General features: G+C 40.2%; 1 protein-coding gene across 4 annotated transcripts; it reads right to left on the reverse strand.

Annotated features, from left to right (window-relative positions):
- Positions 1–34,368: 34,368 nt before the first annotated feature.
- Positions 34,369–121,590, reverse strand: LOC127638435 (chemokine-like protein TAFA-5). 4 transcript variants are annotated; one of them, XR_007969866.1, is made up of 5 exons: positions 121,081–121,590; positions 82,122–82,271; positions 36,232–36,359; positions 34,726–35,163; positions 34,369–34,628 (listed from the first exon to the last, which is right to left on the reverse strand). XR_007969866.1 is itself a non-coding variant. In XM_052119960.1 (4 exons), exons 1-4 carry the CDS (start codon positions 121,187–121,189, stop codon positions 35,155–35,157), a joined length of 396 nt encoding a protein of 131 aa, XP_051975920.1. In that variant the 5' UTR covers positions 121,190–121,590; the 3' UTR covers positions 34,369–35,154. The 4 variants fall into 4 exon arrangements, 3 of the variants coding, with proteins under 3 accessions (XP_051975920.1, XP_051975921.1, XP_051975922.1); XM_052119960.1 differs by having other exon boundaries at positions 34,369–35,163; XM_052119961.1 differs by lacking the exon at positions 121,081–121,590 and adding an exon at positions 103,920–104,731 and having other exon boundaries at positions 34,369–35,163.
- Positions 121,591–129,585: the final 7,995 nt, after the last annotated feature.

Here is a 129,585-nt window from a genome sequence, read left to right on the forward strand (position 1 = left end):
CGAACAAAACTATGACGTCGGGAATAGAGAGTTGCTAGCCATTAAACTAGCCTTAGAGGAATGGCGTCATTGGTTGGAGGGTTCTAAGTTCCCTTTCGTTGTCTTCACCGACCACAAGAACCTGGAGTACATTCGTTCAGCCAAGAGGTTGAACCCCAGACAAGCCAGATGGGCCATGTTCTTCACTCGTTTTAACTTTTCGGTAACCTTTCGCCCAGGCTCCAAAAACACCAAGGCTGACGCTCTCTCTAGACTCTTCAGCCACGGCTCTAAACCTCCGGAGCCAGAGACTATTCTCCCTACATTGTGCATCGTAGCTCCCGTTAGGTGGGAATTGACGGAGGCCATCCTTCGGGCTCAAGGTAACGAGCCCGCGCCTCCTCAACCCCCCCCAACAAGATGTATGTACCTACCGTTATTCACCCTCAGCTTATGCAGTGGGTCCATACTTCCCTTTGTTCCGGCCATCCGGGTATCACCCGTTCCACTGAGCTGCTCACTAAGAAATTTTGGTGGCCCTCACTCAAGGACGACGTCCACGACTATGTCCTTTCCTGTCCAGTCTGTGCCCAGTCCAAAACTCCTCGTCACCTTCCCGCTGGACTCTTCCAACCATTGCCCATACCCGATCGGCCGTGGTCCCACATCGCCATGGACTTCATCACCAACTTATCTCCTTCCGACGGTCGGACGGAGATCCTAGTGGTGATCGACAGGTTTTCAAAAATGTGCCGCTTGATTTCCCTACCTGGACTACCCAATGCAACCCAACTGGCCGACCTCATAATCAACCACGTCTTCAGTAACTTTGGCATCCCCGAGGAGATTACATCTGATAGAGGTACCCAATTCACGTCTCGATTCTGGCGAGCCTTCAGTGACAGACTAAGCATCCAGCTAAACTTCTCCTCGGGATACCACCCCCAAACCAATGGTCAGACTGAGCACCTCAACCAAAAGATAGGTAAATACCTGAGAGCCTACTGTGCCCAGAACCAGGGTAACTGGCACACCTACCTTCCTTGGGCCGAATACGCCCAAAATAGCCTGGTCAGCTCTTCGACCCGCCTCACCCCATTCCAATGCGTCCTGGGCTATCAGTCTCCCCTTTTCCCCTGGGAGGAAAATCCCAGTGATGTTCCTGCGGTAGATACCTGGGCCCGGAAGTGCACCCGAGTCTGGAGAGCCACCCATGACCGTCTACAACACTCTAGCCAAACCCAGAAATCCAAGGCAGACCGCCGACGCCGACCCACGCCTCTATTCCATCCAGGCCAGCGAGTGTGGTTATCGACCCGAGACATCCGTCTTCGTCTCCCATCTAAAAAGCTGAGCCCCAAGTACGTCGGTCCTTTTAAGATTGTAAAGAGAATTAACCCTGTCACTTATAAATTACTTTTGCCACCCCGCTACAAAATCTGTCCTGTGTTTCATGTCTCCCTACTTAAGCCAGTGTTTTACAGCCCCATGTTCCCACCCACTGCATCCCAGACACCCCCTCCACCACTTGATGTTGGAGGTCAGCCCGCATATGCGGTCCGGGCCTTGTTGGACTCCAGACGTCGTGGTGGTCAGTTGCAGTACCTGGTAGACTGGAAGGGCTACGGACCTGAGGAACAGTCGTGGGTACTGTCGAGGGATGTCTTGGACCAAGCTCTCAAGCTTGATTACCATCGCCAGCATCCCGATCGTCCCGCACCATTTCCCAGAGGTCGCGCTCCTCGCAACTGAGCGCTGCCGTCCGGAGCCGTCCGCAGCAGAGGGGGAAGTACTGTAACGAACTCTAATCCCCAAGTTCACACCGCCCCCTCTAGCTCTCACACTCGCTCCCAATCACCGGAATATTAGTTTCACCTGCACAGTTCATTTCCTCTATTTATACCCTACCCTTTCTCCCCACAGTTGTTGGTTATTGTTTAGTTTACCTCTTCGCTTTGTCAACTCTAGTGTTTCGCTAGCTTTCCCCAGTTTACCTACTCTCGTGTTTGTCTTTGTTATTCTGATCTCCCGGCTTCGACTTTACGCTTCCCTCTAACTACGCTTGTCTGGATTTGCCCCTTTGTACTTTTGCCTGTCTGCGAATAAAGCAGTTTTATCCAGCATTGTGACTATCTCTTCTTGTGTGCGTCACAGTGGTAGAATAACCCTTTATAAAATTGATTGAGGATTGAACACTCTTCTTAAAGCAAAGACTTAATGATTTGACAAAGAGTTTTCATATATGGACTGAAATGATGACAAGAGACATTGTTTTATTTCTTTTTATTCATTGAAAATGTAATAAACGTATTTTCAAACCAGTGGTATCCATGATTTCTGACACACAACTCAAACCTAGTCGCACGGGCCTATTGACATTGCAAAATCATTAAAATATAAAGTAACTCGCTATACAGTACTTGATACAATAGTTACATGTTATTAACATAAATATTATTTGTTTAACGCTTTTCACAATACACAACATTTCAAACCAGCTTTCCATAATGTCTGAAAGACATTCGTTTCTTAAAGTCTTCATTAGCAGTTTCATTGAAAACGTAATTGAAATTCATGCTTTATTTTTTATAAAATTTTGTATACAGGCCCCGCAAGTGTTGCAAGGAACAAAAAACTCCATAAGATGTTAGCTAATGGAGAAAAAAAATCCTTTGGGAGAAACTACGCTCAGCTGGGGGAACCAATTCCCCTCTGGCTATACAGAGTTATCATAATTCTAATATTAGTAAGCTACAGTATGTGTAATTGTCACGATCCCTTGTTGTCTGTCCCGTGTTTTCTGTTTCACTCAGCACTTCACACTCCATGTCACGTTCCTTGTGGTCCGGCCCGTGTTTTCACCAGTCCTTGTCTAAGAAAACTACACTTCCCATCTTTCCTTTTCTCCTCCTCCTCCTCCGGGCGGACGAGGCTGGCAACGCTGGATCGCTGACCGTGGCTGGCGTGAGCTCAGGCTCAATGACCGTGGCTGGCGTGGGCTCTGGCTCGTTGACCGTGGCAGGCGTGGGCTCTGGCTTGCTGACCGTGGCAGGTGTGGGCTCTGGCTCGCTGACCGTTGCTGATGTGGGCTCTGGCTCGCAAGCCGGAATCAAGAGGGGTGGTTCCTTGGCAGCGAGTTTCTCTACCACGAGACTCACATACTTCCTCCACGTGTGCTCTCCGGGTTCCGGCGCTTCTCTCCGCCGGCATGATGGTAACCCAATCCAGTAGATGGATTTCAGGGAAGCGTCGTCGAACCCAGTGTAGATGGCGACAGTGGAGAAGAGATGTGAGTACTCGCGAATGGTCAACTCTGCCTGGGCCAGTTCGATCCATTTTTGGTCGGTCTTTCTGTTATGCTTGTAGATGAACAAGAAAGAAGACGAGGGGCGAGGATCTAAATGCAGCGGGACTTTATTGAAAATAAAAGGGCAATACGGAAACACACGAACAAATGAAACATTCACAATGGGAAAAAGTAAAACAAAAACACGAAAGGCACACAAGGAGTTAACAAGCGGGGGAAACAACGATAGGAAACACGGGAACCAGGCATCTACATACATCAAAGACCGACAGGGGAAAGGAGAAACAAACAGGGTTTAAATACACGAGGTGATGGAACTAAACGATAAGCAGGTGAAAACAATGAGTGAGTGCTGGTAGGTGGTGAGGGCAAGGAAAGATCGGAAGTGTAGTTTTCTTAGACAAGGACTGGTGAAAACACGGGCCGGACCGCAAGGAACGTGACATGGAGTGTGAAGTGCTGAGTGAAACAGAAAACACGAGACAGACAACAAGGGATCGTGACAGTAATACTTGTGTATCGATTGCATAACAATAGAAATGAGACCCATAATGTAGCATTTTTTGTCCAAGGTAAAGCATGCAAAATAAAACGTGTAGAGGCCCGAGGACAGATCCATGGGGGACACTCTGCGTTTCAGGAGCGGTGGTGGATTTGTGTTTCTGAAAATGAACAAAATGCTGCCAGTTATTGAGATAAGAACCAGATGAAATCTATGCAAGAGATACCAATGGCTAAATATACATTGCTTTAGTTTGAAAAAAAAAAAGATTTAACCCAAAAACGACAATTCTTTGAATTACTCGCCCTCAGATTGTTCCAAACCTGTATGACTGATGACTGTCTAAATACAAATTATCACGCTTATTACATGGCTACTTAACAATTAAATAAATAGACTGAAATTTGTATTATTTTATTGTGTGAGAAGAAGGATTCTGTGTGATATGAGAGACATACATTGGCACAGTGCCGGAAAGTGGTAGCTAGGGACAATGGTCATTTTATAAAATTATTTAATAGCAGAATGCCGTGATTGACAAATCAGAATCAAGTATTTTAGAGAGCTGTGTAATAATATGTACTGAATATGTGATCAAAAATAGTGTCCACAAATTTCATGTGTTTCAATAACAGTAAAGAATGATGTCTTTGCCCTTGAAATGACTAATAAAAAAGGATGTGACAGAATCAGAATGCATCTCATGGTTTTATGATAGTTTTGTTCAACATATTAAAGTGTGCCATCTCTCATTTCTTTTTTTATTAAAGCTAGTTTATTTGTGTTTATGGTAAAGCATAAAATAGTGTCACACCAAGTCCCCAGAGAGTGTGAGACAGGCCCGCTGTTGCTTGACAGGGCGCATATCTGTAACCTTGATGTCAAATGCTCATTAGCACTTGCTTCTACTGTTGCCCTTCTCAAAGCAACTGCCAGCACTGAGAGTATCAAATAAGTGCACCCTCAATGTACTCTGACAGCTCTCAGTGCTCGCTTAACTGTAGTGTTTGATTATGTGCTTATAATATACCAGTAAACAGTTTGGTGGAACGATGAGGCTTAGAATGCTGAAATGATTTGACAGACTCTAGAAGACAAGCTGTGTTTCCATATACACAGTGCTCTCAGCACACTGTGTAGGGAATATTTGTAGAAGTACACTTTACTTGGCAATTAAGTGTATAAAGCTATATTCACATAGGACATTTTAAAACAGTGTCAACAAATGCTTACCTACAGAAGATACATACTATTACACATATATACTATTAGATTATATCTAATTACATACTATTAGATACATATTATTGTGATAAAAGCTGAAAATCAGCATGCATGGCTGTGATTTCCAAAGCACAAGCTATTTCACAGACACAATTCTTAAAAGTTATGTTGATACTTAATGCCTCAAACAAAACTCTAAATATCTTTCAAAAGTTTGATGTCACTAACCTGGACAACTTTGCCAAATTAAGTGATTATATATGTTTTATATATCTTTATTGTAACAAACTGGTACCTTAAAAAATTACTTTCTTTCCAGTCAGACTGATAAAAGAAAAAGAAATGGTGCTTCGACGCTGTGCGTTGTATAAACGTAGGCTTTGTTCGTCTAGGCCGGGTGCTTTAGTTCATTCAGGAGAAAAAAATTTGGCTTCTTCCTTATTGTAAATTAGGCTTTACTACCAGAAGTTGTGTGAAGTCAGCCAATCAGATGAGAGTTTTCCATAGCAAGTCCCAAAACACACACACACACAAAACGGACACACAGAGAGGAAGGAAATAGACAATGCGAGAAAAAAGTGAGAAAACAATTATTTACGCTCAAAATGGCAATGGATCTCACCTGAAACTCACTACATGTGGTCTACCATAAGTGGATGTAATTGTACTGTAATCTTGTAGCGCTGGAAGGATATTTTAACTCTCTTTGTTTCTGTTGTCTTTGTAACTTCTCTATTCTTAAGTCCTAGATCTTAGATGCCCATTTTTGTTCACACCCTCGTTTCCCTGTCCCAGGATGATTTGTGGGGCTCACTGAAGGGCGAAGTGAGGATTCCAGCAGGTTAAAACAACGAGATCTGAGCTGGAAAGTGATGGATGAACCAACTCCGACCACATTTGTCTTCGGTTTAACATTTTCTTGTATCAGTTGTATGGGAAAGCTTGCTTAATATGCATTTCTGAGAGCTGAAGGAAAGAATGAATCAATAGAGCTCTGAAACAAAAGAAGAATAGCAAGACGATTTGGGACTTCAAGACTCTAAATAAGAGCAAGGTACATCATTCTGCCTGTTGTAATGAGCGCTCTATGACAAATGTCAGCACCATGGATACGATAAAATGGGGATTCCCAAGTGAGGGATTCCAAAAACCGTAGGGATTTGTGATGGAACTGCAGGGGGGTTTGTGAAATTGTTACAGAAATGCCAAGTTATACTTTTAAAACACAAGTTTAAACTATTAGATTAAATTACTATAATAAATTAGAAAAAAAATCATTTAAAATTAAAATAAATGTTAACTATATCAAAATAGAACACCTGCATGATCTTATCAACATTTTCTCAATAGTTTAGTGTCACTTTAAATCTCAAGGGGTGTTTAAGTAGATAATTGAGATCATAGGGTTTGGCTGACAAAAAATTACAATACTGTATCAGATTGTAAAAAAAATCTCTCAGGTCCTTATAGTGAACTAAATAGCAAACTATATTGTCCACTTCTACAACCCCTTGAAATATCAGATGGCATGTTTGAGTTTGTAAAATTGTATTAATTGTCTGTTTTTAAAGCCAATAGTAAACCTCCTCCTTATGCAATATCATGAATTAACCCAATGGCTGGGAAAAAAACAAGCAGCATTGGGAAAATATGGAAGCGCACTAATGTGTAGCCATGTGCAAAATTGATATTTCTGATTTATCGCTGCGTTCATTCTGTTTAGTGTCATTGTCACTTTATATTAGTTAGAGTATAGTCTTAGGCAGTTAGATGATCATATTTGTAAGGACCAGTGGGGATTTCTTTAAGACTGCAAGGGAAGCTCAGCTTCCCCTATAATGTCAAAAAAATAATGGTCAAATATGTACTATTGTGTAAACAATTTATTGACTAAAAATGCGTTAGAACACGTTCATCTCGAAGACGAGGTCGTTCAGAATCAGCTACATTACATATAGCAGGTTGGCTGACTCGATTTACTTCTCATACATTCCCGTAGCGTCAGTGCATTTCCCTGTTGAAGCCGAGCGTCCATTGACTTCAACGGGGCTGCTCTGAACAGTTTTTTCAGTGCTCCGAAAATAGACGGTCATTGGATAAATGCTGCGATTATGTCCCGCCCACGGACGCTCAGCGTCTCTGGGAGTGAATGAGGAGTGGGCTGGCCCGGACTCCGGGCTTCCGCGTGATGATTGGAGGATCTGTCGAAAGATCCTTTTGATTGACAGCGAATCTGTACTATAAGAAGTCACTGAAGCTATTTCGCGCTCAGTCCCATCGCGGATTTCTCAAGTGTAGTCGAAAGATAAACTGCTGCAACCTATTTCTTTATATTTGTTTGGCGAAATTGCTAGTCAATTTGCATAATACATTTCACACAATTATACACCACATTCCTTGTTTCAGTTTTACCAAGTTTAATATATTTTGTTTTAGAGCGTTCGTTCGTTCGTTCGTTCATTCATTCATTCATACAGTAGGCTAGGCTAGCGTCGTACGGTTGAAACTGTGCACGATGGCAGACGGTGCTAATATTGTCGACCTGATTTTGGCGAAGCCATTTGAAAGTCTTCCTTACGAGGAAAAAATTAGAATTAAACAGCAGGGCAGATCAACACCTAAGATTGATTTAGTGCAAAAAATAGGGTAAATAAGTTTATAATGTAGGCCGAAAATGAGCTTCCCCTCTTTGAAAGACCAGCAGCCGCCACTGGTAAGGACATAGGTCAAAGAAAACTTTAAAATGGAACAATGGCCAGCTGGGATGAGTCAGGATTGACACTGAAATGGATAATCTAATCCATATATTGACAAGCAGTTGATAAATTACATAAAAGGCAGGCGTTCACTTATAATGATCCATCGAAGCTACCAGCTAATTAATCTCCAACTTTGATTCCAGAGCTCGGCATACTTTGATACATCCTTTGGGAAAAGACAGCATGGATAAATGGAAGCACGTCTCCCATTGGCTCTACTTCTGAGCTAAAGATGAATTCATGCACTAAACATTCCTTGATATTTCTGATGGTAGCTATAATAAATCTTTGTGTGATGTTATATGCTTTCAATTATGGCTGTCAGTTTTTCAAGTCATTTTATTACAATTAATTATTTAAAATTTCTAATATGCTAAATCTTAGGAATTCAGGCATGATGTGGCACCTAAATGCAAAGTATGCCTGCCCAGTCCTTGCTGCTATACTATAGGACACAGGACACATTCTTGTGTTCAAAAACAGCTGGACTGAGCCCAACAGAAAGGGACAGAATGTGTTTTTGAAAGTGGAATTAACTTTAAATTTTGGGACTTTTTTCATACTCAAATTAAAGATTTTGGGCTGCCGCACGCTATTTTTTACACTCAAATTTTAAACATATTGTGGACTAATTGCCAAATTTTCTTTTTGCCATATCAAGTCCCAAAACACACACACACAAAACAGACTCACAGAGAGGATGGAAATATCCCAGTGGGCGGTCCGGCTGCTGCCGCTGCTATCGGGAGAAGCGCAACTGGCAACCCAACAACTCCCAGTCGCCAACATTCTGGGGTATTTGAACTTGCAATGGGTCCCCCCTTGCAACTCCCCCATCCTGTTCCTATTCCCTGGGTAAATTATGACCCCAAAGCCGGTTTCCCCTATCTTTCTCCGCTCTCCCCCACAGGCTGGTAAATCCGCTGCCACAGGCATAAAGTCTGGGCCAGTCTGCTGGAGCTGCGGATAACCTGGACACTTCCAGGTAGCACGGATGGTACATGGGCATCGCTTTTTGGTTCTGGTGAACTAAACAACATGATATCCGTAAGCAGTGCCTGTGCGCAACATCTCAGCACGAATTGTTATTCTTCAGAGTTATCTCCTGAATGGGGATTCTGAAAGAAATCCTCAATGATCAGGGCACTACGTTTATATCACACACCCTATACGAACTGTCTGAATTATTGGGGATTAAATCGATTCGTACAAGCATCTACCACCCCATACAGACAGCTTGGTCGAACAATTTAATTAAACTCTATAGAACATGATTTGTAAATTCGTACACGATTCGTACACGTACATGGAAGTGGTGGTGGCGTAGTGGTCTAATGCACACAACTGTTAATTAGAAGGTCGTTGGTTCGATCCCCACAGCCACCACTATTGTGTCCTTGAGCAAGGCACTTAACTCCAGGTTGATCTGGGGGGATTGTCCCTGTAATAAGTGCACTGTATGTTGCTTTGGATAAAAGCGTCTGCCAAATGCATAAATGTAAATGATGGTCGGAATTGGGACAAGTGGCTCGAGCCCCTATTATTTGCTGTTTGAGAGGGCCCACTAGCCTCCACAGGGTTTTCCTTATTCGAATTACTGGGCGTCGGTCGTGCTGCGTGCTCAACATCTTACAGGAAAATTGTGAGGAGAGACCTTCAAATAGTAAAAATGAAATTCAATACATTCTTGACCAACTTACACAGGAGAATTTGCTCCAGGCTCAAGAACGTCAATCCCAGCTGTATAATAAGGGCACTCGACTTTGGAAATAACACCGGGAGATAAAATCCTTGTAATACTCCCTACATTGAGCTCTAAATTACTCGCCAAGTGGCAAGGGCCCTTTGAGGTCACATCGCGAGTTGGGGAAATCGATTATGAGGTGAAACAAATGGATGGGGCAGAGCATGTCAGATTTACCACCTCAACCTCCAAAAACCATGGAGAGAGGTGTTCCTGTGACTTTGCTGATGGTGGTACCGGAGAGGGAGGAGCTCAGGCCAGAGGTGAACTTTAAAGACACCGATCGAAACCTGTGGAGACCACCCCAAGTCACAGAGGTTTTCAGGTTGCAAAGAGAGTTCTTCGACGTGTTCTTGCCTCTCCCAGGTCGCACAAATCTCATAGAGCAACATATCGAAAGGACTCCAGGGGAAGTGTTTACCGATTACCTAAACACAAAAAAGAAGTGGTATGGGAAGAATTGAAGGCCATGCTAGATATGGGGTAATACAAGAATCCCACAGTGACTGGGCCAGATTGATGGCTCTGTCCGGTTCTGTGTGGATTATAGAAAAGTCAATGTGGTGTCTAAATTTGATTCGTAACCGATGCCTCGGATTGATGAACTGCTTGATCGGTTAGGCATGGCTCGCTTTTGTTTGACACTGGATTTGATGAAGGGAACTTGGCAGATCCACTTAACTCCCATGTCCCGTGAAAAAAACAGTGTTTTCCACACCGTTCGGATTACACCAAATTGTGACCTTTCCATTCTGTTTGTTCGGGGCCCTGGCTACGTGTCAGCAGCTCATGGACAGAATCCTCAGACCGCATGCTTCTTACGCTGCTGGGTGACATCATTATTTACAGTATTGACTGGCAGTGGCACCTGCGGCATCTGAGGGCTGTCCTGAAGTCGTTGAGATGAGCGGAACTCACAGTAAACCCAAAGAAGTGCATAATTGGGTGCGTGGAAGCACTATATCTGGGCTTCCACTTGGGTAATGTGCAGGTGCAGCCCCAAATTAATTAGACTGCAGCGATTGCAGCCTGCCCGAGACCTAAGACCAAAATTGGGGTTGAAAAATGTCCTGGGGTTGGCTGCTATTATCGCAGGTTTGTGCCTAATTATTCGACCGTCACCAGCCCGCTAACTGATTTTACTAAAAAGGGGGCACCAGATCCGGTTCAGTGGACTGAGCCCTGCCAGAAAAAGTTCACAGGGGTGACAGCTGCACATGGCTGAGCTGAAGCAGTTCTGTAAGGAAGAATGAGCCAAAATTCCTTCTGAACATTGTGCCTAATTAATTTGTGTATAATCTGAAGCTACCAGAAACACTTGATTGAGGTTATTGCTGCCAAAGGTTGATCGATCAGTTATTAATTCTAATGGTTCACTTACATTTTTCACAGCACTTTGAATGTTTAATGGGATGTTTTCAATAAAGATATTAAATATTATAATTGTTTGTGTGTTGTTAGCTTAAGCACATTGTGTTTTGTCTATACTTGTGACTTTGATAAGATGAGATCACATTTTATGACCAATTAATGCAGAAAAACAGCTAATTCTAAAGGGTTCACATACTTTTTCTTTCCACTCTATGTATTCAGAGATGTGATAATTTTAAGCGAAAATTTAAAAAGAACCTTGTCTGCAAATTTGTTTTTATCATTTAGATCAAGTAGAAATAAGTAATTTAGATAACAATTACAGGTGACCACTTTCTCACAAAATGTTAAACCAAAATAATGTGCTTCATGTAGCAACATCTAAATTAATAATTATTTCTAAACATCTGAAATAACAAAGTTTTTTATTTTATTATATTATAAGTAATTCAATTACATTTCCTAATCAATCAACAGCCCCACTTTCAATGTAAATGTTATTATTTAGCAAACCCAGTTATTCGCACTATAAGCTTTTATGGAGGAGAGCTGATGCAAATTCTTTGCTGCAATAGCAGTAAAATGCACTGCTGGGAACCAAGACTTGTAAAAACACTCCCAAGGACTAATGTTGTTCACTAAGGTGCCTGTGGTGTGGCGCTTATGGAATTGCATGACGAATAAGATGAATGATGAATGGACTGTCTCCAGTGCTAATCTGTCTTCTGAGCGGTTAAACAGCATTCAGTCTAACTGTTTTACCTTCCGAAGTGCTTTGTTGTGTTAGCTATGGGACATGCCATACTTAGATGTTCACAAAGCATATTTAGCTTTCCTTTCTGATATCAGGGCATGCCAGACATGACTATTCAAAAGCTAAAATCTATTATGGTGCCAAAGAGCAAGGTGGTGATATCTTTTCTGTTTTCTAAAGATATCTTCAATCAGTGCCATTCCTTCAGTACTTTCGCTGCTTTACCTCGCAGTGCATTTGTACTTTGCATTTTTAAAATGAAAACACAGAGACATGTTACAGGTTTAAAAGCATTCTTGGTGTATGAACATTGAAAATTGTGCAATCTCCTGCCTGTTGCTATCAATGAATGGAAATTTATTCTTCTCTGCCTTACATCTGAAATCATAGAAATAAAAAGTAACATAATGCTTACGCTTTACATTTCCCATAGCCAGAGCAATATAATAAATGACCCTTTCCATAAACATCTGGCCAAGCCATTATAAATCTAGTCATTATACATAAATGAGGCAATTAAAAGAAGTTTACTAATTATTTGCCTAGGGGTTGATTTGCACTCTGTGTATATCATGAGAGGTGAAAGGTCCCAATAAAATATAAATATAAACCACTCAAGTGAAGCGTTTTTAATTAGAACACAGCTGCTACAAGGCCAAAGTCCACCACCAGCAGAAATTGACCAGTGGTGGGTTTTGTCACTTCATCATTCTTAATAATATTGATATAATGTAATAAAATAATGAATAGACAGTAATGATTACACTACAGCAGAGGGAGGGTGATTAATAAAACCTTAGAAAACCTGCAAAGGTTTCTGGTATGGCAGCTGGCTGAGACACACGTGGTGAACAGTTCTCGGAACATAATATATATATTTTTTAACATTCTAAAACGAAGATATATTAGATAACCTTGAGAACCATAGCCAACGCAACAGTCTGTGGGTTGTGGGGCCCAGAGGCGGCGGCTGCCGATTTTGCCGGGGCTTCAGCCCCGGATGTTTTGAGTGTAGCCCCGAATGTATTTTGAAAAGTTGACTGACAAATATGAAACCGGACAATAGCCTATGTAAACCCCCGAAATCATAAGTTGCCTTATTTCATTGTGTTTTGGCTTTGCACATACTGCATACAGCCTATACAAATAGACATAGGCATAATCTAGCCTATAAAATAAGTTCCTTTGCTGTCGGTAGCCTATGGGCAACTCCGTTTCTTCCTCTCTGTTGAATATGCAGCAGGTAGGGGAGGAGCTTGCACAGTCATTGACATCAACTAACGTTACTTAGTGGCGAGTTAACTGCAGTTAGCAGGAAAGAAAGCAAAAATGAATTGGATTTTTCCAAAAGAAGTCAGTGGGTAAGATTTCACATTTGTTTTTGTCCTTAAAGTCTGAAGATCATCATCTGGCCCACAGTAGGCTAAACCTCAGTGGTTGCTAGTGTGAAAATAAAATTGTCTGGGCTAAGCCCCGGATGTCCTTCAATGCTGGAAACGCCTCTGTGTGGGCCTACCTGAAGGAGTCAATAGTCATTACCCCAGAGGATTTGTGTCGAAGTTGCTCATGGAAATACTTGTTGATGTTTCCTTCACCACTCCACCTGAGCTTGACAGGGTTCATCGCATTCTGAGGGATAAGCCAGTTGACAGTGAGAGACCTTATCCAATTCTGATATGCTTTCTCCGCTACCAGGACAAAGAGCGAGAACTACAGCTGGCTAGGAAAAGGGGTCGTATTCTCTATCAGGGCAAGTAGATTAAAATATTTCCTGACATGAGTTCCCAGCTGGCTAAACAGTGCACCAGTTTCAAATCAGTTAAATCCAAAGCATATGTGGGTAAGGTGTGGGTTTGTGTATTGTGATAATACAGGGGTCACCTTTTCTGTGTTTTTTACATTTTGTGCCATTTTACTGTTTTTGTATTATACATTCCATTCTCCACCATTGGAGGTGAGCTTCCCTCCCTCCAGGACATACATACCAGGCGGTGTGTGAAAAAAGCTCAGAGGATCACCAGAGACTCCAGCCACCCGAGTCATCAGGCAGGCGGCATTGCATCGTCAGGACCCGCACCAGCCGACTTCATGACAGCTTCTTCCCCCAAGCAATCAGACTTTTGAACTCTTGATCTCTCACGATCAATATACATCAGCACTGCACTTTTATTAATCTTACACTGGACTGTCATAAATTATATTCTCTCTTAACAACACACTGGCAACTGACTATCGAGCCTGAATGTCAATACTGCACATACAACCTGCTGGATATATTAATTAAATCTTTTGTAGTTTAACAACAACATGACAAAAATGCTGGGGTTAATGCAGTTAAATTTATTTCTTGGAATGTTGGAGGTCCACATGAGCTAGTGAAGCATTCAAGTGTTTTTTTGTATTTTTTTGTATTTTTTTTATTTTGAAGGGCATAAAGGCAGTATTGTGTTTTTCAGTAGGCTCACTTGCATACGACTGATAAAAAAAGATTAGAAATCCTTCATTCAAATTGTTATGTTAGGGCTAGAGGTGCAGCTATACTGATAAACAGTCAAATCCATTTTATAGTAAAAGACTCTATTTATGACCATAATGGTTGGTACGTGATAGTGACAGGTTTTCTTTATCAAAAATTCCAGTCAGCATAGTCAGCGTTTACGCACCAAATTGGGATGATGTCGGCGTTATGAAGAATCTGTTGTCCTCCCTTCCAAATCTAAGCACCCATTTATTGATATTTGGGAGAGATATAAATTGTGTGATTGATACCAGGCTGGATAGGTCTAGATTTAGAACTACCGCTCCTTTAAAAATGTTCCTTTATGGAGTGTGGCTGTGTTGACCCTTGGTGTTTCATGAATCCCTCAGACATGAAATTTTCTTTCTTTTCGCATGTGCATCGCACATATTCCAGTATTGATTATTTCTTTATAGCTAAAGTGTAACTTTCTTCTTTAGAGTATGAATACTCTGCAATCACCATATCTGACTATGCACCAGTAATTCTTAATCTCTCCTTTAAGATGAAATCCAATGAAAATAATTTCTGGAGGTTGGACCCAACATTATTATCAGACAAATATTTCTGTATCAATATTTCGACAGCTATTGATCAGTTCTTAGACACAAATAGATCACCTCTATTAGTGTCTAAGAACTGATCAACTGATCAGTAGCTCCCTCAATTCTATAGGAAGCCCTCAAAGTATATACACTCACCTAAAGGATTATTAGGAACACCTGTTCAATTTCTCATTAATGCAATTATCTAATCAACCAATCACATGGCAGTTGCTTCAATGCATTTAGGGGTGTGGTCCTGGTCAAGACAATCTCCTGAACTCCAAACTGAATGTCAGAATGGGAAAGAATGGTGATTTAAGCAATTTTGAGCGTGGCATGGTTGTTGGTGCCAGACGGGCCGGTCTGAGTATTTCACAATCTGCTCAGTTACTGGGATTTTCACACGCAACCATTTCTAGGGTTTACAAAGAATGGTGTGAAAAGGGAAAAACATCCAGTATGTGGCAGTCCTGTGGGCGAAAATGCCTTGTTGATGCTAGAGGTCAGAGGAGAATGGGCTGACTGATTCAAGCTGATAGAAGAGCAACTTTGCCTGAAATAAGCACTCGTTACAACCGAGGTATGCAGCAAAGCATTTGTGAAGCCACAACACGCACAACCTTGAGGCGGATGGGCTACAACAGCAGAAGACCCCACCGGGTACCACTCATCTCCACTCCAAATAGGAAAAAGAGGCTACAATTTGCAAGAGCTCACCAAAATTGGACAGTTGAAGACTGGTCTGATGAGTCTCGATTTCTGTTGAGACATTCAGATGGTAGAGTCAGAATTTGGCGTAAACAGAATGAGAACATGGATCCATCATGCCTTGTTACCACTGTGCAGGCTGGTGGTGGTGGTGTAATGGTGTGAGGGATGTTTTCTTGGCACACTTTAGGCCCCTTAGTGCCAATTGGGCATCGTTTAAATCCACGGCCTACCTGAGCATTGTTTCTGACCATGTCCATCCCTTTATGGCCACCATGTACCCATCCTATGATGGCTACTTCCAGCAGGATAATGCACCATGTCACAAAGCTTGAATCATTTCAAATTGGTTTCTTGAACATGTCAATGAGTTCACTGTACTAAAATGGCCCCCACAGTCACCAGATCTCAACCCAATAGAGCATCTTTGGGATGTGGTGGAAAGGGAGCTTCGTGCCCTGGATGTGCATCCCACAAATCTCCATCAACTGCAAGATGCTATCCTATCAATATGGGCCAACATTTCTAAAGAATGCTTTCAGCACCTTGTTGAATCAATGCCACGTAGAATTAAGGCAGTTCTGAAGGCGAAAGGGGGTCAAACACAGTATTAGTATGGTGTTCCTAATAATCCTTTAGGTGAGTGTATAAGCAGTTGTAATTTCATATACTGCCCATTCAAATAATTTGCGTAAACAATGGGAACAAAAATTTAAATAAAATTGCAGACCTGAATAGTTGTCTCGTTAAGACTTCATTGCCAGAACTCTATAAAGAAAGACTCGGAATACAGGTAGAACTCAATCTGTTAATCACCACTGAAGCGGAACGTAATGTTCTAATTTTGGCTATAAATTAAAAATATAGAAAAGTTAATGCTTTCCCCTCAACTTATTAGCTCAGACCAGTTCACAGTCTTTTATTCCTTGCAAGTTCATGAAAAATGAGTTTCGATATCTTGGAATTAATATTACAAAATTCTTTTGAAAAACAACTTCTCTGCATTAACTGTGAGCGTTAAGTCTGATTTACAGAAATGGCAGACTGTGGTAATGAGGGTGTGGTCGTGTGTATGTCTGCGGGAGAGGGAGAGTGGTAAGGTTCGTCACCTGGGTTGTCATTATCTCTAACAACTGTTTCTTGTTGTAGTGATGGCAGAGGGAGACATAAAAAGGTGCAAGAGGTGTCAGAGTAACAGAGAGAGACCAGAGAAAGAGACTGTCCCTGTGTGTGCTCGACCAAAACTATTTACTCATTTTTGTGTGTGACTACTTGGCCACTGAATGCCTTTTGTTTATGTTTTATGAACGATGCTGAAGAGTAATAAAAATACTCACACTGACAGTTTGCTGCCTCCTGACTCCTTCATTGCCCAAACAATGCACCTTCTACAGTGGTGCAGAAACCCGGGAATTCTTAGAGGACATGGAGTCTTCACCACTAGGCAATGTCATCAAGTCCCTCGCCAGCATCCAGCAAACACAACATCAGGCCCTCATGGAGTTACGTCTGGAGCAGGAGCAGCGTTTACAACTCTTGCTCCAAGTCAAGTGGTTTTATTGATTTTTATCCAGGCTCAAGTGGAGGACCAAGAGGGGGCTGCAGCTGTGACCCAGGAGCCCACATTACGGGTGACCCTCATCAAAATGGAGACAGGCGATGATCCTGAGGTGTACCTCGACCTCTTTGAAAAGACCTCTGAAGTGTGGGAGTGGCCTCCCGACCAGTGGGTGGCCCACCTGTTACCGCTACTCTCCGAGGAAGCAAAACTAGCGGCCCAGAAACTTCCTGCTGCCAGTCTCCTTGAGTATAAAGACCTGAAGAGGGCCATCGTGCAACAGGTTGACCGTACTCACAAACAGAGCCGACAGCATTTCAGGCCCCCTGAGGTTCGGGAAAAACAGCCGCCCATTTGCTTTTGCACAACAGCTCCGGGATGCCTGCCAGAAATGGTTGCTGGCTGAGGGATCCTGCGGTGTTGTGGAGATCGTTGATCTGGTGACACTGGAGCAGTTTATCTCCCAGCTTCCTCGAGGGATGGCAAAGTGGGTTCTTCTCACCCCTCCCCTTTCCGTCCTGTTCCGACTCCCTGAAGGTGGGGATGAGCCCCACCAAAACCCATTCCCCAATCTAGGGGGTCCTTCCCCGTGTCTGTGTCCCCCACTTCTCAAGTCTCTCTCTGCTCTCCTCCCCAGGTTGACAGGACTGCCCCCACGAGTGAGGTAGGCAAGCCTGGGCCAGTCTGTTGGGGCTGCGGGGAAGCCGGGCACTTCCAGGATCAGTGCACGGTGATGGAGGTGGTGACACTGGTCAGGATCCCTGATGCTCAGTGGGCCACCCCGTTTGGGCAGGGATGCATCATATACTGGTGAGTTCAAAAGGGGATACATACCAAGCGTTGGTGGATTCAGGCTGTTCTTAAACCTCTATTCACCAACGATTGTTGCAAGGCAATATTCACATGTATCCGGTGGTTACCATTGAGATACTATACAGGGGAAAAAGCATAGAGTAGAGGCCGCAGTTAATTCCTGCCTCACCCATTCACTGATTTTAGGAAAAAAATGGCCTGATTTTGAAAATGTATTAAGGGAAATATGTGTGGATGGTTTCTGTAAAATGTTATCTCGGTGTGTGACGTGCGATGCTATGGCTGGAGAGGCGGTGCCATGGACATCTATGTCTGCTCTGCGTCGAGATGATGCAAGAGAGGGAATTCCCATTCTCACAGGATTCCCTGGGGGGGAATTCCCTCTGGAGCCGTCATGTGACGAGTCCCTCAAAAACACTTTGACCATGTGAGAGTCATCGATGGTCAATGGCTCCAGCCTGGTGTCGCACTCACGTAACCATTTTTTTGATTATTAAAGATTGGTTGTATTGAGTGACTCTCAAACAAAAGAAAATATAACCCATTTATTAGTACCAAAGAGCCATTGGGAAACCCTCCTCCAGGCGACTGAGAAAATGTTGGACGCAATAATGGCGTTTTTTTGTCTGGGCAATCATGAGTATGTATGCAAGTGGTGTGCATCATGTAAGTTGGTGAATCCACCAGCCACCCAAAAACGCCATTGCGCCCTCTGCCGCTTATCAAGGTCTCCTTTGCGAGTATTGGTATGGACCTCGTTGAGCCATTAGGTTAACAAAACAGCAGTGATCATGGCCTGTCTGAGCCTGTGCCTAGTTACTCTGACGTCACCAGCCCGCTGACTGATCTTATTAGAAAGGAGGCCCGCGATCTGGTCCAGTGGATGGAGTTGTGCCAACAGACTTTCCTAAAAAAAAATCTGTGATTTGTGGGGGGTGCTTTTACATGGTCCTAATTTCTCTCCCCCCTTTATTTTGCAGATGGATGCATCTGACAGAGGGCTGGGGTCAGTGCTCTCACTGGAGGTGGAGGGGAGGAGCGACCAGTGTTGTACATTAGTCGTAAGCTCTTGCAGAGGGAGACTAAGTACAGTATCGTGAAGAAGGAGTGTCTGGTGATTAAGTGGGCCATCCTCACTCTCCGCTACTACCTGCTGGGGTGGGCCTTAACCCTCTTTGACCCATCACGTCCCACTCCAGTGTCTCCACTGCATGAAGGATACCAATGCAGACCAGGAGCGCAGATGGCTGTGGCTGACTTTATCCAAAAATGGGGTGGGAGTTAGCAGGTTGGATGTTGCCCTGGCCTGAGTCGGGCAGTCGAGATATGTGGTGATGGGGGCGTGGTCGTGTGTCTGTCTGTGGGAGAGAGAGAGAGCGGTAAGGCTCGTCTCCTGGGTTGTCATAATCGCTAACACCTGTTTCTTGTTCCAGTGATGGCAGAGGGAGAAAAAAAAGGTACATGAGGCATCAGAGTGACAGAGAGAGACCAGAGAGAGAGACTGTACCTTTGTGTGCTCGACAGAAGCCTTTACTCATTTTTGTTTGTGACAACTTGGCCACTGAGAGCCTTTTTGTTTATATTTTATGAACGACACCGAAGAGTAATACAAATGCTCATGTTGACAGTTCGTTGCCTCCTGATTCCACCATTGCCCAGACAGTGAACCTTCTACACAGACCTTTCCCCTTTATCTTGAATGTTTTACCTAGATATCTATACCTATTTCAATTCTTACCATTGTTCTTAACTAAATCTGAATTAAAACCATGATTTCATCTTTTATTTAGTGAAGCAGAACTCCTAGAATCTGCAAACTAATACTACAGAAACATAGTCTGGAGGGAGGACTGTCGCTACAGAATTTCATGCACAATTATTGGGCCGCAAACTCTCATAAGATTCTGCTCTGGATGCATGAGCCTAAGAGCAATTGGTGCAAACTGTAAGCTAGCTCTTGTTACTCCTCATCTTTAAAAGCCCTGGTGTGTAGTAGCTTGCCCTTTTCCCCCTCCCAACACTGTTCAAATCCAGTTGTTGTTTCAATTTTGAAAATCTGTCTGCAAAGTAGGAAATATTATAGATGGAGTTTGCTCCCATTGGTAACACCAATCTGTCATAATTATCTATTTCCCCTTGCATTGCTGGACTCTGTATTTGTAACCTGGAGTAGAGAGGGGCTGTCTACCTTAAACAATTTTTTCATTGAAGGTAGTTTTGCTAGTTTCTCTGATTTATGCATTTTATGCATTTATGCAAGTTGCAGCAATCAGTATTTTTTATCTAGAAGTTTGCAGTATTATTAAAACCTAATCTCCTTCATTCCCTCAGATCTCACCTGCTTCAGACATCTACAACCTTCTGAATGTAGGTGTCATGCTAAAAGGCCATATATCTTTTAGAGCCTGAACATATTCCAGCTTTGCATAAAATCAAAGCAGGTTGGGAGATAGTGTTAGAGTTCTATATATCATATCAGGTTTGGGAGAGAGCTTTGAAGGAATTAAACTCCTCCTCTTCTTGTGCAAAATGTAACCTAATTCAGTTTAAGGTCATCCATAGGATGCATCTCTCCAGGGCCAGACTAGCCAAGATCTGTTCTGACACTGATGATTCCTGTAATAGGTGCTCTAAGTCACCCGGCCACTTAACTCACATGTTTTGGACATGTCCGAAGCTAGAAAACTTTTGAAAGTACTTCTTTAAAGTGATGAGTGAGGTGAATGGGGTCACTATCCCCCCATCGCCTCAGATAGCCATCTTTGGAATCCCAGAGGAAAACTAGTCCCTTACCGCAAAACAGTTTAGAGTTATTTATTTTTCTTCCCTTTTTGCCTGTCGAAGAATACTGCTGTTGTGGAAGGCCCAACCCCCACCTTCTCCTGCATCTCAGCCAAGGGATCTGATGACATTTCTTAATTTAGAAAAAATGTATTTGCCATAAGAAGATCTGCAGATAGATTTGAGACATATTGGCAACCTATGATCACATATTTTAATATGATCACTTCCCTCCCATCCAGTTGATCTGCATTTAATTGTCCTGCTTTATGTGCTATATTTGCATGGTGATTTCAGAGGCGTGAATGTTACAAAATTTAGTTTACCCCATTGGGGGCAATTGTAATCTTACAATATTACCTACATGTCTTTATGTATGTATGTATATTGTATGCATATGTACATTGTGTATATGTTTTTCTTCTGAAAAGGCACTCCAAGTTTGGGTGGAATGGGCAGGGCTGAGGGGTGGTTAAATGTTGAGAACTGGACAATTTCATAGGGGGGGTGGGGGGGGGGGGGTAACATGGGAAAATATCCATGTAAATGTGTGTAAAGATAGATTGATGTGCTCTCTTTAATAATGATAATAATATTAATAATAAAAGTAAACCTTATAAATCAGATGCCCTCTTTTTTAAAGGAATAGTTCACCCAAAAATGTAAATTCTCTCATCAATTACTCACCCTCATGCCATGCCAGATGTGTATGATTTCTTGCTTCTGCAAAATACAAATTAAGATTTTTAGAAGAATATTTCAGCTCTGTAGGTCCATACAATGCAATCGAATGGTGGCCAGAACTTTGAAGCTCTAAAAATAAAAAAAAAGGCAGCATAAAAGTAATCCATAAGACTCCAGTGATTAAATCCATGTCTTCTAAAGCGATATGATAGGTGTGGGTGAGAAACAAATCAATATTTAAGTATGCTAAAAATCTCCACTTTTTTTTATTCCTTTAAGGTTGTGCCCGGTTGTTGTTTTTTTGGAAATATCAATAAAGAGCAGCGTTATTATGAACCAAGATGTTCTCTCAGGCTCATTTTCACAGACAAAGTTATTTGTTTTCACTGTATCCTTCTGACCCTGGACTGCAGGATTCTTTTATGTTGATTTCCCCTCTACAGTCAATTTTCCACAATCCCATGTGGTTGAGGGGTAAAGAAAGGCAAGCTTTTAATTGATTGGCAGTGGTTTGCATACAGTACCGGAAAAATGTCACGTCAAGCTGTTTGTGTGACCTAACTGGCTCTCGGTTAGAGTGACTGAAGAGGGTAATTTATCATTTGACAGTCTTTAGAACGGGCTGTCCATGCTGTCTTGCTATTGTTAGCATCAGCGGTCAGCTGTCACGCATGTTGGATTAGCAAGCATAGATGAGCAACTCAGCAGGATGGACACAAGCAAGGCCACACCAGGAAATGTCACAGGCAGACAAGCGCTGCATGAAGATCAGGAGCAATGATTAATAATCTCTGTGCCGAGAATATCTGAGAGGGGGCTAAAACAGTTATAGGTTGATAGATGATGTAGATCAAGTCAAAACTCTATGTGCATTTCCTGAAGAAAATACCAGTACTACAAAAGAAAGTTTTAGATAAGTTTAGGTTTTAAGCTTTAGTTCTGTGTAAATAAAGTGTGGGGTCAATGAGAGATTTTGAAACTTTAATCTGAAATTTTTTTTTTTATAATAAATAGAAGCACACCTAAGGCTGGAATTATGCTTTACTGGTTACTGATTTACTGGAGTCTAAACAACCCTGTCTCATTACGAGTCATAATAATAGTACGAGATTGCAAAACTGTAAGAAACTGTATAAGTTTGCTTGTATAATTACGTATAACGTTTAGTCCCATAGAAAAAAAAAGAAACAAACTAACTAAAAATGTTAGTAAAGTTTTTCCTTAATTTCTCCCCTAACCCAAACCTAAACCTAACCACAAAGTGTAACCCCCTAACCCGAAAGAAAATCCCTGTTGTGCATGGAAGAAAGAGAAACATAAGTGTTTTAAATGAGCGTCCTTACTGTTTTTCATAAAGCTGCACTACATATCATTTTCTAATTAAGCATAGTTCATTATTGAGTCCGTACATTTAAAAAAAAAAAAACATGTTCAAAATGTTCTGTCCTTGTCTTACCCCAATTCAATAGCCTGCAATAAATGATTATTATTTAGAGCATTAATTTGGCGCGAAATTGCAGGTTTATGTCATTCGACCTTGCGTGTTTACATCATGTCCGTAAGCTCAGAAAAGAAGGTCCGTCTGTGACGCATGTGTGTGCCGGCTGGGGAAGCTATGGCTGTTCAGTCAGTCCCAGTTCAGGACATCAGCGGCATGACATCTTTCTCCGTATGGATGTTTAACTGTTTGGCGAAGTTGTTTATTTGCTATAATGCTTGGATATGTTTTCTGTTAGAGTTGTTGAAGCTTATATTGGTTGTCATGCTTTAATGAATCGAACATTACTCGGGGGATGTTGTGTTTACAGATTGCGATGTGTGTAGAAGTAGGCTACATATTCTGTAAGTTACTGTAAAATGTTAACTCATTTTCATGACTGCTGAGTGTTTTATAACATGGCTGCAGTTTTGTGATTCCATAAGTGTGTGTCGGTGCCGCTGTTTTCTTATTTCTTTTAACCCAGTTGCTCTAATTCCAGGTTGTTGTCAATTTCCATTGCCTTTTTAGCAGAAAGTGTGTTTAACAGAGTGGACCTTTTTAAATTGTTTCTGAAAGCCACTATGTTTATATTACATTGCATTGCCAACTTAGGCTGTAGATTAGTACAATACAAACATGAGTGGTGGTGGCGTAGTGGCTAAAGCACAGGGCTGTTAATCAGAAGGTCGTTGGTTCGACCCCCACAGCCACCACCATTGTGTCCTTGAGCAAGGCACTTAACTCCAGGTTGTTCCAGGGGGATTGTCCCTGTAATAAGTGCACTGTAAGTCGCTTTGGATAAAAGCGTCTGCCAAATGCATAAATGTAAATGTAAACATTAATGTGTAGTGGATAAAACACTTGAATAATCAAATTGAAATATGTAAATAAGTGTTTACCTTTCTCAAAGCAAGTCATATTTTGGTTATAAACGAATAACATCAACATGAAAATAGCCCGTTATGACTCTGCAGGTGAAAAACGGTTTGAGGTTTGAGTCAAAACATGAGATTCATCCACGCAGTGAGCAGTGCCAAAACACAACTAACATAAAATGTTCCTTCACAAGTTGCTTGCATTAAGTAGTGCAGCTTTAAGTTTAACCTCAAACCCTTTCTTAAATAAAGTGATGGATAGGAGGTCAGCTAAACTTTGATGCCTGTATTGTTTCAATAAAAATTATGTATGTGGATTGGTAGGTAGAGAATAAAATTCATTCCGTTTCATACGAGTTAAGTCACACAATATCTTACAATTTCACTATCTTGTGTAAATTATCATAAGTTGTCATGAGACTATGTTGAGTCTGTATGTGACACATTTTTTACTTTGTATCATTTTGTAATTGCTAAGGCTAAATTACATATCATATATCATAACTTCCCATAGGGCCACTAAAATGACATAGCTTCTGGTTTTTAGTAAATCTCCTCATGTGGAAAGCTGACCAAGGTTATGAATGGAGTATGATACAGAACGAAATTATGACAGTGACATCTGGTTCTTATCAGATGTTTCCACCTAATAGTTGGAGACTCTCTAGAAATGAAAACTTAGAGACATCCGTAACACAATGAATGTTACCCTATCTCCCCGTTTTCAGCTGTGGCATTCTGTGCACTTCTGCCCCCCAGACTTGTCTTCCGCCCTGCGTTCCTGCATTAAGTTTATATCTCCCCAAGCCACAAGCATCCCTTTCCCTCTCACCTCTGCTCTCGCTTTCAATCACTCTGTGCAGTGAATGGCACCGATGTGGAAAGGTGACATTCAGGTGTCTGGTGAATCATAGACGCGAATCAATCAGTTTTGGTAGATTCAGCTCAGAATGACTCGCGGTCAGAGGAGCGCTGCCTCGCCAGTGTGCATCTTTATAATCCTATTTTGTAGATGCCCCTTGCAGTTCAATGTTCTGCCATTGCAAAGATGATGCTGTTTTGGAGCATTACGTTTTGATAATACCACTGCTGAGAGGGTTAACCTCTGACATAAATACCTCAATGAAAAGGTTTTGGACAATTCAGTTCTGTACAAGTCCAAAGGTCTCCATTGTTTTCAAGCATACAAAGTTTTGGGGGTAGTCCATCAAATTCAGGGCTAAAGTAACATACATTTTCATCCCAAAGATTAGTATTTTTCTAAATGCAATGTCTCAAAAACCTGTTTCAGAAATAAACCATGGCTGGAAGCAAAATTTACACCAACAGTGACAAAAATGCCCAAAATATGTAAATTGTTTAATATTTAATTAAGCTATTATTCTACAAACGTGGATAAAAGTATTTTCAGAATACCTAAACCAAGAACAAAATTTCCAATTGTAACTCCTCCTAAAGCTTTAAAGATACATTCACCAAACTTCAGTCTGCTCTGGTTTCTATGACTTTGCAAACTGATCGGATTTTCCAGTAACGAATGATCAAAAATCCCCAATATCCTATAGACTTACATTGATGGAATACTCAAACGGGCCACGGAATGTTTGTGATTTCAAACTCAAATGTGAAAGTGAATAGAACGAAACAGTCTGGTTCTGGAAGTAAAAATCCCATTCATTCACCCCATAGACGAATAGATTTTCAACAATAACTTATAAACCTTTAAAGACAGACCTACCATGAGCTATGAGGTTGTTCATCCATGGTGTATGCTTCCGTTGAAACCATCCGTTTGCATTATTTCAACTTTATTGTTTAAAAATCATGTTTGATAGCGGAATTAATGGTAAACAACTATGGTGCAGCAGAGAAGATCCACCAATCAGAGAACTGCGACCAACGAAACCCATGAAACATGCCTCGGAGAGACCACCAACTCCCGTGACACACTGTGAATGATGTAATCGAGTCAGTCTCCCTTCATCAATATTTTGTAATAAACGTAAAATACATTGTTTCTGTACCTATAATCAACAACCTAAAATTAATAGTTTTATAGAGTCCCATAATTTTTTATTCAATGACATCATTCGCAATGATTCATGGGATTGTAGTCTATGCACTCATGAAAGACAGTAAGTACACAGTCTTGTATCTTTGTTTTTATGTCCAATTTTCAAATACTTTTTTGCCTCAAAACGAAGTTCTTGATGTTATGTTTCACCTCGGTGCTGGTTGGTTTGGTTTTTAGAGGCTTACTTCTCTTTTATGAAGGATTTTATGAAAAGTCTATGGAAGAAATTAATGGAGAAAATACTTCCGGAACCCGGATGACTGAAAAAGTGGGCGGGCACTGTTGCGCTCTATTACATGTATGATTTCCATGGGCTGAATATATGGTCCATAAAATGTTGACTAATTTGGACATTGTGTTCCTTAGTTCAGTATGGCTTATACATCATGCTTACGAGAGGGAAGGAGATCACATTAGACCTGATTTGTTATTGGAGGATACTCCAGGGTTCTATTTCAGAGACTTTCCCCTTAAGAGGTCACACTGTTTTATGCTGCATCCTCTTTTAGTGGCCATGCTTCATCGGTCCTGCTTGTGCTGACTGTGTATTCAATGAACAATTCAATTAATTCTTGCAAAACATAATTTCATCCTGCATGACCCTCAAAGTACTTGCTCAAATCAAAAAATTTCAAGTGTTAAACCTGAATGTGACAGGTCCCATTGGATGCTAAAGCAGCTCCCTCGACTCAAAGTCAATGTTTTTGCCTCATCTTTGTAGTCCCGAGTAATGGGCCCCAGAGGGACTGAAGGTGGACAGGTAGGGTGACAACCAGGTCTCAGTTTGGTTTGGGATCACATTCCAGACCTCTTTCAAGAATGGGGACACCGAGCATAGATGATTAATGGCAGTCGTAGATGACTGCTTGAAGGGCAGACCATAATTCACCAAATGGGCCTGGAGGAACTCTGTTGAGCTGAAATGCTTGCAACATTCGCTTAGCCTGTGGGTAAACCACATCCCCCTTCTTGTGATCATCTCAGGTGCAATGTTATAAATTTTTATGTGTGCAGCGGTTTTATAATGCTAATACATAATTGCACAATTATCAACAATTTTGGGACTATTCCATCAGTTTTCCTTTAAATCAGAAATTTGCACTATAAAAAGGGTCCTGAGTTTAGATTTCCCAAAATTAGACATTCAGGTATTTTCATCTCTTTTTAATCTCCTCAAAATCTGAAACGCGGAGTTTGTTCATAAACACAGCTGAGACGCAATGATTTGCTTTGACATTTTGCTAAACAAATTGAAGCAATGCTATTGTTACGTTTGAGCAGCGAGGCAGACGAGGAGATGCGGATCCAAATGCAGTTTAGACTTTTATTAAATGAACAAACGAATAAACAAAGGAAAAACCCACAAGGGGGAAATAAACTTAAACGGAGAACCAGGGCAAACATAAACAGAGAACTAGGGCAGCAAACATTTATGCACATACATCAAACAAAGACCGACAATGACTAAACAAAGAACCAGGGTTTAAATACACAAAGGAACAAACGAGGGAATGAGGGACACCTGGGGCAACAATCAGGGGAAAACCAATCATAAAAAGAAACTACAAAGGACTACAAAAACCAAAACAGGAACTAAACTAAACTTCAAAATAACAGTACAAAAAACAAAAGACAACAGGGAACATAACATAACCCCCCCTCAAAAGGACCGGATTCCAGACGGTCCTAAAGAAAACGACAAGAACAACAAACACAAATAAATGTCCAAGGGGTGAGGGACTGGAACAGGGGGAAAACAAACAGACCAAAGGGGGCACAAGGGGTGCAGGGACAGTCCAAGGAGGCACAAGGGGCAATTAGGCAGTCCACGGGGGCACGAGGGGCAATTAGGCAGTCCAGGGAGGCCAAGAGGGCAGACAGGCAGTCCACGAAGGCGCAAGGGGCTGACAGGTAGACCAGGGAGGCCGAGAGGGCAGGCAGGCAGTCTATGGGGTTGTGAGACGGGGCCAGGGTCAGGTGGCCTGGGGAGCCTCCACCGGGTAGGAACAGGTTTAGGAGGCCAGGGAGGTGGCCACAAGACAAGGACCGGTTCAGGAGGTCTGGGAGGTGGCCACAGGACAGGGACAGGTTTAGGTGGCCTAGGAGGTGGCCGTAGGGCAAGGGCTGGTTCAGGGGGCCTGGGAGGAAGATTGGACACTAGGGGAGCTGGCGGAGCCAAGGAGGACTTCTGAGGCGGAGCAGTTGAAGACTTGGGTGGCGGCGCCGAAGGAGGCGTAGGCAAGGCCACAGGAGACCCTGGGGGCGGAGCAGAGGCAGGCAGAGCCGTGGGAGACACTGTGGGCGGAGTAGAGGCAGGTTGAGCCGTGGGAGACTCAGGTGGTGAGGCCTTGGGTGGACCAGGAGGCGGAACCGTGGTGGGCGGGGCCAAGAAGGATTTTGGAGGCGGAGCCGTAGAAGACTCAGGAGGCGGAGCTGTGGGAGGCAGAACCATGGAAAGCTCTGGAAGCTCAGGGGGCAGAGCTGAGGGAGGCTCAGGAGGCAGAGCAGAGGGAGGCGGAGCCAAGGAAGGCAGGGCCGAGGAAGGCTCGGGAGGCTCAGGAGGTGGAGCCGAGGGAGGCAGAACCATGGAAAGCTCTGGAGGCTCAAGGGGCGGAGCCGTGGGAGGCTCAGGAGGCAAAGCCGAGGAAGGCTCAGGAGGCGGAGCCGAGGAAGGCTTTAGGGGCGGAGACCTGGAAGGCTCTGGAGGCGGAGCCGAGGGAGGGTGCGCCGTAGGATGCTCTAGAGGCGGAGCCCTAGAAGGTTCTGGAGTCTCTGGGAGAAGAGCCGTAGGAGGCTCGGGAGGCGGAGCCCAGGAAGGCTCGAGAGACTTGAGGGGCGGAGCCCTGGGAGGCTCGAGAGGTGGAGCCCTGGGAGGCTCGGGAGGCGGAGCCCTGGGAGGCTCGGGAGGCGGAGCCCTGGGAGGCTCGGAAGACTTGGGAGGTGGAGCCCTGGGAGGCTCGAGAGACTTGGGAGGCAGAGCCCTGGGAAGCTCGGAAGGCGGAGCTCTGGAATGCTCGGAAGGCGGAGATCTGGAAAGCTCGGAAGGCGGAGCTCTGGAAAGCTCGGGAGGCTCGGAAGGCGGAGCTCTAAGAAGCTCGGGAGGCGGAGCTCTGGAAAGCTCGGAAGGCGGAGCTCTGGAAAGCTCGGAAGGCTCGGGAGGCGGAGCTCTAGGAAGCTCGGGAGGCGGAGCTCTGGAAAGCTCGGAAGGCGGAGCTCTGGAAAGCTCGGGAGGCGGAGCTCTGGAAAGCTCGGGAGGCGGAGCTCTAGGAAGCTCGGGAGGCGGAGCTCTAGGAAGCTCGGGAGGCGGAGCTCTGGAAAGCTCAGAAGGCGGAGCTCTGGAAAGCTCGGGAGGCTCGGACTCTTGGACGGGCGTGACCACTGGCGCTGGCCTTTGGACGGTCGAGGCTACAGGCGCTGGCTCAGGGACGGTTGAGGCTACAGGCGCTGGCTCACTGACTTCTGGGGCTAAGGGCTCTGGCTGGTTGACCGTGGCTGAAGAGGGCTCAGGCTCGTTGACCGTGGCTGAAGAGGGCTCAGGCTCGTTGACCGTGGCTGAAGAGGGCTCTGGCTCGTTGACCGGGGCAGGCGTGGGCTCTGGCTCGCAGACCGGGGCAGGCGTGGGCTCTGGCTCGCAGACCGTGGCTGACGAGGGCTCTGGCTCGCTGACCGGGGCAGGCGTGGGCCGGGAGGCGGACGCCTGTCTTCTCCTCCTCCTCCGGGCGGACGAAGTTGGCCGTGCGGGTTCAAGGGAAGCCATAGGCGTGGGGGGTTGTTCGCTGACAGGATGGGCTGGTGTGTCAGGGAGCGGTGAGCTGCACACTAGTAGGGTCGTTCCCAGGTAGTCGCGGAAAGTGCAGCCGGGCGCTGCCTGTGGCACCTGCTCCCTCAGCGAGGGGTTCAAGCTGTTCCTGAAAAAGATCATCAGTGCAGAGTCCGGGAAGTCAGTAGCGTTCGCCAGGAGGAGGAAGTAGCGAGCATGGTCTACAAGTGGGTAGTGTTCTTGCTGCAGATTGAGCAGCCGACATTTGGCCCGAATAGCTGCTGGATCCATGTGTGGTCGGTCTTTCTGTTACGTTTGAGCAGCGAGGCAGACGAGGAGATGCGGATCCAAATGCAGTTTAGACTTTTATTAAATGAACAAACGAATAAACAAAGGAAAAACCCACAAGGGGGAAATAATCTTAAACGGAGAACCAGGGCAAACATAAACGGAGAACCAGGGCAAACATAAACGGAGAACCAGGGCAAACATAAACGGAGAACTAGGGAGCAAACATTCATGCACATACATCAAACAAAGACCGACAATGACTAAACAAAGAACCAGGGTTTAAATACACAAAGGAACAAACGAGGGAATGAGGGACACCTGGGGCAACAATCAGGGGAAAACCAATCATAAAAAGAAACTACAAAGGACTACAAAAACCAAAACAGGAACTAAACTAAACTTCAAAATAACAGTACAAAAAACAAAAGACAACAGGGAACATAACAGCTATCAATGTTGTGCCTCTCTATGTGTAGTAATTAAAATCAATTGAATTGCAGATGACTCATCTTTGCCTAAAGAGTTCAGTAAACAGAGGCTTCATTTTGATAGGATGCCTATTTTTAATTGAAATAAGATCGCCACCTGCTTTTAGCCATAACAAACATAATGATGTGTGACCATTGAGAGTATTGTTGATCAAATAATCTGGATTATTTAAAAAAATCTATTATAATCTGTGTCATTTTAAATTATTTGAAAAAACACGCCGAGGCACAGAGCTGCACTATCCAGAACATCAGGCTGCCTGCCTGGTTTTCCTTTCAAAAGTATTTCTGCTTATGCAAAAACTGTGGCTACAGCTCAACATTTAGTACCTCTAATCTATGGCTGATACTGTTACTGGTGCTTGTAATTAGTACATGATATTGTTAAAGCTGGTTATCTGTCAGGGCTTGTGGGGAGGGAAGCCCAAATTGAGGAGAAATCAACTGGTGCCTTGGTAAGCAGGGTTGGAATTACCATGATGGTCTGGTCCTGGATTTCTCTCCCATGCATATTTTTGCCCATTGTCATGATTTTCATCCTTAATAGGATCTGACAGTATGTAAATGGGATTTTAAGGGAACTGGCAAAGTCTGTAATTTTTCTCATTTAGTCCATGGATGAGTGAGCCAAGCCAGTAAGATTTGTATGGAATTTAAGATGGTTCAGTGCGACATGTCAATGCTTGATTATGAACTCAAGAGAGCCTCTTTAACTCATCTTTGCTCCTCACTGCCGCATTCATTGTTTGCAATGACATTTCAACAGATAAAAATGTCTAAACATCTTTAAAACAAGATACACCGCAAAATATCTGGTCAGATAACCTAAAAATGTGCTTCACCTGGTAATATCTAAATTGACTGGTTTCGCATAACTCAAAAATCTTAAATCAACCTAGTTATTAATTAGGTTACATTAACAAATGTTATACGGATTGTATAATGTAACCTTTTGATCACAACTGCAGGTTTTTAAAGTCACAAGCAAATTAGTGGAAGATAATATGAATAAGACACATGGCAAAATTAAAGAAACATTCCGGGTTCAAAAGTTAAGCTCAGTCCAAAACATTTGCTGCAAAATGCTGATTACCACAAAAAGTATTTTCAGCTTGACCCTTGTTCACTTAAAAAACAAAAAAAAGCTAAATTCAGTGCAGTGAGGCACTTACAATGGAAGTGAATGGGGCCAATCCGTAAACGTTAAAATACTCACTGTTTAAAAAGTATAGCCACCAGATATAAACAGTATACTGTACGTTTTAACATGATTTTAATGTGATACTATTTCTTATTAACTAATCAGTGTAAAATTATATCCAATACAACAACATCGTTGCCATGACATGTGTATATATACGTGTATCGTGTGTGTTGAGTTTAATTATTATACTATATTTAAAACATTATTTAAACAGTTCTGAAAATAATAGGCAAATATATATAATACGTCACGTCTGCTTTATTGGCGGGCTTAACAATATAAGTCGACGTGACGTAATAGACTTTTTGGTTTTCTGAGACCACCAAATTGGAATCCTTCAGTTTCATGGGTTGAAAACGACAATAAGATGAGCAGTATTTAAGTTTAGGATTTAAATATATGGACAGGATCATGTGCATGATGCACCACGACCTTTATGTGTCGTTTGCCAGGAGATTTTAGCTAATAACAGCATGCGTCCTGCTAAACTCGACAGACGCCTTGACACCAAGCATGCTGAGAAGCGGGAAAATCTCCTGAGTTCTTTCAAAGCAAACTTCAATCCTTTCAAGGTCAGAAAAAAGTTGTCGGAGAATTTGTCGAATTAAATGTAAAGGTCCCTAAAGCTTCATATCACGTTGCGCTGCGTATTACCAAGGCAGGCAAAGCACATAACATCGGAGAGACATTGATTCTGCCGGCAGCCAAAGATATGTGTTCCTTGATGGTAGTAGAGGCAGCGGCTTATAAGCTTGATTCTATTCCACTCTCTGACAACACAGTGGGTCAGTGCATCTCTGACATGGCACAGGATGTGAAGGAGCAAGTGTTAGACAGCGTCAGGCACAGCCCATTGTTTACACTCCAGATCGACGAATCCACTGATGTGACCAGCAGTGAGGTACGTGAAACACATGAACATTCAAGAAAAGTTGCTATTCAGTAGTCCTTTGAGCGCGCGCACGCATACGCACGTTGGTTTTCCATGTTTTATGGGGACTTTCCATAGGCATAATGGTTTTTATCCTGCACAATCTTTATATTCTATCCCCTAAACCTAACCATCACAGAAAACTTTCTGCATTTTTAAAACATTATTTAGTATGATTTATAAGCTGTTTTCCTCATGAGGACTGACAAAATGTCCCCACAACATCTTTCCATAGACATAATGATTTTAATACTGTACAAAATATAGATTCTATCCCCTAAACCTAACACAACCCCTAAACCTAACCCTCACAAAAAACGTTCTGCATTTTTACATTTTCAATAAAACATAGTTTAATATGTTTTTTAAGCTATTTAAATTATGGGGACACTAGAAATGTCCTCATAAACCACATTTATAGCATAATACCCTTGTAATTACCAGTTTGTAACCTACAATTCTTTCTTTGTAAACCACACACACACACACACACACACACACACACACACACACACACACACACACACACACACACACACACACACACCTCTGTTACAGATCTTCTGACTGGTTGGAATTTCAAGTTATGTTTTTTTGTTTTGTTTTTGTTAGGAACTAGCATTGTTTTTGTTCCATTTTTTCTCCACCAGTGAAAAAAAAATATAATCTTAGATCATTTTAGATACATTTTATATAAAAAGTTGTACTTAATGTCACAATTCAGTTAATAACTTCTTGTTAAACGATAAATTATTAAAAAATGATGAAATAATGTCAAACAATTGCCTGAAAATCTGTTCAGATGTGTTTGTGTGGGTGTTTGGGGGTGTTGTGTCACAAGGGAGGCCCACTATCTTTGACTTTGAAAACCAATGCTATAAGCGATTTTATGAAAGTAAAATCATGTTAACATGCATATTGTTTACATCTTGTAGCTATTATTATTTTATTTTTTAAGTGAGTATATACATTTTTTTGACTGGCCCCATTGACTTTTTTAATAAACAAGGGATTTTGTGGTAATCAACATTATGCCACAAATGCTGTCGATTGAGATGAACTTGTTTTAAACCCAAAATATTCCTTACATAAAATGTGTAATTTTGGCCAATTGAAATGCAAAACTAATGATTGTTTTTTAATTGATGTCCAGAACACTCCTCCTTGTCTTTCATTTGTCCACAAACAAATAGTCCCACCTCAAAATCACATTGATGGTGACAATGTTGCCTTAACAAACAGAGACAAGTTTTAAAAGCACCACAGAGCCACAGTGTCACACTTTTCAGGAAAATAAAATGGTTGAACCTTTGTATTGAATAAGGAATATTCCTTTAAGATACGTTGGTAAGATCTTAAGAGAGCAACAGTAAAACCAACAAATCAAGAAAACACCATTCTCCTTCAAATCCTCATATACAGTACACTCAGGGTACATTTGGGGCTGGGGGGTGGGGGGAGGGTGTTATTGGGGGGCACTGCGGCTGTAGCTGAGAGACGCTGTGTGTAATGCAGGCTGTTAGTGATGTTAAATGAAGCTTGAAGCCTGGCTGACAGCAGCATTCCTCCAAAGACCCGGTGCTGAGAGAGGAGGAGGAGACGGGCCAACAAGGGCAGAGTAATGGTCTAAGAGAAACCATGCAGGACACGGGGCTTTCTACAGCAGACGGTCCATTATCTCATAAGGGCCATTATCTTAATGGGGTGACCATCTCGATATGACAGATATCACAGAAGGACTGACACATAAACAGTTTTTATAAGATGAATTTGCCAGTGTACAATGACTGCGGTAAAACACATTTGACCCATAGCCGTATACTGATGTATATAACCTTGTCAAGGTGGTTTACAGTTACTTTTTATGTGTGTACTATATTATAATAGTCTTACAAAACAAAAGTTTACTCACAAATACACTTATATTTGTATACTTCCTTTTGTCATTAACTATTATCATTTGCGAAGAAAGCAACGTGTAAATAACTTTCCAGGACATGACGTTTTTCAAGCCACCCTTTATGAATAGGATCACATTGTCAGTGTTAAATAATGTTCACTACAAAGATACATCATATAAAACTGTTAAATATATATAACTTTATGACTCTGAAAATACATAGGACGGTCTCTTCCAAAGCAGAAGTGTATTCCAGTCTCTGCTATAGTCTCTTCGGGTCAGGTCTATAATGTTCTGTTTGTTAGATCACCTGCCATGCTAAACCACGTTTCCAAATCCTAGCTGATTTCAGTTCCTTTCACAACAATGGCAGCAGATCTACAAATGAAGAAAAGTCAACAGACTTTAGTTGTTCATTTAAGTATGCTCAACTGCAAAAAGTCCTTACAAAGCTCAGGTATGTGTGCATTTTTACTTGATTTTTTCAAAGCAGAAGTAGATGATTTGTACTGAAATCCTTCCACAGAAATAGTTTTTCCATATTTCTTTGGTCTGTAAAATTTTGATAGATCCCCACACATTGATTTAGGCCAAAGCAGGTTCGATTCACAAACTATTTTGTGTCTGTCAGTGTCCATCATCTTACTGATCATTTTCCAGTTTTGGCATTGGCAAACAAAATATCAGCCATGTTTGATCCATTCCTCATGGCCAATGTATAAGCTCCATAGCGAGAGGTCCTCACCCCTTTACATATGAGACTGACGGACTAATGGAGAGACTGACAGATGGGCTAACACAACTATGATGTATGCTCCACTCCCCTGCCCAGCTGTTGCTTTGAAGAATGAAGAGGTGCTCCCAAATGTTGCACCTCTCTTGGGAAAATTGCCTCCCACTGGCGTCAGGATACCTAGGATTTAACAACACAAGAGGGAAACAAGGGTAATGACATGATCAGTTATTAATTCAGAAAATTCCGAGTGTTTGGCCAAATCCTACCCTGTTGGACCCTAAAGTATACAAGTATCTGGATGATGTACTTCTTTAACAGTGGACACATCATGCACAACTTTTCCTACGTAGTAGGCCTGACAAAACAATCCTAATAAATGGTGAATTTGGCAACTAGTGAAACATTTTTATGGACAATGCCATGCAAATGTGAGTTCAATGCTGTACCATAACCCTACACTGGGAGTTGTACATAAACGTATGTATGCTATTTGAGATACAAGTGTTGAAATGAGGTTGGCTAATGCTAGCGGCAACACACAATGTGCTTTTGAAATGTCACTTCCGTTAGCTGAAAAACAGCGAATGCTTCCGTGTAGTAAATTACCATTTGCGTTTCATTTAGGACGATACTAAACTTTGAAAATTCATGCACTTGATTCCCAAGTGCATAGTGTAAATGTACAATGCAACGCACGACATTAGCTATATTTCCATCCAAGTTACAGATTAAATTAATGCGAATAATCAATCGCTAAAACAATTTGCAAATAAAGGAGCGTTTCTGTCCCATGTGTTTTCAAGAGAACAAAATTTTCACTTTCAGGGAAATTGGCACAAATTATAAATGGAAATGGAAGTTGAAGCCACTGGGAAAGTCACTGTGGCTCTTTTGTTCAATGTAATAAATTTGTTGCAATTAAGAGCACGCAAACTATAACTAGCAAAGTAAATAGTAAACTGTGCAAAAGTGAGTTCTATAAATTTAGTATTATTAATTTAGAGATCGCAACAGAAAGATATTTTGTACTGTTAATGTAATATCCAAACAAACTCTATTAAAAATTCTATATTATTGATATTGCAGTACCTTTTAGGCTTTTTGATCAGGAGCTACAAACAGCAACATATATGGGTCCAGTGGGGTTGGAATTTGGCAGGACACGTTCATTTTTGACATGCAACTCTATTAAATGAGTTGGCATTATGTTTTTTTGTTTTTCAGTGAAAGATTTACATCACTTACTGTGGTGGTTTTTACTCGGCCTCCCGGCTGTGCACATGTCCAGCCTGTTCTGTTTATCAGCAGGCCACAGCCTTCATCATCCAAACATGGCATCATCTCACACCACTGTCTGTTCCTCACAATATGCACTGATAAAAGTAGAGAAGGAAAGATCAAGAAAAGAAAAAAAAAAAAAACGTAGCAGAAAGAATAAGAATAAGACCAGTAATTTGTATAATGAAAGTTAATTCAATTATGATTTTATTTTGATTTTAAAGTCCATTGGTGCACCAGGCCAGGGCTGCAGGTAAGAATTGGTGAGGAAAGATATAACATCAACTTGCGCTACCCGGACAGATTTTGTGGTTGCACAATACATCCAAGTTTAAATCCTGTCTCCTGCTGAACATGTTTAGACGTGCTGAACAATCCCCCCCACTCCGGGCCCCCCTCAAGCCTGGGCCTGGGAAAAAAGTCCAGTTATACCCCCTTATCGAACATGCCCTGCACAAGGAATGCAAAATAATTGCAATAAAAACATCATAATAGAGCAGATTTAGTCTTAATAAAACAATTTTAGATTCTGATTACATGAATGTCATGATGATTAAGTCTATTTAACTAATATGTAGATATAAAATGATGGTATTGCATAGACGTGCATAGAATTCACACTGCATTACACTTAGAGGTCAAGACTGATTACAGTAAGGACATTTCATTCAACAAGGGGAAATAACAACGAAAGAAAAGAATTCCAGCCCTTGTCCTAATATCCTAAACCTTTCTCTTTGAAACAGATCGCTAAGGTGAGATTTTTTTTCCTGAGGTAAGATTGTTTTTGCACTTAATCAAACATAAATGTCTATTTATAATAACTAGGGCACCCTAACATGTTCATTTGCATACCATGATGCCCCAATTGGCCCTTAGAGAGAGAAAAAGAGAGGGAGAACAGGAGACTGATGAAAGAGGGAGAGAAAAGAAGAGCATTCATGAGGTAGGGAAATGATCATCAGAGTGAAATATAACCCAGGGAAGCAAAAGTACATAAATATCAGGTTGGCAGCATTGTAAGTTTTGAGGAAGGCTAACAAAGTGTGCAGCAACAAGTAGGTACAAATGTTGAAACACAAGGCGAAATGTCATTCTCGGCACGCAAATAGGCACATCCTTGAAGGTAAAAAATAGTTTTGGAGATGGCTTAAAAACTCAGTGTAGTTTGTTATATAGTGAATGTTTCCCTTACAGCATCTACTCTAGGGACTAGCTTCCACTACTAATCTCTAGCATTAGTATTCACAGTTATGCCCTGGGCAATAACGACAAATAAAAGAGTCTTTCATGCAAATTTAGTACGTCTTATGATTCACAAAATGTTAGGTTGCAGCCAGTGTGGTGCTCTTGTATATGCTTTGAAATTAGCAAGCTTTTAGACATGACATCAATCTTATCTGTAGTTTTTTTTTTTTTTTAAGCTTCCTTTTGTCAGATTTTTACATTCATCAATCAGAATTGGGTGTAAGAATTGGTTGGTTGGTGCAGTTTTCTTTCTTTGTTGAATCTCTCTGGAGGAACAAACAGTTTAGGTTAAAATCAGAAATGTTCAATGTAACAAAATTAGGGCTGTCAATCTATAAAAAACAATTAATCAAATTTATCACGTGGTATGCAGATTAATAAATTAAATTAATCACAATTAATCGCATACATAACATATTAATTTTTTTAGTAGTTATGGATTTTCTCCCCTTTTCTCCCAAGTTTGGCATGCTCAATTCCCAATGCGCTCTAAGTCCTCGTGGTGGCGTAGTGACTCAATCCAGCTGACGGATGACGAATCTCAGTTGCTTCTGCGTCTGAGACAGTCAATCCACGCTTCTTATAATGTGGCTCATTGAACATGTTACCACGGAGACTTAGCGCATGAAGGATCACGCTATTCTCTACAGCATCCATGCACAAATCACCACGCAGCCCACCGAGAGTGAGAACCACATTATAGTGACCACAAGGAGGTTAACCCAACGTGATTCTACCCACCCAGCAACCGGGCCAATTGGTTGCTTATGAAGCCTGACTGGAGTCACTCAGCATGCCCTGAATTCGAACTTGCGACTCCAGGTGTGGTAGTCAACACTTGCTGAGCAACCCCGGCCTCCTCATACATAAATATTTGTTGAGAAAGCCCCTCAAATAACAATAATTCAATATATTATGATTAGGGATGCTCCAATCAGAATTTTTACAGCTGATGCGATCACCTATCTTCCTGTAACCTGATCAGCCGATACCGATCCCAATCATTTCACCTTTTATCAGGATCTCTTGTCATAACTGGCTATATGTAAGCTTTCTGCACACTGTTACTATTAATTGAAATTTCCTCATCCCAGTGATATAATTTTGCCTAGTTTTTGCTGATAAAAAAAGCTTTTTTTAATAAGACTTTTAAAAAAGTACAGGCTAACAAAAATTCTCTATTTTAAGATACATGAAAGCTAATAGTCAAACTGATAACCCATATTTACAATTAAGTTTAATTTGACATTTTTGGTTATGAATGTTACATTTATATATCACTTTTCTGACCTCAGTTTAACATCACATCCAAAGGACAAGGCATTTTTACAGTATAGTTTCCCATCACTATACTGGGGCATTAGGATCCACACAGACCACAAAGTCAGCATCCTCTACTGGCCTACCTAATACCTCTTCCAGCAGCAACCTTAGATTTCCACAGGACATCCAGATTCTGGCCAGGCTCAACCCTGCTTAGCTTCAGAGGGCAACTAGTCTTGAGCTACAGGGTGATATACTGTATCTACATGTTGCCGGACTCCACCGGTGCAACTACTGTTAATGACATTTAATCTGGAGATAATTAATAAAGATATTTGAATTAAACCACATCTTGTAACTCACAATATTTCATGTGAAATGCCACATTAACAGTACAGTACACAAACTTTTCTATTTGCCATACCTCTCCCACTGCATCGTTCTTAACTGCTGAATCAAGACTTAAAGTGTCTTACAACACTTTACCAGTATTCCCCACACTCTGTCGATTCAGATCGGTGGCCGGTTGATTGGAGCATCCATAATAATGATTAAATAATTATAAATAGTTACATTTAAATAATTTTAGGTTATATATATATATATATATATATATATATATATATATATATATATATATATATATATATATATATATATATATATATATATAAAAATAATAATACAGATAATTAAAATGCATTACATTATTATGGCACACAAGCATTAAAAGACACCTACACAAAAAGTGGATTTAGAATGCAATATATTGTTTATTTCCATATTAATGAGCATAAGCCAAGCATTGGCCTACCGTTCACAGCAATCCATTTTGCAACTGAATTTGTCAATCAGTCTGAGGTTTATTAAAAGGGCTTGTCAAAGGACATGCCAAAGTAAACCTGTGTCAGATGGATGCTTTTGGAGCATCTTGGTTGTGTCACGTCATAAACATAGGCATAAACCAGGGGTGCCCACACTTTTTTGTGTGATGATCTACTTTTAAATGACCAACTCAATAAGACACAGTTTCATTTAAAATAAGAAAATACTTGTTGGAACTACTGCATGTATCCCTACATGGAATTCATCTTAATTAATAAAAAAATATATAACAATGTTCAATGTTGATATCATTCAGTTTTAACTCTAAACCCAAAACACCTACAGCACAATAGATTACAGCCAGGGCATTTACCTCAATCTGATGACGAGTAAATATTGACCAGGCGAGGTTTCGTTTATTCAGTTGTCATGACAACTAGGTTTGCGTATACGCGCCTTCCAAGGACTTCTGAAACAGAGCGCGAAATTGCGATGCTACTGCCCGGATTAGGCAAAACTGTCTGTTTTCAGAAGTCCTTGGAAGACGCGTATGCGCAAACCTAGTTGTCATGGCAACTGAATAAACAAAACCTCACCTGGTCAATATTTACTCGTCAAGTGCAAGTCAAACAGAAACTAAAAGAAGGAAAGACATTATATTTATTTTTATTAAAATTTTACGAAAGTACATTTAAATTTTTTGCGATCTACCAGCATTGCCTTTGTGATCGACTAGTAGATCACGATCGACGTATTGTGCACCCCTGGCATAAACCATTTTTAGGTTGCAGTTTCAAGTTAAATGATGTTTGAAACTTGATTTTGGATTTGTGCTCCATCAAGCTGTGTTTGAGTGCAAGAACGTGTTCTCATCTAGTGTTGTCTGCTCTCAGTAAGTGTGGTTTGTTCTTTGTTCAAGTGCGCATTACCTATACAGTTTCGCTTACTGCCCTCTGGAGAAAACAGGTGGTACTTCAAGCTTGAATTGCTCTGATTGAAGTAACATTCCTTATTACTGTCCGGAGACATGATTTATTGCATTAATTTGTTTAACACTTTATTTTTTATATAATTAATCCCACTGAATTAACACAAATTAAATCAACAGCCCTAAACAAAATATTTTCAAAATTCTTTGAACTCAAGACTTTATGTTGTACAGTTGTCCCAACTGACCCCAACATGGTGCAAAAGTAATATTTTAAGAATCAGAAATTGAAAAACCGTTTGGTGTGCATGCATTTAGAGGTACATTTTCAGATCTGTCCTGAATGATTCTGCATAGTATCATGACAAGTAAGGCTGGGTACTGATGAAAATGTCCCTATTCGATTCCGGTTTACAAGCTCTCGATTCAGTACCGATTAGATTCGGAATTGATTTGATTCTATTCCAAAACTACTCATATGGGTACATTTCAGTAATAATGTCCTTTTTGTTTACATATGAAAGAAAGTCTCTCCCACTATTTTGTACTACAACTGCACGTGCAAACATGGAAGACTAGAAGAAAGACTCTAAATCTCTTTAAGAAAACCAGCATTTCTGTAAAAAGCATTTGTAAATGAGGGCATTTAACGAGAGAGACTCGAATGGCTTTGTCTCATCTGTGCTATGGGTGATTAGAATGAAATGTTTCTTTTTTGTTGTTTTGATAAAAAACTGACTGTAAAGAATATAAATGGTAATAAAAGAGACAGGATATCACTGCTGAATACTCCACCTCTACACTATACAAATCACCGTGAAATCGGAATATTTACGAGCCAATTGCCAAATAAATTTTTTTAGTTGCATAGCACGAAATTTGGTTGCAAATTCAAGTGATTTCCTCTCCTTGTAGAGGGATGTGCATAGACTAAAAGATTGATCTTGGAATTTAAGAATCAATATCAAGATTGTTCAAATGAAGATACATCTGAAAATCTATATTTTAACCCAACCATAATGACGTAATAATCATGATTCATAATAATTTGAACAAGATGGTAATACCTAAGATATAATATGACTTGGTATGAAAAGATATGACGTTTGTAGAGACCAACCAAATTACAAATAGAATTTCTAATCAATACAATAAAGGCATCAAATTTATGCTAATGTATCCTCCTGTCCAACACTTTTTTTTTTTTTTAAAGAAAAGTGAACATCTGTGAACAAATTTGGTTACTAATTCCATATTTTATGCAATACAAATCACTGATGTATCTCAATAACCTGTAATACACTTACCTTTGTCTTCATTTTATTATCCTGTTAAAATAATGTTTAGGTTTAGGTAAGGGGTTAAACTTTGGAAATATTGTGATAACATTGTTTGTTGGTTTGTTCATTTTTCTTTATGAGAGTAAAAGTTATATATTTTTGTACAATCCAACTGTTCCTTTTTTTTATGGTGAAGTAACCTTATCTTATTGCCATCATACTATTATTATGTCGTCATGAGACTGGGTTGGTATGATTCATTATTGGTGGTCCAAGGCGCCACTATTATAACTCTTTTTTTAAGTGCCTAATCATATTCTTCTTCTTTCATACAAAATTTCATCATGTAACACCATTTGTGCTATGGACATGAATAATACCTAAAACCACGCGGCCTATTGAAGAGAGGTGTGTTATGATTTTTCGAAGCTTTCAGACTTACGCCGTTTGCCTGGTGGGTGAAGAAATTTGCAAAAAAATCCTTTAACACTGAAAAAGGATGAGAGGGTTCATATCTCTGGATCAGAATGTCATTGACTGGGGAGTGGGCTCTTTTTAGTTGGGCTAACAATCACTCATTCATTTCTGACCAAGCAACTTCCTAGACCAATATGACCAAATGTTCCAGTAACCTGATATCAACCCCATTCTGCTGAGTTACTGGCAAGCGCCATCTTTGTATCAATTCAAATATGTTTACCTTTTCCTGTGGCACTACTAATAGCACATTGTTGCCTCAGAGACTTGGGTTCTCGTACCACTGCTAAACCAAGAAGTAAATGCGTTTGTATAATTAATGAACCACGATTCTAAGGTTCAATTTTCAGTCTAAGATTAAACATGTTACTCCGCTGATGGTTAGGTTTAGGGTTGAGTTTATGTTAGGGCGTATAATTAATAAAAGAAGCATTCCTCTTCACTGTATTAAGTTACTTAATACATGACTAAAACAATTACATTATTTACAACTTACTTTTGCCACCCCTCTGTGGACATTTCACCTGGAAGCTTAAGACATGCCCATTTATTCAAAAACACTTCCAGCTTCAGGCACTGGGAACAGTGGTTTGAATTTCAGTAAGCACAGACCTTGACCTACTGTTGCCAAATTCACTGTTGAGATCAGTCTACCTAGACATGCCCTTGCAACCAGCCAGAACACACTAGCAACCATATAACAACATATACCATGAAGGGTAAAAAAAATTGTTTTATATATAAAATTGAAAGATTGTCCTCACCTTGATAGGATTTAATACATAGTTCATCCATGAAACGCGTCAATGCAGCTGATTGGTTCCCTTTTAGCTAGTTGGAGTTGCCAGTCAAACTCCACGTCCTATCTTCTCAATCCCATATATATGCCCAGCTCAACCTGGCTAGCTTCAGAGCCACTTTAAACTTGTCATATAATCATAATTGAGTCCATATTTTAAAGCATAATGCCATCTCAGTTGTTGGAACATAATTGATGTATACATGCAATTTTAATTAAATATAATGTATAAATGAAAATGTACCTGAAAGTATTTTGATCAGTGATTCTGCACCCTTTGACTTCAAGGCCCCCCATTGTCAGAGAAATATTCGAAGGCCTTCCATGTAGGGTAATTTTCATTATTATAGATATCCCTCTATTTCTACTTAAAAAAAAAATACTATCGACAATAGATTAAAACAATTAATCATTATAATTTTTACTCCAGTATGTCTAGAACTGTATGTTCTTCATTAAAAGCAAAAGGGAGTACTAATTTTAGCATTTTCAGTAAGTATAATCTAATAAATATTTAAATCCTTATCTGAATAATTTTAAGATCTTGAGGCCCCCTGGAGTGTGCGAGGCCCCCAAGTGGGTCCCCACCCAGGGTTGAGAACCACTGTTTTAGATGCAGCTTCTATTCCACCTTTTCAGATTCAGTCTAGAGTCTTCCTTGCAGAAACCCTTGCTGCTAGGCATCTTTAAAAGACATAATGTTTGGACCTCTCACAGTAATATCAGACCAACTATTATGAAAGCATCTTTCCACAAATGTTTCAGTCTATCATAAGAAGGAAATCAGCAGGCATGCAGGAATTGGACGTAAGGTTGTATTGTGCATGCCTTGGCATTTTTAACAAACAGTTATGCCATAAGATCCTGTGGATATGATAACCCTATTTGCACGGTCAGCATACTCCTGTCTGTCATTTTAGTAGGAGTACATTCAATTTGCATAAATCAGTCTATAAATCTATAAATCTAGGGTCACTCACGCATGACAAGCATTATAAGCTTTGAAAGATATACTGCTCGCGTAATGCAGTAACAAATTCATACCAGTATACCAATAAGGTCTGAGGCGTATCACTTGATCACACCTATTCTTTAAGTACAAAATATTAAACAGTAGAATATTCCCTCTGTGGCTTACGCATCTTAATTCATAATCAGTGGTGTCCAATCATAATCCATTATGCTGTCATCTACTCGACCTGCTGAGCACGTGCTGTTCAGGTGACGCAACTGCAGAGCCCTAGGCTGAGCAACTAAACCTCTCACGACACTGCAAAGCAGCGCAAATGTGCTGTCAAAAATAAATAAAAAATGTACCTCTCCAGTACTTTAATAACATGTCTCTGGACCTGAGACCCAGAGCTCTGCCTTCTACTATGACTGTCTCTTCCTAACAGTCGACGGATAACCTATGACGAGGCATGGTTCGTCTGCAGTGAAGCATATATGTATAATCAAGGGACTCTGTATCCAGAAGGGATTCTGTATGCAGAAGGGACTCTGAACAAGATCACTCAGCACCTAGATTTACCTTCAGCTATCTAAAAGAATGGAATGTTGGTTTTCAGCAGTATGTATCTAGACCAGTTAAATTTATTTGAAAACTCAAATGACGTATTCTGGATTCAGTTGATCTACAATTGCTCAGGTGGATGCTGGGGTATGCTGTCAGCTGTGCCATGTTAGTCTTTGCCTAAACTGGCTAGGGTGTGCTGTCAGCTTGCGCCATGCTAGTCATTGTCTAACTGGCTCAGCCAAGAGAGAGAAAAAAACTCTATTAAGTTATCAGATCATTAGCTTAAATTCCACACACATAGTCTTTTATTCCAGTATTTTAAGCCATTCGGCAAAGATTGCCCAAGTAAACATCTAGTTCAGTAGTGGTAAGCCATTAGGCAAAGCAGGCCCAGGCACACATATCTAGTTCTGTAGCATTAAGCCATTCTGCAAAGCAGGCTCAGGCACACAGCTAGTTCAGTAGTGTAAAGTCATTCGGCAAAGCAGGCCCAGGCACACATAGCTAGTATACACTCTGATATCATGGCTCCCCGGACCAGCAGCAGTACACAAGTCTTGGCAGCTAGACCTGCTTCAATTGGAGGGTCCATATGGGCTGATATTCAGCCTGCATGCATTGTTGGGGGGTTTTTCCTCTTACCTCGCAGCAGCAGTATGCATCCTAACTAGTAATTCTTAGCACTTCAGCTGAGCAAGTCTCACACATGCTCAGCAGCAGCAACAGTAGCTGCAGAAGCAACAGCGTAGCAGATCTATTGTGCCAAGACCAAACCTACCTACATTCCATTCCCATTAATAAAATGCTGTTTATACCTATTTAGAGAGTTGTCATGACTGAAATAATAGAATGTCTTGATAGAAAAAATGATTGTGTCTCAAGAGGGCCAAAAAAATCTGATAAGCATCCAATTTTGAAACGTACAAAGTGTTTGTTTCTGGATTGGAAAAGAGCATGATTAAAAACCGTCCATAATTTGGTTAAAGTAATATGAAAACAGAGTATCTCATAGAGCTAATAACTTGTTATAAACAATAATTATAAAAAACATTCAAAGCAAAATACTCAACTACTCCAAATACTTAGCTGTTCAGGAACAAACAACACCCCCAGTTCCCCACATCCCAATTCATTCCTCTCTAGTAGGATGTCGAAACACTTCAGCCTTCAATGATGCATAACGCATGACAGATCATCAACATTTTAACACTTTAAAGAAGTCAACAAATCAACACAAAACAGGCAAAGAGTGTTCTGGCAATGCACAACACAGTAAGCTCTCAGACTCCTTCTCTAATGAGCTGTCCTCGCATGTCTCCTGGTCGAGAGTACCGATTGTCTCTTCACTGATGGCAAACAGACTATGACAGGGTGCACAAAGTGCCTTTCTGAATCAATACATCAAAGAACTGTTTTCTGAACTTGAGGTTTTTGGACAAAAGGTCCCAAAAGTCATATTGAAGCTAAACTGAGTAGCACAATGTGACAGTTCCAATTAATAAGTGCTATTTCAGACTCATTTTATTCATGTATCTGATTCTGAATGAAAACATCTTGTTAAACCTCTTTTTGTTAGAGATGTGGAAATTGAATCTCTTGAATTTTAAACTGTATATACACTGACTTCTTATTGATTTTGACATTAGAATAGGCAGAAATACAACAAACAAAATAATCCCTGCAATGAATTCCTAAACATTTTTTTTCTGATATTTGTGAATTTCTTTTGAAAAGTACAGACAGCATCTTTATTTAAAACACCACAGAAAAAGAGCAGTTCATTTTACACTCACTGAGCACTTTATTAGAAACACCTGTACATCTATGTATTAATGCAATTATCTAATCAGCCAGTCGTGTTATTAATTACATCAGTGCAATTAATAAAATCATGCAGATACAGGTCAGGAGCTTCAGATAATGTTCACATCAACCATCAAAATAGGGAAAAAAATGTGATCTCAGTGTGTCACGATCCCCTGTTGTCTGCCCGTGTTTCGTGTCACCGTCACAAACTACACTTCCCATGATTCCCGGCCCTCATCACTGCCAGCACTTTGTTATTGTCCTCACCTGTTTGTCGTTTAGTTATCATCATGTCTGTGTATTTAAACCCCATTGTTCCTCCATTCCCTTGTCGATCGTTACTTGTTTGTAGATACCTGGATGCCTTTGTTTTGCCCTGCTCACTCATTACGTGTACCCTTGTAGGTTTTCATGTTTTGGTTTCATTTTCCCATTGTGGACATTTCCTTTGTTCCTGTCTTGTTTGTTTTCACTGTTGTTTAATAAATCCCGCGTTTAGATCCTCACTCCTCGTCTGCCTCCTCCTACTTACGTTACACAGTGATTTATTCCGTGGCATGATTGTTGGTGCCAGATGGGCTAGTTTGAGTATTTCTTTAACTGCTGATCTCCTGGGATTTCCTCGCACAACAGTCTCTAGAGTTTCCTCAGAATGGTGCCAAAAACATCCAGTGAGGGGAAGTTCTGGGGAAGGAAATGCCTTGTAGATGAGAGAGGTCAGAAGTGAATAGATCTCAGATCACCACTCTGTACAATTGTAGTGAGCAGAATAGCATCTCAGAATGAGATGCTTCAAACCATGAGGCGGATGGGCTACAACAGCAGAAGACCACGTAGGGCACTTAATTAGGACCATACTGTTCCTAATAAAGTGCTCAGTGAGTGTAAATATGTCGATGGGAAGGCAGAGGAAAGCCATATCTGGCATATTAGTGGATACATCCACTACGTCACCCAACATTTCTCTAATTTATGGCATTTAACATTTATTCTTTAACATTTACTAATCTGTATTTTTATGTTAATAGTGAAGTTGAATATGTTTTTTTTTTTACTAGTACTTAATAGATAGTGGTAGTAGACACTAGTATTTATTCAATTGTAACTAGTCCTTATTCATTAGATACTAGTACTTATTCCTGTCACTATTTCAGTAATGTAATTATGTCATTGTTACAGATATCAAATTTGTCATTTAACTTTTGGCATGGGAATCTGTGATTCTATTCAAATCCAGTAGTGACTTAGAGTTAGGGTAAGACACCAAGGGTATCATTTTTAAAGTTGTTAGCTACTATTTATTAAATGCTTGTACTTATTCCAGTGGTTACTAGTACCTATTCCAGTTTTACTAGTATTTATCTATTAGATACTAGTATTTATTCCAATTGTTACTAGTAACATTTGTAATTTTACTAGTAAGATTATTAATTGAACTATAGCAGCCATTCTGACATTTGACAACAAAAATGAGTAACTAATTAGATACATTATTACTAGTAAAAATGTAAATAGACACTAATGTCTTATAGATAAGTACTAGTATTTAATAAATAAGCACTAGTAAACTGAAATAGACACTAGTACTAGAATCACATGAATAATTAACAAATTAGTTTGTGTGGGTATAAGAACGATTAAAAAATTATTTGCAAATCTTTTATTGTTATTATGGATGTTGTGTTAATGACCTCACATTAATTGACTTCAGTACATTAAATGTTTTTACCCAAAACACTTTTGTCACACCAAAAGACCATTTAAAATGAACAAGTGAAGACAAAAAGCTGATAAAAAAATTTGGTAAACTGAAAAGAATATGTAATAGTGACCAATTAGTGTACAAGATATACACTTATCTATGCCATTTACATATACATTTATATACTGTACATTTTAACCTAAAAGTCCATGGACATGCTATGTGTCAACTAACCATGCTGTCCTACAAAGGCAAACTGCTAACACAAACTTCAACTTGGGCTGCACAATAAATCATATTTTAGCCATGATCCTGGTTTCTGCCTCTCAGTTAGTTGAGCATAATCATCTACAGTATTAGTGAGCTAACAAGTAGAAATTACAGCCAGGTAAAGTTGCAAATTGTTGTTCATTTTCATTACAGGCTGTGTCTAAGGATGATAGAACAAATTACAAGCTCTTTCGAAGTATATTTTTACTTCAACTGACCTATCACGCTCTCTTCAGAAGTTCGCCACAATCACGTTTCACTTTCGAGCGTTCTCTGAAATACGGAGCTGCAGTTTTTTTTGTTTCGTGCTTATCCGTAGTATATGATACAGTGTTTCAGGGGTCACAAACAGTTCTGCGCTCTGATTATGTGTATTAAATACAGAAAAGACATACTCTGAGTTCGGTTCATTTTGAGCACATTGTGTTCTATGGCGTTATAATTAAAGCCCTCCGGATTTAATTCAGTTGAACATTTGCATAATTCCAAATATATTTTGTCATTACAAGTTTTTAAACAAATCTGAAGTAACTCAGCATATAAGTAAACCATAACACTGTAGTGGTTTAATCCATGTCTTCTAAAGAGATCCAATTGGTTTTAGGTGAAAACAGACCAAAATGTAACTCTTTTTTTTTAACTATAAATCTTGACATCACCAGCTTGATTACACTTCCTAGTGCTATCTAGTGCTCTGCTCATGTGTCAAGCACTAGGAAGTGTAATCCAGCTTGAAATCATGATCATGCCTAAAGACTTCAATGGGATGATGTACAGTTAAAAAGGAGTTCCCCTTCTGTCGCTCTCTCCACGTTGTGTCAGAGAAGCGACACTAGGGGTCTCTCTTGAGTGCCGATATTCACCTCTGAACTATGAAAAAAGGCCAATGAGAGTTGGCAACCAGTATTTGCATGTTCCGCCCCCGGACATACGGGTATTTAAGCGGCGCAAATACGGGAGTTCATTCCGAAAATTTCTTCGGAGCCGATGGTCGTGTTTGCAGACTGCTGCGTTTTACACACCGAGTTCCTGCTATCCTCTGCTGCATGCTGTTGGATTCTACGGCGCACAACAGCGGCTTTCTCCTGTTTGCACGGCTGTGCACTTCCTGCCCCTGAGCGCATCGACAGTTGCAGATAAGAAAGATCTCTCACAAGTTCTTTCATTCATAAAAGAGTGATTTTATTTAAAAGAGTAATTTCCTCTAAAAGAGCAAAAACACAGCGGCGTTGAACGTCCTTTTAAGGACGCGTCTTTATAAAGATGACTTTCTGCCCCTGTGTTGTTCCTGGATGAGGTAGAGTACTCTCCGCTTCCGACGGCCACAGGCGTTGTCTCGTGTGTCTGGGCAGCGATCACACTGAGGCTGCATTTGTGGATGGTTCATGTTCTCATTGCGAGAACATGACCATGACAACGTTGCGGTCGCGGCTTGCTTACAACCGTAAGCAGGCCACTCCAGCCGCCCCCCGCGTCGCTCCTTCTTCCCACGGGATTGAGGACGATGCGGCTGGCAATGGAGGCGATTCGTGGATGGCAGCGGGTGCAGCTCCGCCGGGTACGCCCCCTCGGACCACCCGTGCCCCGGCACGCTCGTTGACTCCCGTCCCCACTCGAGGTGGCGGCGACTCGCCTCACAGCCAGTCTGCCTACCCTCTTGCGATGGAAGCAGATGAGTTCGCCGCGACATCGGAGGGCGTGGGCTCTGATGCTGAGGGCTCCTCTGGGCTGCCGCTTTCGGGCTTGCACGCCCAGGAGGAGGCTGACGCACAGATGTCCGATATGCTTTCCCGGGCAGCCAACAGCGTGGGTCTGGATTGGAACCCTCCATCCTCCCCACAGCCATCACGGCTGGACGATTGGTTCTGGGCGTTGAGCGCGCCACAGCCTCGCCCCCGGTTCCTTTCTTCCCAGAGGTGCATGATGAGCTGACGCCTTCATGGAGAGCACCCCTCTCCACTCGCCGCACCGCCACCTGCTCATCCGCCTCGCCACCCTCGACGGCGGAGCCGCCACGGGTACACGGAGATCCCCCAGGTGGATAGAGCTGTTGCGCTCCACTTATGTCCCGGAAGCACTACCACCTGGCGGGCCGCCCTGTACTCCCTTCCCGGTCCTGTAGAGCAACATCCTTGCTCACCGCGAAGGCCTACAGCGCTACCGGACGCGCCGCTTCCGCCCTGCATGCCATGGCTCTCCTGCAGGTCCACCAAGCCAAGGCACTTCGCAACATGCACGGGGGTGGCCCTGATTCCGACACGCTGCAGGAACTGCGCTCAGCGACCGACCTCGCCCTGAGAGCGACGAAGGTCACAGCGCAGGCACTCGGGCAGGCGATGGCCACTCTGGTGGTCCAGGAACATCAGCAATGGCTGGACTTGGTTGAGATGCGTGAAGCTGACAAGACTCGCATCCTCAACGCCCCTGTCTCCCAGTTCGGCCTCTTCGGCGACACCGTTGAGGACTTTGCCCAGCAGTTCTCCCTGGTGAAGAAGCAGACAGAGGCCATTTCGCACATCATGCGAGCTTGCCGCCACGGCCCAGGCCCCACCTGCTCGCCGAGGGCGTCCTCCCGCGGCCAGAAGACCTTCTGCTCCGCCCCAACCTGGGCCCAGCTCTCAGCCCCGGCGTCGAGCAAACCGCAGGAAGCGTACGCCCCCTGCCTCACGGACCCCTTCGAGGACCCGGAAGGCTCCCAAGTGTCCCTGAGACAGCGGACCCAGAGGACAAGAGGTTAGCTCCGGAGGTGGTAAGACCACTCCGTCCCCCGGTGGAGGGCCGGGAGGACAATATTTTGTTTTTTCATTTGCCGCACCCCCTGACGGGGGCTGCGGTACCCAAATTCTCAATAAAAGAGCTATTTTCTTTACCTCTGGGTCACATGGCCCGCAAATGCCGTTCTCACGGCACTGTGCTTTCAGGCCTCAACAGTCCCGGCACCCTGGATGCGGTGCTCCCACCCTCAGCCCCACGACTGTTCCTCGGCCGGCCGGTTCAGACGAGTCCAGAGGACGCCAGCATCAGACCTCCTCCTCAGTCACAAACCCGCCCCCTGCCAGGTGCGCAGAACAAGGTAAGTGCTTTGAGTTTATTCTCAGCACCAGAGCCTAGGGACACCATAGTGCCTCCCGACGCCGCGTTACCTGTTCCGCACCGTTGCGAAGCCCCACCGGGTACGTCCAAAATACTCGTCCCCTTGGTGCCCCTAGCACGGAGCTTAGAGGCATGGCTTTCACTGCCCAGCTCATCACGGTGGCTGCACCGGACCATCCGACTCGGTTACGCAATTCAGTTTGCCAGGTCTCCGCCCCCCTTCGTGGGCGTTCGTTCCTCCGCAGTACACGGCGAACATGCCCACTCCCTGTGCAAGGAAATCGCCTCCCTTCTAATCAATGACGCGATAGAGCCTGTCCCTCCGACCGAAACGAAGAAGGGTTTCTACAGCCCTTACTTCATTGTACCCAAGAAAGGCGGTGGCATACGACCGATCTTGGACCTGCGAGTTTTCAATCGGACCTTGTCCAAACTCCCATTCAAAATGCTTACCCAGAAACGAATTTTATCTGGCGTCCGGCATCTAGATTGGTTCACAGCGGTAGACCTGAAGGACGTGTACTTCCACGTCTCAATTCGCCCTCGACATCGACCCTTTCTACGGTTCGCATTCGACGGCCAGGCGTATCAGTACAAGGTCCTCCCCTTCGGCCTGTCTCTGTCCCCTCGCGTCTTCACGAAGGTCGCAGAGGCGGCTCTTGCCCCGCTACGAGGAGCGGGCATACACATACTCAATTACCTCCACGATTGGCTCATTTTGGCCTCCTCGCAGGAATTTACCCCTGCCTGCCGCCAAACCTTCAAACCCTGGACAGACCTCTGCTTTCTACGGGCAGGAGTACCCTTGCAGCAGGTGTCCCGTCGCGTTCTGGTTACAACCGACGCCTCCAAATTGGGTTGGGGCGCCGTGTGCAACGGGCGCGCAGCCGCAGGCAGGTGGAACCGAGGCCGGCTGCGCTGGCACATCAACTGCCTAGAGCTGCTGGCCGTTTTTCTTGCCCTGAAGAAATTTCTTCCGTTGATTCGTGGCAAGCACGTCCTAGTCAGGACAGACAGCACCACGGTGGTGGCCTACATAAACCGCCAAGGTGGAGTACGCTCGCTCCACGTGTCACAGCTCGCCTGTCGTCTCCTCCTTTGGAGTCAGCAGCGACTTGAGTCACTGCGCGCCACTCACATCCCCGGCAACCTCAATGTGATAGCGGATGCGCTGTCAAGACAAAACTTGCCCGGCGGAGAGTGGAGGCTCCACCCCCAATCGGTCCAGCTGATTTGGGACAGGTTCGGCAAGGCCCAGGTAGACCTGTTTGCCTCCCAGGAAACCTCCCACTGTCCGCTCTGGTATGCCCTCACAGAGGCTCCCCTTGGGACAGACGCTCTGGCGCACAGCTGGCCCGCGGGGCTGCGCAAGTACGCTTTTCCCCCAGTGAGCCTTCTTGCACAGGTGCTATGCAAGGTCAGGGAGGACAAGGAGCAAGTCACTCTGGTGGCCCCCTACTGGCCCAACCGGACGTGGTTTTCGGATCTCACGCTCCTCATGACAGCCCCTCCCTGGCGAATGCCCCTGAGGAAGGACCTTCTTTCTCAGGGATGGGGCACGCTCTGGCATCCGCATCCAGACCTCTGGAATCTCCACGTCTGGTCCCTGGACGGGACGCGGAGGATCTAGCCGGCCTACCTTCGGCCGTCATAGACACTATTAACCAAGCCAGAGCCCCTTCGACCAGGCATCTTTACACCCTGAAGTGGCGTCTGTTCGCGGACTGGTGTTCTTCCCGAGCCGAAGACCCACAGAAGTGCGCAGTTAGGTCAGTGCTCATGTTTCTTCAGGAGAGGCTGGAGAGGAGGCTGTCCCCCTCCACCCTCAAGGTGTATGTTGCCGCTATCGCACGACATGGTAGACGGCAAGTCTCTTGGTAAGCATGACTTAATCGTCAGGTTCCTAAAAGGTGCCCGGAGGATGACTCCCTCCCGGCCTAACCTGTTTCCCCCTGGGATCTCTCGGTCGTCCTTTGGGACTCCGGAGACCCCCCTTTGAGCCGCTTGACTCAGTTGGACTCAGGGCCCTCTCTCTCAAGACCGCCCTGCTGATCGCGCTCGCTTCCATCAAGAGGGTCGGGGACCTGCATGCGTTCTCTGTTAGCGACGCTTGCCTGGAGTTCGGTCCGGCGGACACTTTCGTGATCCTAAGACCGCGACCGGGCTACGTGCCCAAGGTTCCTACCACACCCTTCAGGGATCAGGTGGTGAACCTGCAAGCGCTGCCCCGGGAGGAGGCAGACCCAGCCCTTTCACTGCTGTGTCCAGTACGTGCCTTACGTATTTACCTGGACCGCACACAGAGCACCAGATGCTCTGAGCAGCTCTTCGTCTGCTTTGGGGGACAGCAGAAAGGGAATGCTGTCTCCAAGCAGAGACTCGCCCACTGGGTTGTCGACGCCATTTCCCTGGCTTATCACACCCAGGCCGTGCCCCCCCCTTTGCTGGTCCGAGGCCACTCCACCAGGAGTGTTGCGTCCTCGTGGGCACTGGCTAGGGGCACTGCCCTAGCAGACATTTGTAGAGCAGCGGGCTGGGCAACACCAAACACTTTTGCGAGATTCTACAATCTCCGAGTTGAGTCAGTATCGTCCCGTGTTCTCTCAGGTACCGAGCCCGTAGAACTCGGTGGCACGTCCACGATCTGACCGGGTGAATCGCTTGCACCCAGCCCTTCCCCTAACCAGGGGAAACAGTGCGCCTTCATTCCCAGGAGATCCCAGGTTTGGGACACTGGTTGACTCCTCCCTAGCCCTCGTGGGTCGCAGTTCTGCGGAGGAACTCGCCGACCCAAACCACTGCGGGTACCGCAAGCTACCCTGTACTGGTATAGGTGCCCCACAGGTAAGGCCTCCTGTTCGGACTCCCCCTGTGTGTAAAACCACGGTTCTGTCCCCTCACGAGTTGACTCCGTGTTTCCCTTAGGCAGTTACAGCTGCCTCGGTTGCCGTGCTGTATGCTTCCCCCCTCTGCGAGGCTGGATCTACCACCGCACTACTTTTCCACATAAGACCTAAGTATAGGCCAAAAAATTTGCCTCCCCTCCCGGGTAGGTGTGGCCTCCGCAGGGTCTTCTCCGCCCTAATAAGGGCTAAGACCCCCTTCCCTCAATGCGTGTAAGGGCCCCGGCCGTATTTGCTCTATGCGAGAAACATAGAGAGAAAAGAGGCCCAGCCAGGCTGGCCCGTTCCCATGTTGGCGGCCATCACCTTGTTCCCCCCTCCAGGGTAATGATAAGGAATCATGATGGCTTAAATGGGGCATTGGGGAAGGGTACGTGCAGCCTGATACAGTTGGTCGTTCTGCATGTAGGAATACCTGCTCGCTCCTGTATCAGCAGATCACGTACACGGCTCAGCGCATGGCTCTTTTTAAGTGGACCCCTAGTGTCGCTTCTCTGACACAACGTGGAGCGAGCGACAGAAGGGGAACGTCTGGGTTACGGATGTAACCTCCGTTTCCCGATGGAGGGAACGAGACGTTGTGTCTCCCCTGCCACGTCGCTGAGCCGAGCCCCTGTTGTGGCCGGACCATTTCCGGCTCCTCAGAAAAATCCTGAATGAACTCCCGTATTTGCGCCGCTTAAATACCCGTATGTCCGGGGGCGGGACATGCAAATACTGGTTGCCAACTCTCATTGGCCTTTTTTCATAGTTCAGAGGTGAATATCGGCGCTCAAGAGAGACCCCTAGTGTCGCTTCTCTGACACACGTCTCGTTCCCTCCATCGGGGAACGGAGGTTACATACGTAACCCAGACGTTATATTTAGGTCTGTTCTCACCCAAAACCAATTGGATCACTTCAGAAGACATTGATTTAATCCCTGGAGTCTGATTGATTACTGTTATGTTGCCTTTATGTGCTTTTTGGAGCTTCAAATTTTTTGTCACTATTCACTTGTATTGTAAGGGCCTACATACCTACACAATCTTCATTTGTGTTCTGCAGAAGAAACAAAGTCATACACATTTGGGATAGCATGAAATTGAGTAAATTATGAGAGAATTTTCATTTTTGGGTGGACAATACCTTCAACATGAGAGCTGCTGTTTAATCTAAAACATAATATACAATTTAGATTTTATATCTATGCAGTGGTAACAGTGATTTTTATTATACATTTTTTGTCTAAATTGTGCATCCCTGTAATATAAAATCTTACAGAAACATTGCTATTAATAATCATCATGATTACAATTTTGAGCAAAATAATCATGATTATCATTTTAACCATTATCGTGCAGGCCTAATTTCGCCAACACTGAAACTGAGAAAAATGGTTTGAAATTGACTTGGTTTTATTGTGAATGTTATAGTTACTACAGATTTCTCAAACTGTTTTCTCTGAAACTGAGTATAACTGAGACAAACTCATCCGATCATAGTCTTAGAGACCTGCTATTGGTCATGTCAATTTCAACTAAATGTATAGTTACTGTGTTTTGCCTTTGCACTACGATATGTATGTAAAATATCTTGCTGTGCACCTGACAATTCTGCAATTTACTCCCAAAGATGATTTAAGGGCACTAATCAAAATAATTCAATAAAATAAAATACATTTTCAAATTCTGGGCACTTTTTAAACATAATTTGACTTGTATAATGGGTTCTTGATAATGTTGTGAGAAACGGTAGTTCCAGTTCTCAAGGCCCTGTCAGTCCTGCCCCAGTTAAGACTTTAGCAGTGACTGATGACCAATGCAGAGGCTGGACTCAAGATTTATCGTGACAATAAATGAGATAGGCTGCTCATTGCAGTGGGCTGAAATTACTCATACGTCTGGCAAAGAGGAGAACATCAAGCATCTGTCCATACATTTTTACAGCAAATACAGGTTGAGCATCTATATGCTTATCATTCAAGTATGGCACACACACTAGTATTCCGATCAGCTTTGCTTACACAGGAAAGTCCATAATTTACAAGTAACACAAGTTCGTCAACATAATTAATTCATGAGCTAACATTTCAAACTGTTTCTAAGGCAAGACCATTCTGTCCTCAAAGTTAAAGGAATAGTTCACCCAAAAATGTTAATTCTCTCATAATTTTCTCACCCTTATGCTATCTCAAACTCGTATGACTTTCTTTCTTCCGCAGACCACAAACTAAGATATTTGAATGGATATGTGCTGTATATAATCCCTAAATTGGGCGAGCATTTGATTGTGCAATATCCTTGAAATGGACAAACAAAACTTATGAAACATGAAGAAAAGGGGGCATTGGTTTCAAGGGGGCACCCTTGAAAAGAGTAATCAATGCTTGCAATGCTTTGAGCCCCGATTGGGTGAGCATTTGGTCATGCAATATCCTTGAAAAGAATAACCAAAGCTTGAAACTTACAGGTGAAACTCGAAAAATTAGAATATTGTGCAAAAGTTCATTAATTTCAGTAATTCAACTTAAAAGGTGAAACTAATATATTATATAGACTCATTACAAGCAAAGTAAGATATTTCAAGCCTTTATTTGATATAATTTTGATGATTATGGCTTACAGCTTATGAAAACCCCAAATTCAGAATCTCAGAAAATTAGAATATTGTGAAAAGGTTCAGTATTGTAGGCTCAAAGTGTCACACTCTAATCAGCTAAACACCTGCAAAGGGTTCCTGAGCCTTTAAATGGTCTCTCAGTCTGGTTCAGTTGAATTCACAATCATGGGGAAGACTGCTGACCTGACAGTTGTGCAGAAAACCATCATTGACACCCTCCACAAGGAGGAAAAGCCTCAAAAGGTAATTGCAAAAGAAGTTGGATGTTCTCAAAGTGCTGTATCAAAGCACATTAATAGAAAGTTAAGTGGAAGGGAAAAGTGTGGAAGAAAAAGGTGCACAAGCAGCAGGGATGACCGTAGCCTGGAGAGGATTGTCAGGAAAAGGCCATTCAAATGTGTGGGGAGCTTCACAAGGAGTGGACTGAGGCTGGAGTTACTGCATCAAGAGCCACCACACACAGACGGGTCCTGGACATGGGCTTCAAATGTCAAACGTCTTACCTGGGCTAAAGAAAAAAAGAACTGGTCTGTTGCTCAGTGGTCCAAAGTCCTCTTTTCTGATGAGAGCAAATTTTGCATCTCATTTGGAAACCAAGGTCCCAGAGTCTGGAGAAAGAGAGGAGAGGCACACAATCCAAGATGCTTGAAGTCCAGTGTGAAGTTTCCACAGTCTGTGTTGGTTTGGGGAGCCATGTCATCGGCTGGTGTTGGTCCACTGTGCTTTATTAAGTCCAGAGTCAACGCAGCTGTCTACCGGGACATTTTAGAGCACTTCATGCTTCCTTCAGCAGACAAGCATTATGGAGATGCTGACTTCATTTTCCAGCAGGACTTGGCACCTGCTCACACTGCCAAAAGTACCAAAACCTGGTTCAATGACCATGGTATTACTGTGCTTGATTGGCCAGCAAACTCGCCTGACCTGAACCCCATAGAGAATGGGGCATTGCCAAGAGAAAGATGAGAGACATGAGACCAAACAATGCAGAAGAGCTGAAGGCCGCTATTGAAGCATCTTGGTCTTCCATAACACCTCAGCAGTGCCACAGGCTGATAGCATCCATGCCACACCGCATTGAGGCAGTAATTAATGCAAAAGGGGCCCAAACCAAGTACTGAGTACATATGCATGATTATACTTTTCAGAGGGCCGACATTTCTGTATTTAAAATCTTTTTTTTTATTGATTTCATGTAATGTTCTAATTTTCTGAGATTCTGAATTTGGGGTTTTCATAAGCTTTAAGCCATAATCATCAAAATTATATCAAATAAAGGCTTGAAATATCTTACTTTGCTTGTAATGAGTCTATATAATATATTAGTTTCACCTTTTAAGTTGAATTACTGAAATTAATGAACTTTTGCACGATATTCTAATTTTTCGAGTTTCACCTGTATGTCTTATATGATGAAGAAGACCATCAACCCACCATCTTGATAGAAGACTTAGGAAGTCCTCGTGAAGCAGCTGCTGTAGCAGCTCCTATCCTGAAGGAATAACCGTAATACGGTCGAGGGAAGAGACCACAGCATATTAGTTTGTCGGAAAGATGAGATGTGAACCAGTGGTGAGTCATCCGGTCCCGCGAAGAATTAATAAATAAGGGGGAGGCAGCTGAAGTTTAAGGCTGTGACTAAGATCATTTATCATCAAGTCGTATGGGCAAAAGGAATTATCTGAAATTTTAGATATTGAAATGGTGCGACCATTATCTAAACTATCTGTTTTGAATGTTTGAGAAATAAAAAAATATCAGAAAAGGTTAAATGTCGAGAAGGTAGGAGGTCACGTGATGCCATGCGAGGAGCAGACATGTGAGCGACGAGCTCTGCGCACTTTGTTCGTTTTTTTATTATTTTCATGTTATAATCCGGTGAGATTCGCTACACCCAGTTACATAATTGTTCTTTGAGGTAAAAATTCTGGCAAAATTTCTGAGATCATCCGATAAAGATCTTGTGTTGCATGAGGCGAGGAGCAAAGGAAAGCTTTCTTGGAAGAATCACAATATTTTCTTGTTCCCAAGTTAGCCGTCTCAATAGAGACATACTGCAAGAGGATCGACCTTTGTTGATTATTGCAACAATGGCTGACACTAGCTACCACAATGGGGTAAATTGTTCCTTGTAGATCTGCTAAGGGAGACAGGCCCCAATCAATTCTGGCAACATTTCTGAGATCATCCAATAAAGATCTTGTGTTGCACGAGGCGAGGAGCAAAGGAAAGCTTTCTTGGAAGAATCACAATATTTTCTTGTTCCCGGAATTTGCGAATTCGACAAGAGAGAAACGCAATCGATTCAAGGAGATTACTTTTGCACTGATGGTTCCGGCCAAACTGAGAATAGAAATGAAGGATGGCCACAAAGAATTTAAATGTCCCAAACAAGCACTGTCCTTCATAAATACATTGGAGTAAGCCATTTGGTGTTTCTTATGTGAGTGGATTTATTCGCTGAACATACACTCGACTGTCTAAAGAAGCTGGGGGCCATTTTTGTTTCTGTTTGTGTTGGTTCCACCTAGAGGCTTGAGTTTGTTTTGTGGAATAATACTTCTCCTTCAAGAAAAGTTTGCATTGACAGAGGATCGCTTTTGCACTGGGGTTCCCAGCCTGATGTGTGTAATTATTTTTTTATGTATGTATGTATGTTTTATATATATATATATATATATATATTTACTTATGTGTGACAACAGGGTTGTTTTTTGGAGGGGCAGGGTTAGGGAGGGGGGTTTAAATGTTGATTGTATATACAGTATATACACTACATATATATATATATATATATGTTTTACTTATCTTTGTTATTGTAAGATTTAATAAAACATTTTAATTACAAAAATGTTGAGAAGGTAGAAAAACTAGAGAATATGACGTGAATTCCCAACACCACAAAAAGCTGTAAAATGCCATGAGAAAAACTGCTTCTAAAAGAATGTCATAGAATTTATAAAATCAACCTGCTCTTACAGTGGAAATAAGGATGTGTAGAATATCTAAAGTGATAGGAAGCTGTTTTTCAGAAATGGTAGGGGAAATGTTTCTGATACCTCTTAGAAATAGCCGGATGGAAGGAAAGAAGAAAAGACTGGGGTATTTGGGTGAATGACATCTAGCATGAAATTGAATGCCCACCACCATTTTATTAATGGATGAATGTTTCAATAATCTAATGTTAAAACACAAAGAAAGCACAGACAGTTGATACTAACACTGGGAATAACGAGGTCTTGTGAAAGTTGCAGAATGAAGAATATTGAGACCAAGCTGAATTGTAAGCTTTGAGCTTAGAGGGGGAAATACCATGCCTTATCAAATCTTTAGCGGAATCTAGCAGGGGCAAAAGGGGTGGGCTTTGTCGAGCAGAAGGTCTGCTAATGAAGGACATGGCACTTGGAGATTGCTGGCTGATGGGCAGAGGTGAAAATGAAAGTGAGACAAGGAGTCTGCAATGGAATTGTGAAAACCAGGAATATGTTGTGCTGTGAGTATAAAATTGCAATTAATGCTCTGCCAAGTAAGCCGCCTCAATAGAGATATTGTCATACTGCAAGAAGATCGACCATTGTTGATTATTGCAACAACGGCTGAGTTGTCACAATAAACTACAACGTGTTTGTGTGACCAATGGGAGCGTGACCAAATTTACCACAATGGGGTAAATTTCAAAGAGAGCAGATGTAAACAAAATGCTAACTAGCACATTAAATTCTGTTGGACAGGTCGAAGGATTCGGGAATGTCATTATAGAAAAAAGAAATGCCATTCTATTGTTTGAGAAACATGGACCAAAATTTAAGGTCGGATTGACAGCCTTTGTTAAGGGTAACCTTGTGTGACAAGTTGTCCACAGAATGGGCAAAAGTGAGAAGGAGGGAAATTAATGAACTGCCTTGGGGAATAATGCGCATTGCAAATTTGAGATGCCCTAAAAGAGACAGAAGGTCTCATTTAGAGATGTCAAAGGAGTGAATATTGAAATCACAAAAAGTTCTGATTCGGTCCAATTTATCTGGGGTTAAGGAAGCCTGCATTACCGTACCGAGTATGATCCCTAAAATTTGCAGGGAAGTAGAAGGACCCATAGTTTTCTCGAGGGAGAGGGGAAAACCCAGCTCCTAAAAAAAGGATTTCAAAATGTCAAATATGGGGCTGTGGTTAGAGGGGAAATCGATCAGCAGAAAGTCATCCAATAAATGTAAAATGAACAGGAGCTTGTGAACGTTCCATAAGATCCAACACAAAGCTTCCGACAACTAATTGAAAATGTGTGGACTGCTACGCAGCTGAATGTGAGTCTGACTGCAAATAGAACTTGGATTACCATTTGATGCCAAAAAGGGGCCAATCTGAAGGGTGAATGGGCAATATTTTGAAGGCATCTTTAATATCTGCCTTGGCCAAAAGAGCTCCGTAGCCTGCAACTTTGATCAATTTAATAACATGATCAATGGTGGCATACTGAATGGAGAACTGCTCGAGGGGAATTGGAGAGATAACGCTGGGAAATTGCCCGGACCTGGGTGCTGACATATCAAAGATTAATCAGTTCTTACCTGAGTACTTATAAGTGGTTAAACCAATGAGGTATATTCTGAAGCAAGAAAAAGCGGGAGCACTGAAGCGTCCAATACGTTATCGTTTACGCAATTCAGAGACTACAGAAAGTTAATTAACAGCTGACTGCACATTTTTTGAGAATAAAGATTTTGTCAATGGAGAAAGAACTCGAAATACTTGTGATAAACTGGTTAGAAGACAATCTATAAATGTGGTGTCCAGGTGGGAAGATAAAAATTGACAGCAAGCAAGGATATTAATTGGAGTGGAGGGGATGAGATATTTTTTCTGAGGGGAAATTCCCAGTCTTCCCCGTGTTGGTCTGAACCTGTGAGGGCACACAGACTTCAGATGGGGGTCTTTGCAGACATTACATATATGTGGGAAAAAAACAATTAGGAAAAGTGCAAACAGCCTCATTGAAATTATTGCAAATAGGAGCAGTATTAAAATATTCGATAGAGTGTCCTCTCTTGTCCATATGCCTTACTGTATAGTCTCTAGGAGAAGTGGAGGGTACAGTGGCGCCGCACACAGTCTTAGGGTACAGTTAGCAGAGTGGCTGTGAGAACTGCAAATAGAGCAAGTCAGCGTGTAGTGTCCGCCAAAATACCTTATAAGGAGTTCCGTGTCAGTTACAGACCAGTCCAATCTTGCATTGAATTGGTGATGAACATAGATGATTTTGCGGAAAAGGATTTGTGGTACTTGTAAAATGAAGTCCCTCCATACCTCTGATCGAATTCCGCTATCATAGCTAAATAACAATGGTTCTAGAAAAGCGCTGCAGATAACGTCTCTGTGAATGCCAAAAGCAACTATGAACTCGCTAAACTAGAGGTTGCTGAGTAATCTAAGATCCGATGACTTAAGACTACGTCTCCACAATCCACCCCCCGGTTGATCACATTCCGGATTCCACCCAACAGCGATCACATTCAGGAGATGGGTGTAAGAAAGAGGGTCTTTACCTTGGATGATCTGTGATCTCAGGGAGGCTGATACGTTGGCAGCAGCTGGATAAATTAAACTCCTACCTGACGGAGGAGTGGGTATAGAACTTGCAAGGGAGAAATGCAAAACAGTATTAGATGGCAGAGCTGCTGGCAGAAAAGGCACGGAATATGGGGCTCAATTTGGCGTTTTCGGATGAATGGAAGCTAAAGATAGAGGAGCACATCGAGAAGTTTCCAGGAAATGCAATATGGAGTTGAGATTTTTGACGGTGTTGGCTAGAGAACGCATGGCTTCCAGGATATAGGGTATCACTTTATTTTGATGGTCCTAAGTAGATATTTAATTGACTATAAGTGACTTATCAACTGGCGTGCTATAGCTAGTAAACAGTGCTTCAACAAACATTCAGCAGACTATCAAAAGTCTGTATAACAGCAGCAAAATAACAGCTTATCGACTGACATGCTATAGCTAGTAAACAGTCTTTCAACAAACATTCAGTAGACATTTAGTAGCCTGTATATAGATATCTATTAATGACCTACTTGACCTTTTAATGACCTTTTAATGAACTGAGAAAATCAGTTAATTAAAAGGTCATTAATAAAGATCTAGCGCTATCTAGCTCTCTGCGCATGCGTCACACACTAGGAAGTGTAATCAAGCTGAAAATCATGATCTTGCCCAGAGATTTCAATAGCAAGATGTACAGTGAAAAAGGAGTTATATTTTGGTCTGTTCTAAAATAGATTAGATTGCTTCAGAAGACATAGACTAAACCACTGGAATCTTATGGATTACCTTTATGTTGCCTTTATTGTATGTCCTTTTTGGAGCTTGAAAATTTGGTCACCATTCACTTTATGGACAAACAGACATATCACCAAGAAATATTTTTATTGGGGGCCTGTGTAGCTCAGTGGTAAAGACGCTGGCTACCACCCCTGGAGTTCGCTAGTTTGAATCCCAGGGTGTGCTGAATGACTCCAGCCAGGTCTCCTAAGCAACCAAAGTGATCCGGTTGCTAGGGAGGGTAGAGTCACATGGGGTAACCTCCTCGTGATCACTATAATGTGGTTCGTTCTCAAGGTGTGTACACACTGCCAGTGACATCGCGCGTGACTGCGACTCCATCCCATTAATTGAGCTGTCGCGACCGTTGGCGACTAGATGTGGGCGTGTCCAGCGACGCGACAAAGTTGAGACAAGTTCAATTTTATTCAAATGAAGAGCGACCAACGGAAGCGACAGCCAATAGGAGAGAAGACGGGAGAGCTCACGTGATCCTTCTCTCTCTCTCTCTCAGCTCCTGCAGTAACGGAAAAATGGATGAAAGGCTAATTCTTGCTGTTAGCAATTTTCCAGTGCTCTATGATATGTCTCTTTCCACGTACAAGGACATTTTTAAGAAAAATACTGCGTGGAAAGGTGTATCTGAGATCGCTGGGATTTTGTGGACCCAGACAGACCGGCGTTTGCGTTTTTGCCGCAGATAAACAGACACTATGGCAAAGAGCACGCCTTGTTTCTCATTCATCTTTGATATAAAGCATTTTATGTACTGATTCCATTTATATTTAGTCTTTTCCCTCCAAAATATTTGTTTTTAGCGGCAAGAAAAGCGATTTGCTGTCAACAGCAATGGAATGTCATTTATAAATGTTACTAGGCAACCAGTAGTGGGAACGCCCACTAGCGACTTCACCGCCAGCCACTGGCGACCTGCAACGACAAAGTTGCTGGCAGTGTGTACGCAGCTTCAGTGGTGCGCGTGGTGAGTTGAGCATGGATACCGTGGTGGGTGGCGTGAAGCATGTCTCTGTGGCGACGTCCTCAACAAGCCACATGATAAGATGCATGGGTTGATGTTCTCAGACACGGAGGCAGCTGTGATTCGTCCTCCACCACCTGGATTGAGGCGAGTCACTACGCGACCACAAGGACTTAAAAAGCACATTGGGAATTGGGCATTACAAATATACATTACAAATTATACTCATGGCTAAAAGGGTTGCAGGCTATTCACTGTGCATGATGCCTAACTGTTACCTTTAGCTGTGACTATATTCACAATATAGCACCGTTTCTCCAACCCTATTGCTTAAATGTATGCACACTTCTGGGCTTGTACAGTTTAATTGATTCTAGAAAACAAACGTATGGTATTGAGGATGTTTGTGTGGCTAATATATGAGCAGTCACTAGGGAAAGTCTGTGTAATCAATGTTTTCATGGGCACAAAGCACATATTCACACCTGTAGACACTTCATCACAGTGCATGCTAATTTTTAGTTTTTGGGGAAACATAGAGGATGCATTATATAATTAGTTTCTAGTGGGACCACTTATTTCAAGTCTCTGTATTTATTCAGAGGGTGTGCGTTGTGCATGTTGTTCCATTCAAAAATAAATTCTCTCAAATGTTTACTTGCAAACAATTCTGAAGATTGCAATGTATTTTGTGCCGATGTTGTGTGATTTTCAGAAGGAAATACTAATGCTCGCAAGGCAGCAAAAGAGTATTGGTAAAGGTAAGTTTAGGTTTTAGGCTTTGGTTCTGGTTTTGTAAGTGAAATGCTACAAAAAAAAGAAAATGGATTTTCAATCTTAAATTTCTTTATTTTTAACCATTTTAATATTTATAATACATTTTATATATTTTTTTATAACTTAATAACTAATTTTAATTTAACATTTTTTTGTTATTTCATTTGTTATTATTTTGTTATTATAATTTTTTTCTAAATGTTAACATCTGTATGTTAAGCAGTTTGGGCTGAATTTATTCCAGAATCTTTAGGTTAGGGCTTTAGAAACAATACATTGCTCTCTTGCAAACACTTTAATTACACTTGTGTCATAGCAACAACTATAGCCTGCATTAAAATGTAAAGAATGTGAACACTGCAATTATGTCTATTGGATTCTCTAATGCGATAATCCCCAGATAATCTCAAGTGAGTTCTATCTTGATTTTGGGATCTTGATTGATGGCACAGAACTTTTCTCCCAAATGATTTTGGGTGCCGGCATAACATTTGTAATGCTGCCACATAGCACAGAAGACACCCACGATATCAGGCAGATGCTTCTGAATTCGCTGCCTGGGGTCAGCCCTGACCTATCACATCCATCTAGGCTGTGTGACTCAGGAAGCATACCTAATCTTTGGACTGAAATTCTGAATTCAATTCCAGAGCCACGATATCAAATTAAAAGAACAGTGCACTCAAAAATGGCTTCTTGGAGCATTCATGAGAGAAGAAGCGATGTCTAATTTGTAAAAAAAATATATTTTAATGAATCGGTTAATACATTTCACAAAACCCGTCTGGTGTGTGTTTCCCAAAAGCATTGTTAGCCAGCTACGGTCGCAAGTTCTATCGTTACCAACATAGTTCAATGATAAGCTATTATAATTGAATATTTGCGGAAGTTATTACTGCATCCCCTGAGTAACATCATTAATGAGAACTCTATATTGTTGAACCAAATTTGTTTGAATGATGGATGTGTGACATAGTTACAAGATTTCAGGAAACAGCTACTTAATTTATCCAACGATGCATCGTAGTATGGTAGTTAAGCACTGAGTTACATAGTTGTTCAGGAAATGCCCCCCTGAATGATTTATTTTCAGATCATACTGATCTGGTTCAACTCAGCGACTTATGGATCCAGTCGCAGCGGTTCTCAAGTTAACAGCATAGAATATTGACTTACATTTCTGTCTGTTTCTCACCTAAAGCTATCATATTAAAAAAGAAAATGGTAATATATGGACCACATTTATGATACTTCTATGATGAATTTGCATCCTTTCTAAAGCATGAAATCTGCAGCCCCCATTAATTGTATCTGCATAGAAAAGGTTGGCCAGTACATTCTTGAAAAAAATCTCCTTTTGTCTTCCACAGAAGAAAGTCAAACACATTCAAAATGTCATAAGTAAATAATGACAAAATAATTAATTAATATAATTAAATAATAAGATTAATACATTCTGTAAACGTATTGTTCATTGTTAGTTCATGTAAACAAATATTTTTAACTATGTTAACAAATGGAACCTTACGGTAACGTGTAAACAATTAACCATGGTTTTACTATTGTAACTTTAGATGAAATATGATATTTGTAGTAACACAACAGTAATCACAAAATTGACCATAGTTTTACTACAGTAACTAGTTAAACAATGGTTTTGTAGTAAAACCATTACCAGAACTTTTACCAAGGTTTTACAACAGTAACCATATTTTAACTGTGATATTCAATGTACGTAAAACAATAGTTAAAATAAAAGGGAATGCAAAACTATGCAAGCCTCAACACTCACTTTAATTGTATGGAAATAAGACCCAATAAACATGAAAGGTGACTGTGGCTAGCATTTTTTTCCCATTAATTTTTGGCTAAACCATCCCTTTTATTCAGGTGTTTTATAAGAGAAACTTGATTATCCCGACACCTTTCTGACAATCACCTTGTCTAATTGTTAAAATGCTCTCCATCCCTTGACTTTCTGCATTGACTTCAGGACATACTTCAGCTGTCGGCTCTTACCTCACTGCTACCACAAGCCAAGGGAATTTGGTTCTGTTGCTGTCACTTTATGGCTGCTTCCAGGCAGAGTGTGCAGTCCCTCTGTGTCCCAACATGCTGTAGCCATCTCGCATTTGTTTTTTTTTGTTTTTTGTGAATTGGGGGGGCATTGTATGTTATTGATGCTAATTTCATGCAAAAAATATATATTTCCAGGCCACTTTGATTCTTTTCTACATGAAAACAATGATAATGAGACTGCTCTGCTGCTTTAATGCTGAATTTATTCTGTTGTTTTCATTACCGGAGAAAGCCAACAGACTCCACAAAGCAAATACGTTTTCAGCTCAGCTATGTTTTTGTGTGCAGTCGATTTGCAGTTATCGTTGACTTGTCACTGCACTTGTACAAGTAAACATTTTATTATGATATAAACACAAATTGTCCATAATTTCAGTCTGCTTTTTGTCCAAAGAATGTTGTTTCTCACAGGTTTAGTATGTATACAAGCATTTTATTGTATGTGAAACACAACAAAAAACTGATTGCAATACTACAATGCCTCCAGGTGTGAAATCATGTATGTATATGTATATGTATATGTATATATATATGTATGTATGTATGTATGTATGTATGTATGTATGTATGTATATATATATATATATATATATATATATATATATATATATATATATATATATATATATATATTAGTTCTGTCGAATTTAATGTGTTAATAACACGTTAACGCAAAATTCGTTTAACGGCACAAATTGTTTTATCACCGTTAAAACGGAATATGACCCTTTGAATAAACAGTAGTTCATGAGAAGGGAGTCAATTTGCGCAAACGCCGCTAATGTCACATGCATTGACCATCAGGAAAACAGATGATTCCTGTGCCAAGCATTTGCTCAATGTAGCACAGCGGTAGAACATGCCTGCAAAGCACAGATAGAGCTCGGAACTTTGTAACATGATTGCAGTGGCAAGACAGCTGCCATTTGAACACCTGCCTTGCACTGTGAGGCACTGTATGAAAATTGCGAGGTGCGGTGCAAGTGCAAAATGAAAGTGTGAGGTTATTGTTATTGTTGGTAGTAGTGCAGTGGTGGCTCAGTGGTGCAGTGGTGGCTCAGTGGTTGAGGCTCAGGGTTACTGACCAGAAGGTCGGGGGTTCAAGCCCCAGCACCACCAAGATGCCACTGTTGGGCCCTTGAGCAAGGCACTTAACTCCAGGTTGCTCCAGGGGGATTGTCCCTGTAATAAGTGCACTGTAAGTCGCTTTGGATAAAAGCGTCAGCCAAATGCATAAATGTAAATGTGGTGGTGGTATTGATATTTATATTATTACAGAAAAATGTCCTCCTTTCCTCTCTGTTCCCTTATAAAATCTAATTCCAAAAACATTAGAAATAAACTCTTATAATTTATATACTTTATTAACTGTCTGGGTCTGGCGGCTGTTCTAGTGCAGTCGGTGAGTTTGATTGGCACTTCTTGTTGGAATGGGCATCACCGGTTTTTGGTTTGCCTGGCCCCTCCCTTTACCACGTCTGCCAGCAGCCCCTTCTCTCATTTAACGGGAATGTGTCGGAGTGCTATCTAGGTTGGATGTGGTGTCTCTGGCTGGGGAGCTAACTGGTGCACACCACAGTTGCAGCCACAGATTACGGTCCAAAAAAGGGCAACCAAACAATGATCCGTCAGGTCACAACCAGACCAGGTGAGCTAGGTTTGGATGTACCTGTCGTGGTGCCCCAGCATCCTCTGTACATGAAGACACAGCGGAGCACAGAGGCTTAACCGCTGGTAGGGGGGTTGGGTTTTGTCGGCGGCGGGGAGGGAGTGCCGGGTGGATTGGTGGTGGGATTGTTGTCTGTGTCAGGGGGGTTTGTTGGTTGTACTCCCTGGCCATAGTGGAACGGCTCCCAGACCTAGAGAATTGTGTATATCGGTAAACACTTTATTGACTGGTCTAAAATGTCATAAAGCTGAGATTATATTATTATTATTATTATTATTATTATTATTAATACTATTGTTATTACTACTACTGCTACTACTTCTATCGTTATTATTATTATTATTATTGTTACTATTATTAGTAACTACAACTACAACTACTATTATTATTACTATGATTGTTTAAAAAAAAAATTGTTTCTCTCTAATTATAATGATTGCTTTTATACCACACTAAATGTACCTGCTTAAACATATTACTGTACCTGTATACACTATTATATCTATACATCTATATATTTTGTTGTTCCTTTTTTTTATATGTATATATATATATATATATATATATATATATATATATATATATATATATATATAAATATATTATTTTCATTTATATATATATATACACTCACCTAAAGGATTATTAGGAACACCATACTAATACTGTGTTTGACCCCCTTTCGCCTTCAGAACTGCCTTAATTCTACGTGGCATTGATTCAACAAGGTGCTGAAAGCATTCTTTAGAAATGTTGGCCCATATTGATAGGATAGCATCTTGCAGTTGATGGAGATTTGTGGGATGCACATCCAGGGCATGAAGCTCCCGTTCCACCACATCTCAAAGATGCTCTATTGGGTTGAGATCTGGTGACTGTGGGGGCCATTTTAGTACAGTGAACTCATTGTCATGTTCAAGAAACCAATTTGAAATGATTCGAGCTTTGTGACATGGTGCATTATCCTGCTGGAAGTAGCCATCATAGGATGGTACATGGTGGCCATAAAGGGATGGACATGGTCAGAAACAATGCTCAGGTAGGCCATGGCATTTAAACGATGCCCAATTGGCACTAAGGGGCCTAAAGTGTGCCAAGAAAACATCCCCCACACCATTACACCACCACCACCAGCCTGCACAGTGGTAACAAGGCATGATGGATCCATGTTCTCATTCTGTTTATGCCAAATTCTGACTCTACCATCTGAATGTCTCAACAGAAATCGAGACTCATCAGACCAGGCAACATTTTTCCAGTCTTCAACTATCCAATTTTGGTGAGCTCTTGCAAATTGTAGCCTCTTTTTCCTAGTTGTAGTGGAGATGAGTGGTACCCGGTGGGGTCTTCTGCTGTTGTAGCCCATCCACCTCAAGGTTGTGCGTGTTGTGGCTTCACAAATGCTTTGCTGCATACCTCGGTTGTAACGAGTGGTTATTTCAGGGAAAGTTGCTCTTCTATCAGCTTGAATCAGTCGGCCCATTCTCCTCTGACCTCTAGCATCAACAAGGCATTTTCAGCCCACAGGACTGCCGCATACTGGATGTTTTTCCTTTTCACACCATTCTTTGTAAACCCTAGAAATGGTTGTGCGTGAAAATCCCAGTAACTGAGCAGATTGTGAAATACTCAGACCGGCCCGTCTGGCACCAACAACCATGCCACGCTCAAAATTGCTTAAATCACCTTTCTTTCCCATTCTGACATTCAGTTTGGAGTTCAGGAGATTGTCTTGACCAGGACCACACCCCTAAATGCATTGAAGCAACTGCCATGTGATTGGCTGATTAGATAATTGCATTAATGAGAAATTGAACAGGTGTTCCTAATAATCCTTTAGGTGAGTGTATATATATATATGTGTGTGTGTGTGTGTGTGTGTGTGTGTGTGTGTGTGTGTGTGTGTGTGTGTGTGTATGTGTATATGTCATTGGTCTTTGGTATAAGCTGCTATGTCTTGTTAATTTGTGTGTTTTGTTGAAGAAGAAAAAAGAAAGTGTGAGCACAAGGCGGTCGTCTGTGCTCCATGTGTCACGATCCCCGATTGTCTGCCCCGTGTCTCTCGTCACCGTCATAAACTACAACTCCCATAATTCCCGGCCCTCATCACTGCCAGCACTTTGTTATTGTTTTCACCTGCATGTCATTTAGTCGTTATTGTGTCTCTGTATTTAAACCCTGGTTGTTTGGTCAGTCTTTGTCGATCGTTGTTTGTGGATGTCTGAAGTAGATGTTTTGACTTGGTTACCCAGTTCATGTACCCTTTGAATGTTTTCATGTTTTGGTTTAATTTTTCCCATCGTGGACGTTTCCTTTGTTCCAGTCTGGTTGTTTTCACTTTATTCAATAAAAACCTGCATTTAGATCCTCACTCCTCGTCTGCCTCCTCCTGCTAACGTTACACTGTGACTGCTACCAGCTCCTTGAATAACATGCCAGTAAAGGCAGCCAGTTGAGTTTCTAGTGCCCCCTTAGCAAGTTGGTGCCCTACGCAGGCTGCGTAATAAATGTATATGGAGCACAGTGGTGGTACTGATTTCCAGATAACGGAAACCCTGTGGCATGTTGAAGTTGTAGACATTGCTGGAAACCTGCAGGTAATCTACACTGTCAACCCATTTAATCCCACCAGTTACAATTGTGACCGGGGTTTAAAAGGAGATGTTGATGTATTTTACACATAGTTGTCAATTGTAAATGGCCTTTTTTACATGCGTGGTGCAAATTACATGACCAGATCTATTTAATTCCACTTTGGAAAGATTATGTCTGTCAAAACTACATAAAAAGAAGCGAATCCTGTAATAATACACTTACAACTACCATATTTTGTACATAATTTGAATTGAGTTGTGTTCATTTTCTGTTATTCAACTCTATTTGTGGAGTAGGTTTTGTGTGGATGACTGAAAAATGCATCTGGATAAAGCATATTTTGTCCACTCATGTTTATAAAGATATTGTGATTAATCATGATTAACTATTAAAAATTATGCGATTTTTCACGATTAAATATTTTAATCATTTGGATGGATGGATGGATGGATGGATGGATGGATGGATGGATGGATTGTATAATTTATTGAGAGATTATTGAATGGGACTTTTACAAGAGCGGAAGTTCACAGCTGCGCGTGATGAGACGCTCCCACTTGAGTGATGAGACTGTCATTCGAGTCATCAGTGCAGCAGCATCAAACTCTTCAAAGTGAAACACATTCTTCGCTCCATACAGTGAAAAAAAAAGAATAGATTTGTCATGCAATGCCTTCGTTTAACACCAAGATAAGCTGATATTTCAAGATTAAAGTCACAGCTCCAATTTTAGGCAGCACGCTGAGGTAAGTTTTGGCTATAATTCTAACGCGGGCTTTTCTGAGTAATGAGATGGTCATTTTCAGGGTGATTCTGTAACTTGGCTCTTATGACATCAGTTTTTAAGTGTACATTTTAAAATTAGTGCAGCAATATATCAGTGTGCTTTGTCCCGCATGTCATAAGCAGTATTTATGCATTTACTCCACGCCCTTGCGTTGGTACTAGAAACTATCGCAGCTACATCAGGCGGATTAACTGTATAAATCCATATAAACATCCAAGTTAAACACTGCCATTCGTGTGATCGACAAATGGAGCGTGAACTGACAGCATTTCTGCACGTGCACAGCGAGGTGTGCGGGGTGTGCATGTGTGAGACGTGCGGGCATGAGGCGATCGTGGCGACGAGAGTGGCCGTGTCTGCTATCGTTAACTCATTCACTATTTCCTATATAGTGAATGGCAGTAAGTGCACTATATCTCAGCAGTGAGTGAACGAAATGAGTGAATTCGGACGAGAGTATCGGAGCTCTGGGGCTGGTGCAGAAACATCAAATATGACATTTTTAAATACTTGGGCCTTATTAGTTATTCTTATTAAATAATATATTAATACATTAAATCTTCATTCTGTTTGTCATTTTTAATATATACTGTGTGTTAATATTAAGAGTAAACACATTTGATCAAATAAAGAGTACATTTTAAAATGTATCTGAATGTTTTGTCTCTCTATATGTTATTATGTTATTGTAATCAAGTAATGATTTGTCAAAAAGTAATTTACAACATTCAGAATAAAATAAAAAATTGCAGGAGTGAAGGAAGCAGTAAACACCTAGCTCGTACGTCTTTCCCTTGATGGATTGTGGGAAATTAACCGTCATCGAGTGTACTTGAAATGTACACTTGAAATTAGAGTACATTGTGGGTAAGAATGAGTGAACAAAAGTAGGGAACGAGTGGCTCACTCCTAAAAAATAGCGAAAAAGGGGGCGGTTTCAGACACAGTGAGTGTTCCACTATCAGGGTTTGTGCCCTACGTAGGTTGTGTACTCTGCAGTTAGAGAGCAGTGGTACTGCTGTACCGAATTAATGATCTAAATACTCACGACACTGAAAACTGTAACTACACTGAAATAAGAATCTTCACAGGACTTTAAAAGCTATGATATAGCAAAAGAAGGCATTATATTTCAGCATTATATAATGTCCTTGTGGGACATTTTCACGTTTGCACTGTAATAATTACTAGAAATGTTTCCAAATCTCTTCTTATTGACAAATTCATCCAGATCTGACAAGAGTCCTTAAAGGGATAGTTCACCCCAAAAAATGTTATTCTCATTTTTTACTTACCCTCATGCCACCCCAGATGTGTATGACTTTCTTTCTTCTGCTGAACTTAAATGAAGATTTTTAGAAGAATTTCTCAGCTCTATAGGTCCACACAATGCAAGTGAATGGGTGGCAACATTTTGAAGCTAAACAAACAAACATAAGTCAGCATAAAAATAATCCATAAGACTCTAGTGTTTATATCAGTATCTTCAGAAGTGATGTGATAGGTGTGGATGAGAAACAGATTACTTCAACTTTCTTCTTGTGTTTTTGTTGATTCACATTCTTCTCTGCATATCGCCCCCTGCTGTCTAGCAAAAATTACTTAAATATTGATCTGTTTCTCACCTACACCTATCATACCACTTCTGAAGACATGGATTAAACCACTGGTGTCTTATGGATTATTTTTATGCTTATTACTTCTATACTGCATTTATGTGCTTTTTGGAGCATCAAAATTCTGGCCTGTTTCTACCCTCATGTTGTTCCAAACAAGTGTGAGGCTTTGTATTATGTGGAACACAAAATATGTTAGACAGAATGTTAGGGACTGACAGTCTCAGTCACCAGTCACTATCAATATATATATATATATAACATTCACTGAAAGTAAATAGAGACTCAGGCAAACATTCTGAATGATGACAGAATTTCCATTTATAATAATAATAATTCTATAATACATGTTCAATGTGTATTATTTAATGGAATATAGGGGAGTAAATGTCTATCATGTTATTTGTGAAAGTAACGAGTTACTCACTACTTGATTACTCTTTTAATTGGATACTTTCTTACTCTTACTCAAGTAATTATTGATGTTAGCACTTTTACTTCTACTTAAGTAATTCGTTTTTGAAGTAAATGTACTTTACTTGAGTAAAGCTTACTCTCTACCCACCTCTGCATGTACAGAATTGTTTTATATATTGTATATATTGTCCATTAAATTTAAGAAATTAACTTTTATTTTATGGACCATGGTAAAAGAACACATAATAATTGAATATACTTCAAAGTTTAAATGGAGCGAAACAATTTAAATCATGCTCATTGAATAGAAACCTTAAAACCGTATAAAGTATCTGTCTATTTTGTTAAGTTGGACAAAATAAATTCCTTTGTTGTTTGTCTGTGTTGAATTTCTTTGAATTGCAATGTTGTTGAGCAAATGTTGTTGCTGACATTCTGATTCAGTTTCAAAACAAGAATTGAAAGGGAGCCTATTCTTGAATTCTGAATGCTACATCCTAGATAATGCCATGACGTGCTGGCTACTCTTTCTTGCTCAGTATCAAAACCTGTCTGATTACCTGCCTTTTATCAGATAAAGCTACAGGGCACAAACAGAGATAAACAGTATCCTTTTCCTATTTATCTCAAGAATAGACAGAGGGGGACTTTATCAGCCCAGTATATTTCAGAGATGCTTTTTATCCAAAGAAACAAAACAAGTAAAGAAATCAATATTTCTTTAATAGCTACAGACACAGGGCCAAATTGCATGAAATTAAAAGCAAATGGGGTAAATAGTTAAACAGAAAACAAAACTAAGGAAATATTACAGGGTATCTGCAGGTATCAGCTCATCCAATTTAATCCTTTTTAATATCCTTTTCAAGACCTTTTAAAAAAGATTCAAGACTTGCTCATTACCTCAATCACTATCAGGGTTAATGCATATACTTAACCACACACTGCTAATGTGACAGTAAGGGCTGGTTTGATACTGTATGCCTACTGTGTGTATTTTTATGCAGACATCTACAGTAGTTATTAAAGTTAATTTATGCTTTTGTTCATTACTATACACAAGGTGCCTCTACTGGATGTCACTCCAAAAATCTTACATAAACATCCATTGATTCTCTTGTAAAACATGAGCACAAATGGCCCTGCATTATTGACACTACCAACAAGCTTCTCCTTGAACAAGACCAAATCAAATTATATATGCTGTCATGCCACACGTGAAACTTTTTGCTTCTTCTGAGCTATATTTTTGCTATATTGGGGAACATTGTTTGAGAAAGATGGCAAATATCTTCAGTCACTACATTCACTAAAACATTTTTGTTGATTAACAGTCTGTGCAAGAATTACAGTACAATTCTACTTAATTTTTTGGAACCCATTTGAATTGTATTTTATGATATTATCAATAATATTATCATTGTGGGATCCTTTCAAGTTTATTATTATTATATCAAATTGAATTTTTATCATTTTGAGGATTAGATTTGTTTTTATATAATAGTAATATCACTTGGAGCTTTTATTTTGGCAGACTTGGAGCCTTTATTTTGTCAGATATGGCAGTGTTTATTTAACAGTTTACAATGTTCCTCATTTTAAATCTGGTTAAATGCTGACATCTTCTTTTCTGTGATACTGTGTCATGTTTTTCAATTTGTATAATAACTTGGCTTTGACTCTGGCCTTCAGGACAGCCGATGGAACAACACCCTCTTACTTGAATTCATTCCTTCAGGTCTATGTCTCCTCTCGCTCCCTGCTATCTAAGAGTGAGAGACGCCTTGTGGTTCCATTGCAACGTGTAACAAAGTCGCTCTTCAGATTATTCATATTCTCAGTAGTGGAAAGCGCTTCCACCAGATATTAGATATATTCTCCAAATATCACAAACATAGCTGTCTTTTGTTCCAAATTGCATATAGACATTTAATATGTACAGTTTTACCATAGATATACCATAGACGTAGTACATATTAATATTCATTTTAAATTATTTGTATTTTTTTGTATAAAAAGGCTTTCGAATATAAAGTTAATTTCACCATACCGTGTGATATCCTAAAATAATCTATGTTGTAAAATATTTACTAACTTTTTACAGTACTTCATGTCCGTATTAATTTCAAAATGAGTTAATTCAATGTGGACTTTTATTTTGAAACATTTTGTCACCGGCATCTCGTCTCATTATCTACACGAACCAACAGAGTGAAAGCACAGGACAACACTACAGATGCACAAATTGTGTCACGCTCCATAATTTGAGTCAGATGTAATTTTTTTTGGCGAAACACGATTTTAGTTGAAGCTTTTCAGTCATGTCACTGTTATCTTGAAATTCAAACAATAAATGTTGTGTTTATCAGGGACTCAATTTTTAGCAGAACATAACCGAAAACCGGAACAAAGTGATTTTCAATTGTTCCAGATTGAAAATATTATTTTTAAATGCTGGTAACTGGTTATAACCGGTTAATTTTGTTCTGATAATTTTTTCATGGAGCCAATAATCACAGTATTTATCACAGTACATTTTTGGAACTACACCACTTCATGTTGCCCAAAAAAATTAAACATGTGCTTTGATCCTGAAGGAAATCGCTGCATCACACATTTCTTTGCCCGTTGTGGATGTCGCATTCTCTGAATGAAGACCTTTTTATCAACATGTATAATTACAAAATGTACAAGCATGGTTTATCCAGATACAAGGGAAACATTATAAGAGGTAAAAAAAAAAGCAAATTTCTCGGTTGTTTCCAAGTCTTCACTGAATTACTGTTAGATATGATGCATTAATACAGATTTGATGCTGTCGGGTTTTAACTGAGAAGCAGATCTGTAATAAAAATTATACTTAACTGTTAATTAACTGTTTGTTGTGATTTCTGTGATGATAAATCCACCACACAGAAGAAAAATAATATTATTACTTATTTTTCCTTATTTTGGCGAGGCAAGTGGCTAATTTTGGGCTTGTTTTTCCAAACCATGTAGCTTGTTTCACTTGCAAGATCTGGCAACATTGCAATTAGTATTTTACCCACCCCTTATAGCGCAGAGTACTGTCATTTTAAAAAGAATGTTATTAACCATTCTTTTATTTTGTTCTAACCGGTAAATATTTGGAAAGGAGGCTGTGGAACTTCTGAACCATTTTTGCTCAGAATGAACCGAAATGAAAAACGTTTAATTTTTAGTCCCTGGTATTTATACTCTTTAATTGTGCGTGTGACAGATTGCTGTAGCTGGTCGTTCAAACAGAGTGGGGTATTGCGCACTCTCTCTCCAAATTATAACACAAAAAAAAAGCTAAAATGGACCTCTGAGGGTATGCTGAAAGATACGGTGCAACTTACAGAAATGTGTTTTCTCTCATGTAATCACCCAGTCTGTTAATGTTGAAATGACAACAGAGAAAATAAATAGGAAATATCTCGAGCCCTGGAGCAGCACTCATGGGATCAGAAGGCATATGTACACTGAATGTACACGTGAAAACAGCATGTCCCCTCTATTCTCTGCTATATGCGAGGCATGAAAGGTTTTCATTCTTAAGGTTTTTATTCAACCTTACGAACCAAGGAGGGAAATGTTCAAACAATAAAACAATATTACCTTGGGTATTGTAATTTAAGACCTTTTAATACTTTTAATGGCCTTATTTTTCACCGAATTCATTTAATACCTTTTAATGGCTTTATTTTTAGCCAAATTAATTTAATACCTTTTAATACTTTTTAATGACCCTTTTATACCCTGTATTAAGCTTGAGAAAAACATGTTTAATTCATCCTATATTCACAGTCAGGGGGTAAATTGTCAATTAAATACACTGAGATTGTTCTTATAATGTTTAAAATTGCATCTCAAGAATAGAATGTATGGGTTGTTATGAAATAACTGCATTTTTGAAAGGTCAAAGCCTCTCGACCTATGCTTGTACTGGTGAACAAATTTTATCCAGCTATCTTGTTAGAAAATGCCAACACTGAGTGATTGATTTTATTGTCAATTTTGTTTCTTAAGCCATGGCATTGTTTGCCAATAACAGCAATGAAAAATGACTGACATGCAGCATCGGAATAGAAAAAAAGCCTGATTTTGTTTGTGCATTGGTTTCCTTTGTATTTGCATTTGTATTGTCCTTCTACACTATGCTTGCACATTTGTATATATTTTTGTTTACCGGACCCTATGCTAATTAATTCCTGCATTTTTATAAATATATATATATATATATATATATATATATATATATATATATATATATATATATATATATATATATATATATATATATTTAAGGCTTCATTAACAATTGATGGACATATCATATTAAGCCCACAACAGAGTAGCCCACTGTGGGTGATGTAATGTTGCAGACACTTGGAGAACTGTGTCTTTCAAAAGTAATTACTCAAGAGCACCTACTTTCATCTGGCCACAAAGAAACTCCTACCTTACAAAATATGTCTTGAAATTACATGGGTGTCACAGCAACAACTAAAGGAAAGCAAAGTGAAAGCGCTGTGAATACTTTCCAGATGCACTGTATTTCACATATGTGGAGATTGCTTCAATTGTCAATTCAAATTGGATTAGCCCCATTTAAAACTACGAAAAATGACTATGCAAATGAACGCACACCTAGAATTAGTACAATTCTACTCCATGGCTTAGCAAATGCAAACAACAGTTAGATAATTAAATATATTATGAGGTGGAATAATTGTTTATTTTGATTATTTTTAATAATAAATGCAATTGTTTATTAAATATTGGTGTCTTAACAAAAAACAAAAAGTAACTAACAAAAAAAACTAACGCTACAAACTTAGGCCATGTCCACACTAATACGTTTTCATTTGAAAATGCATCTTTATCTCTATGTGGCCTTTCGTCCAACATTTTTGACAGCCAAAACAGAGCTTTTAGAAAATGCTCTCTCAAGTGGATACATTTAAAAATGTCGTCTTTGCATTGCAGTGTAGACACGGGAAATATCTGAAAGTTATTATGTATTTGTTGTCATGTGATCCATTCAACCAAAAACAATCAAAATGGCAGCCCATATTATAGTGGCGTTGTTGTGCCTGATATTCAGTTTTATAGCATTTTTTAAAGATAAAGGTTATTTTGTACAGCCTTCATATCTTCAAAGGCGATGGGCAGTTTACTCAGAATTGCTGTCTGGCAACGGAACACGACAACAATTAAATTTCAAACCGTACACAGAACGGCAATTTTTTGCATGCGCAGTATAAGCGTTTTCATATGTGTGGACAAGAACCCTTTATAAAATGCTTGAAAACGGCAGTGTGGACAGAGAGCGTTCAGAAAACGAAAACACAGTTTTCATATTTATCCAGATTAATGTGTAAATAGCCTTACTGCATTTTCCAGTAGCATGAATAATTATACATACAGTGCTTTTGGAAATTATTCAGACCCCTTCATATTTTTTCACATTTTATGTTGCAGACTTATGCTAAAATGCCTTAAATGATAAAAAATGATCAATCTACACTCCATACCCCATAATGACAAAGCAAAAAACAGATTTTTTTATCACTTAGAAAATGTATTAAACTGAAATATCACATTGGCATAAGTATACAGACCCTTAACTCAGAACGTAGTTTAAGCACCTTTGGCAGCGATTACAGTCTCAAGTCTTTTTGGGCATGATGCGACAAGCTTTTCACACCTGAATTTCTACCATTCTTCTCTGTAGATCCTCTCAAGATCTGTCAGGTTAGATGGGGACCGTCGGTGAACAGCCATTTTCATGTCTCTGCAAATATTTTCGATTGGGTTCAAGTCTGGCCTCTGGCTGGGCCTCTCAAGGACATTCACAGAGTTGTCCCTAAGCCACTCTTGCATTGTCTCCGCTGTGCGCTTAAGAGTCATTATACTGTTGGAAGGCACGGCTGTTGTCCATTATAGGGCCGAGGACCAAGCTCTCTCTCTCTCCTCTCTCTCACTCCCACTGCCGCTCTGTGTTGGCCTTTCCCTCTCTTTTTTTTAATGTTTTGGTTAATTTGGCACGATCGCCGTTACGGGGTGTAGGTGCCAAATTTTTTTGGTTTCCCTCCCCTTGTCCCCTCCATCATCCAGGTAGACAGGTTATTATGACCTGCCAGCAGATGGGGCGTTAGGCACACCCCTCCCCATGGAAAGAGGGCTCCCCGGCCTGAGAGAATGAGGGCGGAATCTGACAGGGTGGAGCACGGGGCCGGGTCTTGATGCTACACACCTGGCCCCTAATCAGGCTAATCAAGCCTCAGAGAGGGATAAAGGCTGACTGGAGACTGTAGTGGGACAGGGAGAGAGATTTACGGGCAGCTGTCCGACACCTTTGTGTGTTTGTCTTTTTGTTTAGTTCTTCATTATACTATTATTTATATCGTTCTTGCCTCATGTCACTCATGTTTATCAATCTGTTTGCTATTAACCAGCTATAGTTTGTCAGTGCAGTAAGTAATGTAGCAGACTGAAATGTAAACATCAGAATTTTTTTTGCAGATCAGCAGACAACGGTGCGGTTGTGGATTGTGTCAGTTGAGTGTTGATTTCACGCTATGTTGTTGCCTAATTGGTGAGATGCAATGCTGGTCTATCTTTTACTCTCCGTGACAACGAGCTTATAGCTAACTAGCTAACCACGTTGCTACTTTCATTGCTTGTCAGCTGAGTGGAAGCTAATGTGTAAAGATGTATTCACCAAACTGTTTTGTTCAGATTTCAGTTTGGTACCCCCTTCAACCGAACATTTCCAGTCATTGCATTTTTAAAATGTAATATTTAAAAGTCTGGTTTTCCACAGTTGAAAGTGTACCCTGAACTTGTATAGCAGAATACGGTGTAACACAGCTGCCTCTGTTTATCTCTTGACAGGTGTAAATTCTTTTTGTTTTACAACCTGCCCCTAATTGACTGGCAGTATTAAAATAGTCAGCATTTGACTGATACTAAACAGTACTAATTATGTTTATTTAGCTATTTATTTTATTTTAATTTATTCTTTATTTTAATGGTCAGCAACTGACTGATACTGAACATCCATTACTGATGTTTATTAAGCTATTTATTGTATTTTTATGTATTCTTTATTTTCTCAGTGTTCCTTTTTAGAATTTGTTGACAATGTATAAAAATAATATCAAAATATCTGTTTAAGAAAGCAGCCTTCTGAGTACCTTTGCATTGCCATATCGGTGCAGAGTCGGTGAACAATCCACATAGAAAAGGTCTGTTTTCATTCCAGCTCAAACATTATCTACATCGACCACCATATCGGTAATCTGTGAATTTCCCCCTCTAAAATCGGTATCTGTCTCAAAAATCTTATATTGGTCGGGCTCTAGTAGTTAGCTACTTTTTATTAGTAGTTTGTAGTGTAGCTAACCTAAAACATTGGCTTGACTATAGTTTCAAAACTTTAAATAATAAATAGCTTGTGGCTAAGTACAGTTTCAAAAAGCTTTCCAAGCACTAAGCTTAGTCCAATTAACTGGCTCCATTTGCTTCTGTGTGACAAATTGTGAGTAATTACACGATACACAAAGAATTTATACAAAAATACTCATATTTACTTGTCACTTGTGTTTGGACAAATTTGCTATTTAAATAAATACACGACAGCTCCGATCTATTCTCAACATACTCTAAATTTCCCCAGTGTCCAGCACCTTTTAACATTCTGTACACGTGACCTCAAGCACTGATGAAACCTGCAGAAACAATCTAAATCCTGTGAGTGACACTTCAGCCACACTCACTGAGCAGTTTAATCTCTAGGATCAGACTCAAATCTGAAAGCGCAGCTATGGGTGTTCTGGTGGGTTTAGAGGCAGTGGCACCAAAGCTGGATGAGCACCCTCCCACCTCACCCCCTTTCTTACCATCAACACATGCTGGACTGGCTCTGGTAGTGCCGGCAATCTGGCCCTTCCTGCAGGCACACCTGGCTGTCTGTCGGGCAATGGTCCTCCTTGGCTGACTGCTGTCCCTGTCCAGGGTCACGATTTCACATGTACCTGCCACCAACTGACCTGAATATAGGACATAGAGTTAAAACAAACATCAACTGGGCTTGCCAATACCACAAGGATTAAAATATATTAAGAAAGAAAAAAATGTGAGTGGTGTTTGACTGAGAAAATATTGCTGCACAATGCTAGGATGTTGTGGGTGGTTGCCAGGGTGTTTCTATGCGTTGTAGCTTAGGTGTTGTTCTAGGTGATTGCAAGGGTGTATCTAGAATGTCCTAGGTGTTTGCAAGGGTGTAGCTAGGTTGTTCTGGGTGGTTGTAAGGGTATAGAATTGTAGCTAGGGTGTTCTGAGTGGAAGTAAGGGTGTAGGGTTGTAGCTAGGGTGGTTTTAAGGGTGTGGGATTGTAGCTAGGATGATCTGGGTTGTTGTAAGGGTTTAGGGTTGTAACTAGGGTGTTCCGGGTGGTTGAAAGGATGTAGAGTTGTAGCTAGGGTATTCTGGGTGGTTGTGAGGGTGTATGGTTATAGCTAAGGTGTTCTAGGTGGTTGTAAGGGTGTAGGGTTAGAGCTAGGGTCTTCTGAATGGTTGCTAGGGTGTTGCTAAGTGTTATTTACAAAGGCGTTCTGAGTTATTGAAAGTGTGTTGCTATGTAGTTGCTAGGGTGTTCTTGGTGGTTGTAAGAGTGTATGGTTGTAGCTAGGGTCTTCTGAGTGGTTACTACGGTGTTGCTAAGTGTTATTTACAAAGGCATTCTGAGTTATTTAAAGTTTGTTGCTATGTAGTTGCTAGAGTGTTTTGGGAGGTTGTAAAGGTGCAGAGTTGAAGCTAGGGTGTTCTAGGTGGTTGTATGGAAGTACGGTTGTAGCTAGGGTCTTCTGGGTGGTTAATAGGGTGTTGCTAAATGGTTACTTACTAAGGTGTACTGATTTATTTAAAGTGTGTTGCTGTGTAGTTGCTAGGGTTTTCTGGCTGTTTGTAAGGGTGTATAATTGTAGCTAGTGTGTTCTGAGTGGATGAAGGGTGTAGGGTTGTAGCTAGGGTGATCTGGGTTGTTCTAAGGGTGTAAGGTTGTAATTAGGATATTCTGGGTGTAAGAGTGTAGGGTTGTAGCTAGGGTGTTCTGGGTTGATGTAAGGGTGTGGGGTTGTAGCTAGAGTGTTCTGGGTTGTTGTAAGGATGAGGGGTTGTAGCTAGCGTCTTCTGAGTGGTTGCTAGGGTGTTGCTAAGTATTATTTACTAAGGCTTTCTGAGTTATTTAAAGTGTGTTGCTATGTAGTTGCTAGGGTGTTCTGGGTGGTTGTAAAGGTGCAGAGTGAAAGCTATGGTGTTCTAGGTGGTTGTAAGTGTGCATTGTTGTAGCTAGGATCTTCTGGGTGGTTGCTAGGGTGTTGCTAAATGGTTACTTACTAAGATGTTTTGAGTTATTTCAAATGTGTTGCTGTGCAGTTGCTATGGTTCTGGGTGGTTGTAATGGTATTGGGTTATAGCTAGGGTGTTCTGGGTTGATGTAAGGGTTTCGGGTTGTAGCTAGGGTGTTCTGGGTGGTTGTAAGGGTGTAGGGTTGTAGCTAGGATATTCTGGGTGGTTTAAGGGTGTAGAGTTGAAGCTATGGTGTTCTGGGTGGTTCAAAGGGTGTAGGGTTGTGACTAGGGTGTTCTTGGTGGTTGTAAGTGTGTAGGGTTGTGGCTAGGGTATTCTGGGTGGTTGTAAGTGGGTAGGGTTTTAGCTAGGGTGTTCTGGGTTGTTGTAAGGGTGAAGAGTTTTAGCTAGGGTGTTCTGGGTGGTTCTAAGATTGTACGGTTGTGGCTAGGGTGTTCTGGGTTGTTGTAAGTGTGTCAGGTTGTAGCTAGGGTGTTCTGGTTGCTGTAAGGGTGAAGGATTGTAGCTAGTGTGTTCTGGGTAGTTATAAGGGTGCAATGATGTAGCTAGGGTGTTCTTAGTGGTTATAAGTGTATGTGGCTAGGGTGTTCCGGATGGTTGTGAGGGTGTAGGGTTGTAGCTAGGGTATTCTGGGTGGTTGTAAGTATGTAGGGTTTTAGCTAGGATGTTCTGTGTGGTTGTGAGTATTTAGAGTTTTAGCTAGGATGTTCTGTGTGGTTGTAAGAGTGTAGAGTTGTAGCTAGGTTGTTCTGGGTGGTTGTAAGGGTGTAGGGTTGTAACTGACTTCTGGGTGGTTGCTAGGGTGTTACTAAGTGTTTACTTACTAAGGTTTTCAGAGTTATTTAAAGTGTGTTGCTATGTAGTTGCTAGGGTGTTCTGGGTGATTGTTAGGGTGTATAGTTGTTGCTATGGTCTTCTGGGTGGTTGCTAGGGTGTTGCTAATGGTTTCTTATTAATGTGTTCTGAGTTATTTTGGTAACTGAGTGGTTACCTTCCTACTGAGTGGTGTGTTGAGCACCACAGTACTTTATGTTTGAAGCTTCAACAGAATAAATGGATTTCTATGGTGCTGAGCTGTTAAGTTTTCCACTAAAATTGTAGACTGAGGCATCACCCTTGTCAGCAGACTGAGGGGGACCAAGTTCTGCTGAACATGCACACTGCAGCCATTGTTCAATGTTCCTCTTATCCTGCACCTGCATAAACAGTAATCTACATACACAGCCTCATCAAGCCAGCACAATACGCTGGATACGGACCTGTGATAGTGAAGCAAGCAACCTCCTGACAGAGTGGTTATTTTAAATTATGATTAATCCCGCTTTTGTACTGAGATGCCTCTGCCCACCCCCAACAGAAATGGTTTATGTGTATAATTAGGTTATCCTTTGCCAAGCTTTCAACAGGCAGTCGGTCACAATCATCATAATCACTTTGTTATTGCCAACAGGACAAACGCATATAAATCTAAACACTTCTGCTGGTATTAAAGACTATAAAAAAATAACTGGGTTCATGACATAGGCATATGTGTGTGTATATATATATATATATATATATATATATATATATATAATATGCAGTTGGAGGCCAGGGCAACACCTTGAACACTTCATTATGTTTCTCAAACAATTCCCGAACAATGTGTGCAGTGTGGCAGGGTGCATTATCCCAGTTAAATGGCACACATGATGTAAAACAGGACTCATCGGACCAGGCCAATTTCTGTCCAATTCTGACGCTCACATGCCCATTGGAGGAGCTTTGTAAAATGAATCCTTTAAACTGTGACTACATTGCAGATAATAGGGCTGCTCGATTATGGCAAAAATCATAATCACGATTATTTTGGTCAATATTCGATTATAGTTGATTATTTAACACGATTACTCATTGACTTTGGAAACATCATGTATTTTTGTAACTTTTTAAAAAGTATTTTTAACAGCAGATTTCCTTGAACTTGAAATGTAAACTGCACTGTGTAGGTGAGGAGGCTATTGTCATGATAATTATTTTGTTACGTATGGTAGTCAAATAAAGTAAAGCCTCCATCACCATCATTTACAGCAGAGGTGCTCACACTTCTATGGAATGAGATCTACATTTTTATCATGTTATTGCAGAAAGATCTACCATGTACAGTAAAGGCTATACATTATCACTTTCAACAGCAGAATAAGAATATTTACTTTCTAATAAGTGACACAGGCCTAGGCATCACAAATACATATATACAGCTGGTTATTTTTTTGTTTTTGGTGTTTTAATCAGTCTGCTTGTCTTGTCGGGCAAGTAAAATTCTGTTTTATCTGCCCCTTCAAAAATCTGCTTGTCCCGGACAACAGGGGCGTGTCTAGGGGGAGGCTGGGGGAGGCAGTGCCTCCCCTAGGATAAGCTCTGCCTCCCCTGAGAATTTGAGAAATAATCTGTCCATCTGATCAGAGGCGGCAGCAGCCGATTTTGCCGGGGATTCAGCCCCGAATGTTTTGAGTGTAGCCCCGAATGTATTTTGAATAGTTGACTGACAAATATGAAACCGGACAAAAACCCCGAAATCATAAGTTGCCTTATTTCATTGTGTTTTGGCTTTGCACATACTGCAAACAGCCTGTAAAAATAGACATAGGCATAATCTAGCCTATAGAATAAGTTCCTTTGCTGTCGGTAGCCTATGGGCGACTCCGTTTCTTCCTCTCTGTTGAATATGCAGCAGGTAGAGGAGGAGCTTGCACAGTCGTTGACATCAACTAACGTTACTTAGTAGCGAGTTAATGGCAATTAGCAGGAAAGACAGCAAAAATTAAGCAAATGAGGCTTTGGGGATTTTTCCGAAAGAAGTCAGTGGGTAAGAATTCACATTTGTTTTTGTCCTTAAAGTCTTAAGATCATCATCTAGCTGGCTTTCACCAACAGTAGGCTAAACCTCAAGAGTTGTAGCCTCTAACCTCCTTATTTAGATTGAAGCAACTTGGTAGCTCCGAGTTAATGCAGTCGCCTCTCACGCCAGAGACCGCGGTTCGAGCCCTGTTCGGAGTGTACTTTTCTTGTTTATCAGGTGTTGTTTTCGCTAAGGATAAGCATTAACATAAAATGTATGTGTGACTTGTTTTGTGATATTAGTTTGTAGGAAATATACACTTTGATTTGATTAAATGGTTTTGTAAAGTGTAGCAAAGATAAGCAGCAGCAGCTGTGCCAGAATCAGGCATGGAAACTGGTAACCATTATTCAGTCACTTTACTTTAGAGAAAGTTAAAAGTGAAACATTGTTTATCCCAATGATCCTAATGATCCTAATGAAAGGATTTTGACAGATGAATTATTCTCATAGAGATGATGAGAATTATATACAGTTCGATGCCATGGTGTGTCAATGAACTTTGACTAAAGTTATTCATGTATTGCTTTAACTTAGGATCTTATACATCATTTTGACTATTTATGTCAAAAAATATAAATTATTTATATTCAATATTTTTTTTACCTCACTTTACTCACTATAATATAACTCTGTGATGACTTTATGTTAATGTACATGAAAATTCAAGAATCATGATAGATCTAAGGGCAATCCCACTGATCTGCTCTTTCCAATACATTTTCTTCAATGGTATTGGTCTACAATTTGACATATGTAGCACTTGATGAATTAGTTGTTTGAAGCTGATTTGCAATAAGTTATGTGCTGTATCTGTTCTTTTGCATCACAGATGATTCAGGGAGGAGAGAGGATGTTGAGGATAGTACTAGAGTGGAAGATTTAGGAACTGTAGAAACAGGCCCAGCAAGAGCAAAACTCAAAGAATACCCTCTCACCAGCATTGGACTACAGGGAAGTGGTTGCTAGTGTGAAAATAAAATTGTCTGGGCTAAGCCCTGGATGTCCTTCAATGCTGGAAACGCCTCTGCATCTGATGATAAATTACAATTTAAAAGTGGATTGTTTTGTGCATATTTTTCCATCGCTAGCAGATGAGTGAGGTCTGACACAACAAAAATCCAGTTTAAGCCCTAAAGATATGCACTAAAACAGATTGTGTGTAGTATAGCTAAATTTCAATTGTTTATGTTGCCCCCCAAACATGATATCCTAGTAACCCCTCTGCCGGACAAACTTTAATATCGAGATCTGATTAAATATTGTATTTTTCTTCTGCAGTATAGCTCTTAAAGTAAATGTAAGTTGTTTTAAATTTGTTTTAGATATTATTTTGAAAAAAAGCCAGTAAAGACTAATCAAAAATGTATTTTGTTCTAGTGTAATGGGCTAAGACTACATTCTCTCACCTTTATGCTCACTTTGATTCCTCTTTAACTCACAAAAAACAAACTTTCTCTTCCTAGTAGAGCTGCGTATCGATAATTTTCTTCATGATAAGATACACACAGTGAATGTGACACATATATTATGATTCACTAAGTCGCGAGCATCACATTATATTCTAGCTGCAGCAATCACGCATGAATGATGAGTGTCCCCGCACCAGTGTGTGCATCAGCCGGGAGAAGATTCAATCACTTCCCCGGTCACTTCACGCAACACATAATACACTGACCGCACAGAGAAATGCCAGTTTCTGAGTTTATTTTCATAACCCACTTCCTTATTATTTGATCTTTAATAAAGGATGCTTTAAAGGTAAAATGCCAGGTTGTTTCATTGCTAAACAGAATGCAGCACAATAATCGTTTTATCTCTATCTTGTTTTCATAATCGTTGGAAGCCAAAATCGGAATTGAAAATAAAATTGTATTAATCAACCAGCCCTAGCAGATAAGAGAAATTTACTACAGAAAAAGCCTTATGGTGCCCAAAAGAAGTGTTACTACTTAGTATTACTACTATATTTGTAAACTGTACTACTATTTTATTGCCTGGCAACTGGACCCTATTTGTACTGTTCTGTAATATTTACATGCTATATGAACCTGTATGTCTATAGTATATGATGGATTATTACATCTTCTCATCTTGATACAGTTACCAGCTGGATTATTGACATGTAAAAATAATTGCATGTATGTATGTTTATCCAGCACAAGTTTGATCTATAGTGTGTGAAACTGTTAAACTGATCAAATATGTATGAGCGCCAACACAAACAATAATGGATGGCGCTTCCACTGCCAAAGACAAGCCATCAATACAAAGCTAGTGAATGGTAAAAGCACACCCAAGCTGGTCTACAAATACATAAATATATTTCCAAAAAAAAAAAGTTTTTGGGCAGAGCTGAAAATCCATTTGCTTCAGGCAGCAAGCAAAAAACAGCCATAACTTTCTGAGGCACATGAAGTCTCTCTCTCTCTATCTATCTCTCTCAGATTAATCAGGATGGAAAGCACCTTTTAGTACACCCTATATTTCAGTCTGAGTTTAAAGCTGAGAAAAAAAATTCCGGAGCTTGTCGGAACTGCCAAAAAATGTGAAGAGAAGTTCTCCAGATGACCCTGTTGCAAGCTTCACTTGACTTATACAACGAGCAAATTTTCAATACGATCTATTTTTGGCAACTGAGTTGCTGGAGCGCTTCAGTGATTATTGGAACATTTTCAAGAGGTGATTTGATTTTTCTCTCCCTCTGTCTGTTTTTACTCTCTTTTCCAGACATAATTTTTCATTGTCTCCCCCTCTCTCGCGAAATCAAATATCAGCATGCCTCAGTGTTACAAAACTCACAAGGCATCGCTCTACTGTCTGTTTCAATATGTGTGTGTCTGTTCTAATATGTGTGTGTCTGTTCTTTCTGTCTTTAAAAGACTTGCATTTGAATAATGCCTTGAATAAAGTGAAATTGTTGACATTGACAGGGCAGATATTTCATGATTACATCATCACACAATATAATTCTAAAGTGACTCGCAGGAAATGAGACCAATGATGTGGGTGGAATTGGGCTGGGTGATATAGCTATCTGTTATCTAACAGTTATACTGTATCCTGATACCTTTTAACTTGCTGATGATATTTCACATACTGTATATATAATGAGTATATATCTCAAAATGTTTTAATTGTGCATTCTGAATAGGCAAAAAAACAAATTGTGGAAAATCAGAGGAACCATATTTTTAACCACATAGCCATTGTTGCTTTAACTGATCACACAGGAAATCAACATGTTGCTTCCGAATGTTCATGTACCCTGAAATCGACCACAATCATGTGCAACGCAGGCTATCTCCAAGACAACCAGGAAGTAATTGCGTTCACATAAACAATGCTGAGCGTGATTTTGTATGTGTCAGGATGTCTGTGTCTCCCTGTTTGTCTGTGGTCTGTTCCGGTAGCATGGCAGCTCTTCCCACTGATTACTTCTCACCAGCACTTCATCATCTCATCACCAGTCTGCTCTACTTAAACCCGGAGATCTCAGTCATTTATCGTCAGATTTTTCAGTCTACTAGAGTGGTACTAATGCTAAGGCCAACTAAGATTCTAGTAACTCTACTAACCTCGTTCAGAATTTGTTTTTGTTCTCATCTGTGTTTTCCTGTGCTTCCGATTCACTATCCTACCAGTCAACCTGTATTCAACCACTTACCTCTTCAGTCACCTTCAGATCTGCTCTCCATCAAGCCTGCAATGCCAAACTATCCAGCAGACTGCTCCACTCTGACATTACCTCCTGCTTGCCCAGCCCTCAGCCTCCAGCAACAGAACAACCAACTGTCTGTTCATCATTCATCCCCCTCTATGTTCAGCTTTTGGGTTCTAACCATTGTTTTGCATAACAGTATGGTTAAAATAAAATATGCATTCCAGTTGACTGATTTGCAGCATTTACAACTAAAAATACAACTTGCTTTTTTTGCACCACCTTGTGGACATTTCAGCTCAACAACACTCCCATCTTTGCCCACTGGGGGCAGTGGTTTGAATTTCGGTAGGCACAGACATATTTCAGCAGCAGAACTTTCACCAAACTGAAGAATGATATTGCATTTTTCATTCAGAATGAACCAGTATAACAATACATATAAGGTAAAAAAAAACTACATTTACCTAGTACATGAAAAATGCAGAGATTTTGTGAACATTTTTGAGCGATGACGCAGTTTCCACCTAGTATTACAGTTTTTACCAACTGCTTACACACAAAATCTTTTCATGTCACACGATTTTTGAAATCTCTCCCTCAAAGTGCAAAACTACATGCCAAATCTTCAAAACCATAAGCTATTTCTCAGCCTTTGACTCAGTTTTCAATTGCATAAAACACTTTTTTCAAAACACTACACACAATTCTCTACCTAAAACACAAAGATCTATCAGGAAGTGACTTGCTTTCCTTTTCCAAACACAACCAATCAAAATGCTACACTTATTCACCAGGTCACACAGACACACTCCTCACACGTGCAAACACTAATTGCTTAACTGATCACTAACCAATCACTGCTTTACTTTAGTATAGATAGGTCAAAGGTCAGATTACCTGTTTTGAACAATGGATGCTAACAATGAACAGAGAGCAAGAGGAGGAGGACGAGGAGGAGGAGGAGGAGGAAGAAGAAGAAGAAGAAGAAGAGGAGGAGGAGGAAGAAGAAGAGGAGGAGGAGGAGGAAGAAGAAGAGGAGGAGGAGGAGGAGGAAGAAGAGGAGGAGGAGGAGGAGGAGGAGGAAGAGGAAGAGGAGGAGGAGGAAGATGAAGATGAAGAGGAGGAAGAGGACGAGGGCAAATAAGAGAAGGAAGGAGAGCCATCTCTGATGAGATTAGGGCAACACTTGTTGATCATGTAATCAACCACGGTTTGACCATGAGAGAGGCTGGACTGAGAGTCCAGCCCAACTTGAGTCGATTTACAGTGGTGTCCATAATTCGAACCTTCAGAAATGAGAACAGGTATGCAACTATCTAATGACTATTTTAGCATTATAGTAATGTACTGTAAAATACGTATGACTGCATAGTATTGCATAAACATTTGTAACTCTAAGCCAGCCATTTACTGCACTGCATTGAATGAATGAGGTTGGTTATCATGCTGTACTACATTTTTTTTTTTGTAAATGATTTACAGTTCCTATGCTGAACACATTCTGTTTGAATTCTGTACAGAGTGGAAAGGCAAAGACATCATGGAGGACGAGGATGCTTGTTTACATATGTACTGCAATTATAAATATGGTTTTGGCCAACAATGCAATTAGGATTCGAGAGATAAGAGAGCATATCTTGAATAATGACACCATATTCAACAACATCAATGCTGTAAGCCTGTCGACCATACAACGCATCCTCCAACGGCACCAAGTGACGATGAAACAACTTTACAAGGTGCCATTTGAGAGAAACTCTGACAGAGTCAAGAATCTGCGACATGACTTTGTAGAGGTATGTATGCAACACTACTTCCAGTTCTTCAGACATACCATATTTACTCATCTGTATATAATTTTGTCTGTTACAGAGAGTATTGGAGATGGATGCCCATGTAATTCGCCACAAATTTATTTATGTGGATGAGGTTGGCTTCAACCTCACCAAAACCAGGCGCCGTGGACGAAATGTAATAGGACAGAGGGCAATTACCAATGTCCCTGGACAGCGTGGGGGTAATATAACCATGTGTGCTGCCATCACTCAAAACGGGGTCCTCCATCACAATGCCACACTGGGTCCGTACAACACCGGCCATATACTCACTTTTCTGGATGCAATTCACACAATGCTTGTCCCTGATCCAGATCAGGAGCCTGCTAGATTTGTGGTTGTGTGGGACAATGTTAGTTTTCACCGGGCTGTTCTGGTCCAAAACTGGTTTGCCACCCATCCACAATTTGCAGTTTTGTACCTACCTCCATATTCACCTTTTCTAAATCCCATAGAGGAATTCTTCTCAGCCTGGCGCTGGAAAGTGTATGATTGCCAACCCTATGCCCGCATGCCGCTTCTCCAGGCAATGGAGGACGCATGTGGGGACATAGAGGTTGCCTCTGTCCAAGGTTGGATACGCCATGCTAGGAGATACTTCTCTCGATGTTTGGCAAGAGAAAACGTATCTTGTGATGTGGACGCAGTATTGTGGCCAGACCCAGCTCGGAGAAGAGATGAAGCTTCGCACTGGGGACTGCACCCCCCTCCCCTGCCAATTCCTGGACCGGGACCCCACACACAATTTACTGTATTCTACTGTAAAGAATATACTTTTGGTTTACGTAAATGTTTATAGTTTTGTTGTATGCTAATGTATACAACAGTAATGTTTGGCCTAATAAATATTTTCTGTTTCTACATTGCATTGGCGTTTCCGGTGTAATTGTTACCCCTCTCAACAGATTACTTTCACTGTAGAACATTTTATTGAAATGTAGATATAAGCCTATGAAAGACCAAATAGCTTTAAATTTAGAACAGCAGTGTTTACATGGTATATCCAAAAATTTATTATTATGAAAGAAGTGTTTGCCATTTGATGCAAATGCTTCATTCTGACATGTGTTTATGGCATTTTGAATGCAGTGTTGCATTTTGAAGGAGATGTGAGGCATTTTGCATTTTGTGTGTGCAGTTTTGAGAATTGTGTGTAGAGTTTTGAAAAAAGAAGACTTAGTTTTGAAAATGTGTGTAAGCAGTTAGTAAAAACTGTAAGATGCGTTTCGGGTGATCCGATCACATGTGGTCAGCCCTAAATACATGTCTAAAGGGGGTCTAAAAAGTTTTGTGATCGGATCACAGAAACCACATACAATATAAAAAATGCATGTGACCACATTGCATTTGATGTGTAAACACTAATCCGTCCTATATGCGTCCCGACAGCAGTGAAGTGCCACCCTTCACCTTACAATCAACCGTTGCACTAAAATAAGTTTAAACTTTGCCGGTTATGAGTGGATTTAAAAGGAAATAACCTTCCAACTGGAAAAACACCCCTACAGCATGATGCTACCACCATGCTTCACCGTTGGGATGGTATTGCGCAGGTGATAAGGGGTGCCTGGTTTCCTCCAGACATGACACTTGGAATTGAGGCCAAACAGTTCAATCTTCATTTCATCAGACAAGAGAATCTTGTTTCTCACAGTCTGAGAGTCCTTTAAGTGCTTTTTTGCAAATTCCAAGTGAGCTTTCATGTGTCTTGCACTGAGAAGAGGCTTCGACTGGCCACTCTGCCATAAAGCCCAGATCAGTGGAGTGTTGCAGTGATGGTTGTCCTACTGCAAGTTTCTTCACACATGATCTCTGGAGCTCAACCAGAGTGACCATAAGGTTCTTGGTCACCTCTCTTACCAAGGCCCTTCTCCCCCGATTGCTTAGTTTGGCCTGGCGGCCAGCTCTAGGAAGAGTCTTGGTTGTTCCAAACTTCATCCATTTAAGAATTACTGAGGCCACAGTGCAAACTGGTGTGATCTGCATTCGTGCTGCTGTTTACCTGTGGACTGAAGCAGTTGTCATAATGAACCAGCTGCTCAAATAGTCTTTTCAGGGTCAAAACATATTTATTTTTATATGTTACAAACATTCAAACAAACACTAAATAAAAGTTTAAAGCCGTTACCATCAGAGTGCACTGTTGAAAGTGGAAGGGCTATGTTTTTAGAACCTTCTATGCTTCTATTGTGAACTCATAGTCTCATGTTGCATTGCATGTAAACAATATGGCAGCATGCATAGCCGGCAAGCAAGTTTGCGATCGCATCTTATCTATCATAATCAATCATTATAAACATCTAAAATTAATACATTTGTTAATACAAGTTATCAAAAAATATGTTTTTTGCTTTGTCATTATGGGGTATGGATTGTAGATTGTTGTGAAAATAAAATTATTTAAAGCTTTGTAGCCAGCAATCTGGCATACCAGGCATTTTCCCGGTGGGCCGACGCACTTTGGGACACACTGGTCAGCGGGAGAACCGAGCGGGCCGGTGGTGCGTCAGCGAAATGTATTGAATGGGCTGCGATAAGGAAAAATGTGCCACCGCGTTATGCAGAATGGACCACAAAATGCCGCCGCGATATGCAGAAAAAGATATCGAACAACAACTCAACAACTTTTGGGCCAGTTGCCATGTAAAATCCCAGGCCGATTTCTCTTTCCCAGTCCAGACCTGATTGTAGCATAAGGCTGCAACATAACAAAAAATGAAGGGTTCTGAATACTTTCTGAATGCAATGTATATATATATATATATTCAAAAATATGTTTCATTAAAAGAAAATTACTTAATCTGACTAAATTTACAAGAAAAATTAGGTTACACCAGCAAAATTAATGTTTATTAATTAAATCAAGTAGAAATAAATCCTTGAGATAACAACTGCAGGTTACCCCCTTTTTGAGGGTATATTGCAAGAAAAATTATCAGAAATCTTAGATATTCATTATAACAGCCATCCCATGGACAATTCTCATTATGAAAGTAGCACTGAATTGAACAGTGTATTTGTCTGCTTTTTGTCTCTGTCAAAAAAGACTGACTTGACGAAGTTACTGTATATTATTTCTTGTCCTCTCATGTTTGACAACATCCACCTGCTCTATCTCTTTCTCAACAGTGCCCTAGAGGTGAGCCCATTCCAAGCTGGAGGAAAAAGCCTCACCATTCATCTCCAACTTCAGCCCCAAATAGGCTGTAATGACTGGGCTGTGATATACGCCGGAGAGAGAGGCCATAGAGCCATTCATGAAGCCTAATCAGCATGCCGGGAGCAAAGTCTTATAAAGTACTCTGCAGTGACTGAATGCAGAATGCACCCCTCCTTTAATCTCTCACACATTCACTCGGCCTTGCTGTAGTTTTACAACAAACCTAACAACGTCCTTGTCTGCTGTTTTCCGACACCTTATCTTTCCTGTTAAAATAAATAAATAGCTAAAACCAGCCTTACCTAGTTCACGAGAGGGCTGAGGTCACGCGGTCTCTCGTGTGACGTATTGGCGTTGGCATGTTCATGCGAGAAGTGACACATGCATGACACACCCAGAAGTGCCGTGCTGTTTATAACTGAGTAGGAGGAGAGCTGTACAGACCGAACGCTGTAAACAAATCGAAGCAAATTTAAACAATGTCAGAAGATTTTCATTTAAGAGAAGAGGAGTTTTTGCATGTCATATTTATTTGAACCTGAGTACTCTGACCAGGAGCACAGGGAGCTGGACCAACAAGCCTCATAAAGAGCTTGGGAGACATGGTGGTGCACATGTAGGCAATGCCAGGCAATGCCAACAGAGGTAGAGAGTGTCTGCTGCAACGAATGGAACATTGCCATGCCATCGCTGGAAAGAACTTGTGACCTCAGCCCTCTCGTGAATGCGCATACTGCTGCTTACCAGACACAAAGATTTATAGTTATAAAAGTTATATGCACCAAAAGCGATCGTATTGCTTTGTAAGTCATTCATTTCACCACTAGGGTCACATGGATGATGTTAATACTGATTGTCTGTGCTTTTTGGAGCATCAAAAATCGTGTTATCGTCCACATCAATTTAAAGGACCTACTTAGCTTAAGTATTTGTTTTTTTTAAATGTGTTCTGTTGAAGAAATGAAGTCCTATACATCTGGGATGGCATGAGGGTGAGTAAATGATGAGAGAATTTACATTTTTGGGTGTATTTTTATTTTATTAGGGAATTTGTGTAGTTGTCAATGGGCGTGATTAATTGCGTAAAAGCACCACTTTTTCAAGACCAACTTAGAGTGCTTTTGGCTGTATTTTGCAGCAGATTTGTCCTTTTTTTCCTTTTTACCTCACATGAATAAACAACCATTTGAGTGTATTAGTGTTGGGAAAATTCAGAGGAAAAAACAATTAAACGCAGAATATAAAAATCTGTTATTACTAAAGCAACTTACAGTGGGTTCACCCCAAGACAAGCCATTAGGACATCATTAACCCTGCAAGAATGCAAGTCAACACATTGCTAATGATTGCAAGGTTAAAACCCTCTGATAAGCTTCAGAATGGTTCTTATTATTCTAAACTGCCTTTAAGTGCCGCATCTTAGACAAAGATCTGTTTAAATAGCCCCACTGACAATGAAATGTCTGATTCATCTCCAACCTCTGTGAACTCTCTTCCCAGGATCTCCTGTATACTTCAGTGCATACTCAAGTGCATGCATTTTAGGGATGAAAGAGCTGCCAACCATGCATCTCAGAGATGGAAAGTTGCTGCCTATGCTGATCTAAAATTCAAAAGCTATCCTTTACAGGCAGTCAAAAAAGTGATGGAGTGAAAAGGGAGTCTATCATCAGGGGAGACATGCTGGACTCCACCAGCGCTCCACTACGCTCTCAGCCTTCATTCTCATGCCAAGATTGTTCACTTCAATTTTAAAATGGAAGGCTTTATGCTGCGGTTATTGCATTACAATATGAGTCAATTGGCCACAGATGGTCAATTGGCTATAGGATGTTTTCATTAAGAAATAGCGGCAATAACAAAATCAAATTCAAAAATAGATAATGCTTCCGGACAGAGAAAATTTTTGATGAGACATTTAGGATATAGTTTGAAGACGGACAATGTGCTATAGAGCAAATCTGTTATAAATGCCACCTAGACTGAGCCCAAAACCACAGGAAGTCAAGTCCAAATCAGAGTCCAAAAAGCTGGATCTGAGATATGGCAGAGTGGGGGGTGACTGATCGGGGTGAGCTGGGGACAGGGCTAAGACAAACGTTAGCTGTGAATTGCAAACGGCTTTGTTTAATTAAGTAAATATTTAGTCTACATGTGCAGTGCATTTCAGTGGATGTACACTGCTCTGTTGACACAATCATAGTACACACGGGGCTATTAAGATGCACTGATGTTATCAGCTCTCAGAACTGCATGCAATATGTGAGCAGTACACACAAACAACATCTCAGTTAATCAATAGTTCAGTCTGCTTATACCATGAATTGAGAACAGCACATTTTGCTGCTGCCTTATCCAGTAAGCTAGTTAATTTTCCTCCTTAGATTACACATTTAATATATGAAAACATCACCAACATCTCCCGAACCGCTGCCTCGTCATTATTTTCTTCTGTGTGCAAATCAGTGCAATAATGTGTGTAAGTTTGTCTTTCATGTTGTTTGTTGGCTTCTTATCACGAATAAACTCTCCCGTTGCTATGTGCGTGGGTTTGTGAAAGAATTTCGGTATCGTAGTTTAATTCGGGCACAAATGGTAATGTGTTTGATACAGCTGGTCTGCAAAAAGTCGTGTTTGTGCACTTGACTTTAGTGTGTGAACTTAACTCGCATCTTTGTTTCCACATCTGTCTTTGGCATGCACCACTACACTGCCATGATTTAAACTAAACTCAGAATCGATTCTGATTCTTTTGAGAATCGATTCAGAATCTCAAACGATTCTGAATCGATTCTCAAAAGAATCAGAATCGATTCTGAGTTTAGTTTAAATCATAAGTATGAAACTATTTTTTCCAACAGCTCTAGATGTTACATCTTAAATGCAGTTTTATTTAATGTGTTATAGCTTTATTTATGTTTAAATAATACGGAAGCAGATCATGTAAATAACGACAAACTCTGAAACTGACATTTTTCTGTGGGTCAGTGCCTCTTCTATAAGTTGCGCGAATGTCCCGATTTGAGGGGGAGAGACTGAAACTGCAACCGGCTTATGCACACTCTGTCAAGGGAACACTTGTCCCTCAAGTACACGTGCTTGCTGCAGCTAGATTATAACGTATTGGCTTGCAACTTATTGAATCATAATATACTGTATGTAACTGCATTTCTTATCGTGAAGAAAACTGGCAATACTTAGCTTTATTAATATGAGATTTAGGTTTTTTGTGAGTTAAAGCTGGATTGAAGTGAACAGAAAGGTGAGAGAGGATAGTCTTCACCCCATTATACACTGCAACAAAATATGTTTTTGATTTGATTTTGTTTTGGCTTCTTTTCCAATATAAATCTGTAAAACTCTTTTAAAACAATGTAAAAAAAATTAACAACTATACTGCAGAAGAAAAAAAATTATCTGAGAATGTTGAATATAATATTAAAAATACAAATATTTTAAAATATCTAAAAATCCTTTAAAAAAGAAGCATTCACCTGAGAAGCAGCATAGAAGATATTTATACTTGCTTTTAGAGAATCGATCTTGAATATAAGTATATTTGTCTTTACCGCACTCGCAGAAGTATAACCAAGTACAAAATACACTTATATACAAAATACACTTACTGTATGTTTAAGATACATTCTCTTAAAGCAGGTCTAAATATCTTATATGTTGCTTCTTAGTTAAATTGATCTTTTTTTAAGGGGTTTTAGACCATTTTAAATGGAAAACAAGACAAAAACACTTGATAACAATAGGATTTTTTGCAGTGAATTTCTTTACTGAATTAAACTTGTAAAAAGTATTTTTCCCCCTTTAATTCAGTGAATGTCATTTAGAGGTATTTTTATAATATTTTTTTTCCCTATTTATTGTTAGTGAGCACATTAAAGTCGAATAGTAGAATAATCGGTTAACAGCTAATGATTAATTGTTGCAATAATCATCAAATAGTTAAATAATCAAATCGATAATCAAAATAATCGTTAGTTGTAGCCCACTCTCTTTCAACTCGCTTTTGGCACCACTCTGCAGATATTTCACCGGGAAGCTGGAGCTTAAATTTAGGTAAGAACAGACTGATTTCATCTGAAAATTATCGACCTAGTGTGGCTAAATTCACAGTGAAATTAGTCCGCTAAAAACAACTCACTTTCGGCACCACTCTGTGGACTTTTCACCAGGAAAAGCTCTCACAAGCCCATACATTCAACAACACTTCCAGGTTTGGCCACTGGGGGCAGTGCTTCAAATTTCGGTAAACAGACCGATTTCAGAACAACTTTAAAATTACTGTCGCCAAATTGATATTTGACATTGCAACCTTGGCTCAACCATTGGCTTGAGTTTGTGGTGAAAAACAGTTCTAATGTTAGAAATGCAATACAACTTAATGCCTTCTACATAGTCACAAAACTGACTTTTATATAAAAATCATACATAAAACTCATAAAACTCAAGTTTATCATTTAAAGTAATCATCGGCTTAGGTTCATGTTGTGTTTTGAGAGAAATTAAAAATAAGCTAGAACATATTTTCATGTGTTTGTTTGTTTTTTTCAACAAGAAACAAATCTGATTCCTTTGTATCCAAATCTCCTTAGAGATTGTGACAAGTCCAAGACCATTACATATAGTACAGAGAATTAAGCTGAAATTGAGGACTTTACATTCTGTATCACATATTTCAGGTCAAAACATTTTTACGACAAGTCCTCTTGTTCAGCTAGTGACTAATTAATCATTTTGTCTGCCAACAACTTGCTTAAAAGCTCAGAATAATTTATCTGGGCAGTATATGTTTCTCCCTGTCAACCTGTACACCTTTTATCTCTCTCTAGACTGGTGCAGTGTGCACAAAGAGTGTTGTCAGGAAGGGGGGACTCCACTTTAGAGTCAGTAATGACACCGAGCCTCAGATTGAACCTGATGCCAGGTCAGTCTGGTGCAGCAGGTAGACAAAATCTTTGCTCTCAAAGTCCAATCACACCAAAAAGCCCCTGCAAAGCCAAGCAGAACTTAGAGACTTTTGCTTTTACAGACTCCCAGGGAGTGTTTTAAACTAATTTATTTAGAATAGTTAAAATTTAAGAATGCAGAACACTTTGTTAATGCATTCAGGCATAACACATCCCTGGTGAACCCAAATTATTCCACTTTGTTCATCACTCCATGGTTTTAGTCTGGCATCCATCCTTTTGCAAGCTATTTACATCAATTATCAACTGCTGGAGGAGTTCAGATGGCTACTGCAATGGAAAGCCTCAAACTTTATCACCAACTGTTATTTTAATGCTTTGATTGTTTCTGATTGTCGTCATCATCACCTCAATTCTAATAGGTTGGAATTTCACTAAATAGCCAATGGCATCAAGACCATGTAGTGACCATGTAGCATTACAATATAAACAGAAGTAACAATGATGGATCTAGAAATACTTCATGTCTGATCATTTTTCTCCTTTTTTCCTTGCTTTGTAATATAATTAAGTCCTGACATGGTCTTCTGCTGTTGTAGCCCATCTGTCTCAAGGTTCGACATGCTGTGCATTCTGAGATTCTGCTCACTACAATTGCACAGAGTGGTTGTCTGAGATAACGTAGCCTGTCTTTCAGTTTGAACCAGTCTGGCCATTCACTGTTGACTTCTCTCATCAATAAGGTGTTTCCGTCCGCAGCCGCTCACTGGATGATTTTTTTTTTTTTGGCACCATTCTAGAGACTTTTGTGTGTGAAAATCCCAGGAGATCAGCAGTTACAGAAGAACTCCAACCAGCCTGTCTAGCACCAAAAATCATGCCATGGTTGAAATCACTGAGATCACATTTTTTCTCCATTCTGATGGATGTGAAAATTAACTGAAGCTCCTGACCCATATATGCATGATTTTATGCATTGTACTGCAGCCACACAATTGGCTGATTAGATAATGAGTATATGGGTGTCCATATGTTCCTAATAAAGTTCTCAGAGAGTGTGTACTATGCCAAGGCTGTATCACAACACATAGTACTCAAGGAAAAAAATGAGTATAAAAGGGCTTAACAACACAAAATCTGTTTTTATTATTAGCCTAAACATTAAAGTCAACATGATACAGCATGTGAAACAACACCAGCATCCGCAACATTTTAGAAAGATGACATCAGCTAAAAAGAAAACTTGTTTTTAAACTTGAAAACTTAAAAAAAGAAAAGCTAAAAAGGCAGAGCAATTATTGTGAAAGACTATGAAGACCAAAACAATTCCATTGGAAAAACATGCACTGATGAATTTTGCACAGTAAGATAAGGAATGTGTTTTTAGAAAGTTAATCAAACCAACTTTGATTTCATGTTGACTTTATTATTTTAGATGTCCTCTTGGATATATAATACATTTCATGGTATCAAAGAGTGCAATTTGAAATGCAGCCTATGGCAAACAAAATAAGTGGTATTTAATACTGCAGCCATATCACCCTGCAGCTCTCACCTGGTTGCCCTAAGCAGGGTTGAGCCTGGCCAGTACCTGGATGGTAGACCTCCTGGGGAAAACTAAGGTTACTGCTGGAAGAGGTATTAGGGAGGCCAGTATGGGGTGCTCACCCTGTGGTCGGTGTGGGTCCTAATGCCCCAGTATAGTGACGGGGACGCTATACTGTAACAAGGCACTGTCCTTCAGATGAGACATTAAACTGAGGTTCTGACTCACTGTGGTCATTAAAAATTCAAGGGCACTTCTTTTAAAAAGTAGGGGTGTACCCCAGTGTCCTGGCCAATTTCCCCCATGGCCCTTATCAATCATGGCCTCCTAATCCCCATCCCTGTATTGGCTACATCACTCACTCTACTCTCTCCTCTCCACCAGTAGGTGGTGTGTGGGGGGCGTACTGGCCCATTATGGGTGCCTTTGCATCAGGTGGACGCTGCACACTGGTGATGGTAGAGTAGATTCCCCCTGTACTATGTAAAGCACTTTAACTGCCTATAAAAGCGCTATATAAATGTAAGGAATGATTCATATCAAACATCTAACATAGCAACTCTCCATCTGTAGGAAATGAAAGGCGTTCGGGCAGATGCCTCCTGTGGTTCTCTATTACTAGGCTGGAGGTCACTGCTCTATTCCTTGGCACTTTGTGAGAATCAATCCCATGCATTCTCCAATTATTTTCTTAAAAACCCAGTTACTGTGGCAACCAGGCCAACATGTGTTGTTTGCCATGGCAGCAGGCCAACTCAAACCTTTAAGCTGTTAAAAGCTTGCTCAAACATATTGGGTGATTGTCTCATGGTCTGCTCAATGCTCGACCCTACACCTATACTGATTTTGCACACAGAAAGAACTGTATACATAACGCTGTGAAAGTTCCAAAAGTTCACTGTCTGAAATGACTGTCTGAAAATAGTCGTGATCGGCAAGGGCTTTCAATCTAAATTAAATTCCAACGGGTCTTTGTTCTGCATAAAGATCAGTATTCTTTGATGAGAAAGTTCTAAAATATTGAAATATAATGATCTATTCTCAGGGCCAAAAGAAATACATTAGCCACCAGTCATGAACATGACTCAACTTTTTGACATTAAGCATTATACTGGCACACTTATGCACCATGGATCAATTTTATGGGGCAGAATTTTGTAGTTTTTTCTCTCTGGAGTGTATGGAAGACAAAAGATGTCAGACTAAGCTGCAGGGTGTCATATCATCATTTCCAGGACTGGAGGATTTTCTTTCTTTCTTTTTTCTTTCTTTCATCTATCTATCTTTTAACAGGAAAACAAATGTTCCACAATGATGATCTGCTCAAAGAATGTCAGGTGCTTGATTTTTTATAAGGAAAATTTCACCCAAAATGTTTGCTTTCTTCATTATTCATTCCCTTTCATGTTGTTTCTCCCGTGGAACACAAAAGGAGATATTCAGAAAACGCTAAATTTACATTTAATCTGTTCCACAAGCAAACCTGTCATATGGCTTTAGAAGACTTGAAATAGTTCTATGACCACTTTTATGTATACGTTTATGGTGCTATGTGTCCTTTTCGAATCTTGAAAACCTCAGTACTTATTCATTGTAATTGCATGGAAAAGAGCGATCAGAGGAATTCTAAAAAAAAAAAAAAAAAAAAACTTTTGTGTTCCATGGGAAAAAAGAAAGTCACAGAGATTTGTAACGAAATGAAGGTGAATAAATAATGACAGAATTTTCATTTTTGGGTAAACAAGTGCTTTAAGTGTATCTTAATGCATTGTAACCATCCAGTCAAAGGCCTTCCCGCAAGATAACTAACAATGAAAAAAGACTTTGACTAAAACTATAACTGCTAATTATTTTGACATCAACATATTATTCCATCTCAGATCAGACAAGGTAAATGATATTGACACTAACATGGTATCTCCATGAGTTAATAAACAGAATAATAATCCAAACAGATAGAACTGAGAATTCCAAATAAATTAACAATTTATACTCCCTAAAATTGCAATAGCCTTAGCATGTACATGATTTTTTTCAAACAAGAGTCAAAAGTGCTCTTGTGGAGCACCTCGACTCCTTAAAAGACGTTTGAATTGCAATGTACTAAAACAGGTGTAAAATATTACTGTGTATTGTTGCAGTGTAATTACAAACCAATTACATAGTAATTACATACTTTTTGCAATTAGTAATTACGCATTTTTCTTTTGTAATTATTTGTAATTAGTTATAATAATATGTAATATATTTATTACATGTGCGATATATTTTCACAAAACACAATAAATTATGGCAATTGACGTTTGGCACATGGCTTACCTTCTCCGAAAAAATGTGCTTGGATCAAGAACAGTAGAAAAAAGCCCATCGCTGCTCCCGCGAGCGCCCACGCCACACGGAGGTACTGCATCTTTCAAGATCTGACTGACGTGTTTAAAACAGCACATCCATTCCGATTCAACGCAGCATTGTTGAAACGGACCGAATAAACAATCCTTTATTCTGAGGAAGTACAGTCTGTTCGGGAGATACACTTTCCATGCGGAACAGCTTCTCTCTGCTCGATCGGCAGGTTTCTATTCAGTAAGATTAAAGTTCAATACAAGAGAGTTTCTACACGCCGTCAATGGGGAAAAAACATCGACTATAAACCGTTGCATAGTCTCTTACTCGCTTACAGTCCCCAAATATTTCAGTCTCTTTACGCAAACGCATCCGCATTTAAAAGCCTGCTCCGGTGCACCAGCCAGAAGAACTTGCGACGAAAACTCAAACAAATCCTTTTTCAATGCGTTTGCATTGAAGTTAATTTTATTGAGACATTCATTCAAGACTATACATTAAAGACCGCGTGTCTTGGCACATCCACAAACGAGCCTCGCGCTGCATGTACAAGTCGCCCACCGGAATTCCGTCCCTCTTTAAAGTCAATGAAAAGACCTCAAATATGTTCAGTCTCATGAGTAGTCTCTAGTCTGCGGCACCATTCTGTTGACTTCCTAGTAGACAATGAGCAGGCAAGTATGCGTCCCAAAGACGCGCGCGCGTAGTGCTCGAGCGACTCCTTTTTAACTAACGCATCTTGGTTTAATATCGACGTCATCACTGTTAAAATCAATCTCCGGGCGACTCCACTTCCTCGAATGAGTGAGTGAGTGAGTGAGTGAGTGCGGAAAATCATCCCAATTACACTAGGCCAACTAACATTTGAAAACAAAATGACTATCTCTACATCTGTGTGTGTGTGTTTGTTTGTGTGTGTGTGTGTGTGTGTGTTGTTTTTGTTGACAGTTTTGGCAGGCTCTGGTGCTGCATCCAAACATGGTGAAATGCTCTTATCTTCTCCTCAACCCACAAACCCCTGGTGCCATGGGTTTACTTTAGATTGTATTGACACTTGTAATGGCCAAACATACCTGAAATTATGCAAATGTAAAATGAAGTAAATATGGAGCGCTTTTTAGCACCTTCAATACACATTAGCAGCGCTAATGTGTAAAATGAACCGAACCGAACCGAACTCGGAGCACAGCTGTTCTGTGTATAGTAGAGCACGAGATGATATTCATCACTATTGAGCACATAACCACTTTAAAACCACTGTAACACCGTACTGCAACCATAGTTTATTCAGCTGAGATGCTGCATAATCAGTTAATGGCTGAACAGACAGAGTTGTTGAATGACTGATCTCAGAACTGTTTGAAAAGCACCTGATTTTCATTCTACCTCCATATACAGTCTCCGAAGGCAGCATGTTGCAGCTTTCTGATGCGAGTCTCATATCAATCAAAGTGAAGCACATAAGAAACATACTCATAAAGATCTGTGGCTCTGTATGTAAGTGTGTGCTCAAAACTGAAAAAGTGATTGGTTAGCGCAATTGGTCAGGTGAGGTGAAAATAGACTTCAAAAGTTCTTGGGATTTGACCTATCATCTGTAGACACAGCTCAAGGTTAATTAAGCATAATCATCAGCAATATTAGTGAGCTAACAGACAAAAATTTGCAACTTTAGCTGGATGATCATTTCTGTTTGTTAGCTCACTAATATTGCTGATGATTATGCTTAATTAACCTTGAGAGGCAGAAATCATGATTGCAATTACAATACGATTAATTGTGCAGCCCTACTTCTGGGTGCAAATTTGTCCCAAACTATTGCTAAGTATGTACACAGACACACATATGCATATTTTTCTATCATGGTAGGGACTTCTATTGCTTTTTACAGTGCTAACCCTATTGTAGACATTATTTATTCTGTTTATCAAGCTTTCCTCGTGTGATAGGTAATTTCAGGTTGTATTATCCTAAAGAGGACATTTGGTCCAAAGTAGGCAAAACCTGCCCCTCAAAAATCTCAATGCATTTTCATAGACAAAATAAGCAGTGTTATAAAGAATATGCATCTAAATCTATACAAATGTCCAAAGATTTTAGGGATAAGTGGGTTTTTTTGGAGTTTCTTGGAAAATGCTTCTTCATTGAGTAATGTGTTGCTATTTGGTTTGTCTCTTGAAGATATAATTGATAATGATAATTGATAATGGTCTATTTGAATACATTCATATTCACGAGTAATCAATTTACTTTGATGTTAATGCCACTTTTCATTATAGTCCCAAGTACAGCTGTATTCATGACATCATATTCTCATATTGTTCTCACGTACTCCAAGCTTCAATGGAAGAATAGCAATCAATCAGCGGGGACCCAATTAAATATGTTCAGAATACCGCACCACTGCAAAGTCAAGCTGCAATATCCTGCATTATAACGTGTTCCTACCATGTTGCCAATATATCTCCAACAGATCTCTCTTTCTCTCAACTTCCATCCCCTCTAAGGGGAATATCTATATTTGACTCTGCAGTGTTTCTTGAAATACTGTATGGAAATATATGGTGGGACAACGCACCCACAGGGACAAGCCACTGTTTGCATTTTTAACTAAATCTCTTTCCTTGTTTTGGAATAAGAAAGACAAAATCCATTTCTTTAGAGCACTTCTGTGAAACAGCATGCTAAAAGCACAATTTGTAGATTTCAAAAGAGAACGATTACTTGTAAACTAAACATTTATTTCATGCTAATGAGAGTATTAGTGTTACGATCCCATTGATTTTCCCATTGTGGACCTTTCTTTTGTTCCTGTGTTTTGTTTATTTATTGTTGCAATAAAGCCGCGTTTGGATCCGAACCTCCCGTCTGCCTTTTCCTGACTCCCCAAATCATTACAGAACGATCGACCAAACAATGGATCCAGCGGTTCAACGAGCCAACTACAAACTGCTCTGTATGAAACAAGAGGACCGACCTGTGGAAGACCACATTCACGACTTCCTAGAGCTGGCGCACGTCTCAGACTTCCCGGACTCAGCCTTGGTGGTCTTCTTCAGGGGCAATTTGAACGCTTCGCTGAAGGAGCTGTTGCCACAGGTGACGCGCGGCTGGACTCTCCGCGACTTCCTGGAGGCAACGTTGCTGGTCTGCGGCTCGCCCGTTCACCGTGGGCGTCGTTGAGGAGGACCCTACCTCTCCACCCACGGCGGTGACTCTCCAGTCGTCCCTAGCTCTCCCTGTCACGCCAGCCCCTCCGGTCAGTGAGCAAACCCCCACGCCTGTCGCCGTCAACGAGCCAGCACGGCCAACTTCGTCCACCCGGAGGAGGAAGAGAAGGAGGGCTTCCACCTGCCAGCCAACGTCTGCCACGGTCTACGAACCAGCTCCAACGCAGCGAACCCTTGCCCTACGGCCACCTCCTAGGCCACCTCAACCAGCCTCTGTCCTGTGGCCACCTCCCAGGTCCCCTGAACCGGCCCTTGCCTTGTGGCCAGCTCCCGGGCCACCCAAACCTGTCCCCATAGCGTGGCCTCCTCCCAGACCACCTAAACCTGTCCCTGCTCGGTCGACACCTCCCTGGCCTCCTAAACCTGTCCCTACCCGGTGGACGCCCCCTAGGCCACCTGACCCGGTCCCCGTCTCATACCCCCATGGACTGCCTGTCGGGCCTCCCTGGTCTGCCTGTCCGTCCCCCGTGCCTCCGTGGACTGCCTAATTGCCCCTTGTGCCTCCTTGGTCTGTCTCTGTGTCCCTTGTGCCCCCTTTGGTCTGTCTGTTCTCCCCCTCTTCTAGCCCCTCTCTCCTGGAACATTTTGTTTTTGTTATTTTTGTGTTTCCTAAGACCGTCTGGAATCCGGTCCTTTTGAGGGGGGGCTATGTCACGATCCCATGTTGTCTGCCCCGTGTTTTCTGTTTCACATGTCACTTATCACGTTCCATGTCACGTTTTCCTTGTTGTCCGCCCCGTGTTTCACTGTCCGTGTAAGAAACTAAATTTCCCATGTTTCCCGGCCCTCATCACTGCCTGCACTGTGGTATTGTCCGCACCTGTTTGTTATTTTGTCATCTTCGTGTCTGTCTATTTAAACCCTGTTGTTTTCCCTCTCCGTTGTCGATCGTTATCATTTCATGTTCGCTGTTTGTTCATGCCTTTTCAGATTAATGTTCGTTCAAGGATTACTTTGCCCTTCGTAGATGTTTTCGATGTTCCCTGGCCCTCCGTGGATGTGTCTTCAAACTGTGTACCCTCCCCTGGATGTTCTCTCGTGTTGTAGTTTGATTTTCCCATAGTGGACCTTTCTTTTGTTCCTGTGTTTTGTTTATTTATTGTTGCAATAAAGCCGCGTTTGGATCCGAACCTCCCGTCTGCCTTTTCCTGACTCCCCAAATCATTACAATTAGATACTAGATGAATTATTGCGAGACAAAAACAACATTCTCCCAAGGCGACAGGGGTTGGTAATGATTGAATAGCATGTGTAATGACTCACAGGTCTTTTCAAAATCAAACAGATATGATGTGCAGATGGAAGACTTTCTGCTCCAACAGGTGTCCTAAACACAGGATCATCTGGCACTGGGTGTGAAACCTTCATTCCAATTCAGCATAACAGTCAAGACAGATTTAAATCTAATGAAGACAGATACTACAAGAAGCATGTGACGAGAAGAAACATATATACTTACAGTAACAACTAAAGAATCCCACACAATGGCTCGAACTGCACAGCACATCCTTATTACAGTATGGGTTACGCAATCCAATTTGGATAAATCCCATTAAATGTGACATCCGCCTTCATAACACATTCACAAATAACACAATGTGCATTTCGGTAAATCTGCTGCATCTCAGTTATATTCCTTTCTGTTCTCAAGATATGTTGATCCATAGACATTTCAGACTGTAGAATCACATACAGTAGCCCCAAAAATTACACAATAGCTGCATTTCCACTATCAATCCAAATGAGGGTGTGCTAGTGTGGCCATTTGCGTGCCGACTGTCACTTTTGGTGCTTCATCATGCCTTTTGGGGCAAATGGCCAATGGCCTTTGGCCCGCCTATTAACCTTGTGCCAAACAAGGCCAGTTGGGGGGGTCAATGTCAAAGGCAGAGTTTTGCAGAACTTTCCAGGTTGTGTATTCATCGCACAACTGTAGAGGTTTGGGAAAAATAAAAAAATAACGGGTACAATACAAATCCATTAAAACAAACAATGGACAAGCAGTGCTCCAAAAAAATAACTTTCCATGGTTTGAGATCATGGACGGTCTGCTCTGACAACTTCCTGCTGTTAGTAGAGAGACCACTTGGAACACCATGGCAGTTACAGTCAGTGAGTTGTCAACACATACTTGTCTTCCTATCTAGCTAATGTTTACAAATGTTATAAACTTGATATTTGTGGCAGGGCGGAGGGCGGGGCCAGGGCCGGGGTCATGATTCTACACCCCTGGTCCCTTATCAGGCTAATCAAGCCTCTGAGAGGGATAAAGGCCGACTGCGGAGGATGGTGCGAGAGAGAGAGATAGTTTACGGACATGTGTGTGTTGTTGGCTTTTTTTTAAGTTTATAATTAAAATGTAATTTATATTGCCAAGCCGGTTCTTGCCTCCTCCTTTCCATTGAACTATGTTACAATATTGTAGATAACTAGATAACATGATACCCCAGCTTGAGCCTCCCTTTTACTTGTGAAAAGTGCGGAATGTGTGACGTTGCACCAGGGCGGCAAGTTAAAGGTGGGTTTTAGGGCAACGCTGTGGGGCTATTAGTCCAATGGTGAGAACACTGATCGATTTCGGTCTCACAGCTCGAGGCTTTTGGACCAGGATGGCCAGTTTATAGTCCTGGTTCGCACTGAATCGATAGTGGAACAGTGGCTAATATGGTTAAAAGTATGTGACACCTGAATGCCACACACATACTGTATGTGCTTTTCTTGTATGTTTCTCCTATCATTCATAAAAATAAATTGCGCTTGGTTTGAAATGTCGATATATATTGCAAAGATATCCCTTCATTTTTAAGTGTGGCTTAAGTGTCCAATACATTTTGGGGCCACTGAATATTTCAAACTACATTCAAGAACTGCAACTGTATCATGTGAAATGAGCTGAAATGGTTAGCAGTGTGTTCCTGCTTTCAGAGCTAATCAGAAAGGATTAAGCCTCACCATTTTACTTGACAGCCAGAAAGGAAAAGAAAGGAAAGCCAATGGTAAAGATCACAATCAAAGAGAGGTGGGAAACAGTGACAAGTCCAGATACGTTGAGTGATAAGAAGGCATGGGCTCTCTTTTTCTCACCTGCCCACAAAGATTTATGCAATCAATCTACTCAGACTAATTTGGGCCAGACTTCAGGATGTGTGTGTGTGTGTGTGTGTGTGTGTGTGTGTGTGTGTGTGTGTGTGTGTGTGTGTGTGTGTGTGTGTGTGTGTGTGTGTGAGCGTGTATTTATCACTTTGTGGGGACCAAATGTCCCCATAAGGATAGTAAAACCCGAAATGTTTGACCTTGTGGGGACATTTTGTCGGTCCCCATGAGGAAAACAGCTTATAAATCATACTAAATTATGTTTTTTGAAAATGTAAAAATGCAGAAAGTTTTCTGTGAGGGTTAGGTTTAGGGGTAGGGTTGGGTTTAGGGGATAGAATATAAAGTTTGTACAGTATAAAAACCATTATGTCTATGGAAAGTCCCCATAAAACATGGAAACACAACATGTGTGTGTGTGTGTGTGTGTGTGTGTGTGTGTGTGTGTGTGTGTGTGTGTGTGTGTGTGTGTGTGTGTGTGTGTGTGAGTGTGTATTTATAACTTTGTGGGGACCAAATGTCCCCATAAGGATAGTAAAACCCGAAATTTTTGATCTTGTGGGGACATTTTGTCGGTCCCCATGAGGAAAACAGCTTCTAAATCATACTAAATTATGTTTTTTGAAAATGTAAAAATGAAGAAAGTTTTCTGTGAGGGTTAGGTTTAGGGGTAGGGTTAGGTTTAGGGGATAGAATATAAAGTTTGTACAGTATAAAAACCATTCTGTCTATGGAAAGTCCCCATAAAACATGGAAACACTACGTGTGTGTGTGTGTGTGTGTGTGTGTGTGTGTGTGTGTGTGTGTGTGTGTGTGTGTGTGTGTGTGTGTGTGTGTGTGTGTGATCGTGTATTTATCACTTTGTGGGGACCAATTGTCTCCATAAGGATAGTAATATGTCTATGGAAAGTCCCCATAAAACATGGAAACACTACGTGTGTGTGTGTGTGTGTGTGTGTGTGTGTGTGTGTGTGTGTTTCAAAGAGAAGTGGGAAACGGTCTGAAAAGCTAGTGTAAAGCTGTAGACACATTCAAAGTCAATATTTACTGTCTCAAACAGATGTGCCTTGGTGTATTTGAAATCACAATGCCACACTGAGGACTAATTAGTTGTTTCAAAGAGGACATCTTCCTCTTGTTCCAAACTGTTTTCTATCCAGTGCAGGACAGTATTGACTCGACTGGGCTAATATTTTGCTCATTGAACGTTATGCACCAGGCCACATTATTTTAGCAAGCGTCTGTGGAATGGATAGCTTGTTTGAAATTAATTAGCGACAGACTACAATATTCCATCCACAAAGATGTAAATATGGATAGTAAGCAGTTTTTGACATACGCTTTGTATAAATCATTCAGACATGGTGTAGTGGGCAAGAAACAGAGCTGAAAAATATTTTTCTATAAATCATATAGGAGCAGATAATCAAATTTTAACAATGTATTCACTTGTCGGATTATAGACAACTTATGCTTGTGCGACCAAGCTTCTGAAGTCATACATCACTCGTCAGAGTTAGAAAAACCTCAGTGGCATACGTGAGTAATAAGCCACAAGAGGCTGTATGTTACAGTGATTTTACAACACACTCAAAAAACATAATTTTTTTTTATAAAAAATAATTAAATGATTTTGATTTTACAGAATTTTTTTATTTATTTTAATACAAAAAAAAACTAAGGCAATACAATTCTACAACATTTTGTCACAACTTGATTTCATTGCGTTCAATCAATTTAAGTTTGTAAAATGGACATTTACTTAATCCATTTGAGTTGGGACTACATGAATACTTTTTATGGTGTACATTTGTTTAAAAGAGTTTCTGTTATGTTGGAGTTTTAGGGGTTACAATTATGGTGAAGAGTGGAGCTTGAACTAATGTTGAGGACAGGTATATGTAGCACATGAAACTGATTGCTCGTTTCATTGAGAAAATGCTGTGCTAGCCATAGCATAGTTACCAAACTACACTCTGTAATGCTTCCAACCAGAATGTGTTTAGAATGCTAGCATTCACTTAGTACATAAAAAATAAAGTTACATTGACACATCTAATTTTGTTGGGTTTACCCAATTCATCTAGTTTGTGTTGAGATTACATAGTAATTTTAAGTTAATAAAACTCTAACTCATTTCAAACACATGGAACCACTGTGCACCACTGAATTAAGTTCAGCCAAAGAGCTATTATTTTGAGTGCAGGAAAAGGGTGTTCTTAGGCACGACACAAAGCGGATTGTCTAAAACCCTCTTAACCATGGTAAAAATATTGCAATATTGTAATGTATTGCCATAATTTAAGTAGATATAGTGTCATATTTTTGATGGATGGATGGATAGATAGATCTATCTAAGATGAAAATAAAGATGTAAAAAGGTTTCCTTATGCGTAGTACAATATGCAGCCGATTCAAAAGCAGATTCTATTAGCATTGACTGAAAAAGATTGCTTATTAAAATGTAATATCTTGTAAAGGATCACTAAAATGAAATATGGCTTTGACTAAAATATTGTTTAGGCCAGCGATGTAATCACGAGAAGGCATTCCACTGAGGATAACTTCATTTTCTCAAACTGTTGGCGGCATTACCACTCAATTGAGAGAGAGGAGAAAAAAGTTAATGTGCCTGTAAAAGATGGGGCACTTTATGAATTTTACTGCCCACAGGTCAGATGGGAATACATTCATTGTATATTCTGCAAATAATTTATACCGTTTTCCTAGAAGATTTTCAAGACAAACCATAAAGCATCTGCCCTCCATCAATGGCAGAGATGGAGAAACAAACCTGGAAAGGTGTGAATGTATGTGTCTATGTATGCTCGTCCTCTAACACTTTAGACTGCCAGAGAAGAGTGCAAATTGAATGACTATACAGTGAAACCAAAGGTATTTAGACAAGGGACAGTTCCCTTTTAAATGAAAATTCTGTCACTATTTAATAGATATAATGTTCAAAATAAGACTTCACACTTACTGGTTGTCAAACATTGGTGGAGCATGTCCATATATAATGTGGTTAGTCTGAGGGAAACTGATTTCATAAATACACTAAAAATGGCCTTGATGTCAGCTGGTTAAAGGTAATTGAAAACTAAAATGGTTAAAGGAATAGTTCACCCAAAAAAATCATTTCTCACATCATGTACTCACCCTCATGCCATACCAGATGAGTATACTGAACACAAAGATTTTTAGAAGAATAACTTATCCCTGTAGGTCCATTCAATGCAAGTGAATGTTCGCCAGAACTTTGAAGCTCCAAAAAGCACTTAAAGGCAGCATAAAAGTAATCAATAGTGGTTAAATCCATGTATTCAGAAGAAATATGATAAGTGTAGGTGAGAAACAGATCAGTATTTAAGTACTTTTTTTTACTATACCTCCACTTTCACATTCCTTATGCATATCGCCATCTACTGGGCGGGGAGGAGAATTTATAGCAAAAAGACTTAAATATTGATCTGTTTCTCACCCACACCTTTCATATTGCTTCATCAAATGACATTCAGACATTTTTTGTTTGTTTGTGTGTGTGAATTATGTGTCCATTTGGGGGGCACTGTATATGTCTTCCATAACCGAGTGACTTTTCATGTTTACTTGTTGTAGTGTTCAATGAGCCTATTAAAAATGAATGTAGACTCATACTTTTGCAAGCTGATGTATACCGTTTAAAGTGCAGGGTAACAATACCATTTAAACTTTTGACCTGAGGTTAAAGCAAATTCTAAACAAACAGGAAGTGACTGCGGTTGTTGAAGGGTAATGCTCGTGGTGGAGGCGGGGTAAGATGGATGAGGGGATGTTGATGAGGGATAAAAACCAAAATAAATGAATAAATAAACAAAATGACCTTGGTGCCGGCAAAGCTCTTTACATACGACAATTTGTTTTAAGAGACCGGAAAAGGCATGCCGATGCTGCCGCAAGAACGATTCTTGAAAGCTTTTCTTAAATTATTTGAGCCACAAAGAGATTCTGCAACAAGCAAAGGCATCAGCTGCTTTACATTATTCAAGGCTTACACAATGGCACTTCTGGCACGTCTCCTGCTTTCAAATTGAACTTGATTTAGTTAAGCTGGGAGAGTTTGAAGCAAAGGATAGAGTGGCCTGCCAGATGGGGGGTGGGTGGTTGGGAGGGGGTTCACTAACAGACCTGCTGCAGTAGCATGCACTGCAAAACACTGTTGACCTTCTGTCTGAACGCATAACAATACTGTTGTCCTAAAATAATTATATCTGTGGATGACAAACTACATCTGTCTGCAAGTTTTGAGGATAAACATCAAGGAATTAGGTATTTCTAAATATCTATCATGAAAACTCCTAATATAACACATATTAATAGGATTTGGCTAGGACTATATGGTGCCAATACAATTTAGCATTTATTGCTCCTGAGAAAAGCACAGAATCAAGAAACTGATATAAGTGTAAATAAAGAAGTAAAGAGATTTTGTTTCCCAGACACAACCAATGAAGCTTAACAAAGCCGTGTTTCAAAATGTATGAATATATCAGCTGGAATTACACTGCTCCAGTTGAATAAATATCTTCAGGTTTTCTCTCCCTCTGTGTCTTTCTCTTGCGCTCTCTCTGTCTCTCCCTCAATAGGTTTTGTGTGGAAACAAACGGACTGACTGATCTATCACACACTTGTGTGAGAGTGTCGAATGTACAGAATCTCAATGTCAGCACATTTTATAAAATGCAAAAGGTTTTGAAAGAGCTCAACCGTGTTAATTGAACTGTTTCTTTATCTGCTGCTTTTATAAAATAGAGGCTCATTTTGTTGGCCTGTGCTGGACTTTTAATATTTCTTTCCATTCCTCTCCCACCACTGCTATCAAACTTGTTTATTTTTCCAAAATAGTTTATGTTTATTTTTCCAAAATAGTTTATTTCCTCCGCTACAGATTACAGGAGCAAATAAAATACCCCATCTGTTTTTTTGATTGTCTCTTTTCTCTGTTCTTAGAAGGTACCTCATTCAGAAAGCTCTCCCTGCTCCCACAGCGCAGAAGCACCTTTGGCGATTAGTATTTTACAAACCAACTAAATTCTTTGTCAAGTCCTGTAACTTTGACATTTTTCTCGAGGAAAAAAAGAAGAATGTGAAAGTGTAGATTGATGGTAAAAACGGAAAATAATTTAATTGCGTGGGGAAAAGATGCAATGAAAGTGAATTGTGACTTAGGCTAACATTCTGCCTTTGGTGGTGCTCGGAAGAAAGTCATATGGGTTTGGAATGATATGAGGGTGTGAGGATTACTACATTTTCATTTTTGGTTGAGCTATCACTCTAAGGCCTACTCTCAGGGCCAGCCCATCCTACAGGCAACGGATTAGGCCCCCAACGTGCCTGAGGGGGCCCTGCGAGCACGTGCAAAATAAACGAAAAAGTCCTAAGATTAAAAAACATTGATGACTTTTATTTTAAAATTCTCATGCAGTCCAATGGTTCAAATAGCTCACACAATCGCAACATGCGTGGACCTCATCATTTAACATACAAATCACAATGACGGTGAAAACTAAAAACATCATATTTTGTATAAAATTAGCTCTGAGTAATCACAAAAAGACAAATAACTGAAAGTTACAACAAATAAAACAACAGCAAGTCAAGAAGTCAAGTAAAGCTAAGCAGCACAAACTAGTCTGCATAATGTATTCATAACGCAAAACATTGCGGGGAACCAGAGCGCAGCTTCTTTTCAAAGTATTATTAGACAGTAAGGAATTCAGAAACTGCCTATATGAAGACGCAAAAACTCAAGCAATTAATCTGGGAAATAACCTAACTATCTGCAAAGATCTCTGCTCTCTAAGTGGTATGTGTTTATTCTTCACATTTTTCTACAAATATATATTTCGAGGTGTTGTGTATATAGGCCCTATTTAAAATATGTTATTTACACATAATTATACACAGGGGTTAAAATGGGATTTCAGAGGTGGGCGTACGCTAAAATCAGGTGATGTCGATTCCCACATGATTGGCTGATTAGATAATCGCATGGATGTTTGTTGGTACTGTTTTGAGTATTTCTGTAACTTCTGAACACCTGGGATTTTCATGCACAACAGTCATTACAGTTGACTCAGAATGCCAAAAACAAAAAACATCTGAGCAGTTCTGTGGAGGTCAACAGAGAATGGCCAGACTAGTTCAAGCTGACAAAATCTACAGTAACTCAGATAACCACTCTGTACAATTGTGGTGAGAAGAATATAATCTAGGAATGCTATTCTGAGATGCAGGTTGGCGCTGTTTTGGCGTCACGAGGGGGACAACATAATATTAGGCAGGTGGTTTTAATGTTGTGGCTGATCGGTGTGTATCTAATGTTACAATGTAAAAGTAAATGCACATTGTTCTTAACGGGGGAACAAACACCTTCTGAACACTTTTTACTCAAATTGTTATTTTGATAATATAATTGGTAATGAAAACATTTGCATTAAATTATAAGAGTTTAAAATTCTTCACTGCCGCGTAAAGCAGCATTTGCACTATAGCAAATCCCACTGTATATTTGCTAGAAAAAAAATCAAAATGAAAAAAAAAAACACTAAATAAAAATAAATGCTAAATCAACAAAAATGGAGTATATGCCAATATGCAAATAACAGTGAAACCTTTACAGTGGTTGAGTGGTATTTTGTTCTCAATTTGTAGGCCTATGATATTTTGATCTGATGTTGCAACACAATCTCATGGCGAAATCGTCAAGATTTGTACGACTTTTCAAAATTTGGCTAATTCGTATGATATGGTGTGACTGCACTCATTTGAATTCCTACGACTTTCTACTACAGCCAATGACGTTGCTGAACATCATTTCCATTTAATATGCGACAATTACTTGCTTCTGTCACACACCACAGTTTCCTATCATGTTTACACACTTTTAGATAAGGGGTTTGGGTAAGGGCATAATATTAATAAGTATGTCCTTAATCCCTCATGCTTACTACCGCATTACATATCTGGGAATTTGCACGTGATGAAGGAGTTTATGCGAACAACATTGTTCAAGACCATACGAAATAGCCAACTAGAAAATGATGTACACATTTTTATGAGATCGGGTTGGATGTCGCTTTGGATGTGATTGATTCCTGATTCAAAACCCCTTTGGGTATTCAGCTTTTTCACAAAACTAAGCAAATTGCTACTGCATATCAGTGAATCTAAGAAAAGGTTGAGCAGTTGATTCCATATAACGTGATTTCTATGAATCAGAGATTGGACCATGGGGTGGTACAAAAGCGGAACGCGCATCTATACAGGGGCGTGTTCTGGTGCCGCTCTCGTATATGCTGCCTCCACCAGCGTGAGCTTGAAATATTTATTTTATGTGTACACTTGCTAAATAGAGAGGAATGTCTCAAGCGGGTCAAACAAAAACTGCATTGGAGAATCCAATAAATGGGATGGATTGACAAACAAGAATTTATTTGTATTTATTTATTTGGAATCGAAGGTGCCTTATTTTGTGTAACTTTAATGGGTAACACTTATGGTTGTATTTGTTAACATTAGTTAACATTAACAATGAACAATAATTAATAATCTTGGTTAATGTTTATTTCTACATATAGGCTACTAATTTAATATTAAATACTGTATAAGTTCAAATTAGTTAATATAATATGAACTGATATGAACAAACAATAAACAATTGTATTTTTATAAATTGACATTAGTCAAGATTAATAAATGCTGAAAAACTGTATTATAAATTGTTATTGATACTAATGCAAACCTTATTGTAAAATGTTACCCAGTAATTATCATACCTGCCGTTTCCATGACCTATTAATTGAGACACTGGTTTATTTGTACTTCTAGAAAAAGTTTGAAAGGTGATCAAAATAAGGCAATAAAATGGTGACTTGTCACAGCACCTAAAATCCACATATTCCCTTATGCATGAATGTACGTTTTAACATAAAATCTTAATGTTGGGAAAAAAGCTACTGGAAAAAAGCTGCCTACTCTGACTATTCCTCTTATTTTAACCTGAGAATGCATATGCTACTTTACACCATTAAAATGCATGTGTGGGTCAAAAAAGACCAAGGAAAAATCTTGATGCTTATTCTTTTTTAAACATCCTATTTTTGGGGGCCTGGGAAGCTCAGTGAGTAAAGACGCTGACTACCACCCCTGGAATCGCGAGTTCTAATCCAGGGCGTGCTGAGTGACTCCAGCCAGGTCTCCTAAGCAACCAAATTGGCCCAGTTTCTGGGAACAGTAGAGTCACATGGGGTAACCTCCTCAAGGTTGCTATTGTAACGAATGAGGTCGGAGTCAGACAAGGGATGAGGATCCAAATGCGGGTTTATTGATTAAAGGAAACAAACAGGCATGAATAAACAAAACTACCACGATGGGCAAATGAAAACAAAACACAGGAACTGGAACACGGGAACGGGAACAGGAACGGGAACGGAGCGGAGCGGAGCGGGAGCGAGCACAAACTACATACAACAGCATTCAACGACAGACAAGGACTAAACCAAAAACCAGGATATAAATACAAAAACATGGGAAAAAGGGGCCAATGAACAAACAGAACACAAACTAGGTGACAAGGTGATTAACAGAAACCAAAGGCAAATTAACAAGGGCAGGTGAAAACAATGAACAGTGAACACGAGGGAAAACAAGACTATGGAGGTACAAGGGTGACAAAAGTGAAAACTAAGGAATAACAAAAGTGACAAAATTACAAACAAAGGGCAACAGTGAGACAAGACAGGGTAACCGTTACAGCTATAATGTGGTTCTCGCTCTCAATGGGATGTGTGGTGAGTTGTACGTGGATGCCGTGGAGAATAGCGTGGGACTCCACTTGTGCTACATCTCTGCAGTAACGCGCTCAACATGCCACGTGATAAGATGTGTGGATTGTCGTCTCAGACGCAACAAAATAGTTATAAACATTATGTACTCTATATTGCTGTTTTACTCTACAACTGTATATTGTGATATTATTCAATGTAACTATGTTTTTGGGAATGACTTGCATATGTAAAATCTGAAAATAAATATGGTATTTAGCCAACAGCATATATACCGCTGACTTGATAAAGTGTCTACTTCGCAATTCTCTCTATGAACACATGCTTATCCGACAACAAGAAGTCTTCTGTCATATTCATTGTTGATTTGGCTTAGTGTGCACTTTGGGGAAAGACTTTATAGGGACTGAAGCCCAGGTAATAGAAATCCAGAGACGGCACTTTAACTGCTCATCTCCACAGAGAATCTCTGTCTCATTCACCTCTCACTTTCTGCATCTGAAGACCCATTTTAATGAAACCCTGCCATACTCTTAAAACGTTAAAGTAACAAACTGGCCAACAAGAGCTCTTAAAAAGTGAGTGCAGTCAGAGGCAACTCTAAAGTCTCATATAGGCACTTTGGAGAGGCACGGGTCATAAAAATGCATTATTTTTAAGCTTGTTTGAAAGGAACTTCAAAAGAATGCTGTGGGTTTTTGGACCATCTCTGCATTCTATTATAATGTCTATAATAAAGCATATGCCTGCACAGCAGGGTAAAATCAGAAATAACAAATGCAAACAATAAATTGGCTGCTTTCATTCAAATACTTTATCATGGGCAGCTTTTAATACTTGGCATAATGAGCCAGTAGGTCAAAAGCTGATGGTCATCAAAGCCATTTCATAGCTTAATTTTCAGAATCCATAGAACAGTAGAGTCCGATTAAAAGAGTGCAGTTTGTCAGCACTGAACTAATGCCACCCTTTTGCCTTTTTAAACTCACAGTATTCTGTCTTTTGACTCACCAGACTAGAGAATCAATATATTGTGAATTCTGTGAATGAATAATTTGGACCAACTCCGAAAAGATAAATGGTTAATTGAACTGGTATTTGGAGCACTTTAAATGCTGGTTAGAAAAACTATGTTTTTTAAATAATTTTTTGTATGCACTGAACAGATGGCCTGTCTTCGAACGGAAAGTGAGTTATGCAATCTAGTGTGCATTCTATCATTTTAAAGATAAATAGTAGGACAAACAGTGATGAAATGATTCCTCCTGAACTCTTGAAATCCTAAAATCTGTTGAGGATGTAAAATGGTGTGTGAATGCTGGCTCTGCAGAAGGATCAATAAAGATTCCCATTTGGCCTGTCTGAGGATAAGCTTAAGATTTGAATGTACTCAATCAATTTACATTGGGAAAAGAATACAGTCCTTTGGAAAGTTTGTGTTGAAAGCTATAATGTGCTGTGGGTGTAGGGTCCAGGAGTGCTACATGCACTAATAAAACTGATAAAGGGGTTTTTGCCCATTTGCTGAAAGGCCACTGGGGAGGAAGTGTCTCTTTTTTGCTGTGTCCTCTAACTAAATGCAAGGCTATAGATTCAATCAATAGGACAACACAATGCTAATGAATACCCTGGCAGTGAGAGAGATAGAGTACAGTGGGGCTTTACTCCTTGCTCCCCAAACACCAGACTGTTAATCAGTTTGGATATCTATCTATGGATATATCGATCAATCTGTCTATCTATCTATCTATCTATCTATCTATCTATCTATCTATCTATCTATCTATATATATATATATATATATATATATATATATATATATATATATATATATATATCTCAGACCAAAACATTTTGCCTTTTTTATTCCATGTTATCATATCGATCTTATCAAACTCATTGTTGCTGTTGAATTTAAAACTGCATTATTGATGAATTGTTATGAGAATACATTTCAAATTCAAAGAGTAAAAGAGCAGCCTTCTTACCGCAGTACAGGGTCAGTAGACCGGTCAACATCAGTGTAAGCCAGAAAGTTGAGGACATCGTCACCCATGTATCCCTTCGTCTATTCCTCTTTCTAAAGGGTGAAGCCATTAAAATCAGTTCCTTCTTAATCTCAATTCACCAGTCGAATTCGGCTCCTGTAGCCACCGGCAATTCAGGTGTAGTCGTTCATCGCAAAGTTGTCGTAAAGAAATTAGGCAAAACGGCGCGAACGTATCCGTGGGTCGAAATGCTGGGATGAGAGACGATTCAAAGAATGATCCGTCCGTTCACGTTTGTTTGTCGTATAAATTGTATAATCGACTGCCAGCGATTAATGTGTTTGGCGCCGTTCACACCGAACACGTCTTTACGCTAAAAAAGAGAAAAGAACTACAGTTAGACGCAGCGCCACGAATAGAGCGAGCGCAGGTGCTCGAGACGCGTTTTGAGGTAGTTTTAAGGGGCCGTTCAGACCGAACATGTTCTAACTGTAAAAACAACTAGTTCAAGTAGCCTAGTTGTATAGGGGCCGTTGAGACCGAACACGTCCTTGCGCTAAAAACAACTAGTTCAAGTAGTTTTAAGGGGTCGTTCTCACCGAAACCGTCCTTGCGCTAAAAAAAAAGGTTTTAAGGTGCCGTCACACCGAACCTGTCCTAACGCTAAAAACAAATTGTTCTTTAGTTTTAAGGGGTCGTTCAGGACGAACATGTCCTTGCGTTAAAAAGGCGAGACCCCACGTATAAAGTGAACGCAGGTGTCTCGATACGTGTTCATAACATTTGATGTAGTTTTAAGGGGCCGTTCAGAACGAACACGTCCTAAGGCTAAAAACAACTGGGCTATTTCAAGTAGTTTTAAGGGGTCGTTGAGACCGAACACGCAACGCCACGAATAGAGCACAACGAAGGTGTTTCGAGACGCGTTTTGAACAGTTGGAGTAGTAAGAGGCCGTTCAGACTGAACGCGTCCTTACGCTAAAAAAAAAAAAAAGAAAAGAAGAAAAGGCAGACGCAGCGCCACGAATATAGCAGAACGAATGGGTCTTCAGACGCGTTTTTAAATGTTTAAGTTATTTTAAACTTGACACGGCGTCTAGTGCGCTCCAGTGCTACGGTCAAAGACGCCAGTCTAGCGCGCGTTTACATAGAAAAACAATTAACTGCGCGGATGGACCGAACTACGTGTTCTGTGTTTTCGCTCACAACAACAGAAGAGTGCTAGATAACTGAAGTGAGTGTGTTTTTGAGACTGATTGGGGCGAATCCATTGTTGTGCTTATCTTTCCCCCATAAAGGGGAAAAGATAAGGGGAATTCTGACTTCCTGACTGAAATATCTACTCTACCTCTCTGAGAAGCTATATGCATTTGTCTGTTTGCCTTTTAGTATTCACAACATTACAAGGTGTTATTCCTGTGATAAGGATGCCTCTGAGTTCAGCACCTCAAGCAGTGAACAGCAACATAATATCCAAGGAGACCAAAGGAACTAAGAACCTGCATGATTTTAGCATGCACTTGGGAAAACTGCCATTCATAAATAATACCCAAAACATGAATAGAAATCTTTCATTCAAATATGAAAAATCATCATTAATGCACATAATTGCCTTTATCTCAGTGGAAACCTTGAACTGTAATTAAAGCAGCCCTCAGCATCAGTTTCCTCTTGGGAAAGACTTGTTGTCCAACTCCTTCATTCACGTGCGATGATGGTTTTTGATGGTTTTATTTATGACATGCTAAGTTTAAACCCTTTGAAAGATCAGTAGATCAAGTGTGGGTGGGTTCCTGGGGCAGAGAGTAGACTCCGAGATGGGTGCGTGTCCATAATTTATAGTCAGAGCTTGCGGTTGCTTGGTTGCTCAGATGATTGTATACAATAGCAGACAGCCCTCGACCAACCTATAAACTCCACAGTGTCCACCCCTGCCCCCCGGCCACCCCCAAGGGAAATCACAACTGCTTCAAAGCAATTGCTTGACCGTTGGAAAGAGAAGCCTGTCTAAAATAAAATACAAATATTTCTTGTTGTATAATTTTTAATTTCCTTCTTTCACAATGGCCCAGAGAGTGAGCTCTCCGAATCCCCAGAGACTGAAGACTGCTGACATTCAACGCTTGTTTGTCCATTCTTCACCGTCTCATTGTTCATCTTCTCTAGGTAATAAATAGTCATTTACTATTATTTCTCTTCATACAGTTGAGATCCAGAAAAGTGGTTCTCAATAGAGTGCAACAGTTTGCTTCCGGAAGTAAATATCCCATCCATATTTTTTCATTTAGGGAAAGTGATTATTAACGATGGTTTACAAACCTTTAAAGACAGACATACCATTTACTTAATCGAGGTGGTAAATCAATGGCACCAAGCTTCTTTTGAAGCTACCAGTCAGCGATATTTCAACTTCATTTTTAAAAAATTGTGTTTAATAACAGTATTTCTGGTGAAGAACTACACTACCCATGATCCTGAAGAGAAAGATCCACCAATCAGAGAATCAATGCAAACAAAGTGCACCAAAGGTAGCAACTGTCTTTATACACTCACAAACTTGTGCGTATATATTTTAATATTTTGCAATTAACTTTAAATATATTGATCCTTCACTTGCAATCAACAACTTTAAATTTTATATTTAATTTGATTACGTCATTTGCAATGCTTCATGGGATTCTAGTTCATTCCCTCATTAAAGACGTAAGTTAGATCTTTATTAATTATGTAAGTACATCATCTTGTACATTTGTCTTTTTGTCAGATATTCATATATGTTTTGGCTTCAAATCAAAGCTTGAAATCTTGTGATTCACCTCAGAGCTGGTTGGTTTGGTTCATTGCTTAGAACAATTTTATTAAGGATTTTAAGAAATCCCTATGGGAAATTTGTTTTGGGAATAATACTTCCGGAACTAGCACGGCTAAAAAAGTGAGCGGGCACTGTTGTGCTCTATTGGTTTTGCTTCAGGACAGTGACATTTATTAATATTACTAAAAACTGCAAAGGCCAACCAATATTGGAAATGTACCGTAAACTCTATTGCTCAAAATAATTAAATGTTTTGAGTTGGGAAAATGTTAATCATACAAAATAGATTAAATAAATGAACCTTGATGAGTATTTAGAACTTTCTCTTTCTTTTGAGTTCAAGAAAATGACACCTTTTACGTAACCTGAATTGTTTTATTGTTTTGAGTTTAATGAACTTGTCTCTTTAAATTTAAAGACCTTAAATTGAACTGAAGCTGAGCCAGGGATTTCTATTTCCCAGCATGTTTAGCAGGGGAGTAGGGAGTAAATGTTAAAAAATAAGTGTTATATAATGTGTCTTTCTGCAATATGTATGTAAAAGGAAACACTTTAAGCCATTTTGATTGTTAGAGTTTAATGTTTTGTTGTATTATTTAGAATCGTTTGTGTTGTTAATGTTTGGGGGGGTTACCATTATGGTGAATAGTGGAGCTTGAGTTTAGGTTAAGGACATTAACAGCAATACTCATTGAGCAATTGCTATGTTCATTTTAACATAATGTTTTCCATTTAGCATGCATTCAGCAAGCTAATATTGGCTAAATTATCTAGTTCTGATTAAAATTAGCAAGTCGGATTTTCTCTACTCTTAGTGTAAAAGTGTACCCATCAGAACAGACCTGTAATCCATTTTTGGGTTGTGACTCAACCACCAGTTGAGAACCACTGATCTAAAACACTGTAGCTAGAAGGCCATTTACAATTAGCCTTCAAGTGGCAAGTGGGCCAGCCATACCCGCCACAGGGTACGTATTTTCTTGTTTTACAGTTCGTTCAAGTTTCACAAGCACTACTGTGCAGCTGAAATTAGTTTTTATTCAGGGCATGTATCAAATTAGTTTGTCGTGTGAGTGTCATGCGGTTTCTTTGAGGAAAGAATATACTGCATTTTGTCTAAGGGGGCAAAGAGATGTCAGGGGAGAAGACATTACTCAGCCACTTAAGTTGTAGGAAACATAAGAGGAATGTGTATTGCAAGAGGGACTGAGGATGCGCAACACTGATCTGATGGGACAAGGGGGACCAGTCAAGGTTCTTGTCACTCTATTTATATGAGATGGATTAAGCGCAAGCGACTGACAGGAGGTATATCTTCATATGCCCTGTGGAAACAAACATCTAACGTCTTTCTGAACTGAGAGACAAACAAATGGTTGGCCATTATTGTTGTGTAGTTTCACTGTTATTTAAAATTGCACTTGTCTCTCTTTTTAATCACATCATTTTGAATTAAACATAATTGTTCATTATCCTGGGACCATTTTAAATTAAAAATTGTAGAGTGATAATTCCCTGTATTTCCTGTTCATTATAACTTCATAACATCCTTTGATAATTGGCACTTATATTACATTTATTTGCTCACCCTTATGCCTTTCGAATCCCATATGACTTTGAAACGTGTTTTAATCTTATATTTAAAGCTTACTAAAAGCAGCTAAAAGTGTCATAAATGTAGTCAATATAACTCGTGTGTCATATTCTAAGTCTTCTGTATATGGTAAGTATTGGAGGAAACTTAGATGCCAAATTGCAATATTATGTGATATTTTGGCATAATTGCTAAGAGCCTCTTCCTTCATCACGCATCTCTTGAGTATGGTGTCCTTGGTCAATTTGTGGCCAGTTGTCAAGGGACTTTTGTCTTTTGATGGTGAAAGAGACCACACACAATCTGATGCTGTCATCTGAAATTGGTTGCCTGCCCAGAGGACCCTCCTAGCTGCCATTCTTCTTTATCTCTTCACTCTTATCAGTCCTTTTTCTCCTGAAGTGTCAGCAGGGCAGCAGATGTGTGTTCATACAACGGAAGGGCACTGCAGCCGTGATCAACCTTGGTCTTTGTGTCACCAGGAACATTATTTTCTACTGAAAAGTCTAAAGTAACCTTTGTACCTGAAAAAGTTGTCTGCTGGCTGATCTCTCTCTCTCTCTCTCTCTCTCTCTCTCTCTCTCTCTCTCTCTCTCTCTCTCTCTCCAAAAAAAAAAATTTAGGATTTTTTTATGTGGAATTAAAATATATATATATATATATATATATATATATATATATATATATATATATATATATATATATATGTGTGTTTCAAAAATGTAAAACAAACTAAATATATGACAGTAAATGATTAAATATTTAGGATTTTGCGCTTTTTATGTCACTAATCAAATGTAAGCAAATTTGTGACATATTAAAGGAATAGTTTAACAAGTTATTAAAATTCTGTTATAATTTACTCACCCTCATGTTGTTCCAAACCTGTATTACTTTATTTTTCTGTTGAACAGTATGTTGGGCAGTATGGCAGCCTCAGTCACAATTGGCATCGTTTTTATATACAATGAAAGTGAATGCTGATATTCTGCCTGAACTACAGTACTCCTTTAAACTGCTAATATGTAATATGTGTAAATATGTATAATATTGAAATAAGTTTTTTTATTAAATTAGAAAACATTGCAACATTGGAGTCTCAGACTTTTGGACACAAAAAAGGTAAAACTGGCAATTCTGAGATATAAAGTCGCAATTGTGGGATATAAAATCACAATTAAAAGTCACAATTAAGATACTGTATTTAGTTGCAATTGCATGATATAAAGTTGCAACTGTGAAATAATATACATTTGAAATTGTGAGATATAGACGCAATTGAGAGATATAAGGACAGAACTGTGTGATGTTTACATTTGTGCATTTGGCAGATGCTTTTATCCAAAGTGATTTACAGTACACTTATTACAGGGGCAATCCGGAGTAATCTGGAGTTAAGTGCCTTGCTCAAGGACACACAATGGTGGTGGCTATGGAGATCAAACCGGCAACCTTCTGCTTACCATTTCTGTGCTTTAGCCCACAACATCACTACCACTTCCCTTCGAAAGAAACTTAATATATTGTGTGAAATAAAGTTGAAATTGCATACTATAAAGTTGCAATTGTGTGATGAAAAGATATAAAGAGATATAAGGATGGAATTGCGTGATATAATGTTGCAACTGCAAGACAAAATAAAGTCACAATGGCATGATATATAGTTGCAACTGTGAAAGAATATAAAGTTGAAATTGAGAGATATAAATTCCCAATTTTGTGACATAAAATTGCAATCGCATGATATAGTCGCAATTGAGAGTTATAAGGACGGAATTGTGTAATATAAAGTTGCAACTACGAGAAAAATCAAGTTTAAACTGCAAGATATATAGTAAAATTAGCAATTGAGAGATATAAAGTTGCAACTGCATGATTAAAAAAATGTTGTTTTACTTAATTTCTTGAAATTGCAAATTTGTATTATAAAATTGCAATCGCTAGAAATAAAGTCAAAATTATTAGATATAAAGTCATTTATTTTTTCATTCTGTGGCAGGATCTAGCTTCCATATAGAAGTGAAACATCTTACTGAATTTTTTTTTATAATAACATCGTCAGATATATTGATGCCAAAATAAAAATAAGTTGATTTGTTTGGGATGGAGGAAGTGCAGAAGTGGGAGGCGTCAAGGAGGCAGTACATAGCCCATATATCAAACATGGCATCTGAGGCTAGCACCCTGAAGTATTTCTGTTGAATTGCTGAAAGTTTCACTTTTATATAGCTTTGATATCGTACAGTCATTTTCTTGAGTCATGAATTTAATTTGTTTTAGTGCCATGTTTTGTCAAAGTCCTCATTGTAAACTGTCCATCCCTTATAATGAAAGCAAGCGCTGGACACATTGCTTTTGATGGATTATAGTAATTTCAATAATGGAGCTAAATTTGGAGGTGGATAACGTGAGTCAACACAAATTCCACCCATACAGAACACAATAGTTCACAACAACAATATGGCTTGGTTATCTATCCAAAGAACTCTGCTGTCACTTTTAACTTAGATCAATCGACATGTTATTTAAATGTCAGTGGCTTAACGTTTAAAAAAACAAACAAAAAAACAGCATATTAAAGAGATAGTTCTCCCATGAACAATTCTGTCATTTACTCACATCATGTCTTTTGAAATCTGTATACTTTCTTTCTTCCATGGAACACAAAATGAGTTGATAAAAGTAGAATGTCCAAGCTGCTCTTTTTGCATGCAATGAAAGTGAATATTGACCACTACTGCTATCATGCATCATGCATGCTTTTTTGTCTAAAAAAAATCACCTTAAGTATTTTTCCAAATAGAAAATTTGGGGTTTGGGACAACATGAGAATGAGTATATCACTCTAATGTTGTTCCAATACTTTTCTGAATGAATATTGCCACTTATTGTTGGACATGAGCACAGCATTGTAACTAGATTATTAGATTGACTAGTTGTCACTAACTAGATCTGCTATCCATGAACATGAGACAATATGCTAAGCATGTTGCTATGATACCTGGTACAGACTAACATCTCAAAAGACATTAAAGAGAAAGAGCAGGGCAGTAAAATGACAGAGAGTGACGAGAGCACAAGAACCTTGGAAAGCCGAGGTGGGAAATCGCCAAGAATCTGAGGTGACAGAGACTATGAGAGACGGAAAGGCTGTTTCTGCCTTGTTGCTCCAGAGATTCATTGCACTCCTCATCAATCAAGGAGGGCTGATGAAATTGTTCCTGCTCAGAGTGAGCCTCATGGCTCTCGTGTGCAGAGTTGGCATAAATCCTGCTGGCAGGGAATAGAGGTGGATTATATTGCGCAAATTAATTGTTGCTCAAATTTGCCACTTTTCCTTCCTGCCCTGGAAGAGCTTGGAACACGAGCACCAATTTGTTTTATTCTCATAGCAGTTGTTTTGCTGGCACATCTCCTAGTTTCTTGCCTTCTCAAAGGGATCATGTCAAGAATTTAAATTTGAAAGAGAAAAGGTTCAGTCTCGGATTGCTATCCGGAATGCAAGTAACAGGTTAAAATGGACAAGTCTGACAGCCTGCAAACTGTATCTCCATTATTTGGACTAGAAGTCAGCCCATTATAAATTCCCACAAGTAGGTAGACATTTATACACAAACACTAGGGTTCCCATACTTTTCATGACATTTCCAGATGTTTGTGATTAATTGTGGTTAATCATTTTGATTCAGACTCATTCACTAATATGATCTGATGAAATATTTTACAGCAGAGCATAGCTACAATAATGTATATGGGTCAGTGACGTGATGTTCCATTTTCAAATGACTCAAAAATATATAAAAAACGCAATTTACACAAAACAATTACTTGAAATCACCTCTACTATGCATGATCATGTTTTCAATTACTGAGTTCAAAGTCATTTTGATATTTTTTCTGGGGCTTAAAGTAAAAATATTTCAGTGGTGTAACCATCCAGAGACAGTAAAAAAAAAAAAAAAGATATGTATATAAAAATAATGTCATTAAAAGCTGCAATCTTTGAAAAAAGAAATGTCAGCATAAGAAGTTTGGAACAAAATTTTAATATAAGTTCTTAAAAAATTAGCAGTGAAACATTTTTTCATTATTATTTATA

The sequence above is a fragment of the Xyrauchen texanus genome, chromosome 46 (assembly GCF_025860055.1).
Source record: "Xyrauchen texanus isolate HMW12.3.18 chromosome 46, RBS_HiC_50CHRs, whole genome shotgun sequence".
NCBI classification, from domain to species: domain Eukaryota; kingdom Metazoa; phylum Chordata; class Actinopteri; order Cypriniformes; family Catostomidae; genus Xyrauchen; species Xyrauchen texanus.

What these genes read in the sequence shown, in the direction of transcription:
- LOC127638435 (XM_052119960.1), bottom strand. Translation starts at nt 121,189, where the DNA reads ATGGCTTCACCCTTTAGAAAGAGGAATAGACGAAGGGATACATGGGTG. An exon ending in TCTACTGACCCTGTACTGCG is followed by an intron (nt 82,272 to 121,080) that starts GTAAGAAGGCTG and finishes TCCTATATTCAG; the next exon opens with GTCAGTTGGTGGCAGGTACA. An exon ending in CAGTCCAGCATGTGTTGATG is followed by an intron (nt 36,360 to 82,121) that starts GTAAGAAAGGGG and finishes TACTTTTATCAG; the next exon opens with TGCATATTGTGAGGAACAGA.